Below are 121,896 nucleotides of genomic sequence, written 5' to 3'. Positions count from 1 at the left end.
AGGGTGAGGTTCAGCTAAATATAAACATATAAGTTGTCAATGTGTAATTACACAAACAGGTAGTTGTAGAACTACGTAACAATATGTACCTACTACCTACATTGTTATTACCCTGCAACAATCAAATGATTCCTTCTTGAGAAACTATGGTAAGTTTTAGTGAGTGAAGAAAAAACCAAATTAATTAATTAAGAAAGAAAGACAAGAAGCAAAACTCCTCCAGTAATTTATTGTATATAACAGACAGAAGAGGACAGACCCCTTCAGTGTAAAATAACATAAAACCGTCAAAAGTAAAACCATTGCAACACAATGACATTCCCTGAACACAACCACAGCAAATTCCATTAACAACCTTCGGTGCCAATGGAGTGCATGAATATCTATGATGTGTGACAGTGTTTGCAAGCCATTTCCAACGCTAATAAGGAAAGCTGAGCCATGTAAACTTCTGACCAGTGACAAGCATGCTAGTGATATGACTAGGGTGAATCAAGTCACTTCACTTTAATACTCCTCTCCCTCCTCCTCTCCCTCTCCCTCAATGGAGTCGACACCCACCTCCTCATAATCTTTCTCCAGGGCAGCCATGTCTTCCCTGGCCTCAGAGAACTCTCCCTCCTCCATACCCTCACCTACGTACCAGTGCACGAAAGCACGCTTGGCATACATCAGGTCAAACTTGTGGTCAAGGCGGGCCCAGGCCTCTGCAATAGCAGTGGTGTTGCTAAGCATGCACACTGCCCTCTGAACCTTGGCCAGATCTCCACCAGGTACCACAGTTGGGGGCTGGTAGTTGATACCAACCTTGAAACCAGTTGGGCACCAGTCTACAAACTGGATGGAGCGTTTTGTTTTGATGGTGGCAATGGCAGCGTTAACGTCTTTGGGCACAACGTCCCCACGGTACAGCAGACAGCAGGCCATGTACTTGCCGTGACGTGGGTCACATTTCACCATCTGATTACATGGCTCAAAGCAAGCATTGGTGATCTCAGACACAGAGAGCTGCTCATGGTAAGCCCTCTCTGCTGAGATCACTGGGGCATAGGTGGCCAGGGGGAAGTGGATACGGGGATAGGGCACCAAGTTGGTCTGGAACTCTGTCAGATCAACATTGAGGGCACCATCGAATCGGAGGGAAGCAGTGATGGAGGACACAATCTGGCTGATCAACCGGTTAAGATTAGTGTAGGTGGGACGCTCGATATCGAGGTTCCTACGGCAGATGTCATATATGGCCTCATTGTCTACCATGAAAGCACAGTCAGAGTGCTCCAGGGTGGTGTGGGTGGTCAGGATGGCGTTGTAGGGCTCAACAACAGCTGTGGACACCTGGGGAGCTGGGTAGATGGAGAACTCAAGCTTTGACTTCTTGCCATAGTCAACAGACAGGCGTTCCATCAACAGGGAGGTGAAACCAGAACCGGTGCCACCTCCAAAGCTGTGGAAGACCAGGAAGCCCTGGAGGCCAGTGCACTGGTCAGCCTGGAGAGGAGGAGAGATGTTTAAGATCATTATGGAGGGATAAAGACACAGAATTTACAGAGATGTGGGTAGAGTGTATGTTAATACGACATCATATGTAAGTTCTCACCAGTTTGCGAGTCCTGTCCAAAACCAAGTCTATGATCTCTTTGCCGATGGTGTAATGCCCACGGGCGTAGTTGTTGGCTGCATCCTCCTTCCCAGTGATCAGCTGCTCAGGATGGAAGAGCTGGCGGTAAGTTCCAGTTCGTACCTCATCTGGAAAAAGAAAGACCTGTAAGCTGAGGGCTCAAGACTAAGGAGATACCATAGTGTCATCATCATTGTTTGAAGACAAAGAGATCGTACCAATGACAGTGGGCTCCAGATCCACAAAAACAGCCCTGGGGACATGCTTGCCAGCTCCAGTCTCACTGAAGAAGGTGTTGAAGGAGTCGTCTCCTCCTCCAATGGTCTTGTCACTGGGCATCTGACCATCTGGCTGGATCCCATGCTCCAGACAATAGAGCTCCCAGCAGGCATTGCCAATCTGGACACCAGCCTGACCCACATGGATGGAGATACACTCACGCTTGAGAAAGAGAAGAGAGCGCAATTTAATTGGATCACACTGTACACAATCAAGGTAAATGTCAACGATGTCACCAATGCATTGGTATGTGCATTTATGAGAGGAGAGCCAATGGAAAGAGGGCACACATTCAAAATGGCATCCGGTCTCCATTATATCTAATCCAATGCAAATCAGATTCTTGCACTCTTTTCATCTGAAGGGCAAACTCTATTGTGCTACATTTTCCCCCATGATTGAATGCACATCACTAAGGACTTAACATGGTCCACACACACCCGCACAGTCTTGAAGAGGGCATGGTAGAGCTTCTTCCCCCTCAGGAGGCTGAAAAGATTTGTGAAGTTCTACAGCTGCACCATCGAGAGCAACTTGACTGGCTGCATCCCCAAATGCACCGCCCTCGACTGCAAAGCGCTACTAGAGGGTGTTGCGGACAGCCCAGTACATCATTGGGGCTGATCTCCCTGCCATCCGGGATCTCTATATCATGGGGTGTCAGATGAAGGTCCGAAAAATTGCCAAAACTCCAGCCATCCAAGCCATAGACTGTTCACTCTGCTACTGTCCGGCAAACACTACCGGAGCATCGGGGGCGGCAGGTAGCTTAGAGCGTTGGGCCAGTAACTGAAAGATTGCTAGATCAAATCCCCGAGCTGACAAGGTAAAAACTTGTCGTTCTGCCCCTGAATAAGGCAGTTAACCCACTGTTCCTAGACCATCATTGTAAATAAGAATCTGTTCTTAACTGGCTTGCCTAGTTAAATAAAGGTTTAAAATTTTAAAAAATTAAATTGTCTCTTGGACCAACAGGCTCCGAGACAGCATCTACTCCCAAGCCATAAGACTGCTAAATAGTCAATTTATGGTTGCCCAAACTATCTGCCCTGACCCTACACATACTCACTAGACTATATACACATTCACATACACTACATACGCATACACACACATACAGACACACACTTTTACACTCATCATTTGCTGCTGCTACTCTGTCCTTTATTTTACTCATATTATTATCTATCCTGATGATTTGTCACTTTACCCTGCCTTCATGTAGGGTAGATGCTTGCTACTTTAATGGTATAGAATCAGCTTGATCCCCTCTGTCGAAGACGATTGGACCTTCTTTTTTGATATTTTCAGTGGTATTGTTAACAAACACACCCCCATAAAGAAAATGAGAATTAAAAACAGGTTCAGTCCCTGGTTCAACTGTGATCTTGCAGTTACTCCACCTTAAGAATTGCATTTGGCGAAAGGCTCGGCACACGCATACTCAGGCTAACTGGCTCTCGTTCAGGCAAATAAGAAATAAGTGCACTCAGGCTATCCGGAAGGCCAAAGTTAGTTACTTTAAGGAGCAGTTCTCTCTCTATGGGTCTAACCCCAAGAAATTCTGGAAAACAGATAAAGACCTGGAGAATAAACCCTCCTCCTCACAGCTGCCCATGTCCCTTAATGTTGATGATGTGGTTGTAACTGACAAGAAGCACATGGCTGAGCTCTTTAATCACCAGTTCATTAAGTAAGGATTCCTATTGACTCAGCCATGCCTCCTTGCCCGTCCAACATTTACTCATCTCCCACCCCTTCTAATGCTACTATCCTCGATGCTTCTCCCTCTTTTCCCCTGCCCCGCTACAAAGTTTCTCCCTGTAGGCAGTCACTGAGTCCGAGATGCTAAAAGAGCTCCTTAAACTTGAACCCCAAAAAACATCTGGGTCAGATGGTTTAGACCCTTTCTTCTTTAAGGTTGCTGCCTCTATCATCGCCAAGCCTATCTCCAACCTTTATAACCTGTCTCTCCTTTCTGGGGAGGTTCCCATTGCTTGGAAGGCAGCCACGGTTCGTCCTTTATTTAAAGGGGAGATCAAGCTGATCCTAAGTGTTATAGGCCAATTTCTATTTTGCCCTGTTTATCAAAAGTGTTAGAAAAACTTGTCAATAATCAACTGACTGGCTTTCTTGATGTCTATAGTATTCTCTCAGGTATGCAATCTGGTTTCCACTCAGGTTATGGATGTGTCACTGCAACCTTAAAGGTCCTCAATGATGTCACCATTGCCCTTCATTCTAAGCAATATTGTGCTGCTATTTTTATTGACTTGGCCAAAGCTTTTGATACGGTAGACCATTCCATTCTTGTGGGCCGGCTAAGGAGTATTGGTGTCTCTGAGGGGTCTTTGGCCTGGTTTACTAACTACTTCTCTCAAAGAGTGCAGTGTATAAAGTCAGAAAATCTGCTGTCTCAGCCACTGCCTGTCACCAAGGGAGTACACCAAGGCTCGATCCTAGGCCCCATGCTCTTCTCAATTTACATCAACAACATAGCTCAGGCAGTAGGAAGCTCTCTCATCCATTTATATGCAGATGATACAGACTTATACTCAGCTGGCCCCTCCCCGGATTTTGTTAAAAGCTCTACAACAAAGCTTTCTTCGTGTCCAACAAGCTTTCTCTACCCTTAACCTTGTTCTGAACACATCCAAAACAAAGGTCATGTGGTTTGGTAAGAAAAATGCCCCTCTCCCCACAGGTGTGATTACTACCTCTGAGGGTTTAGAGCTTGAGGTGGTCACCTCATACAAGTACTTGGGAGTATGGCTAGACGGTACACTGTCCTTCTCTCAGCACATATCAAAGCTGCAGGTTAAAGTTAAAACTAGACTTGGTTTCCTCTATCATAATCGCTTCTCTTTCACCCCCGCTGCCAAACTAACCCTGATTCAGATGACCATCCTACCCATACTAGATTACGGAGCCATAATTTATAGATTGGCAGGTAAGAGTGCTCTCGTGCGGCTAGATGGTTTTTACCATTCGGCCATCAGATTTGCCACCAATGCTCCTTATAGGACACATCACTGCACTCTATACTCCTCTGTAAACTGGTCATCTCTGTATACCCGTCGCATTTATAAAACGCTCTTATTTATAAAACGCTCTTAGGCCTCACTCCCCCATATCTGAGATATCTACTGCAGCCCTCATCCTCCACATACAACACCCGTTCTGCCAGTCACATTCTGTTAAAGGTCCCCAAAGCACACACATCCCTCAGTTTGCTGCAGCTAGCGACTGGAATGTGCCGTAACAAACACTCAAACTGGACAGTTTTATCTCAATCTCTTCATTCAAAGACTCAATCATGGACACTCTTACTGACAGTTGGGGCTGCTTTGTGTGATGTATTGTTGTCTCTACCTTCTTGCCCTTTGTGCTGTTGTCTGTGCCCAATAATGATTGTACCATGTTTTGTGCTGCTACCATGTTGTGTTGCTACCATGTTGTTGTTATGTTGTGTTGCTACCATGCTGTGTTGTCATGTGTTGCTGCCTTGCTATGCTGTTGTCTTAGGTCTATCTGTATGTAGTGTTGTGTTGTCTCTCTTGTTGTTATGTGTGTTTTGTCCTATATTTATATTGTATTTATTTGTATTTTTAATCCCAGGCCCCCATACCTGCAAGGAGACCTTTTGTCTTTTGGTTGGCCGTCGTTGGAAATAAGAATTTGTTCTTAACTGACTTGCCTAGTTAAATAAAGGTTAAATACATTTAAAAAAATAAAGAATGTACACACAGTATCTACCTCAAATATCTCGTACCTCTGCACATTGATCTGGTGCTGGTACTCAGTGTATATAGCTCCACATTGATCTGGTACTGGTACTCCCTGTATATAGCTCCACATTGATCTGGTGCTGGTACTCCCTGTATATAGCTCCACATTGATCTGGTGCTGGTACTCCCTGTATATAGCTCCACATTGATCTGGTGCTGGTACTCCCTGTATATAGCTCCACATTGATCTGGTACTGGTACTCCCTGTACATAGCTCCACATTGATCTGGTACTGGTACTCCCTGTATATAGCTCCACATTGATCTGGTACTGGTACACCCTGTATACAGCTCCACATTGATCTGGTACTGGTACTCCCTGTATATAGCTCCACATTGATCTGGTACTGATACTCCCTGTATATAGCTCCACATTGATCTGGTACTGGTACTCCTTGTATATAGCTCCACAGTGATCTGGTACTGGTACTCCCTGTATATAGCTCCACATTGATCTGGTACTGGTACTCCCTGTATATAGGTCCACATTGATCTGGTACTTGTACTCCCTGTATATAGCTCCACATTGATCTGGTGCTGGTACTCCCTGTATATAGCTCCACATTGATCTGGTACTCCCTGTATATAGCTCCACATTGAACATTGATCTGGTACTCCCTGTATATAGCTCCACATTGATCTGGTACTCCCTGTATATAGCTCCACATTGATCTGGTACTCCCTGTATATAGCTCCACATTGATCTGGTGCTGGTACTCCCTGTATATAGCTCCACATTGATATGGTGCTGGTACTCCCTGTATATAGCTCCACATTGATCTGGTACTGGTACTCCCTGTATATAGCTCCACATTGATCTGGTACTGGTACTCCCTGTATATAGCTCCACATTGATCTGGTGCTGGTACTCCCTGTATATAGCTCCACATTGATCTGGTACTCCCTGTATATAGCTCCACATTGATCTGATGCTGGTACTCCCTGTATATAGCTCCACATTGATCTGGTGCTGGTACTCCCTGTATATAGCTCCATATTGATCTGGTACTGGTACTCCCTGTATATAGCTCCACATTGATCTGGTACTGATACTCCCTGTATATAGCTCCACATTGATCTGGTACTGGTACTCCCTGTATATAGCTCCACAGTGATCTGGTACTGGTACTCCCTGTATATAGCTCCACATTGATCTGGTACTGGTACTCCCTGTATATAGGTCCACATTGATCTGGTACTTGTACTCCCTGTATATAGCTCCACATTGATCTGGTGCTGGTACTCCCTGTATATAGCTCCACATTGATCTGGTACTCCCTGTATATAGCTCCACATTGAACATTGATCTGGTACTCCCTGTATATAGCTCCACATTGATCTGGTACTCCCTGTATATAGCTCCACATTGATCTGGTACTCCCTGTATATAGCTCCACATTGATCTGGTGCTGGTACTCCCTGTATATAGCTCCACATTGATATGGTGCTGGTACTCCCTGTATATAGCTCCACATTGATCTGGTACTGGTACTCCCTGTATATAGCTCCACATTGATCTGGTACTGGTACTCCCTGTATATAGCTCCACATTGATCTGGTGCTGGTACTCCCTGTATATAGCTCCACATTGATCTGGTACTCCCTGTATATAGCTCCACATTGATCTGGTACTGGTACTCCCTGTATATAGCTCCACATTGATCTGGTGCTGGTACTCCCTGTATATAGCTCCACATTGATCTGGTGCTGGTACTCCCTGTATATAGCTCCACATTGATCTGGTGCTGGTACTCCCTGTATATAGCTCCACATTGATCTGGTGCTGGTACTCCCTGTATATAGCTCCACATTGATCTGGTACTGGTACTCCCTGTACATAGCTCCACATTGATCTGGTACTGGTACTCCCTGTATATAGCTCCACATTGATCTGGTACTGGTACACCCTGTATACAGCTCCACATTGATCTGGTACTGGTACTCCCTGTATATAGCTCCACATTGATCTGGTACTGATACTCCCTGTATATAGCTCCACATTGATCTGGTACTGGTACTCCTTGTATATAGCTCCACAGTGATCTGGTACTGGTACTCCCTGTATATAGCTCCACATTGATCTGGTACTGGTACTCCCTGTATATAGGTCCACATTGATCTGGTACTTGTACTCCCTGTATATAGCTCCACATTGATCTGGTGCTGGTACTCCCTGTATATAGCTCCACATTGATCTGGTACTCCCTGTATATAGCTCCACATTGAACATTGATCTGGTACTCCCTGTATATAGCTCCACATTGATCTGGTGCTGGTACTCCCTGTATATAGCTCCACATTGATATGGTGCTGGTACTCCCTGTATATAGCTCCACATTGATCTGGTACTGGTACTCCCTGTATATAGCTCCACATTGATCTGGTACTGGTACTCCCTGTATATAGCTCCACATTGATCTGGTGCTGGTACTCCCTGTATATAGCTCCACATTGATCTGGTACTCCCTGTATATAGCTCCACATTGATCTGATGCTGGTACTCCCTGTATATAGCTCCACATTGATCTGGTGCTGGTACTCCCTGTATATAGCTCCATATTGATCTGGTACTGGTACTCCCTGTATATAGCTCCACATTGATCTGGTACTGATACTCCCTGTATATAGCTCCACATTGATCTGGTACTGGTACTCCCTGTATATAGCTCCACAGTGATCTGGTACTGGTACTCCCTGTATATAGCTCCACATTGATCTGGTACTGGTACTCCCTGTATATAGGTCCACATTGATCTGGTACTTGTACTCCCTGTATATAGCTCCACATTGATCTGGTGCTGGTACTCCCTGTATATAGCTCCACATTGATCTGGTACTCCCTGTATATAGCTCCACATTGAACATTGATCTGGTACTCCCTGTATATAGCTCCACATTGATCTGGTACTCCCTGTATATAGCTCCACATTGATCTGGTACTCCCTGTATATAGCTCCACATTGATCTGGTGCTGGTACTCCCTGTATATAGCTCCACATTGATATGGTGCTGGTACTCCCTGTATATAGCTCCACATTGATCTGGTACTGGTACTCCCTGTATATAGCTCCACATTGATCTGGTACTGGTACTCCCTGTATATAGCTCCACATTGATCTGGTGCTGGTACTCCCTGTATATAGCTCCACATTGATCTGGTACTCCCTGTATATAGCTCCACATTGATCTGATGCTGGTACTCCCTGTATATAGCTCCACATTGATCTGGTGCTGGTACTCCCTGTATATAGCTCCATATTGATCTGGTACTGGTACTCCCTGTATATAGCTCCACATTGATCTGGTGCTGGTACTCCCTGTATATAGCTCCACATTGATCTGGTACTCCCTGTATATAGCTCCACATTGATCTGGTGCTGGTACTCCCTGTATATAGCTCCACATTGATATGGTGCTGGTACTCCCTGTATATAGCTCCACATTGATCTGGTACTGGTACTCCCTGTATATAGCTCCACATTGATCTGGTACTGGTACTCCCTGTATATAGCTCCACATTGATCTGGTGCTGGTACTCCCTGTATATAGCTCCACATTGATCTGGTACTCCCTGTATATAGCTCCACATTGATCTGATGCTGGTACTCCCTGTATATAGCTCCACATTGATCTGGTGCTGGTACTCCCTGTATATAGCTCCATATTGATCTGGTACTGGTACTCCCTGTATATAGCTCCACATTGATCTGGTGCTGGTACTCCCTGTATATAGCTCCACATTGATCTGGTGCTGGTACTCCCTGTATATAGCTCCACATTGATCTGGTACTGGTACTCCCTGAACATAGCTCCACATTGATCTGGTACTGGTACTCCCTGTATATAGCTCCACATTGATCTGGTACTGGTACTCCCTGTATACAGCTCCACATTGATCTGGTACTGGTACTCCCTGTATATAGCTCCACATTGATCTGGTACTGATACTCCCTGTATATAGCTCCACATTGATCTGGTACTGGTACTCTCTGTATATAGCTCCACAGTGATCTGGTACTGGTACTCCCTGTATATAGCTCCACATTGATCTGGTACTGGTACTCCCTGTATATAGGTCCACATTGATCTGGTACTTGTACTCCCTGTATATAGCTCCACATTGATCTGGTGCTGGTACTCCCTGTATATAGCTCCACATTGATCTGGTACTCCCTGTATATAGCTCCACATTGATCTGGTACTCCATGTATATAGCTCCACATTGATCTGGTACTCCCTGTATATAGCTCCACATTGATCTGGTGCTGGTACTCCCTGTATATAGCTCCACATTGATATGGTGCTGGTACTCCCTGTATATAGCTCCACATTGATCTGGTACTGGTACTCCCTGTATATAGCTCCACATTGATCTGGTACTGGTACTCCCTGTATATAGCTCCACATTGATCTGGTGCTGGTACTCCCTGTATATAGCTCCACATTGATCTGGTACTCCCTGTATATAGCTCCACATTGATCTGATGCTGGTACTCCCTGTATATAGCTCCACATTGATCTGGTGCTGGTACTCCCTGTATATAGCTCCATATTGATCTGGTACTGGTACTCCCTGTATATAGCTCCACATTGATCTGGTGCTGGTACTCCCTGTATATAGCTCCACATTGATCTGGTACTGGTACTCCCTGTATATAGCTCCACATTGATCTGGTACTGGTACTCCCTGTATATCGCTCCACATTGATTTGGTACTGGTACTCCCTGTATATAGCTCCACATTGATCTGGTACTGGTACTCCCTGTATATAGCTCCACATTGATCTGGTACTGGTACTCCCTGTATATAGCTCCACATTGATCTGGTACTGGTACTCCCTGTATATAGCTCCACATTGATCTGGTACTGGTACTCCCTGTATATAGCTCCACATTGATCTGGTACTCCCTGTATATAGCTCCACATTGATCTGGTACTGGTACTCTCTGTATATAGTAGCTTCATTCTTTCACATTTTATTTTATTACTCTTCTGTTACTATTATTATTTGTAAACTCTGCATCATTGGGAAGGGATCGTAAGCAATTCTTTCATGTAATGGCTACACCAGTTGTATTCAGCGCATGTGAAAAATAACATTTGATTTGATTTGCAGGGGGCTGTGATGAAATACAGTTAGGCTGCATTTTTTCCCACACTGCAGCACTGCAGCTATTCCACACAATCATCCCCTCTGTTCTGAGTGCACAAATGGATTTGGAAAAGTGGGAATTATGCCATGAAGAGGGACCGCCCTGAACTGCAGTCTGCAGGAGGTGAGAGAGGGAGAGTGAGAGCAAGAGGACCAAAAGCTGCAGCATGACCAGGACGAATCACGCAACCATCCCCCCACCTCCGCCCTCTCTCTCCTCCCCTCCCCCCCCTTCTTCGCCCCAGCTTCACCCTGCTGTTACCAAGGGATTTGCTTGCATATTTCCGTTGCTAAGCAACTTGGCCCTAGCAGGAAACCGTTTGAGGTTTTGCACAGGAGGGGGTAGTTTGTGCACTTTCCATAAAAAAAATAACGATTTACATTTACGTCATTTAGATTTAGATTTGTCTATGAGGTACACTTGCCCAGTGATGCTCATAAGCTATGGCGCTTTATTTTCACCAACCCTCAGGGCACCAACCCTCATTAGGGCAAATCATTCACATCTCATGTTGCAAAATGGAAGACTATACAGATTCTACAGTGCATAGACTTAACAGTAATGCCATTATAGGAATAGTAGCCTTTATGTGCAGCGAGTACACTTGAAGCGGTGACTGTTATATCAAATGTGCTTGTCTCTGGTAGGAAAGCAGCTGCCAGGAAGGCTAAACTAAACATGAACATGGAAAGACAAGGGTGCAGCTGGTTACAATGGTTTAAACACAAATCCATCTGCATAAGACCACTTCAGACAAAGATCTTATCCTTCCCCCTGTCAGGTCTCATCCTGGAGACCATATGCACCGGCAGAGATTAGGGATGAGGCAGCTCCCCACCAGCTTTCAGTGTTAATCAATGAACGCGGTTCACCCGAGTTTGCTTTTTTCCTATGAATATTATAGTGTATATACTTTCCTCCAAAAAGAAAGAGTTAGATCATCTAAAATGGCCATTGGAACTTCAATGTTATCCACTTTATTAATTTTGCCTTGTAGGCCTATTTCTTGAAGGATGCACAGTTTTTTTTGTTAACTAGGCAAGTCAGTTAAGAACAAATTCTTATTTTCAATGACAGCCTAGGAACGGTGGGTTAACTGCCTTGTTCACGGGCAGAACGACATATTTTTTACCTTGTCCGCTCAGGGATTTGATCTTGCGACCTTTCGGTTATTAGTCCAACACTCTAACCGCTAGGCTACACTGCCACCCCGATAATGACACGGCGGGATGTAGGGGTGCTGATGGTGCTGCAGCACCCTCTGAAAAATCTGAATTAAAAAATAAATGTATTTTAAAAATAAAAATACATTGAAAAAAAAAATTTTCGCAAGAGGGCCTTTACTGGTATTAGCGGCGATATAGACATCTTTAGCACTGGCACAATTTTTTCTTCAGGATCTCGGCTTTGGCAAAAAAGGTAGTTGTATAATTAAGAACAGTATCTTGCAGGACTCAATAGCTGGAATTGTAAGAGCTGTGGCCCTGTCAGTTTCTCTGCGATTGTCATTCTAATGGCTCCTGAAAGAACAAAACCCTGTCCTCAAACATTTACAAGTTAAGGGCAAAGACCTAAAACATCCAAATCGAATTAAATATTTTTCTTGATCAAATAACATGGAAAACAACCACTTTTTGTGCAGTATTAATTTAACATCCTTACAAACCACTCAATGTACATTGAGCCTAGCGGTACATTACTGTATTATAGGCTGGTCACCTACAGTGCATTCAGAAAGTATTCAGTCCCCTTCCCTTTTTCCACATTTTGTTACGTTTCAGCCTTATTCTAAAATTGATTAAATCATCATCAATCTACACACAATACCCCATAATGACAAAGTGAAACCAGGTTTAGAGAAATTTTTGCAAATGTATTACAAATAAAAAACAGAAATACCTAAGTACATAAGACCCTATGCTATGACACTCAAAATTGAGCTCAGGTGCATCCTGTTTCCATTGATCATCCTTCAGATGTTTCTACAACTTTATTGGAGTCCACCTGTGATTGATTGGACATGATTTGGAAAGGCACATACCTGCCTATATAAGGTCCCACAGTTGACAGTGCATGTCAGAGAAAAAAACAGGACATGAGGTCAAAGGAATTGTCCGTAGAGCTCAGAGACAGGATTATGACGAGGCACCGATCTGGAGAAGGGTACCAAAACATTTTTTCAGTATTGAAGGTCCCCAAGAACACAGTAGCCTCCATCATTCTTAAATGAAAGAAGTTTGGAAGCACCAAGACTCTTCCTAGAGCTGGCTGCCCGGCCAAACTGAGCAACCAGGGGAGAAGGGCCTTGGTCAGGGAGGTGACCAAGAACCCGATGGTCACTCTGACAGAGCTCCAGAGTTCCTCTGAGGAGATGGGAGAACCTTCCAGAAGGACAACCATCTTTGCAGCACTCCACCAATCAGGCCTTTGTGGTAGAGTGGCCAGAAGGAAGCCATTCCTCAGTAAAAGGCACATGACATTCCTCTTGGAGTTTGCCAAAAGGCACCTAAAGGACTCTCAGACCATGAGAAACAAGATTCGCTGGTCTGATGAAACCAAGATTGAACTCATTGGCCTGATAGCCAAGCGCCATGTCTGGAGGAAACCTGGCACCATCCCTACAAGCATGGTGGTGACAGCATCATACTGTGGGGATTCTTTTCAGTGGCAGGGACAGTGAGACTAGTCAGGATCAAGAGAAAGATGAACGGCGCAAAGTACAGAGAGATCCTTGATGAAAACCTGCTCCAGAGCGCTCAGGATGTCAGACTGGGGCGAAGAACAAAGCAAAGATAACGGAGGAGTAGCTTCGGGACAAGTCTCTGAATGTCCTTGAGTGACCCAGCCAGAGCCCGAACTTGAACCCGATCGAACATCTCTGGAGAGACCTGAAAATTAGCTGTGCAGCGACGCTCCCCATCCAACCTGACAGAACTTGAGTGGATCTGCAGAGAAGAATGGGAGAAACTCCCCAAATACCGTGTGCCAAGCTTGTAGCTTCATACCCAAGGAGACTCGAGGCTGTAATCACTGCCAAAGGTGCTTCAACAAAGTACTGAGTAAAGGGTCTGAATACTTAAGTAAATGTGATATTTACGGGGGGGTTTTCAAATAAATTTGCAAACATTTCTACAAACCTGTTTTTGCTTTGCCGTTATGAGTTATTGTGTGTAGATTGATGAGGGGGAAAAACAATTTAATCAATTATAGAATAAGGCTGTAACGTAACAAAATGTGGAAAAAGTCAAGGGGTCTGAATACTTTCTGAATGCACTGTATGTTTGTACCTGTAGACTTTCCATGTCCATGAAGAAAAACATTGGTAAATACAGTAATTGAGTACATTGAGACATCAAGTGATGATGTGATGATGTGATGAAGAAATGTGATGATGTGGCTCAGTTGGTAGAGCATGGCACTTGCAATGCTAGGGTTGTGGGTTCAATTCACACAGGGGACCAGTATGAAAATGTATGCATACACTACTGTAAGTTGCTCTGGATAAGAGTGTCTCATTAAAAGGAATGAATAGACCATTTCTGTTTTCAAATATAAATTATTTGGATTTGCAAAGTATTTCAACAAACTGGAAAACATATATCAGGCAAGTATTTTTATATTACACAAGTATTATCAGATGAACTGTTTTGTACAGATAATTATCAGACTCAAATACATTTCGTTTAAACATTTCACAAAAGTAGTGCACTGGGCCTTTACTAGTCCTGTATTAGCTGATCAATATAGCAGCACCCCCCACCCCAAAACAAACAAATTCCCGCGGCTATGCATAATACATTTGATGGAGATGCCAACAGAATGCCCAAACGTCCATATGCGCTAAGGCACCAAAGATAAGAGTCGCTTATATAACGCATATTATAGACTCATTAATAGGCTACAGTATTCTTACTAGCTATTAAACAGGCAAAACGGGTGAAAATGCTAACTATTAGAATAAAGCTCTTCTGAGCGTAACACATTTCATGGTGGGCACGTCACACGACCATGAAAACGCCGAATTCCATCAAGGCAGAAGGGGTTGCGATTAAAAGAGATCTGGAATGTTCTAATTTCTATCTCAGGTTTGATAAACGCAAATTGAGATATTCGGTAGTCAAACTTGAACTTGGCAATATTTTATGATAGCAAATTATATTCAAATGACAATTAAGTATAAGATAATAGGGGTTAATTGGAACCAAAGTTTCTTTATCGTCCTCCATCCGTAGCCCGCCGCCAATGGTTACGGGCATCAATTCACCTCAATCACATGAGCTTTCATTTTCCAGCAAAGCGACAATGTAATGTTTTTTTTTTCATTGAGTCGACATGAGATACACCTCCACTATATAAGATATACCTTCACTATATAATTTCGTAATAAACCTACAATTGAAAATAGGGTTCCATGGGCAATAGGGTATTTCCTCGACAGTCTGAAGCATAGCCTATCTATCATATTCCGGTAGTCAAATAAATCAGTGACCACTGATTTAAGCCATAAAATGTAATTCCAGCCACAATATGAATGTAGCCATATACATATTATGCAACAAAATGTTAGGAATGGATGAGTAGCTATAGCACCACCATCAGTAGAATGAGAGATGCACACACCACATAAAGAAATCAATAGACTACTTTCAAAATTTCTGTGGTAAACTGTACTCACCATTTTACTGACGGAGAGGAATTTTAGAGGAATATGTCAAAAGAAAGTTTCTACAATTTTGTCTTCGGATGAGAGAGAAGTTACTTTATGCGACAGCTAAGAGTCGATGTAGTAACTGAACTCAAACATCGTGGCGCGCTAATATTTGTAGTATCGCAATGAGGGCTGATCCAGCATACATGAATACATTAATAAATTAGGAAGAGGAGAGGATCAAGACCGCAGGCCTTGGCGTGAGGCCTATGGTGGGAGAGATGCAGCACGTAACACTGTACATTTCCCCCTACCTTGTGAAAACAGTTGCATTGGTCCTGTTTGTTGTTTTAACAAGAGTTCAAATCAAATTGGATTTAAGCTTCGCTGCATTATGGATTTAAAATGGATTTAAGTTTCCCTGCATTAAAGTCCTGGGTCCTAGGAGCGCCACCTCAGGATGAGCATTTTCTTGTTTGCTTATAGCCTTATACAGGTTGTTGAGTGCAGTCTTAAAGCCAGCATCGATTTGTGGTGGTAAATAGACAGCTATGAAAAATATAGATGAAAACTCTCTTGGTAAATAGTGTGGTCTACAGCTTATCATGATATACTCTACCTCAGGCGAGCAAAACACAGAGACTTCCTTAATAATAGATTTCGTGCACTAGCTGTTATTGATAAATACACGCAGACCGCCACTCCTTGTCTTACAGGGGGCAGCTGTTCAATCTTACTGATGAACGGAAAACCCAGCCAGCTGTAGGTTATCCATGTCGACGTTCAGCAACGAATCGGTGAAACATAAGATATTGCCGTTTTTAATGTCCCGTTGGTAGGATAGTCTCAATCGGAGCTCATCCATTTTGTTATCCAATGATTGCACGTTGGCTAATAGGACTGATAGAGGCGGATTACCCACTCGCCTTCGAGTGCCATTTGGAGTACGGTCAGCATATAAATGTAGGCCTATTGTGATATGACAGAGTTCTTTGTTAGTTTGTTAGAGTCAGTCAAATTTGAACCACAGCATCAGAACCGTCCAGAGTAGTGATGCTAGACGGGCGGGCGGGTGCAGGCAGCGAACGGTTCAAAAGCATGCATTTGGTTTTACTAGCGTTTAAGAGCAGTTGGAGGCCACGGAAGGAGAGTTGTATGGCATTGAAGCTCGTTTGGAGGTTAGTTAACACAGTGTCCAAAGAAGGGCCGGATGTATACAGAATGGTGTCGTCTGCGTAGAGGTGGATCAGGGAATCACCCGCAGCAAGAGCGACATCGTTGATATACACAGAGAAAAGAGTCGGCCCGAGAATTGAACCCTGTGGTACCCCCATAGAGACTGCCAGAGGTCCGGACAGCAGGCTCTCCGATTTGACACACTGAACTCTGTCTGAGAAGTAGTTGGTGAACCAGGCGAGGCAGTCATTAGAGAAACCAAGGCTGTTGAGTCTGCCGATAAGAATACGGTGATTGACAGAGTCGAAAGCCTTGGCCAGGTTGATGAAGACGGCTGCACAGTTCTGTCTTTTATCGATGGCGGCAATCAAACATCAGATAAGTATTGTAGGCCTACTTAAGCAACTGATTATGGGACTTAATCCCATGTACTTGAGATGTTCAAATATCTTCCATTAGAGACTTGCATGACTCATTTTGTAGAGTATTAAAGCATCTTGCTGCAGAGATAAGTACATGAGTAAACGCAATCAAGGGAAACCCAGCTCCTGGATCCCTGCTGATCTATTAGAGAGAATCACATTCAACATTCAGGTTCTACTAGCACATGTTACCAATGGCCCAACTGTCTGCCACACACCCTGCAGAGCCCCACACACAAACCATGTATAACAATCACTTACACACGTTCATCATCATCACCCTACCATTCCAGTGTTGAATTGCTATATTGTAATTACTCCGCCACCATGGCCTATTTATTGCCTTACCTCTCTTATCCTACCTCATTTGCACATGCTGTTTATAGATTTTTCTACTGTATTATTGATTGTATGTTTGTTTATTCCATGTGTAACTCTGTGTTGTTGTATGTGTTAAACTCCTTTGCTTTATCTTGGCCAGGTCGCAGTTGCAAATGAGAACTTGTTCTCAACTAGCCTACCTGGTTAAATAAAGGTGAAATAAAATAAATAAAAATCATCACTTTGGTTTTGGTTTGGTTTTTTATATAGCCATGTGGTTTGACTTCTGTTCTATTTAGGCCTAAATGCATTTTCTCTTTGTTCAGCATTCATACACATAATGGGGATATTGATTCAAATTCAACTTTTCCTGTCATATTCTTCCATGGATTATCATCAAAGGCTTGTAGCAGCAATAGATTCATGGCATAGGTCTACTTGTGTTTCAGGAGTAAAATCAAATATTTGTCATTTGTTTCTTCATAACAGCATTCTTCCTGACCATAAATAAGATGGGTATGCACCTGCTAACATACACTAGAACACAGTTAGACTATTTACTCATTCATGCTCAACATCTTGATATTTTTTTTACGGGGTTTCATCCATGTTTCGGCCAATCCTAAAGGGAAGGAAAGTATAAGTGGTCCATCTGTCTGTGATTGTTGAGTTGGGATGGGATGCAAGTCAGGCAGACGGGTAGGGAGGGGCAGTCAGGAGAATCTGATGCAGCTGTCTCTTTCAAACACAGCCCTCATCTCTTACTTTATCCCATCGCCCTACGTCCGATATTATTGAAATGATGACTGTGTGTGTGTGAGTGTCGAGGGGTATTCACAGTGTGTGTGTGTGTGTGTGTGTGTGTGTGTGTGTGTTGAGGGGTATTCACAGTGTGTGTGTGTGTGTGTGTGTGTGTGTGTGTGTGTGTGTGTGTGTGTGTGTGTGTGTGTGTGTGTGTGTGTGTGTGTGTGTGTGTGTGTGTTGAGGGGTATTCACAGGGAGAGGAGAGGGCAGACAGCTGAGGGGCCATGTGTTTGCTGGTAACTAACCACAGTGACACATCAGTCACATGATTCACTGCAGAGGAGTGACGTCACTGCAGCAAAATCTTCAACAAAGAGGGGCGGAGGTCTGGCCAGGCAGACTAGGGGGGAAGCGGGGGTTAGAAGGAGGAGGTTGGTGCAGCCAAAGTCATACTCTAATTTAATACATGAATTAACTCCTTTTTAGAGTCTGGCCTCTGAACATTTCTGTCAAGCATCTACAACTTCTCATCTTTTCATTTTTTTTATTTTATTTTGATGGAATCCTATTTTGGTAACCTTTTTTCCATTTTATTTTAAATTGGCATGAAAGTCTTTTCATGCACTTGAATGAACATGCTGTCTTTTGTGAGATTTCATATTGGTTTGCATCCTCTCCATCTCAATACATTTCATTTGTATTTGAATGGCATCTAATGACAGAGGCGATATGTCTAATGTGCTGCTAGATATTCTGCTCTACATTTTATAACAAGGCTGTATTGTTGGCACAGAATTTAGTTCAGCACCCAAAGCTCAAAGAGATTTGGGACTAAATAATTAATTGACTTACAAAATAAAGTGCATGTGGCGCAATGTGTGCGTGTGCGTGTGTTTGTTTTGAAGGGGTTAGATTTGACCATTCTGCACCTTACTCAAGCCTGTCTCCATTTCTTTATTTTTTACATGGGATTTACAGTATCTCATGTAGGCCTTCACTGTCATCCAACAAAAGACACTCTATTAACGGTTGAAAATAATAATATTCACATAAATAAATCATTTACAGTCACCATAGACTGGTCAACGCCATTTGTCACTTTCTCACTCTCATTGAGCTAAATTCGATCTACAATGTTTATTAGGCCTACATATTTCATTTCGACTTCAAAATGACAATAATATAGCAATACAACTAAAAACAACGTAATTATCTGCAAACATGCTTTGTCTTTTGTCAGCGAATCTGGGCTGTGGCTGTGTGTCGCTGTCTGGTTCATTGAATGAGAAATCACCGCCTCCGCCTCCTCCCGCAGTGGCCAGTCTAGAGACTGAGGCTGTCTAGAGAAGAGAGCACTGTTCATCTTTCTGGCGCCTCCATCATACCTTTCCTCATAAAGCAATCAAAATGGTGAGCCGTTCATTTCATTCTATAAAAAAACATTTGTATTGTATCATTATTATTCTTTTTATTTTTATTTTTTACAATTGGGTATACAATGAGACAGTGATTAGGGTACATTTGCAATTACATTTTGATTATGGGTGGGTGGCTAGAAAGAATGCACGGGTCTTGTAGATCGAGAATGTTCTATTATTCTTAAACGCGTGTTTAGTAGTAGCCTAGAGAGTTGGTGTTGATGTTCAGTTTTGTTGAAAAATGGTTTGCAGTGTTCAAACCCACGTTTTTTATAGGAACATCCTAAATGGCATCTATATTAAAACAAGTGTAGGCTAATTTAGAAACAGACACGCAAATTGTAATAGACTGCTCTGCCACACAAAGCAAGCCACTCCCTAAGGAAATTTGGAAATTGTGTGAATTCAGTCATACAAAAGCTGAAGCATGTGTTGGCCAAATCCAAACAGTTTAATTATGCCTATGTGCAATATAATTATAATAGACTGTTATGTCTAATTCAGATAAATAGCCTGTTATTGAAAAATGAAATACATGTAAGGTAAATATGTTTTATACTGTAGCCTTTACTGAAATTCAGAATGTTCACATTAATTATTCATATTGCACTCAGTGAGGTAGGCTAGCATCTGCCACAACATTTAGCACACTGTACATTTATTTTTAGTCTATCAGCATGTTTTTGTCTGTGCAGAATGGGACCAAATCTGACTTGGTATTTCAAAAATGCATTTTTTAAATTATATCAGCAGTTATGACCCTTGTAGCAGGTGCTAGGCTAGCATATTGAGAGTGACTCATTCAGACATCAAGGGCAGGTTTCCCGGACTCAGATAAACCTAGTGCTGGATTACAAAGCATGGTCAATGGAGAATCTCCATTGTAATACCGTTTTAGTCCAGGACTGTCTGGGAAACCTGCGCAAAAGCATCCAGACTCCAAAGGTCTCATTATGACTTTTTTTTTTTAATGGTCTGGTTGTAATTTACTATACATTTCTTGGAATGTATAGTTAGGACACTTGCCTCAATTACATTTATTTTTTAAATTAATTATATACTTTTTAATTTTTTGACCAGCGTGAATGTATCTCAGTACACGTGGGTCAGGCTGGAGTCCAGATGGGCAATGCATGCTGGGAACTCTACTGTCTGGAGCACGGGATCCAGCCTGATGGTCAGATGCCCAGTGACAAGACCATTGGAGGAGGAGACGACTCCTTCAACACCTTCTTCAGTGAGACTGGAGCTGGCAAGCATGTCCCCAGGGCTGTTTTTGTGGATCTGGAGCCCACTGTCATTGGTAAGATCACTTTGTCTTGAAACAATGATCATGACACTGTGCAACACACTAAAAACAAATGGTTCTATATAGTGCCAAATACATAATAGCATAACACAACAGATTAGATAAACTGGAATGACACTCTCACTCACGGCTGCACAAAAATAACAAATATTATAATCAGCCGCCAGCCCTACATTTTAATTATCACATAGAACCATTTTTTTGTGTGTATCATTCTTGACTTCTTCAGATAAAAGCCCTTTCTTTGTTCCAGATGAGGTGCGCACAGGAACTTACCGCCAGCTCTTCCATCCTGAGCAGCTGATCACTGGGAAGGAGGATGCAGCCAACAACTACGCCCGTGGGCATTACACCATCGGCAAAGAGATCATAGACATGGTTCTGGACAGGACTCGCAAACTGGTGACAATATCCAACAACCTCTAGTGATGCCTTATTGTACATCCTTTATATTTCTTGTCGCTGTCCAACCATAATGATCTGAAACATCTCTCCTCCTCTCCAGGCTGACCAGTGCACTGGCCTCCAGGGCTTCCTGGTCTTCCACAGCTTTGGAGGTGGCACCGGTTCTGGTTTCACTTCCCTGTTGATGGAACGCCTGTCTGTTGACTATGGCAAGAAGTCCAAGCTTGAGTTCTCCATCTACCCAGCTCCCCAGGTGTCCACAGCTGTTGTTGAGCCCTACAACGCCATCCTGACCACCCACACCACCCTGGAGCATTCAGACTGTGCTTTCATGGTAGACAATGAGGCTATCTATGACATCTGCCGTAGGAACCTTGATATTGAGCGTCCCTCCTACACCAATCTTAACAGGTTGATTGGCCAGATTGTGTCCTCCATCACTGCTTCCCTCCGATTCGATGGTGCCCTAAATGTTGATCTGACAGAGTTCCAGACCAACTTGGTGCCCTATCCCCGTATCCACTTCCCCCTGGCCACCTATGCCCCAGTGATCTCAGCAGAGAGGGCTTACCATGAGCAGCTCTCTGTGTCTGAGATCACCAATGCTTGCTTTGAGCCATGTAATCAGATGGTGAAATGTGACCCACGTCACGGCAAGTACATGGCCTGCTGTCTGCTGTACCGTGGGGACGTTGTGCCCAAAGACGTTAACGCTGCCATTGCCACCATCAAAACAAAACGCTCCATCCAGTTTGTAGACTGGTGCCCAACTGGTTTCAAGGTTGGTATCAACTACCAGCCCCCAACTGTGGTACCTGGTGGAGATCTGGCCAAGGTTCAGAGGGCAGTGTGCATGCTTAGCAACACCACTGCTATTGCAGAGGCCTGGGCCCGCCTTGACCACAAGTTTGACCTGATGTATGCCAAGCGTGCTTTCGTGCACTGGTACGTAGGTGAGGGTATGGAGGAGGGAGAGTTCTCTGAGGCCAGGGAAGACATGGCTGCCCTGGAGAAAGATTATGAGGAGGTGGGTGTCGACTCCATTGAGGGAGAGGGAGAGGAGGAGGGAGAGGAGTATTAAATACTATGCCAAATTCACACATTCCTATGTGACCCAGAGCTGAGAATGACTGAATTGTTTCCACTACACTCTTAGAAAAAGGGTTCCAAAAGGGTTCTTCGACGTCCCCATAGGATAACCCTTCTTGCTTCCAGGTGAATCATTTTTGGTTCCAGGTAAAACCCTTTTGAGTTCCAAAAGGGTTCAACCGTGAACCAAAAAGGGTTCTTCAAAGGGTTCTCCTACAGGGACAGCCAAAGAACCCTTTTAGGTTCTAGATAGCACTTTTTTTTCTAAGAGTGTATGATTCTGCCTTGAACAACCAATATAATGAAGTAGCAGGATGGTAAGGTGTAGTCTACAAGTCTTAAAATATGCTCACTCACAAAGGCTGATGTCCTTGCTTAATCTGTGCTTTTGTAGCGAGATCCTAATAAAATGATCATCAATAAAGGTTGTTCTCTGTCTCTGTTATGACATCCTGTAACAATGTTATAAGTCACATACAGATAAGTGACCACAGACTAAATTGATATCAGTAGGTTTATATACCCAAGTAAAATACTTATTTTGCAAACATTACTTTTATCTAGACTAAGCATGTCTGTCTCTGTCTATGCAGTATGTGGCAAAGCTCAGTTTTCATATTGATGAAACATTTGTAATGTTATATTCTTCAGCAGGCAATTTTACATATTGTTATCCTCAGCAGTTTGCTAATGTAGTTGGACTGGTAGATAGAGATAGATAGACTATAATCTTTGTAAAGTGCCTTCAGAAAGTATTCAAACTGCTTTACTTTTTCCACCTTTGTTACGTTACAGCCTTGTTCTAAAAAGGATTAAATAAATAAAAAATCTCAGTAATCTACAGACAATACCCCATAATGACAAAGTGAAAACTGGTTTTTAGAAATTGTTGCAAATTTATTACAAACGTAAAAACAGACATACCTTATTTACATACAGTTGAAGTCGGATGTTTACATACACTTAGGTTGGAGTCATTAAAACTCGTTTTTCAACCACTCTGCAAATTTCTTGTTAACAAACTATAGTTTTGGCAAGTCGGTTAGGACATCTAATTTGTGCATGACACAAGTAATTTTTCCAACAATTGTTTACAGACAGATTTTTTTCACTTATAATTCACTGTATCACCATTCCAGTGGGTCAGAAGTTTACATACACTAAGTTGACTGTGAATTTAAACAGCTTGGGAAATTCCAGAAAATTATGTAATGGCTTTAGAAGCTTCTGATAGGCTAATTGACATCATTTGAGTCAATTGGAGGTGTACCTGTGGATGTATTTCAAGGCCTACCTTCAAACTCAGTAACTCTTTGCTTGACATTATGGGAAAATCAAAAGAAATCAGCCAAGACCTCAGAAGAAAATTTGTAGACCTCCACAAGTCTGGTTCATCCTTCGGAGCAATTTCCAAACGCCTGAAGGTACCACGTTCATCTGTACAAACAATAGTACGCAAGTATAAACACCATGGGACCACGCAGCCGTCATACCGCTCAGGAAGGAGACACGTTCTGTCTCCTACAGATGAACGTACTTTGGTCCGAAAAGTGCAAATCAATCCCAGAACAACAGCAAAGGACCTTGTGAAGATGCTGGAGGAAACAGGTACAAAAGTATCTATATCCACAGTAAAACGAGTCCTATATCGCCATAACCTGAAAGGCCGCTAAGCAAGGAAGAAGCCACTGCTCCAAAACCGCCATAATAAAGCCAAACTACGGTTTGCAACTGCACATGGGGACAAAGACCGTACTTTTTGGAGAAATGTCCTCTGGTCTGATGAAACAAAAATATAACTGTTTGGCCATAATGACCATCATTATGTTTGGAGGAAAAAGGGGGACGCTTGCAAGCCGAAGAACACCATCCCAACCATGAAGCACGGGGGTGGCAGCATCATGTTGTGGGGGTGCTTTGCTGCAGAAGGGACTAGTGCACTTCACAAAATAGATGGCATCATGAGGAAGGACAATTATGTGGGTATATTGAAGCAACATCTCAAGACATTAGTCAGGAAGTTACAGCTTGGTCACAAATGGGTTTTCCATATGGACGTTGACCCCAAGCATACTTCCAAAGTTGTGGCAAAATGGCTTAAGGACAACAAAGTCAAGGTATTGGAGTGGCCAACACAAAGCCCTGACCTCAATCCTGTAGAAAATGTGTGGGCAGAACTGAAAAAGCGCGTGCGAGCAAGGAGGCCTACAAACCCGACTCAGTGACACCAGCTCTGTCAGGAGGAATGGGCCAAAATTCACCCAATTTATTGTGGGAGGCTACCCGTAACGTTTGACCCAAGTTAAACAATTTAAAGGCAATGCTACCAAATACTAATTGATGTTATGTAAACTTCTGACCCACTGGGAATGTGATGAAAGAAATAAAAGCTGAAATAAATCATTCTCTCTACTATTATTCTGACATTTCACATTCTTAAAATAAAGTGGTTTTCTGCAGCATTTCTGCAGCATTGAAGGTCCCCAAGAACACAGTGGCCTCCATCATTCTTAAATGGAAGAAGTTTGGAACCACCTAGACTTTTCCTAGAGCTGGCCGCCCGGCCAAACTGAGCAATTGGGGGAGAAGGGCCTTGGTCAGGGAGGTGACCAAGAACTCGATGGTCACTCTGACAGAGCTCTTGAGTTCCACTGTGAAGATGGGAGAACATTCCAGAAGTACAACAATCTCTTCAGCACCCCACCAATCAGGCCTTTATGGTAGCGGCCAGACGGAAGCCACTCCTCAGTAAAAGGCACCTGACACCCTGCTTGGAGTTTGCCAAAAGGTACCTAAAGACTCTTAGACCATGAGAAACAAGATTCTCTGGTCTGATGAAACCAAGATTGAACTCTTTGGCCTGAATGCCAAGCGTCACCTGGCACCATCCCTACGGTGAAGCATGGTGGTGGTAGAATTATGCTGTGGGAATGTTTTTCAGTGGCAGGGACTGGGAGACTAGTCAGGATTGAGGCAAAGACAAACGGAGCAAAGTAGAGAGATCCTTGATGAAAACCTGCTCCAGAGCTCTCAGGACCTCAGACTGGGGCGAAGGTTAACTTTCCAACAGGACAACAACATTTGTTTTGTCATTTAGTAAATGCTCTTACCCAGAGCGACTTACAGGAGCAATTAGGGTTAAGTGCCTTACTCAAGGGCACATCAACCTTTTGGTTACTGGGCCAACACTCTTAAAACCTCTTAACACTCTTAAGGGGCGGCAGGTAGCCTAGTGGTTAGAGCGTTGGACTAGTAACCGAAAGGTTGCAAGATTGAATCACCGAGATGACAAGGTAAAAAATCTGTTGTTCTGGCCCTGAACAAGGCAGTTAACCCACTGTTCCTAGGCTGTCATTTAAAATAAGAATTTGTTCTTAACTGACTTGCCTAGTTAAATAAAGATTAAAAAACACTAGGCTACCTGCTGCCCCATGACTCCAACCATCAGCCAATGGTCACCAGGTGGGATTAGCCAATGAAGTTGGAAGTCCCACCCAGTTGACTACATTAAAATGTTGGAAGCCCTCAATGAGTGCCATTGAGGGCTTCCAACATTTTAATGTAGTCAACTGGGTGGGACTTCCAACTTCATTGGCTAATCCCACCTGGTGACCATTGGCTGATGATTGGAGTCATGGGGCAGCAGGTAGCCTAGTGTTTTTTAATCTTTATTTAACTAGGCAAGTCAGTTAAGAACTGACTTGCTAATATTTGGCCACTAGAGGCCTCTATCATTCTCTATGGACTGCTGCAAGACTTTATAAACAATATCTATGATGAGATTCATAATCAAAAACTCTGGCTCCCTCCTGTGGTTTGGTATGGTTCTAGTGTCTGCTGTTTCCTGAGTAAGCCTACACTGTACCAGAAATACTCCACTGACAGATCACTGTCCATGCAATAGCAAGGTTATTATAGTAAACTGAAACTAATCATGAAAAAATCTATTTAGTAAACTGAAATATAATAATTCACAAACCCATTTGAAAAACTAAAACTATACTGAAACTATTATCCTTGACTTTAAAACTAACTCGAATAAACTTTAAAACATCCTGAATTATGTTCAAAAATCAAATGGGGTTTTCAAATGGTGTTTTCAAGCTAATGAATCTGGTGGGTAAATGCTGCCAGGAGATGGTGATGTTTGAAATAGGCTTAGTTTGTGCATCACTATTAGTCGCTCTTGACCAGGGGAGAACAACTGCCCCCTCTAAGTGAGGACTTCAAGTTCAAGGCCTACCGGGGTACTGCAGGCAATGTTTTCCAAAAGCAAGATCGTGGTCAATATTAATGGATATAAAAAAATAATCTGAACACAATCATGGTATCAATACTTGCTTCTATTTCACCAGAAGTATGTCCTTGAAGTTATAAGGATCATTTGCAGCCTGCAGTACCCCGGTCGGCCTTCAACTTGAGATACTCAATGAGAGGGAGCAGCAATAAGCTAGCTTGCAACATCACGTCCTAGAGTAGCTCAAACTGTGCATGCAATGTTTCCAAAAACGCCTCCATGAAGCAAGATGGCGACACTGATCTTCAAATGTGCCACTAAGACTTCACATAGGAAAATATGAGGTGACGTCATCGATGGCTCCGTCTATTCTTTTTACAGTCTATGCTGTCTAGACAGACGGGTTGCTTGCCTAGTTTACGATGCTCCAAGGTCTGGGATATCCGAGACTACATCACTATCAGCCATCACTAGCTTACAGTGAAAGAATCGACTAGTAGATAACTTGATTATTCTTACATGTCCTACTGAGGAGGAAAAGCATTGGATTGGTGTAAACATGGGTGAGAGTTACCTTTCACCATATTTTTTTGACCAGTTTCAGCGCTATTCCTTTTAAATCCAAGTCATATTGAGATATTGAGATATATTGAGATTGACTTTATAATGTAAAGGGCCAATCAGCAGTTTTGGTAAAAAGCTGAAAGATGGAGCTGGGGAAATGTAGCCGCTCTAAAATTCATAGACAGAGCTATGGATACAAAGACTGACCATCCATGATATCCAGAATTATAGTTTCACCCATGTTTTGAGGCTTTACAATATTTGTTTATATTTACTTTGTTTATAAACGTTGGAGTAAAAAAGCTTATATGTTGGGTTCTAATGGGTAACGACAGTTGAACTAAGCTCATGAGGCATTTATAAGTTATATTCTTCAAGAATCAATGGGTACATAGCATTCATTTATAAGTCCAAAAATGGATGAAGCAACTGCTGATTGCACCTTTAAACCTAACAAAACCTATAACCCTTCACATGATGTATTACTGCCCCCAGGCTGCAAGAAGTGACATCCCAAAATATACACAACAAACTATATAACACAAATGGCTCCTAGCCTGGCTCCATGTATGCTTTCTGTCCATAACACTAAAACTAAATAATACAAAAACAAAATATAAATATTTGTATATAACTGAAACTAAATAAAAAAGTAGCTAATCAGGTCTGAAAACTAACTGAAACTAAACTCCAAATTAAGACAGAAAAACAAATATAAATTAAAACTAATATGTAAAACCCAAACTATAATAACCTTGTGCAATAGCCCTCTTTAATGACCCAGCAAAGTTTTTAAGAAGAGGGAGAAGTGCTTCCTTGAGACCAGTAAAATGACAACTGTGTCCTCCAAATTACAGTTACAAAGTCAATGTACAAAGATTCTCAGCTGCAATAGGCCTATATCAAGCAGATCCAAAAAATAACTCAAGAATTATGATTAAATCTAAAGCAAAATCATATAGCCTAGGGCGTATAAAAAAACCTAAAGATGACAGAAAAAGATGGTGTCAAAGGTTAGGCCTACATTGTTATCATTTTCAAAGTAATCGGCTATCAAAATAGTTGTAAAACCTCACTCTTGCTGTGGAAATTTGCTTATCTTCACGGCATTGTACTTTGGTTGTAGGATCATGGCTGGAGCATATCCAGCTTTTGTCAGAATTTACTTTTCGTAGCAGGTTTAGAAGAGCTTAAGCAGCAGGTTAGGTGAATTAACATGGCATGTTAGGACAATTAGGTTAAGGTTAGGAAAAAGGTTAGGGTTAGCTAAAATGCAAAAATAGCAGAAAAACTTTTGAAGTAAATTTGACAAAAGATGGATCCATTTAGACATGATATGGTTGGTCGTAGGTAACACTCTTTCACGCCATTTCCTTCTTCCGTGGTCCTCACCATTCAAGTAGGCCTACATGTTGAAATGGTCCAATAGAACGAGCAAAAACGCCTATTTTTTCCCAGGTGGGCGGTAAATTTCAGTCTAAATCCCGCCCAAATGTGGCGGACCGTCATAATCAGTAGCCTATATAAAGCCCCACCCTGACGCATTACTGAAACTTCTCACATTAGACTCCTAAAGGTCCGTCTGTGAGAGTTGGTCTTTAATCTACGGGTTCTTATTTTATCTTTACTGCTCTTATAAAACTCCTCATCTTAGACATGGTAAGTTTGAATATGAAAATGACGAGAATTGTAATGTAGACTTCTTTAAATGTGGTGTCATGCTCGCGTAATAAAACTAGATGATGGATTATCAATAAAACATGACACAATAATTAATAATTGTTGCCTATATCTTTTGACTAACAAATTTATATTTTGTATGATTTTATTTTTTTCCCACAGTGACAGACATTATTCGATGTGACACAAATGGTCTACATTTGAAAATGCCATAATACGATTTCATTTGTTAGGCTTCAAAAGTGACCCTTTTACCACGTACGGTGACTGTCAATTCTAGGACTGCGCCACAGATTGAGGTCTTTGATTCCTTATGTAGGACGGCGTTTAGTCCTTTCCTCCTCTCCCCATCGCTCCTTGACCATAGTAGGCTATTCTTGCTTTGTTGCATTGCGGAAAGTGGCACGCGTTTGTAGTGAACATGGGTCGTGGTCATATTCATAATTAGTCTACAATGCAAAAGCAGTAAAATCGGAAATGATCTGACACACCATCGAGATGACTTGATCGTGATTTATAGCAGATATTTTTTTATAGCCTGTCGCCGGTGGAATTTCGAGGGGCAGGACCTTTTATAGAATAATAGTCTATTGTAGTCCCTTATACTCCAGAGGCATATACATGTACACTTTATTTTAGACGACGCCATTTCGTTTTGTTTGAAAGGGGAGTTGCCCATTCAATGGCATAGCCTATTTGGCTCAATCTCAATCGAGATAAACAAACAAAAAAATCGGGTCGCTGAAAAACTCCATTCTTCAGAGTAGGCTAGTGTCAATTGTGCCATATCAGGGATTTTCTGCCGCCCCATACATGGCTAATCCTTGCCATGCTGATTTTCAGTAACGTTACATCGAGGATTACCACAGTCGACAGCTAAAATCACTCCCATTGTCATGAGCACCGAATTGACAGTGCCATAGCCAATAACACAGATGTAACACGTAAATCCTGTCCATTCTTTCTCATGGTTTGATTAGGCCACATTGATTTAAATATAAATCTTTAAAATGAGTCATTGCCATGTAGTAGCCTAAATTATACACTAATAATCACCCAAATGTATTTTAATAATGGTCTGGAAGTGTATCCTTACATTTCTGTCTAAATCTTGATTACGTTTAGAAGAGGCTAAACCCCTCAATAATTTGGGGCCATGAATAGACTTACTCAACTCCAAAAGCTGCTGCCTGAGATCATGTGCTTTCTCTGCAGCACCAACATGAGCAGGTCTGTCTCCCTCATAGCCGCATATAATCACTTAGTCAGGTGACCAGGGTGTGCTTGTACTAGATCCAAAGCTATGCATAACTTGAAAACATACAGGTACACAAGCCCATACAGCCAAAATGGCTTCCTCATTAAAAGGCTTTTTAAATAACTGCAAGTCATCTTTAGGAAAGACTACTAATATCTGAGCACTCAATTTTACGTGATTGTTCATTCTCCCACAGCGTGAGTGTATCTCGGTCCATGTGGGCCAGGCTGGCGTCCAGATCGGCAATGCATGCTGGGAGCTGTACTGTCTTGAGCATGGGATCCAACCAGATGGCAAGATGCCCAGTGACAAGACCATTGGAGGAGGTGACGACTCCTTCAACACCTTCTTCAGTGAGACTGGAGCTGGCAAGCATGTCCCCAGGGCTGTTTTTGTGGATCTGGAGCCCACTGTCATTGGTAAGATCACTGTCTTGACGCAATGAGGTTCTGTTAACATGTGTATATCTCCTTAGTCTTCCGAAAAGTTAACTGATCTTTTTCCAGATGAGGTGCGATCTGGAACTTACCGCCAGCTCTTCCACCCTGAGCAGCTGATCACTGGGAAGGAAGATGCAGCCAACAACTACGCCCGTGGGCATTACACCATCGGCAAAGAGATCATAGACTTGGTTCTGGACAGGATCCGCAAACTGGTGAGAATCTCAAAACCTTTAGTGATGTCTTATTGTACATGGTACAGCCTGCCTACTTTAATCAATTAACAATGAATGTGAAACGTCTCTCGTCCTTCTCTCCAGGCTGACCAGTGCACTGGCCTCCAGGGCTTCCTGGTCTTTCACAGCTTTGGAGGTGGCACCGGTTCTGGTTTCACTTCCCTGTTGATGGAACGCCTGTCTGTTGACTATGGCAAGAAGTCCAAGCTTGAGTTCTCCATCTACCCAGCTCCCCAGGTGTCCACAGCTGTTGTTGAGCCCTACAACTCAATCCTGACCACCCACACCACCCTGGAGCATTCTGACTGTGCTTTCATGGTAGACAATGAGGCTATCTATGACATCTGCCGTAGGAACCTCGATATCGAGCGTCCTTCCTACACCAACCTGAACAGGTTGATCAGCCAGATTGTGTCCTCCATCACTGCTTCCCTCCGATTCGATGGTGCCCTCAATGTTGATCTGACAGAGTTCCAGACCAACTTGGTGCCCTATCCCCGTATCCACTTCCCCCTGGCCACCTATGCCCCAGTGATCTCAGCAGAGAAGGCTTACCATGAGCAGCTGACTGTTTCAGAGATAACAAATGCCTGTTTTGAGCCATGTAATCAGATGGTGAAATGTGACCCACGTCATGGCAAGTACATGGCCTGCTGTCTGCTGTACCGTGGGGACGTTGTGCCCAAAGACGTTAACGCTGCCATTGCCACCATCAAAACAAAACGCTCCATCCAGTTTGTAGACTGGTGTCCAACTGGTTTCAAGGTTGGCATTAACTACCAGCCCCCAACTGTGGTACCTGGTGGAGATCTGGCCAAGGTTCAGAGGGCAGTGTGCATGCTTAGTAACACCACTGCAGTGGCTGAGGCCTGGGCCCGGCTTGACCACAAGTTTGACCTGATGTATGCCAAGCGTGCATTTGTGCATTGGTACGTAGGTGAGGGTATGGAGGAGGGGGAGTTCTCTGAGGCCAGGGAAGACATGGCTGCCCTGGAGAAAGATTATGAGGAGGTGGGAGCAGATAGCGTGGAAGGAGAGGATGAGGGAGAAGAGTACTAAGTATCAGGCAATTTCAGCCTGTCTCAACACATTCCTCATGGAACAATGTTTTTCTGTCCCTTTGTAACCTTGACTTTTAAATCTTGCTCTTTATTGCAATAAAAGTCAATTTCAATGATTCAACTTGTTTGTGGTTCATTACCCTGCATACAAAATCAAATAACATGGCATTGACATAAAATGTCTCATAAAACAGCATTCACTATGATTGTTCTGTTGTGTTGGATATCACAGCTTGCTCTGAATGAGGCTGAACATCGAGGCTGAACTTTGGGACTGTTTCATAAAATCTATGCAAATATAGAGGCCTTCCCTGTGGTTGTTGGTCAAGCATGGTGTGTGCAACGCCAGGGTTGTGGGTTCGATTCCCACGGGGGGCCAGTACAATAAAAGTATGTATTCACTACTGTAAGTCGCTCTGGATAAGAGCGTCTGCTAAATGACAAATGTATAGTTGGAATAGGACTGAAAACACTGGTGCATAGAAATGTGGTACAAGTCTTTTGATCCTTTTCAGCAAAACTACTCTGTTCTTGATTGAGCATTTGAAGCATTCTGGTTTGGTTTAGAGGAAGTTTGTCTATGTCATCAATTGTGCGCTTAGGCTGTGTATATATGTGGTGTGTGTGTGTGTATATATATATTAGCTACCTTTCCTCAATGTGTCAGTTAGGGGCACTTTGATATAGCCTTTTGGATGGTATCCACATACCCTTCAATTACAAATAGTTGTCCTCGGAATTACTGTTAGCAGTGTTTAATATTAAAGACCTCTGACCTGTACTTCAGAGCTATGAAAGAGTAGCATCTTATTACATTCATACCAGTGTCATCAACTCCCTGTGTGAGAAGTGAACATGTTCAAAATAAGCTACAACAGCATTTCCTATTCATCTTTTACAGGCAATTGACTGCTGAGGTGAAATGAGGAAGTAGGCCTGAACTTTGAATAGGTCTTCAGTGCAGAGTAAAGGTTGCAGTGTCTACTGCATGCACAATTATTTTGGAAACCTTGAGATTTGGAATATTTAAATAGTATTTTGTGGAAGTGGTCTGGGTCTGATTAAATAATCTAAGTATCATGAATTGAATAGAGGTATGGGCTGATATTTTCCTGGCCTTTGGCTCGGCTGTAATGCCAGAGATGAGGACAGAGTACACCTACCCCCAAAACAACTTCCCGCGGCTATGCGTCCAAAGTCTGAGACCACATTCTTTTAACATTCCAGACAACAGCTCCATTATGTACAAATATTGAGAAGTCTATGTATGACAAAATAATAGAATACAATGGCGTCTCCCTAGCATGGCATTTTCTTATGAATGGTTTAGGGTACTCTTATAAAACAATTACTTTATGAATTATACTTTTATTTATCATTTTTGTTCTTACTTGCAGATCATTAACTTAGAGCTTGACTGTTGAGGTTAGATAAGCAGGAGGAGAATGATAACGTACAGAGCATGTTGCCTCGTGCCAAATCAAATGGTATTGATCACACACATGGTTAGCAGATGTTGTGGCGAGTGTAGTGAAATGCTTGTGCTTCTAGTTCCGACTGCAGCAATATCAACAAGTAATCTAACAATTCCACAACAACTACCTAATACACACAAATCTAAGTAAAGGCATGGTATAACAATATGTACATATAAATATATGGATGAGCAATGACCGAGCGGATTAGGCAAGATGCAATAGATGGTATAAAATACAGTATATACATATCCGATGAGTAATGCAAGATATGTAAACCTCATTATTAAAGTGGCATTAATAAAGTGACTAGTGTTCCATTTATTAAAGTGGCCAATGATTTGAGTCTGTATGTCGACAGCAGCCTCTCTGTGTTAGTGATGGCTGTTTAACAGTCTGATGGCCTTGAGATAGAAGCTGTTTTTCAGTCCTCGGTCCCAGCTTTGATGCACCTGTACTGACCTCGCCTTCTGGATGGTATCGGGGTGAACAGGCAGTGGCTCTTTTTGGCCTTCTTGTGACATCGGGTGCTGTTGGTGTCCTGGAGGGCAGGTAGTTTGCCCCCGGTGATGCGTTGTGCAGACCACACCACCATCTAGAGAGCCATGCGGTTGTGGGCGGTGCAGTTGCCGTACCATGTGGTGATACAGCCAGACAGGATGCTCTCAATTGTACATCTGTAAATGTTTGTGAGGGTTTTGGCCAAATTTCTTCACCCTTCTTCACCACACTGTCTGTGTGGGTGGACCATTTCAGTTTGGCCGTGATGTGTACGCAGAGGAACTAATACCCTAATATCTCTTGGGAGATAATATGGTCGGCATTTGATTGTGAGGAATTCTAGGTCAGGTGAACAAAAGGACTTGAGTTCCTGTATGTTTTTACAATTACACCATGAGTCGTTAATTATGAAACATAGACCTCCGCCCTTCTTCTTCCCTGAGAGATGTTTATTCCTGTCGGCTCAACGCACAAATAATCCCAGTGGCTGTACCGACTCTGACAGCATGTCCCCAGATAGCCATGTTTCCGTGAAACAGAGTATGTTACAATCCCTATTATCTCTCTGGAAAGCAACACTTGCCCTAATTTCGTCTATCTTGTTGTCTAGAATCTGGACATTAGTGAGTAATATACTCGGAAGCGGTGGGTGGTGTGCTCACCTCCGAAGTCTGACCAGAAGGCCACTCCATCTAGCTCTTCTGCGGTGACATTGTTTTGGGTCAGCCTCTGGAATCAGTTGGAATGCCTTGGGTGGTTCGAACAAAGGATCCGCTTCGGGAAAGTCGTATTCTTGGTCGTAGTGCTGGTAAGTTGATGTCACTCTGATATCCTATAGTTCTTCCCGGCTGTATGTAATAACACTTAAGATTTTTTGGGCTGACAATGTAAGAAATAATGCAAAAAACCCAAAATACTGCAAAAGTTTCCTAAGGACTAGAAGCGAGGTGACCCTCTGTCGGCACGATGTGTTTCATGCACATTTCACACGGTCATTACCTACCTGGTCTGACCTGTGTATATCGGTGCTGATAGATGGTTAACTGCAGCTGTAGCCAAGTGAAAAATTAAGCATGTCATGGTTGCTTTAATTACAAGCTGCTAGACTCACTCATGTCTTTGAAATTGATGCTGCTTGGTATGTCTGCTGGGAGGAAGCACTAATACAGGAAATATGATATCTGTACATCAGAAGGTGATTGTGTCCTAGATTTTACAGAGAGATACGATAGCTTTGAGGTGTGTGTGTGTGTGTGAAGGGAGGGGATAAAGACTCAGGTCATGGGAAACCTGATCAGTTGCCATTTGAGAGTATTGGCCTTTATCGGGAAAAAAGGAACAGCGAAAAATTGCAGTGTGTAATCTTCCATTAAGGAAAGACAGAAGCAGGGAGAGAGAGAGAGTGAGCGAAAGACTAGGTTCTTTACTATAAGGCAGGTTGATTAGATCATGGTGCAAGGCCCATCACACAGGAAATGAATTACCAAGAAAGCCAGACATGGGTAGCAGCTGGCCAAGTGCTGTACTGCTGCACTCATGCAGCCATACATAGAGAGAGACTTTGATGGATGAAATGTTTTAAAGGAATTGTTGAATAATTGGGAGCAAAAATATAGTTGTGTCTTTGGATCTCAAAATGAATGGAAGAGGAATGGGAGGGAGCAAATCACAGAGCAGGAGGGAGAAGGAGAGGGGGAGGGAGAGATACCTTGAGGTAGGGATGTACTGTAAAGAGAGGGAAAACCTCCCACAGTAGACAAGGTGCATGCTCTGCATTGCTTCAACATTAAAATGGATTGGTAGAATGTCTTTCGCTTGCCCACCTATGGACTAAAGGAGCCTAACGTTACTTCTTATAGACCAGGACCTTACATGTTCTGTTTAGAGGCGAATTGGCTCTGGCAGTCAAAACAGCCAAATAATCCATCTAAACGTGAATCAACTCTCAATTGCGGTACGGTTCTAGAAACATAAAGCCTTCTACTTTCACATCACATTAAAATAATTTCACAAATGAAAAATATACCCTTACTGTAGACTGTTTTAACCGGTTTTAACACAGTTGCACCTGACAGTATTTTTCAGTACACCATTTGTGGCGTCCGTGTTCCCTTTACAGACAGGTGTTCAGAGACGCAAATCGCTAATTAGTACAGGTACGCTGCTGTCTTCCGTGCACATGCACACTAACCCACACAACCCAACATACAGAGATGGCAACTAATTTGCCTCTGCAGTAAAATGCATTTTGGCTTCCTGGAACTTCACAGTGTACTTTCTTACATGTTGCTTTGAGGCTATGCACTGCAGTACAATAACACTGAGCAACAACTGAGCAATAGGCACTGTAGTATACCATTTTTAATACAGTAATAAGTTATTCTTTCACTCATTATCAACATATTATGCTTCTGTATATTTTGAATATGACTAAATTGTTTGGAATGTCAATTTTGACTTATTTTCTTAGATTCCTTGTCACTAGTGGGGGGTGTTTTTTGCTATTGACACCTTACCGGACACCTAGCATTCCTCCTAGTCACTTTCTAAATTCTTTGTCACCAGACAACTAATTCTCTGTCCTGCAGCAGCACACCCTGGACTCATGAGAAACGCATGAAGAAGTCTATCGCCTTGGAAACCTGCTACTTCTCCCTCAGATTCTCAAGGCTTACTCAGTCCAGAGCCTACCCATGTACTGCAAAGTAAGCATTATGTATTTCCTTAAATTTTGTTACAATAAAAGTTAGACTGGTCAACCAATATAAATTTTTTCGAAAACCCTTTGTCTCAGTTTGAACAAAACACCCACAAAAAGATGAAAATACTACATTTACATTGTCATTGTGTATGAGCTCAGAGGACATGACCGGATCTTAAATATAAGAGCAGAACAAAGTGTTGTTCTGAAATCTGCTGAGCTTTTGAGTAGATCTCACCCATCAGGATTCAAACAGAGATCACTCTAAACCAGTCTTTCATGCAGGATTCAATTCACAGTCATAGCCCTTGCCTGCCAGAATATCAATATAATATTCCATTACCGTGGAAATAAAGGGAAAGAGACAGAAAGAGGAAATAAATTCAGCTCTGCAGTCTTAACCAAATGAGCTTTGTGATATAATAACCTGATTAATAAAACAAATGTCTGTTTTATGATTTATTTGGACAAAGTACTTTGTTGAACAACTTTCCAATGTCTTACATAATTGATGCTGATGATATCACTTATGTACATCTACTGTACCATTACAGATAAATGAAGGATATTAACAGTGAAAGAGAAGACAGATGATAGAGTGACAAGAAGTGGGACAAAGCAACCAGAGGAGATGATTTAAAAAATAAAGAAAGCAGGGAGCAGACACAGCATCCTACAAAGGATATATCAGCTGGCAAGGATGAGGAGGGGGAGGTGGGCTTGGCGATGGGGACATCTTTAGAGATAAAGGCATTAACGTGGGAAACAGTTTGGCCTCCTGCTATGGACAAAAGGGAGGGGCAGATGGAAGAGTTAGAGAGAGAAAACATAGGGGGAAGAGGGCCTGCTACTGTGGACCGGGGAGTGGCCTAAGACTGCATGTATGTTGAGGAGTGATGGATAGAGGAAGGAGGCAGGGGCTCTGGAGACTAGGAGGGAGGGAAGTAGGGTGTGGCTGAGGAGGGGGTGTTTGCAGAGAGGCAGCGGGGGATGGGGGTGAGGCAGATGGGATGTCCAGCTCGTGTGTATAAAAGCCCCAGCACTCCTCAGTCGGACATCCTGTTGCTTCACTCCCTGCTCCCAGGCACCTTCGGCTCCACCAAACAGAAACAGTAAGGCGAGATAGATAGTTCGAAATAGATAGTTAGCAAAATTACAGGCCGCCAAATATCAACCATGAGCCAACCTTCAATGAACCACCTTTCAGGACGCGCCTCCACCTCCTACCGTCGCACATTCGGGGGCCCCAACCCCATCTCGATGTCCTCTTATTTGCCTTCATACTCCCGCATGCCAATGTCCAGCGGGCACTACATGCGCTCCATGTCGCCCGTGGTACCCTCTCGCTCCTCCAACCACCACCACCAGCAGCGGCAGCGCTCCAGCACCCAGCCGCCCCGTCTCACCTACGAAAAGGTGGACTTTCAGCTGGCCGACGCGGTCAATGCCGAGTTCCTGGCCACCCGCAGCAATGAGAAGGTGGAGCTGCAGGACCTCAACGACCGCTTCGCCAGCTTCATCGACAAGGTGCACTACCTGGAGCAGCAGAACAGCGGGTTGCAGCAGGAGCTGAGCCAGTTCAAGGGTCAGCAGCAGGAGGGACAGCCCAACCGGGCCACCGAGCTCTTCCAGGAGGAGCTGAGGGAGCTGAGGACCCAGCTGGACCACGTGGGAAAGGAGAGGGACCAGTACCAGGTGGAGAGGGACAACCTGGCCGAAGACATGAACCTTATCAAACAGAGGTGGGTGACATGGGGGAGAGAGTGGGAGGGAGGGGTGGGGTGTGAAAGATGTTTGGGGAGTGAGGGTTAAGGTAAGGGAGGGTTGTAGGATGTTTGGGTAGTGCATGGGTGCATGGGTGACGTACTGTAGATAGATTTTGAGAGCAAGAAGTAGGGGCAGGCGGTTGTTTGGGAAGTTCATGAGTGATGTAGAGAGATTTTGGGAGGTAGTGGTGTTTGAAAAGGGGGGTGTAACGATTGAGAGTGTATTTCAGGAATTTAGCAGACTAGCAATTTTTTGGACTCTGATGTTGATAGATACGTTCTGGGCAGATCCTGTCGGGAAGGGGACAGGGTGTGTGACTGTGTACAGTCTGGGACTTTCACACCACCACCACCCTCCCATCACCCCCCCTAATCTTTAAACATACCATTACACCACAATATTTATAGTCTGTATTTTAAACACTGATACAGGACCGGGGGTCTTTGGGCTCCAACCAAAAACTCCAGACCAGCAGTGGTGGGCTGGCTGGGGTGTGGCACTTTGGAAGGATGAACACAAAAGCACCGCAGCATACTACCGCACTCTGTGCTTTACTGCAGTGTGTGTGTGTGTGTGTGTGTGTGTGTGTGTGTGCGCTCAAACACGCTAAATGTAATGGCATTGGACAGGAAGGATTCAACATAAAACAAGATGAAGTGCTTCAGCATATCATAACCAAGCAATGAATGGGACACCAAGGAAAACAAGGCACTACAGTATTAGAACATTTCTACATGACCATTTCTACAGTATTTACAAACTTTCAATGGACATCTCAGCAACTGTTGAGGCAGATTATTTAATAAAATATGTTTTATTAAATCAAACAAATGTCATTAAACGGAAGATGAAACTTCCTGAATTCATGGACTGTAAATATAGACAATAACACATTTAATTTAAAATTACACTGCAGTTCCATCAGCCCTTTCAAACCGAACCACAATATTCTTCTTTCAAACTCAATCTTGAGAAGAACCAGACAATCAGTTATGGGAAACAGCTTTTTTCCCCCATTTGAGTTACAATTTCTGTAGACACCCACTAACTACATGTAAATGCACAAACACTCCCCATGTCCCTTCCCTGCCCCAGAGAGGGGGAGAGAGATGACAGAAGAGGAGGATGGATAGACTGAACACTATGTAGCCAGGAAAGATGTAGGGAGGGGGATGAGAGAGTGAAGAGGCAGTAGGGGAGGAAGAGGGGGAGGTGTAGGTGGGGAGAAAAATAGCATCTGGAAAAATCAATGTGACTCAATGAGAGTGGCTCCATTAGGGGATGTTCAGTGTCCCCCTGTGGTGATGGGACGATGCCTGGGACCCCATTAGGAAAAAAGGACCCCTGCGACATGGCATGAATTAAAGATGAGGTGAGGCAGCAAGCCCCACACATGCAGTAACCCCCCACACACACACACACACACACACACACACACACACACGCACACGCCAAGCAATCAAGTGACTGACCACAGAGACAGCCAATCCCCAGCGAGCCTGCTGTGATTCCATGTTAGATACAGAGTGGACATGGTGCACTGAATGATATCATTGGACTTATGATATCATTTTTGATGACTCATCACAACAGTGGAAGAGACACTGTGTTCTATGACCCTGTCCTATGATGACTAATACAAAACCAAAAGATTTATCAAACTGTTTTAACCTAATCGAATATCTATTCAACCAGGCTTTATATTTTTACGGTTCAAATCTGCTTATAAAACATTAAGTATATTTGACATTTAGGAAAGGGAAGGCTTAGTCAGACCAGTCAGTATACTATTAGGCTTACGTAGTATAGACTTTGGTGGCAGAAGGCCCAGAGCTGTCAGGCTTAAGACAGGGTGTGTCCAGATGACCTCCAAGAAGTGGTAATTAGCCAAATTTGTTGGATGTAGCAGCTGCTGACCCCATTGGATACGCTCCCAAATCCTTTTACAGGACAGTGAATTACCAAATTGATCCAGAGGCTTTTTGCCAGCTGATGCTTCTTTCTGAGGAGGAGACCTATGACTCCCAGCCAGACATACTAGGTCCTGCATCCCAAATGGCACCCTATTCCCTATAGTGCACAACTTTTGACCAGAGCCCTATGTAGGGAATAGCGTGCGATTTGGGACAAACAATCAGATAGCACTTATGCAATTAGCACTGTGTTTCGTCCTGTCCCAAGGCTTCAGCTTCCTTTGTCCAGTGCTGGACGAAACCTAGACTATAACCCAAGTATTGTGAACGATATAAAATTAGTTCTGAAGTGCCATAACGAGTTACATAGGGTAATGTGTGTTTATTAACTACAAAGTTCTGCAATATATGATGTAACATACTGTATTTAATGATTGTGTTGTGTATTTAATTTCCATTCATTTATGTATTCTAAGGTGGAGGTTCCATAAATAGATCATATGAATCTACAACATACATTTCCATGGGCCTATGCATGATTGTAATAAGTATTTTCTCCTTGTATGTATTTTCTTCTTACAGACTGGATGAGGAGAATCAGAAGAGAGCTGAGGCTGAGAGCAACCTGCTTGTCTTCCGCAAGGTAAACACACCCTAGACTCAAACCATCACAATGTACACCAAATCAATATCTTGGGCAGCGAGTCAATAGTTGACGGTAAAAGTCTGATTGAATCACTCAGCCTAGATAATCACATTTGGCTCGCCGGTTGTGATGTCAGAGCCCAACCCAAAGCTTCCCTTTCCTCATAGCCCTGCATAACAGTGACATCTTCTGTTTGGCTGAGATAGAGCTGATTATTATGATTACACTACAACTCTGAGAATCGTGAAATCATGGGTTTTCACTACAGATGTAGGATCTTAATTTGAGCCAGCTTGCTACATCAGGAAAATAATCCTGCATCAACAGGAAATGTGAATTATTATGTGAATTCGAATTAATGGACATTTTTGTAGGGGTCGATACATTTTTCAAGTCCAACATTTCAAAGTGGAAATTACAAACTTCAGAAGCCTTTTAAATCTCAAATACACTACAAGTTTTAAATGTCCTGCGTTGTAGGCAAGTTCCCCTGCAACAGGTGGATCAAATTAAGATCCTACATATGTAGGAACCAAACGGAAACAAACAGACCGAAACGGCGAGGGACTAATCTGAACTACTCTAATAAGAAATGCTTGTTTTCATTCAAAAGAAAACGTTGTACGGTTTTAACAGTGTGCGCTAATGAATACAAAGTAAGATACGTATGACAAAACACAATATTGATGGCATTGCATTGTTGATATAATACTATATGCATCCCACTCACTGTTAGATTATCTGATCAAGCCAATAAGATTTGTTTAACCTGTTTGGGGGTTGATGAAATACTTACTAATAACAGTTTGATCTGAAACCAGGATGTGGATGATGCCACTTTGTCTCGCCTGGAGCTGGAGAGGAAGATCGAGTCTCTGATGGATGAGATTGAGTTCCTCAAGAAGCTACATGATGAGGTAGATGCAGCTGCTGAGATGGTCAACCACAAATCATGGTCTTTCTGATGATCCATGCATCATCATACCTTTTTGGATTCAACCTGCTATTTAGAGGCCTTTTTTCCCAATTAACCTCTCACTTGCTCTGCGGTCTTCTCAGGAGATCCAGGAGGTGCAGGTGAGTTTCCAGACACAGCAGATGAAGATGGAGGTGGACCAGACCGCCAGGCCTGACCTGACCGCTGCCCTCAAGGACATCAGGGCCCAGTACGAGAACATCGCCTCCAAGAACATGCATGAGTCTGAGGAGTGGTACAAGTCCAAGGTGAGGGGGGAACAATGGACACACACACAAAATTGAACTACCTAATCTCACACACACGCACACACGCACGCACGCACACACACACGCACGCACACACACAGAGTAACACCTGTTCTTATTTGTGTGTTTGTTCTGTGCTCCGGCAGTTTGCTGACCTGACAGACTCTGCCAAGCGTAACACTGATGCTATGAGGCAGGCCAAGCAAGAGCAAAACGAACACAGGAGGCAGATGCAGTCCCTCAGCTGTGAGATTGATGCACTGAAGAGCACGGTGAGGCCTCACAGAACTTGCCTATTTGTCTGTAATCAACCCCAATTTACACTGGCTGAGTGAGCAACAACAGTACAATGATCTCAGGCTTAACCCAAAATGACTGCCAGCCAAGAATCACCCAAGTGGGTCATGCATGTAAGTAGAGGATGATGCGAGTGAGCAAAATCCCTTATAATTTCCTCCCCCCAAAAAATCTCCCACAATCTTCCCCCAGTGATGGAATACAGTATTTTATAAGCCCATGTGGGCTGGGCATCCTGAAGATGCAAGATACTCTATTAATAAAATCCCCCCATTTCCTCCTGCCCTCACTGTATGTATGTGTGTATTTTTCAGAACGAGGCTCTGCTGAGGCAGATGCGTGAGATGGAGGACCAGTTTGGCGTGGAGGCCAATAACTACCAGGACAACGTGGTCCGCCACGAGGAGGAGATCCACCACCTGAAGGACGAGATGGCCCGACACCTGAGGGAGTACCAGGACCTGCTCAACGTCAAGATGGCCCTGGACATAGAAATCGCCACTTACCGCAAGCTGCTGGAGGGAGAGGAGAGCAGGTGAGGAGGATAAGGGTTATGACATCCTTACTCGCATCTGATTATGAACACATTCTTGAGCTAACCTATTGCTTCATTTCTCTTTAGGATTACTGTTCCCATGCATCCCTCCCAGTATGGCCGTAGTGGTGATAGGGGTGAGTTCCATCATATTGCCAATAATACTAGTCTTTATCTCTCAATTTATTTCCCTCTCCATGCAAATACACATATACTTGCCAATATTATCTTTATATTTAACATATCCAGAATCTATTATATGTATATAAATGATCATGCACAGTATCTATGTCACTAAATCTGGCTTATCCCCTCATAGGCTATGACCATACCCCAGACACCCCTAGCAGGAAGCCTGTGGTGATTAAGACAGTGGAGACTCGTGATGGAGAGGTAAACATTCCAAATATTCCCTGGTATCAAGAAAATGTGTTCCATACTTTCCATGTCCACCTTGATATTCATTATACAGTGACATTTCACGAGAAAGCATTTGCAGGAAGTGGTGGAATTTGACTGAGGTCTGTTTCTCTTCTTCTCTTCCTCCAGGTGGTGAAGGAATCAAAGAAGGAGAAGGAGAGGAGTGAGAGGGATGGCAACCATGATAGTAATGACAGGGATCATGGCAGGGATGACCACGATGACTAGAATAGTTAGGTACCAATCACCTGTTCCAGATTCAGATGTAGCAATACAATACAAAATAACCAAAAAAATTGTTAAAAGCTACATACTCCATAATTGCTGCTCACCTTTCACCCTTTAAGATCCAATTTTTCTGTAGAGCAGAGAGCCTGTAGTATATATTTGTGCAATGTTAGAAGTTGACAAAATCTCTTTTAGATAGCAAACTTAGTCACAGGATGTGATCGTGGTGCTAGTTTCAATAACTGATCATTCCTCATTGAAGAAAAAATACAAAACAAAGACAGCCATACATGAGCATACACAGACACGATAGTCCTATCACGCAGTGAATGAACACAGACTTCAGTAAATTGAACCTTTTTATCAATACACCACTTGAGGCCTTGATTTACAGTTAAATTATATATATTTTTTAATTGTAGCTGAACTTATCATTCAATAAAATGGGTAAATGGAAAGTGGCAAAAACAAAGCAAAAGGTTTTTTGTGATGCCTCCACAAAAAAAACCCCATCTCTGACATGGTACTCTCTCCAGTCGAAGGACATTATTTGATTTAGCTTTGAGAGACAGTGGACAACAATCAGTACAATTTAAAAAGGCGAGGGTCTTTGTAGAGTGTCATGGAACTCTCAATGTAAAATATCCTGCCAGAGAGGGACCACCAATAGGATTGATTATAGATACATACAGAACAGTCAAAGGCCACAGTAGCAGCATCACATACTCTGCTCACATTACACTCACCTCAAAATAGAAGGGAAATGTGCTATGCGATTATATGAGAATTTGTGTTTCTGACAGCAATAGAAAAAAAAGAAAATGAAAATGCTAATAAAGTAATCTGGAACAGAGCTATGGAGTGTATCTTTATTCATTTGTATTGTATACTCTCATACTACTACAAAATCCTGTATAAAATGGAGATAAGGTTGACAATTGCAATGAATGTGTATTTGCATAAGTGAAACATATCAATCAACAACTATTATACAGCAGAAATGAGTTCAACATTAACTTGATTTATTACACAGTAATACTTCATAATAACTAAGAAATCTGATTTCCAGTGCTCTTTTGTGTGAAGTGTACTATTTTAAAATAGAAAATATAGATCAGTTACTAGTTAGTCACCATGGAGACCGGCACCTTGTGGGACAAAATGCAGCCAAGCAACTTCCCGTGAGTAATGCAGAGGCTGGTCATTGCTCCCAATGGAAATCTCTTAATGTACTTATCTTTTAAACAGGGCAACTGGGACCAAAATACAACTACAGACTGAAATAGTCCATTTCCGTTCATTACATACCCTAAACAGGTCCACCTGGTTGTTGTCACTTTTAAGGCTTGACATATGTAATCTGATATCATGTTTATGCAAATTATTTGGAAAAAAATCTAATCTCAGACGTTGACAATATACATTTTTTCTGCAAAACAAGAGCCTATTATACCTGTAGGCTGACCTGTTGACATGCAATGCAAGTGTGGATGATCTATTTTACATGTCTATGTAACAAATCATTCCCTAATGTTTGTTTTGATGTTAAAAAAGCTTTTGGAAAATGTCGGGGTATTTTATTTCAGCTCGTGAAACATGGGACCAACACTTTACATGTTGCGTTTATATTTTTGTTCAGTGTAATTTGAGCAGTTGCGACCCGTCATTTGAGCCCCACATGTTTAGCTAAAAAAATATATATAGATGTATATACAGTACCAGTCAAAAGTTTTGACACACCTACTCATTCAAGGGTTTTTCTTTATTTTTACTATTTTCTACATTGTAGAATAATAGTGAAGACATCAAAACTATGAAATAAAACACATGGAATCATGTTGTGACCAAAAAAGTGTTAAACAAATCTAAATATATTTTATATTTGAGATTCTTCAAAGTAGCCACCCTTTGCCTTGATGACAGTTTTGTGCACTCTTGGCATTCTCTCAACCAGTTTCATGAGGTAGTCACCTGGAATGCATTTCAATTAACAGGTGTGCCTTGTTAAAAGTTAATTTGTGGAATTTCTTTCCTTCTTAATGCGTTTGAGCCAATCAGTTGTGTTGTGATAAGGGAGGGGTGGTATACTGAAGATAGCCCTATTTGGTAAAAGACCAAGTCCATATTATGGAAAGAACAACTCAAATAAGCAAAGAGAAATGACAGTCCATCATTACTTTACTGAACATAAAGGTCAGTCAATACGGAAAATAAAGAAATTTGAACGTTTCTTCAAGTGCAGTCGCAAAAATCATCAAGCGCTATGATGAAACTGGCTCTCATGAGGACTGCAACAGGAAAGGAAGAACCAGAGTTACCTCTGCTGCAGAGGATAAGTTCGTTAGCGTTACCAGCCTCAGATATTGAAGCCCAAATAATGCTTCACAGAGTTCAAGTAACAGACACATCACAACATCAACTATTCAGAGGACATTGCATGAATCGGGCCTTCGTGGTTAAATTGCTGCAATGAAACCACTACTAAAGGACACCAATAATAAGAAGAGACTTGCTTGGGCCAAAAAACATGAGCAATGGACATTAGACCGGTGGAAATCTGTCCTTTGGTCTGATGAGTCCAAATTTTAGATTTTTGGTTCCAACCGCCGTGTCTTCATGAGACGCAGAGTAGGTGAACGGATGATCTCACACCGTTAAGCATGGAGGAGGAGGTGTGATGGTATGGGGTGCTTTGCTGTGACACTGTCAGTGATTTATTTAGAATTCACAATCACCCGACCTCAACCCAATTGAGATGATTTGGGATGAGTTGGACCGCAGAGTGAAGAAAAAGCAGCCAACAAGTGCTCAGCATGTGTGGGAACTCCTTCAAGACTGTTGTAAAATAATTACAGGTGAAGCTGGTTGAGAGAATGCCAAGAGTGTGCAAAGCTGTCATCAAGGCAAAGGGTGGCTACTTTGAAGAATCTCAAATATAAAATATATTTAGATTTGTTTAAGACTTTTTTGGTTACAACATGATTCCATATGTGATATTTTATCATTTTGATGTCTTCACTATTATTCTACAATGTGGAAAATAGTAAAAAATAAAGAAAAACCCTTGAATGAGTAGGTGTGTCCAAACATTTGACTGGTACTGTATATTTTTTTGTTGTTGCCTATTTTGCGTGTTATTTTGGCATTCATTCATGTCACATACCAGTTTGCAAACAATGTAAAAAAAATTTACTTAACAATGCGGCATACAAACGTTCTCTTTCTTGAGTAAGGCAGCTCCAAAATGCAGCTGTTTCAGCCTAGCTCAGTACTTTCTGTGGTTAGAGGGGCAGCCAGAGGAATATACCGAGCATAGGCATTGGTAATCTTCTTACATTTACATTTTAGTCATTTAGCAGACGCTTTTATCCAGAGTGACTTACAGTAGTGAATACATACATTTAATACATTTCATTTTCATTTCATGCATTTTTTAAAATTTTTATTTTATTTTTGTACTGCCCCCCCGTGGGAATCGAACCCACAACCCTGGCTTTGCACACACCATGCTGGCATTGCAAACACCATGCTCTACCAACTGAGCCACAGGGAAGGTCTAGCTGTGCCGTGATTGGTTCAGTGTTCTGTCACTCATGGGGACACTAGGTCACCGCAGAATCTACAGGGAGAGCTAGACAGTTCAAGTCCCCTTGGGTGCTGCCATATATTTACATTAGAAGTGTCCATCCAAGAAGGCTCAACGTCATTGGCCACAGATAAAATGACGTCAAATCACATTATATCTACCGTAGCTTTGATTGGACTGATCATGTTACTTTCAAAATCTTAGCTAGCAAGCTAGACAAGCGGTCATCATCATGAATCACGTCAACAGTCTACTGGCAAATCCTTTTCAATCCTTGTCATATGAAAATAAATTATAGATAAACGTATCGGTGCTCATTGGCCATTGGACATAAACATTACACAACAAGTCGAAAATCGCGTGTTCAACAGTGAGTGGTTTGGAAGTAATCAGTGGCTAACAGCAAGCGTTGCAAAGCAATCACTATTTTGCTTCGCCTGCCTGCTATTCGGTGGAGCGGGTGTGTGGTCCAAATCTGGGTTTAAGGATTTAAAGCATCGGACTGAAATGTTCTCTTTTCCAAGCTTAAAAGGATACAGTTGATTCGGAAAGTATTCAGACCACTTGACTTTTTCCACATTTTGTTACGTTACAGCCTTATTCTAAAATTGATTAAATAAATACAAATCTTCATCAATCTACACAGAATACCCCATGATGACAAAGCAAAAACAGGTTTTTAGAATTTTTTTGCAAATGTATTAAAAATAAAAAACAGAAATACCTTATTTACATAAGTATTCAGATCTCATGCTATGAGGCTCGAAAATGAGCTCAGATATATCCTGATTCCATTGATCATCGTTGAGATGTTTCTACAACGTGATACAATTGTGGTAAGTTCAATTGATTGGACATGATTTGGAAAGGCACATACCTGTCTATATAGGGTCCCACAGTTGACAGCGCATGTCAGAGCAAAAACCAAGCCATGATGTCAAAGGAATTGTCCATAGAGCTCCGAGACAGGATTGTGTCGAGGTCCCCAAGAACACAGTGGCCTCCATCATTCTAAAATGGAAGAAGATTGGAACCACCAAGACTCTTCCTAGAGCTGGCCGCCTGGCCAAACTGAGCAATCGGGGAAGAAGGACCTTGGTCAGGGAGGTGACCAAGAACCCAATGGTCACTCTGACAGATTTCCAGCATTCCTCTGTGGAGATGGGGGAACCTTCCAGAAGGACAACCATCTCTGCAGAATTCCACCAATCAGGTCTTCATGGTAGAGTGGCCAGACAGAAGCCACTTCTCCATTTTCAAGGAGCAGGACTCTAACCTGGAAGCTTATAATAAATCCCACTATGCCTTCCAGCGAACCATCAAACAGGCAAAGCGTCAATACAAGACTAAGATCGAACCGTACTACACCGGCTCTGACGCTCGTCGGATGTGGCAAGGCTTGCAAAACATTACAGACTACAAAGGGAAGCACAGCCGAGAGCTGCCCAGTAACACGAGCCTACCAGACGAGCTAAACTACTTCTATGCTCGCTTCGAGGCAAATAACACTGAAACATGCATGAGAGCACCAGCTGTTCCGGAAGACTGTGTGATCACGCTCTCCGCAGCTGAAATGATTAAGACCTTTAAACAGGTCAACATTCCTGACATACAGGACCTCTACACCAGGCGTTATCAGAGGAAGACCCTAAAAATTCAAAGACTCCAGCCACCCTAGTCATAAACTGTTCTCTCCGCTACCGCACGGCAAGCAGTACCGTAGCACCAAGTCCAGGTCCAAGAGGCTTCTAAACAGCTTCTACCCCCAAGCCATAAGACTCCTGAACATCTAGTCAAATGGCTACCCAGACTATTCGCATTGCCCCCCCCCTCTTTTACACACCGCTGCTACTCTGTTGTTATCATCTATGCATTGTCACTTTAATAACTCTATCTACATGTACGTATTACCTCAACAAACCGGTGCCCCCGCACATTGACTGTGTACTGGTACCCCCCTATATATAGTCTCGCTATTGTTATTTTACTGCTGCTCTTTAATTACTTGTTACTTTTATTTCTTATTCTTACTCATATTTTTATAAACTGCATTTTTGGTTAAGGGCTCGTAAGTAAGCATTTCACTGTAAGGTCTGTACCTGTTGTATTCGGCACATGTGACTAATAACATTTGATTTGATTTGAGATATTGTGCACCAGTTGTTTACAAATATACATAGGCCGCCACCCCGTGTCTTACCAGAGGCTGCTTTTCTATCCTGCCGATAGAGTGCATAACCCGCCAGCTGTATGTTATTAATGTCGTCTTTCAGCCACAACTTGGACACGTGTCCAGCATGACTTCTGCCACCTTCAAAACAACTGAAAACTTGGAACTGGGAAATCTCAGACTTCAGTTCAAGACAACTGGGAACTCTGGAAAAAAATGAGGTCCGATTGGGAAAATATATTTTGAACGGTCATCCAACTCGGAATTCCAAACCGGGAACTCGGCCTCTTTCTAGAGCTCCGACCTGAAGATCACTGACGACCTTGTTTTTTTTCGAGTTCCCAGTTGTCTTGAAAGCACCTTTGATGCCAAAATTTGCCCACAAGAAGAACCGCCGCATCGCCTTCCTGTTCAAGTGAGCACAGCACAACAACACTGAGTCCAAAAATGTATTGTATGCTGCTGCATAAATTAGCTAATTTGCTTTTGTTGACCAGGAGAGGATACTATACTGTATAATGTGGTTGGGTCTGTAACTATGTTTGCCAGTGACAGTCTCTTCCCATTGAAATATTAGTTTTCAACAAAAGGTTCAGTAATAGACCCATGTAATTCCAGTTGATATTGTGAGGGTTGTTTTTTGTTTTGTTGTCACCCTTATAGTGCAATTAATGTATTGTTTATTGTTGTGTTGTGTAGTGGCATTGCTGGCATGCATCTTAAAAAGAGTTTAGTTTGTCCCACCAAGATTGACCAGTGGAGGCTCCTCAGAGGAGCAAAGGGGAGGACCATCCTCCGTAGTGAATTTCATAAAAATGTATATTGTAAAACATAAAAAGTTATCCTTTTTAGATAAAACTATACTAAATATAATCACGTCACCAAATAACTAATTAACCTCAACAGCACTCTGTAGGGTAACACCATGGTATAGCCGGAGGACAGCTATCTTCCATCCTCCTATGGGTACATTGACATCAACACAAAACCTAGGAGGCTCATGTTTCTCACCCCCATTCATAGACTTACACAGTAATTATGACAACTTATGGGCTCCCGAGTGACACAATGGTCTAAGGCACTGCATCTCAGTGTTAGAGGCGTCACTGCAGACCCTGGTTCGATTCCAGACTGTATCCCAACCGGTCATGACTGGGAGTCCCATAGGGCGGCGCACAATTGGCCCAGCGTTGTTAGGGTTTTGCTGGGGTAGGGTGTCATTGTAAATAATAATTTGTTCTTCACTGACTTGCCTAGTTAAATAAAGGTTAAATAAAAAATACAAATAAACTTCCAGAGGACGTCCTCCAGCCTATTAGAGCTCTTGCAGCATGAACTGACAAGTAGTCCACCCAATCAAGGGATAACAGAAATAATCTAGTACTGAAAGCACAAGCTACAGTTAGCTAGCACTAAAGTGTATAAAATGTGATGAGTAGTTGACTCAAAGAGAAAGACAATAGTTGAACAGTTTTGAACAAATTAATTTCTTACAAAATGAAGAAGCAAGAAAGAGATAGAGCTAGAGTAATTGTTTTCCAGTTTCACTTACTTAGCTAGCAAATACAGCTAGTTAGTTTAGCCTACTGAAACACCCTGCTCAAACAGAGGGATGCTATGTTATCTAGCTGGCTATGACTTTCCAACACAACTCTTCCAAGTCATGGTAAGCTTTTAGTTTTACTAATTTATTGTCCGGGGCCCACCGGTGTAACCACTTACTGAGTGTACACTACCTTTACTACATGATTGTAGCGGTGACTTTTATTTAGCTAATATGGTGACAACGATGTAGGCTGTGTGTGGAAAGGTTTTTTCACCTGTTCACATGCATCTGATGTGTTGTGCATTGAAGTCCACAAACGAAGGGAACAGAAGGAATACAACGTGGCTGTTATGAGAGTGAACTGTGTTTACTCGTGATCAGGGGTGTATTCATTCCACCAATTCTGTTAACTTTTCTTAAACGGAACAAAACGGGGATAAACATACCTTTATTTGTCCAATACTGTTGGACTAATGATTACACCCTATATCAGCTAGATGCAGGCAAGAGTGTGCAAGGCGGTAATGAATGTCACGGTCTGTCACCTCAAATGTGTCTCTCGACCTGTGTGTGCACCTAAGTTCATCAGGAATCAAAGTAAGACCCAAGTGCAGACTGTGAAGTAACAATGTTTATTGTAACAGGGGCAGGTAAACGACAGGTCAAGGCAGGCAGGGGTCGATAATCCAGAGGAGAGGCCAAGGTACAGGACGGCAGGCAGGCTCAGGTCAGGCAGAGGTCGGTAATCCAGAGGTGGAGCAGAGGTGCAGGCAGGCTCAGGTCAGGCAGAGGTCGGTAATCCAGAGGTGGAGCAGAGGTGCAGGCAGGCTCAGGTCAGGCAGAGGTCGGGAAGGCAGAGGTCGGTAATCCAGAGGTGGAGCAGAGGTGCAGGCAGGCTCAGGTCAGGCAGAGGTCGGTAAGGCAGAGGTCGGTAATCCAGAGGTGGAGCAGAGGTGCAGGCAGGCTCAGACGGGTACAGGGTCAGGACAGGCAAGGGTCAAAAACCAGTCGCCTGAGAAACTGCATAACTGTGGAAACCCAGGTGCAGAAACAAACCACTGGTTGACTTGAACAGGCACAGACAGAACGAAAACACAGATATAAATACCCAGAGGATAAGTGGGGAAGATGGGCCACACCTGGAGGGGGTGGAGACAAGCACAAGGACAGGTGAAACAGATCAGGGCGTGACAAAGTTGTAAACTTTCATAGGCTAGGTTGTAGCAACCTCATGATGGGTATAGGGAAAATGTGATTATCATGTAGAGCCTAAACCTATCGCTGTTACATTGAGCTGGGTGAATGGAATATGAATGAGAGTCCTCCAATATTCTGTAATAGAAATAAGGCCATGCTCAAAATCGTCCTCTCTCATCTTAAACGGCACTGATGGCCACTGAGATTGACATGCTAAAATCGCCACTGAATTTGAGTATCCTGGATTTACGTTTACTATGTTATGTCTAGTCTATGAGAAGAGGCTGAATCTTCGTATTCTGATAGCAGAAGTTGCATGTAAGTGTCAAGTGTGGACAGCCTGAGTAGGCAGTAGTTATACAACTTAGCAAGCTACCAGTTTTTGATCATTGCGTGTGTTGGTCCCTTTAAGAACTAACCAATAGCGTGAACATCCGTCTAGACAATCCTTAGGAAATAGGAATCCAGTTTTTCGTGAATGCGAAATGGGACAGGACAAGCCGTTGGCGCTTAGGAGAACGGTGTGAGAGGGTGAACGCTAACCGGATATGGAGTCCCTAGAGAAAGCAAGAACAAGATGGTTGTCAGGAGAAGTGCAGTACTATCATAAGGAGACGTATACTTGGAAAATGGAGGAGGAATGGAGGGAAAAAGAGAGGGAGAGAAGGTCTAAGGGAGAGAGGGTAGAAGAGGGTGAGCTTGAGTCGGATAGAAATTGTGGAGAAAAGTGAGATGGTTTGTTAAAGAAGAATGGTAGAAAGTGTAAACAGAGGGAGCTGAAGACAGGAGGAGAAATGGACATGAATGAGGGTGAAGCATCGGAGGTGGTAGGTGTGGTGAAGTTATCGGAGACAGAGGTATGCACCGAGTGTCAGGAAAAGATGAGTCTGGCAGTAGGAGGGAAGTTTATGGAAAAAGTGGACTCTTGCCTTTTGGCTGATCCATTTGTGGTTTCACGGTGGGTGAAAAAAGAGTTGGGTAATGTGGAATCGGTGAGGGTAACCAGAAGTGGTCTGGTGATATTGTTTGTATATCTGTTGGTCAGAGGGAGAAGGCGCTCGGAGTAAAACAAATGGGGGCAAGAAAAGTGAATTGTTTCGCTCTCAAGGAAAGGGCACCAATGAAAGGAGGAATAACTGGGTAGCAGTAAATATAAAAGTTGACCAGTTGAGGGGAGATTGGATTTCTGGCATTTATAGCAATGGTTATCAAATGTACTGCAGGGATGGAACGGAAGTCACAGAAAATGTAGGTTGTGGTGGTAGCAGAGAGGTATTTTGGTGTGCGAGACTTGACATCAGAAGAGTTACAGGGTGTGTTACATTTACATTTTACATTTTAGTCATTTAGCAGACGCTCTTATCCAGAGCGACTTACAGTAGTGAATGCATACATTTCATACAATTTCATACATTTTTTTTAATTTTTTACTTTTTTTTAAGTGGTGATGTCCCATCCTTTCAGGATGATGGCATTAGGTAGGAATAAATACATTTAGTTAGTGGAGTAGGGTGGTATTAATTTTATTTTAAATAATTTTGAAATTGTTAAACGGTAGGGTATTTATTTATTACATTTTTATTTTAAAGCAAAGGGAGTGGTACTAAAGTCCAGTAGGTGGCGGTAATGCAGCAAACGGGATGCCAACCGCCGTTAAACCTCATAGAAGAAGAAGAACATCCGTCTAGAATCGTTTAGGCGCTAAACTGGACAGTGCGTGGACTTTTCTTGTTGTGAAAATTGCTTTTTCATTACTTAGCTAATATCTATAGAAATATAGGAATAACTGTAGTCAGAACACAAAGGTCCATTTTACCATCACCACGGTCTGGTATGTATAGTTGCCAACTTTGTGTGATTGAATGAGATGTGTAAACGAACGTTAGTATTTTTTGCTAGCTTAGCAAACACCGCATTGGCAAACGATGGAATTGCTTGTTTTTTAATAATCACTTATAAATTATGTTATAATGTGTACGCATCATACCTGTTTAATCTTCCATAACAGTGGATGGAAATGCGTTACATTTGCTTCATTTTGCTAAAGTTCCCTGGCAGCCACGCTGGTCAAGTCATACATGTCCAGCTTATACAAACTTGTGTGCTTGTATCTTCCCGCCAGGAGTCGTTTACTAAACACTGAATGTGTGTTGCATCCAGTTACAAGTACAACTGCTATTCTGTGATCATCCTACATCCAGAAGCTAAATCACCCCATACAGAACCAATCAGTCGATATGAATCAGACAGTGGGGCGCTGCCTGACCCACTAGTTGGTCAGAAGGTTCAAATCAACGTTTCATATCGTAATTTCCGAGTAGGCTGTAATGATGATGTTTTTTTTTATTGTGCTGTAACTAAAAACTATCTTCTGATGTCCTTTCCCTTCCTCAAAGGTACGTAATGGATTTTAAAGTGTTTTTACCCCGGGATAGCCCGCTAAAATGACCCATAGTAGGGAAGAAGATTTATTTAGTGCATTTCGATCTACAGTACATCTACACCTCGATATGAAACGTTGATTTGGACCTTCTGACCAACTAGTGGGTCAGGCGGCGCCCCACTGTCTGATTCATATCGCGTCGATTTCTGATGACAGTTGTCGATTATATTGACTGATTGGAATTGTATCGGGTGACTAAATGCTGTCCCTGTTTTTGCCGTTTTTTTACTAATACGTTTTTTTGGACTTGTAGTCTGATTTTAATACACAATTATTTGATTTAATATGACTAACTGAGTTGTAGAAATGTCCAGGTGGGAAGTGTGGTTAAGGTTTAAGATCGGATACAATATAAATAAAAAGGCGGGGTTTATCACTTTGTGACTGTCTTAACTAGCTAGTGACGACTTTGCTGTCAGCAGAAATAGTACATCAATACATTGCAGCGTTATTATAATATTATTAAGTGTCTGATATTATTATCGTTTTAGCAGGGGTCTATCACTATCCATGGGCCTGCCAATCTTTAGACTCATACTGCCAAGTTCCAAAAGTAAATATGTTGTTTGGAAAACAGACTCCCACATTGTCAGCTGGTTGGCAAAATATATGCATTTGCGTTGGAGCCCTTATGTCTTGACTGAATAATGCTATCAAAAGGATAACATCAAATGAAAATAATTTAGGCTGCCTAGTCGTTTGCCTCAAAAGTGTTAGGTCCCATCAGGGTGTGTACATCAAAGCCTTGTCGTAAATAGTTAAGCTGTTACATAGCCAGTCATCTCCATTTTAAAGTTAATGACTTCATTTGATTGCAGTGCAGAATAGTCTTGGGCCAGAAAATAAGCAACTCTTTTTTTTTTTATGATTTCAAACCGTTAATGCACCAATAAATTGCCTTTTGTGACCTAGTTGAGTGGTCTCTTACGCCCTTGCTCAATCGAAGTCAGGTCTCCCTTGTGTAACTTCTCACAGCTTGGTTCTGTTTCGTAAATGCCTGTCGCACAGCACTAGTTTCTGGCCTGTCATAGTTATATGACCAGGGTCTCGTTACCAGGGTCTCGGTATTTTTTCCTCTGGTTTGTCGATAGTTTTTCTACGGCTGGCCGTGCTTTCCACCTGGCTACCCCTACCCCGGGGTTCAACTCTCAGGCTGACTCTTTTCTCTGTAAAATCAATGATGTCTCTCTTGCTGCTGGTGATTCTCTGATCCACCTCTACGCAGATGACACCATTCTGTATACTTCTGGCCCTTCTTTGGACACTGTGTTAACAAACCTCCAGACGAGCTTCAATGCCATACAACTCTCCTTCCGTTGCCTCCAACTGCTCTTAAACGCTAGGAAAACTAAACGCATGCTCTTCAACCGATTGCTGCCTGCACCCGCCCAACTAACATCACTACTCTGGACGGTTCTGACTTAGAATATGTGGACAACTACAAATACCTAGGTGTCTGGTTAAACTGTAAACTCTCCTTCCAGACTCGCATTAAGCATCTCCAATCCAAAATTAAATCTAGAATCGGCTTCCTATTTCACAACAAAGCATCCTTCACTCATGCTGCCAAACACCCTCGTAAAACTAACTCTCCTACCGATCCTTAACTTCGGCGATGTCATTTACAAAATAGCCTTCCACACTCTACTCAGCAAATTGGATGTAGTCTATCACAGTGCCATCCGTTTTGTCACCAAAGCCCCATATACTACCCACCACTGCGACCTGTATGCTATCGTTGGCTGGCCCTCGCTTCATATTCATCGGCAAACCCACTGGCTCCAGGTCATCTATGAGTCTTTGCTAGGTAAAGCCCCGCCTTATCTCAGCTCACTGGTCACCATAGCAGCACCCACCCGTAGCACGCGCTCCAGCAGGTATATTTCACTGGTCATCCCCGGGATTACTTCAAAACTACGGCAAGCAGCTGGGACATATGGTAATATTATGAAACTGGGCTCTACGGCAGATGCAATGAACTAGTTTTTATCAGAAAAAAAGCATTGTTAAAAGTGTCATGTGTCCAGCCTAATTTAACCTCCTTTTTATCCCTTCATCTCTCCATCCATTAGGTCTTCCATCCCTGTGTCCTTACTTTATTTATCTATTTATTTATCTGTGCTATTCAAGTCATAACTTTCTTTTAACAGCTTTATCATTTTGATTAATAAATTAATGAATGGTAAGGGATAAATGCTTGGTATAGAAGGTTTTAAATGTATTTTAAACTTCAACAATGCCTCGTCTACTGTACTCTATTATTACAGTTTGCAAATACTGTGGTATTCTAGTAGGTGTATAAAAGTGTAGTAATGAGTAGTTATTTGTGATGAAATATATGATCTAATTGCCCCGCTATTCAAAGTAATCAGACAAATTATTTGACTATATTTAACTTCTTTGCTTAAGTAAAACATTTTTAAACTTCTTCCACTACCATAAAAATACTTGTAAAGAGTTAAAGCAAGTCCCACCAATTTTTCTTCATGTCAAGTAGAGGTCGGCCGATTATGATTTTTCAACGCCGATACAGATTATTGGAGGAACCCCCCAAAAGCTGATACCGATTAATCGGCCGATTTGTTTTTTGAATAAAAAAAATGTAATTTATTATTATTTATTTATTTGTAATAATGACAATTACAACAATACTGAATGAACACTTATTTTAACTTAATATAATAAATAAATACTATCAATTTAGCCTCAAATAAATAATGAAACATGTTCAATTTGGTTTAAATAATGCAAAAACAAAGTGTTGGAGAAGAAAGTAAAAGTGCAATATGTGCCATGTAAAAAAGCTAACGTTTAAGTTCCTTGCTCAGAACATATGAAAGCTGGTGGTTCCTTTTAACATGAGTCTTCAATATTCCCAGGTAAGAAGTTTTAGGTTGTAGTTATTATAGGAAATATAGGACTATTTCTCTCTATACGATTTGTATTTCATATACCTTTGACTATTGGATGTTCTTATAGGCACTTTAGTATTGCCAGTGTAACATCGACAACAGCCACCCTCGAAGCAGCGTTACCCATGTAGAGCAAGGGGAACAACTACTCCCAAGTCTCAGAGCGAGTGACGTTTGAAACGCTATTAGTGCGCACCTGCTAACTAGCTAGCCATTTCACATGGGTTACACCAGCCTAATCTCGGGGGTTGATAGGCTTGAAGTCATAAACAGCGCAATGCTTGAAGAATTGCGAAGAGCTGCTGGCAAAACGCACAAAGGTACTGTTTGAATGAATGCTTACGAGCCTGCTGCTGCCTACCATCGCTCAGATTGCTCTATCAAATATCAAATCATAGACTTAATTATAACATAATAACACACAGAAATACGAGCCTTTGGTCATTAATATGGTCGATCCGGAAACTATCATTTCGAAAACGAAACGTGTATTATTTCAGTGAAATACGGAACCGTTCCGTATTTTATCTAACGGGTGGCATCCCTAAGTCTAAATATTCCTGTTACACTGCACAACCTTCAATGTTATGTCATAATTATGTTCAATTCTGGCAAATTAATTACAGCCTTTGTTAGGAATAAATGGACTTAACACAGTTCGCAATGAGCCAGGCGACCCAAACTGTTGTATATACCCTGACTGCTTGCACTGAACGCTAGAGAAGTGACACAAATTCATGTTAGCAGGCAATATTAACTAAATATGCAGGTTTAACACTATATACTTGTGTACTGATTTTAAAGAAAGGCATTGATGTTTATGGTTAGGTACATTGGTGCAACGACAGTGCTTTTTTCGCAAATGTGCTTGTTAAATCATCACCCGTTTGTCGAAGTAGGCTGTGATTCGCTGAGAAATGAACAGGCACCGCATCGATTATATGCAACGCAGGACACGTTAGATAAACTAGTAATATCATCAACCATGTGTAGTTAACTAGTGATTATGTTAAGATTGATAGTTTTTTATAAGATAAGTTTAATGCTAGCTAGCAACTTACCTTGGCTTCTTGCTGCCCTCGCGTAACAGGTAGTCAGAGTGGAGTGCAATGTAAGGCAGGTGGTTAGAGCGTTGGACTAGTAACCGGAAGGTTGCAAAAACGAATCCCCGAATCCCCCCTGAACAAGGCAGTTAACCCCCGTTCCTAGGCCGTCATTGAAAATAAGAATGTGTTCTTAATCTGACTTGCCTAGTTAAAAAAAATTAAAATCCACAAATCGGTGGCCAAAAATACCGACTACCGATTGTTATGAAAATTTGAAATCGGCCCTAATTAATCGGCCATTCCGATTAATCGGTCGACCTCTAATGTCAAGTTACCATCTAGTTCCTTGTGTTGTATCAGGTTGGCACATCAGTGAGATTGCTGCAGATATAAGGGTTTGATAAGATGGTGGTAGAGTGACTAGAGGTCTATGTTGGGCTAAAGGCTAGCATTTGCTTTCTTCTGCACTAAGGAAAGTGTCGAATGCCCACATTCTTGTAGCTAGACTAGAACTACAGCTCATATATTTTCTGAAGAGTTTAAAAATGGGGGGGCTTTCATAGGCTGCTTAAATGTCTTGCTGCTCATTGAGAAGGACGCGTGTCTGCTTTCTGATCTGTGTGGAGGGGCTGTTGTAGTTTTTATTTAATTTATTTATATTTTACTAGGCAAGTCAGTTTAAGAACAAATTCTTATTTACAATGTAGGCCTACCCGGCCAAACCCTCCCCTTACCCGGACGATGCTGGGCCAATTGTGCGCCGCCCTATGGGACTCCCGATCACGTCCGGTTGTGATACAGCCCGAGATCGAACCAGGGTCTGTATTGACACCTCTAGCACTAAGACACAGATCTTTGCCTTGATGAGGAAAAATTTTAATTTAATCAATTTTAGAATAAGGCTGTAATGTAATACTTTCCGAATGCACTGTACATTTCGGTAATGTTGTGTTTTTAAAATCCTAAGTTCAATTTTTGGGATAGGTTATTACAGCTTTAGACAGCTCGCATGGACATGTATCCTACATTTAACCGAAACAATTTAGCTTAAGTCCACACTATTTATGTTCCAAGAAGTGAGATTGTAGGCAAATGGAAACATTTAAATATGCATTGGTACTCAATGTATGGAAGAAGGTACTTGGCTTGCTAGAATGACTTGAAGTGTGGAATTCTAGGTTCACCCACACCTGAGAACATTTAGGCTATGTGAAGTAAACCGTTACTGCTTCTCGATGGCTTTCAGAGGCTTTTGTTTACAGATTTGAGTTAGAACCAGATTCATTTCCCCATATTGATTTATATGGAAATTGTGGGCTAGATCTTCTATTGTTGTGTATGTGTACCCCCCCCCCAAAAAAAAAAAAAATAGCCTATTATGGGGTTTTAACATTGCATTTTGAATTTGAACAAGTGATTACATCGTAGATGGGTGACATGGTGTTGCCCCAATAACTGTATGTATATACACTGAGTATACCAAACATAACACCTTCCTAATAGTGCATGGAATCCCCCAGTATGCTGGCCCATATTGACTCCAATACTTCCCACAGTGTCTAGTTGGCTGGATGTCCTTTGGGTAGTGGACCATTCTTGATACACACAGGAAACTGTTGTGTGTGTGAAAAACCCCAGCAGCATTGCTGTTCTTGACACAAACCGGTGCACCTTCTACCATACCCTGTTCAAAGGCACTTAAATTTTCTCTTGCCCCATTCACCCTCTGAATGGGACACATACACAATCCATGTCTCAAGGCTTGATAATCGTTCTTTAACCGGTCTCCTCCCCTTCATCTACACTGATTTTAAAGTGGATTTAACAAGTGACATCAATAAGGGATCTAAGCTTTCACCTGGTTTAACCTGGTCAGACAATGCCATGGAAAAAGCAGGTGTTCTTAATGTTTTGTATACTCTGTGTGCTGTATGAATGGACAAAGCCACCGATCACGTGACACCATTCATTCCTATGTAAACCCTCAATAGCGCATTGAAGCCAAATGAAGTAGGTTAAGATGGCGTCTCACGGAGACATAACATGCCCAGTAAGTGACGTTGCAGGCTAGCTCAGTGCTGCCCCCTCTCATGGAGTAACTGAAGGTGCCTTTAGCAACTAAATTATCCTTAACTACTTCTGTGTGTGATTTAAAGATAATACGTTCAAGGACACACATCTGGTGTAAGAAGCAATAATTGGTACCATGATTGTCTTCGATTTTTATTTACACGAAGATTGACCACAAATATTGCAATATTTTTCCATTCATTATAATGGAGGATCCTGTTTAAACTTCCCGTAGCTTCGATGAGAGGGGTCAGTCGTTCTCCCCTGGGTTGCCCCTCGTCTCACTGCTTTGTTAGTGCTTAGAGGAACGGAGGTTCTTACTGGCAGTCTCATAAGAGCGGGTCAATCGGGTTCATGTGGGTTTACTGTGGCCTGTAGCAGTACTAGGTGTGTGAAGAAGCCGAGAGGAGCTGATGGGAATCTCATTTCAAGTGGAGTAGTGCTTTGTATGCCCGTGTAGCGGTAAAAAGGTGGAACTGTGAGAAATTGTTGCCCTGTTCATGGTTCATAGCTTTTTCAGTTACATTTCCATTTCCAGTTCGCCTACATAACCAGGTTAGCCAGAGGCTGAAAGAAAATCTCTCTGTAAAATGGCCATAGCCCCTCTCACAATTCAGAGGAGAGCAGGGATACATGAGCTGTTCCGTGTACAAAACAAAAGGCTGCTTCTCATCCACACCATTTCCTAATGATGTTGCTGTTCTGTTTACCTGAAGTCACTGACCTGCTGGCCAGATGAGGTCAGATGGTTAATGTCACTAGGTCCTGTACTCTGGGCTAATCCTGGACCAGATAGCTCTGTGGAGTTGTCCTTAAGTGTGATTTGAGAGCATGCCTTTCAACTCAAGACTGTCCGCTTGGATCTTGTCACAGTAAAGGTGTGTGTTTTTGTGCGGGCAGGTGTGTGTTTGAGAGGGAGTAACTGAGACATACAGCCAAGCAGCACAGATGTCCTCTTGTTATTCAATCTGTTCTTAGTCTCTCACACTGGAAAAAAATGCAGATTGCAATTCCAGACTTGTTATTGGTTAGTAATATACCAAGAAAAGCACTAGCACTTGTGTGGATTATTCCTTGCGGCTGTGACTTTCTAATACCGGTTGAACTGAATTGTTTCTAGTGTGTAGAAGGGTAAAGGCCATATAACAATGTCTGACTGTCTCGGTCTCCTACACGTTTGAACGACCTATGAACTGACGTCTAAACACCTCGCTTTTTCTTATGTAATCCAGGTGATTTTTAGCCTAGAGGTATATTATTCAGTGTAGTTTTTGTGGTTTTGCCATACAATATTCATTATAGTTATTTTTGTTTCGTGTTGTGTATACTTTTTTTTTAGTCTTCCCAGAACTATATATTATAAGCCTTCTTCCTTCCCCACCTCATTATAAATCTCTCTCTCTATTTCCCGGTTGCTGTGTGTCAGGTTGAGCATCACCTCTTCCTCCCCTGCCAGGCAGGTGGTGTATGGACTTGTACGTGATGAACTGTGAGCTTTTAGCAACGTGCAGTGCCCTCGGGTACCTGGAAGAAGACACCTACCACAGAGAACCTGACTGTCTAGGTGAACTGCTACACACACTGGCTAACAACACTTGCTGGGCTATAAACCCAGTGCTTAAGGTAGTACTGTGTACTAGGACCCAGTCTTGACATGAACTACTGTGTTTAGGGAGGATTTACAATATATTTACTGTCAAAGCAACTTAAGTTACTTGTAATAATCTGACCTAGGTTGAACTGCACTCAATAAGTAATGTAATTAATGTATAGGGCTTTTATACGCACTCTAACCTCTGACCCTGTGTGTGTGTGTGTGTTCCCTGTAGAGAGTGTGAAGGACCTGATCCGGTACCTGCGGCATGAGGATGACACGCGGGACACCCGTCAGCAGCTGGGGGCGGGCCAAATCCTCCAGAACGACCTGCTGCCCATAATCACCCAGCACAGCCAGGACAAGGCCCTGTTTGACGCCTGCATCAGGTACACTACGCAGCACACACCCTCAATACTGCATCAGGTACACTACGCAGCACACACCCTCAATACTGCATCAGGTACACTACGCAGCACACACCCTCAATACTGCATCAGGTACACTACGCAGCACACACCCTCAATACTGCATCAGGTACACTATGCAGCACACACCCTCAATACTGCATCAGGTACACTACGCAGCACACCCTCAATACTGCATCAGGTACACTACGCAACACACACCCTCAATACTGCATCAGGTACACTACGCAGCTCACACCCTCAGTACAGGCCTGCATCAGGTACACTAAGCAGCACACACCCTCAGTACAGGCCTGCATCAGGTACACTACGCAGCTCACACCCTCAGTACTGCATCAGGTACACTACGCAGCACACACCCTCAGTACTGCATCAGGTACACTACGCAGCACACACCCTCAGTACTGCATCAGGTACACTACGCAGCACACACCCTCAGTACAGGCCTGCGTCAGGTACACTACACAACACACACCCTCAGTACAGGCCTGCATCGGGTACACTACGCAGCACACACCCTCAATACTGCATCAGGTACACTACGCAGCACACACCCTCAATACAGGCCTGCATCAGGTACACTACACAGCACACACGCTCAGTACAGGCCTGCATCAGGTACACTACACAACACACACCCTCAGTACAGGCCTGCATCAGGTACACTACACAGCTCACACCCTCAATACTGCATCAGGTACACTACACAGCACACACCCTCAGTACAGGCCTGCATCAGGTACACTACAAAGCTCACACCTTCAGTACAGGCCTGTATCAGGTACACTACGCAGCTCACACCCTCAGTACAGGCCTGCATCAGGTACACTACACAGCTCACACCCTCAATACTGCATCAGGTACACTACACAGCACACACCCTCAGTACAGGCCTGTATCAGGTACACTACACAGCTCACACCTTCAGTACAGGCCTGTATCAGGTACACTACACAGCACACACCCTCAGTACAGGCCATCATCAGGTACACTACACAACACACACCCTCAGTACAGGCCTGCGTCAGGTACATGAAGTTAAATAGCTAGGACATGTGTAATGTAGTTCATTCCTAAACAGGTTGTTAGAAGCCTGGATGAATGTTGGATCATGTTTTGGTTGGAGTGTGGTTCTGATGCTGTCTCTGTTCCCTCACAGGCTTATGGTCAACCTTACCCAACCTGCACTGCTTTGCTTCGGGAAAGTCCCAGATGACCCCACTGTCAGACATCACTTCCTGGAAGTGGTATCCTATTTACAGGCCTATAAGGAGGTAGGTGTGTTTTTTAAAATGTATTTTACCTTTATTTAACTAGGCAAGTCAGTTAAGAACAAATTCTTATTTACAATGACGGCCTAGGAACAGTGGGTTAACTTGTTCAGGGGCAGGACCGATCTTTACCTTGTAGATTTTTACCTCGTGGATTCGATCTAGCAACCTTTCGGTTACTGGCCCAACGCCCTAACCACTAGGCTACCTGCCACCCCGATCTCCAGCAACTTCGCACAGCCATTGAAGAGGAGTGGGACAACATTCCACAGGCCACAATCAACAGCCTGATCAACTCTATACGAAGGAGATGTTGCACTGCATGATGCAAATGGTCAGCAGATACTGACTGGTTTTGCCTGATCCATGCCCCTACTTTTAAAAAACCCAAATGCATATCTGTATTCTCAGCCACGTGACATCCATAGAATAGGGCCTAATGAATTTTTTTCAATGGACTGATTTCCTTATACTAACTGTAACACAGTAAAATCTTTGAACATTGTTGCATGTTGCGTTTGTATTTAAATTCAGTATAGCTGTCTAATCTTTATTTTATAAAATGTGCAAGGAGCATAGAAATACGCATTTGTTTAAGTAACTGGCTTACACGTTCTCATTCTGAGAAATAAGCATTTTCTTATCCAGGTAGACCACTTGATTTCAACATGTTAACAAAGTCAACAGGCTGTGTTGTTCCAACAGTTGGAGACGGACAGGAGGGTGTATTCATAACAGTTCAACTGTTCTACCTTGAAAGCAAGCATATAGATTCAAAAAGGCTAGACTTTAAATCTAAAGATTGGCTGGCTAATCACTAGCAGGGGGCTTGTGTTTGAGAGATTGTTTATGAGACCTGTTATTTATCTATAGTTTCTGCTACCAGAAGTTAGTCAGTATTAGTGGATGTGCATTGTGCGTGGGTCTGGTTACATTTGTAAAAAAAATAAAAAGAGGATATTTTCATATACTTGAAAGCCAGATCAATGACTATTGCAAAAAAGCAGGTTAAACAATTTTTTATAAAATAATGAAATTATTAGGGGTTTTATGGTTGAAGGCTTATATTTAGGCTATGTATAATTTTACAAGCCCTGAATTCATTAGATTATTCCTGACTGTTTGAAATGCAGTGTATAATTGACCTTTTTTTTTGGTATATATTGTGAATCGCCCCAAAAGTTTGAAAAAAAAAATATATAGAGATATGATTTTTGGGCAATATCACCCAGCCCTTATAGGGTGTCATTTGGGACACAGCCATTGGGGCGGCAGGTAGCCTAGTGGTTAGAGCGTTGGGTTAGTAACCGAAAGGTTGCTGGATCAAATCCCTGAGCTGACAAGGTAAAGATCTGTCGTTCTGCCCTTGAACGAGTCAGTTAACCCGCTGTTCCTAGGCAGTCATTGTAAATAATAATTTGTTATTAACTGTCTTGCCTAGTTAAATAAAGGTAAAATAAAAGATTGGCGGGAACTAGAACACGCTGTCGTTTACACGTCAATCCAGAGCATCCAAAACACGCTCAATGGGTGACATGTCTGGTGAGTATGCAGGCCATTGAAGAACAGGGACATTTTCAGCTTTCAGGAATTGTGTACAGTTCTTTGGGACATGGGGTCGTGCATTATCATGCTGAAACATGAGGTGATGGCGGTGGATTAATGCACAACAATGCGTTCAAATTGCCATCGATAAAATGCAATTGTGTTCATTGTCTGTAGTTTATGCCTGCCCATACCATAACCCCACCACCACCGTGGGACACTCCCACACAATGCCATACACGTGGCTTGTGGTTGTGAGGCCGGTTGGACATACTGACAAATTCTCTAAAACAAAGTTCGAGTTGGCTTATTGGTTGGGAAATGAACATTCAAATCCTTGGCCACAGCTCTGTTGTACGTTCCTGAGGTCAGCATACCAATTGCCTACTCCCTCAACTTGAGACATCTGTGGCATTGTGTTGTGTGACAAAACTGCACATTTTAAAGTGGCCTTTCATTGTCCTCAGCACAAGGTGCACCTGTGTAATGATCATGCTGTTTAATCAGCTTCTTGATATGCCACACCTGTCAGGTAGATGGATTATCTTGGCAAAGGAGAAATGCTTACAAATAGGTATGTAAACACATTTGTGCACAAAATTTGAAAATAATAATTTTGTGCGCGTGGAACATGACTGAGATTTTTTTTATTTCAACTCATGAAACATGAGCTGCCTCCAATGTTGTTTTAGAGAATTTGGCAGTACTTCCAACCGGCCTCACAAACGCAGACCACGTGTAACCACGCCAGCCCAGGACCTCCACATCCAGCTTCTTCACCTGCGGGATCGTCTGAGGGGTGTTGGGGAGCTGCTGAGGATTATGTCTGTAATAAAGCCCTTTTGTGGTTGGCTGGGCCTGGCTCCCCAGTGGATAGGCCTGGCTGGCAAGGTGCTGCACCCCTGCCCCGTCATGTGAAATTCATAGATTAGGGCCTGATGAATTTATTTCAATTGATTGATTTCCTTATATGAACTGTAACTCAGTAAAATCTTAAATCATTTCATGTTGCATTTGTTTTTGTTCAGTATAATTGTGTGTGTATATATATATCTCTATCGCCCAGACCTACACTGTATTCCCTTTTATAGTGCACTACCTTTTACCAGAGCTCTATTGGGGCCATTTGGAACACATCCTCTGTGATGATCTATTTGAGCCCACTCTAAGGGGGAAGAGGGAGGAATACGGTATGATTGTATGTAGCAGTATGATGTGTATGGTTGACTCGTCTCCTTGTCTCTCCCTTTCCTCAGGCTTTTGCCAATGAAAAGGTGTTTGGAGTTCTGAGTGAGACCCTGTACACCCTGCTGCAACTGGTGAGTGTTGTACTTTCAGACTACAACACCACAGAACGGAGTCCTCCACAAATAATCCTGGTCTTTTCCAAAACAAAAGAGTGAGAAACAGTGGCCCTTCGTTAAATTATTCTCTCTCTCTTTATCTGTCTCTGTCGGTCAGGACTGGGACCAGAGGCAGGAGGAGGACAACCTGCTGATTGAGAGGATTCTGCTGCTGGTCAGGAATGTACTGCATGTCCCCGCTGACCCCTACGAGGAGAAGGTTAGAGTTCACTGTGTCAGGTCGTGCTGTGACCCCGTTCGGTACTTTCCCAGGCAGCAGCCCCTGCTGAGTTTTTTTTTTTTGTTATTTTATTTGAATAAATTTTGTTTTGCCTTGGTTCATCTGTCAATCTCTCACTGTATTGAACTCTCTCTTTTTCTCACTGTGTCTTTTCTGTTTTCCTACCTTTCACTACTCCCCATCTTTCTTTCTCTTGCATCTCTTCTCTCTCTCTCTCTACCTATCTCTCCCCTTTTTTCCTCTCCCTATCTCCTCCCCATCTCCTATCCTTTTCTGCTTCCTCCCTCCTTTCTCCTCTGGTATGGCTGTAGAACGTGGATGATGATGCCAGTGTGCATGACAAGTTGCTGTGGGCCATCCACATGAGTGGTCTGGACGACCTGATCAAGTTCCTGGCCTCTGCACAGAGCGAGCAGCAGTGGAGCATGCATGTGCTGGAGGTCATCTCCCTCATGTTCAGAGACCAGGTGAGACCAGAGAGGGAGACACCTGGGCCCATATCCATAACGTGTCGCAGAGTAGGATTGCTGATCTAGGACTAGGTACCTGTCTGTGTAATCTTATGCATTATGATCTAAATGGCTTAGAATGAATCAAACATCCCAGCATCTGCTACATCCAATATGGCTGCCGATACACAGCCCACAGAATATTACTTTTAATGAAAGGGTCCATTCTATTGATTCTGATTCTATGTTCTCCCTCCCTGCAGACGCCGGAACTCCTGGTGAGTGCGGGTCAGGCTCGTTCAGCTCAGGAGAAACAGAGAGATGCCCAGGAGCTGGAGGCACTACGACAGAAAGAGCAAGCGGAGAAACGCAGCCGCACCCTCCAGAGAGGAACCCGGTAACTACAATGATCTCAGGGCAGTTTTTCTCAGCGAGACATGCTCTTCAGAGGTAGATTGGATACAAACTGACCTCAGAGCAGTTGAAGAGAGTGTGATATGCTCTAGAGCACAGGAGGTTGGTGGCACCTGAATTGGGGAGGACAGGCTTGTGATAATGGCTGGAGCTGAATAGGTGGAATGGAATCAAATACATGGTTTCCTTGTGTTTGACGCTATTCCATTTCCTCCATTCTTGCCATTATTATGAGCCGTCCTCCCCTCAGCAACCTCCACTGCTCTGGAGAGATGCCAGGTAAAAAATACTTTCAGAATTGTCTGATGCCTTTCCCTCTCCTTCAGACACTCTCGCTTTGGAGGCTCGTATGTGGTTCAGGGACTGAAGTCCATTGGCGAGAAAGATGTGATCTACCACCGAGGCCTTCACAACGTGAGTGCGAAATCCTAGAGCAGTGCCCCAAAATTGTATTACCAGGGAGTTGGCATTTGAAGCAGGTTTCCTAGATAAAGGTCAAAGCTATTTTAACGAATGGAAAAACCAACATTTGCATTTCCAAGCTGAAATGTCAAGTAGTTAAATCTGTCCTTACTCGTTATCCTACCGGTCCCTTCTTACATGTCTTTGGCCCTAGTTCAAGAACTACACCCACGATGAAGGCAAGGCGGTGAGACGTGTCCCCAAGCGGAAGCTGCACGCTCGAGACTCGGAGGGCAAACGCCGCTCGGCCCTCAACGTGCGCCTCTTCCTGCGCGAGTTCTGCGTGGACTTCCTGGAGAACTGCTATAATCGCCTCATGTACCTGGTCAAGGTGAGGGGAAGGGGTCACAACACTGCATGATGGCCAAAAAAAAGACTATCACACTGGAGGGGGTGTTTTGCCCAATATAGGGTGTGCGTCACAATAATCTCTCCTTCCTCCAGAAGTGTGTACTCGTTCATTACTCCTCATCATATTTAAAAGCATAGGATTGGTGTTGGCCTGGACTAGAGCAGTTGTACTCAAAGTCTGGGTCAGTGGGGTCGCCAAGATTTAAAGCTGCGATATGTAACTTTCTGGGTGACTGGACCAAATTCACATATAAATGTGAGTTCTAGATCTGTCACTCTTGTTGAAAGCAAGTTTGACGCGGTAGATCTGTTTTATGTGCTCTACTTCTATGCTTCCCATTCGTACATGTTTTTGGATCTTACTTTCTGTTTTGTACACCAGCTTCAAACAGCTGAAAATACAATCATTGGGGTTCTTGAAAAGATATTGAGGAGCGATTTCTGCATATTGCACCTTTAAAGAAAATAAATACAATTTTATTGAGTAAATGTATTTATGGGTTATTTTAGATAAAAATGAATTGAATGTTATTTGTCAGTGGAAAAATAGATATTTTTAAAATTATTTTATATTAAAGAAATGTAATTTCATTTTTTGGGGGGGCGAGAAATTCTTGTTAAATTCCATCCCCGCTTAAAAAGTTTGAATAAGACTGGCGTAGAGGGAGTTCCCATATACCAGTCTGTCTGTCTGTCTTTTTTATCCTTGAAGGGAAGTGAACAAGCCTACTTCGGGAAGGAGAGATTATTGGTAGACGGACTCTGACTGTAATTCTGAAAGATTGAAAATAACCATATTTTCCTGGAAGTTGCTGTGTAACATTGTCAATCCAGTTAATTCCAAATTGAGTTACTGGGTTCCTGGCCCAGTCAAAAGCAACATTCTTCCTGCACAGCGAGAAGGTGTGTTTGGATGGTGAAATAATGTCGTTTTTTAAAAACCTTTTCCCAGAAACTCAGTTACCACATTTTGATTGAATAAAGTTCTTCACACTTGTGGTTTGAGGCCTGTTTAGCCACAGCGGTCACATTAGACTCTCAGTCCTATCTATGCAAACAGATCTGAGCTCAGTGCAGTTTGCTACATCACTCACAGCTGGTCTCTCTGTCTGGTTCCACAGGAGGGACTGATCAGGGAACAGGCGCAGCAGCACGACGAGACCTACTACCTATGGGCTCTCAGCTTCTTCATGGCCTTTAACCGCGGCAACGGTTTCCGTGCCGACCTGGTCTCCGAGACAATGTCCATCCGTGCCTTCCACTTCATTGAGCGCAACATCACCAATTACTACGAGATGATGCTCACCGACCGCAAGGAGGCCACGTCCTGGTCCCGTAGGTGGGTGTGGCAAACTGGGTTATTGTTTTAAGGGAGCCATGTTGGCACTAAACGTTTTTGAAGTCTAATGCGAATGTTATCATCGTGGACCATATGGAGCCCACATGGAGGATGGCTTGTACATTTCTGTGTATCTCTGGCTTTGAACGTGTAAGAAATACATTTTTGCATGTTTCTCCCAGGATGCACCTGGCTCTGAAGGCGTACCAGGAGCTGCTGCTGACGGTGAACGAGATGGACCGCTCCCGAGACGAGAACATCAGACAGAGCGCGAACGTCATCAAGAGTGAGTCGCTTCTCCGCTCTTCCTCTCTTCTATGTTGTCGTTTCCTCTTCTCTTCTTTGTTCCCTCTTTCATTATTTTTGTAAACTAAACATCTAAATCCTCTGTCTCCCCCTCCAGGTAACATTTTCTACCTGATGGAGTACAGAGAGATCTTCTTGACCCTGCTGAGGAAGTTTGATGAGACCAAGCAGCCGCGCACATTCCTCAGGGACCTGGTGGAGTCCACCCACCTCTTCCTGCGCATGCTGGAGCGCTTCTGCAAGGGACGCAACAACCTGGTGGTGCAGGTGAGCCTCACTCTCTACTCACAGACAGATAGGGGCCACTACAGGGGTGAAAGGAATAAGTGCAAGGTGATATTTTGTCAAATAGTGAAGTTGCTGAACTTTCTTTCGTGAAATATATTTCTGAAAACGGATTATTGTTGACTTGAACATGCATCGTTATTTACAAAATAAATGACCGACAAAGTTACACATGGGTATTTGGCTATATGTCGATTCAGTTCCGCTTCATATGATTTAATTTCTGTTATCCAACTCTGCTTCCCTCCTCCTGCAGAAGAAGCGTGTGAAGCGTAAGAAGTCTAAGGGCCGGAAGAATCCGACTGCAGCAGAGACCACCCCCGAGGCACTGGAGGAGACGTGGGGGGCCGTGGCAGAGGAGCTGAGGGCCACTGGCTTTCAGGTCACTGTTGGGGATCAGCCTTAGGGATCAGCCAGGGGACAGTTAACACATGGAGCAGCTAGCTTGTCTCGTCTACTCACCACCAGACTCCATTCCATTTACTGAGGCAGATTGTTGCTGGGTGCTTTCATGGCTTCATGTTGTAGCATTGCACTGTTAACAGACAGCTAGGGAAGAGTTCATGGGTGCATCTCAGTCGTCTAAAGTGGCTTCCTCTCCTTGTCTCGTTTCCTACATTATATTCACTGGTGAAAGCAGATGTTATATGGCTTTCCCCTATCGTATGTGTAGATCAGTGCAGATGGAGGACAGGAGACAAGTAGAGGAAGACTGTTTAATCTATTGAGATGCAGCCCTAGTGTGTTGCTGTCAATATGAGTGCTAAATCTGGGTCTGTCTGTATGGCTGCAGTTGTCGGAGGCTCTGACAGAGGGCGCCGTGCCATTTGACGCCGCGTCTGAGACTCCCCTGGAGGAGCAGAGGACTGAGGCCATGGTGCGTGTCCAGGATGCCCTGCTCAACAGACGGGGCCCTGAGGCTCTGGGCCTGCTACGAGCCGCGAGGTCAGTCACACACTCAATCTGACTCTGCTCCCATAGACTTCTTTTGGGAAAGTCGGTTATAGATGCATCTGCCATCGAACACTACAATATTATTATTATTTTTTAATTTTACATGTACATATGGTAGTGCTTTTCTTAAACTCAAAGTGCCCTATATCCACATGGGTCGATCCACCAATAGTCAAAACAGCATCTTGATCCGAGACTACTTTTTGGACCATTTACTTTGCAATAACAAAAATGATGGTTGTCATTCTCTTTCTATATTTCTATTTCTATGTCTATCATAGGGAGGTGTGGCCAGAGGGAGATGTGTTTGGTTCAGCTGATGTGGAGCCAGAGGAGGAGCTGCAGCTCCTCAAACAGATCCTCATTGCCAACCTGCCCAGTGAGTGTCTCTGTGGCACTGTTGTGGTACTCGAGTCCAGGGCTCGGACTTGATTCACAATTTTCATGACAAGTAACTCGACTAGGACTCGACCAGTGGTGACTTTGTCAGAAAATCTCTCTTTTGTATAATTAAACATACTAGCTACAACGGCAAATGTTATATAGCTGTATTGTGTTGTTAGCCTTACAAATGTGCAACAATGTAACAAAATCTACCTTTAAAAATGGATGGACTGCAGCTTTTGGTACTACCAAGTGACTTGAGTATAAAGGACTTGGACTCAAACACTAGGTACTTGGGACTCGACTTGGACTCGGTTTGGTGACTTGACTACATCACTGGTCTGTGGTAATTCATCAAATATGGGATCAATATGATTTAATCTGACGTGTCTAGTAGCAGATGCATTAATATCTACAAAAATAAAGTAGATTTAAGAAACACTGTTGTTTTATTTTGAGGGCCACCTCCCCCTGAACCTGGGATGGAGGAGGAGGATGGAGAGTTGGAGGAGGAGGAAGAGCTGGAGTCTGTACGCGTGTCTGAGACAGAGTTCAACTTCCTGGACTTCATCAAGAGGTGAGGGATGCAAATTCAGTGTTTACAGTGCACATGATCTCAGATTTGCATCACCAGGGCCTCCGCGTCAGTCTCCTGAATGTGAAGAACAAGTGATTTAATTTCTTATAAAACAGAACATGTTAAAACTGTAATGAATAAGCCCCAGCCCTGTGATAACACTGACCGTTTTAACTCTTCACTGCCCAATGTGCCCTGCCTACCAGGTTTGCCAGCCCCAACATCGTACGTCCCTACCTGCTCCTGCTCCGGTCTTACTCCCAGAACTCCCCCCACACCAACCACTGCATCACGCGCATGCTGCACCGCCTGGCCGTCGACCTTAAGATGGACGCCCTGCTCTTCCAGCTTTCTGTCTTCTGCCTCTTCAACAAGATCCTAGGAGACCCGGTCGCCACTGCCTATAAGGTACACCAGGGTCCCGTTTGTTAGGGAACACCGTAGCAAAATGTTCCATCGAAAACTAAAAATAGTGTTTATTAGACAAGTTCAGGTAGTCCCTCTCTGTTTCGGTCTGTTTTGTGACTAATAAATGAACCTGAACCACCAAAACACTGGGGTAGATGGGTGCCACCCTGGGAGCTCTCTAGTGTAATCTCACACGTAGGGGAGGAACGATTGTGATGCCGTTTTGAAGTTGATTAATGAACCGATGAGCTGAAAAGACGAGTGCATTTGTAAGCGAGCGGACCAGCTTCGGGCTAATGAAGGTCTGAATCTTTACCGGAGATACTCACATGCAACTCAAATTACATTCATTGATATCAAGTCCCTTCGGATATAGAATCCTGTATCCAAGGCACATGGAATCTAATCCACTTACATGTTCCAATATTTTTCTCTCCTACAGGAGCTGGTGACCTTTGCTAAGTTTGTGCTGAACCGTTTCTTTGCCCTGGCGGCTATAAACAACAAGGCCTTTGTAGAGCTGCTCTTCTGGAAGAGTGTGGGAGCTGTACGTGAGATGACAGAGGGCTACAGCAAGCCTGGAGAAGGGTGTGTGTGTGTGCCTGGGTGTCAATTAAATAAGTGTGTGTGTTCCTATACTTAATGCTTTTCAAGGTGTCCATTTTTAAAAGTCATTTTTTGTTCTCATGCTCGTCTCAGAGAGGGGTCTAAGAAAGCAAAATGGACGCCAGAGGAAGAGGATGAGCTGCGAACACTCTACGTGGAGCACCGCGACTCTGAAGGTAAACAAAGGACATCACTCCCCTCTTCATTTCCTGTCCTTTTATCACCAATCCTTTCATCTATCTGGTGTTTTATGGCGTAGCCATCCCGTACATACAGTACCAGTCAAAGGTTTGGACACACTTATACATTCAAGGGTTTTTCTTTATTTTTTTCAATTTTCTACATTGTAGAATCAAAACTATGAAATAACGCATTTGGAGTCATGTAGAAACCAAAAAAGTGTTAAACAAACCAAAATATATTTGCGATTCAAAGTACTTTGCCTTGATGACAGCTTTGAACACACTTGGCATTCTCTCAACCAGCTTCATGGGGTAGTCACCTGGAATCAGACCAAAGGACAGATTTCCATCGGTTTAAGATCTATTGCTCATGTTTCTTGGCCCAAGCAAGTCTCTTCTTCTTATTGGTGGTTGGCAGTGGTTTCTTTGCAGCAATTGAAACATGAAGGCCTGATTCACGCAGTCTACTCTGAATAGTTGATGTTGAGATGTGTCTGTTACTTGAACTCTGAAGATTTTATTTGGGCTGCAATTTCTGAGTCTGGTAACTCTAATGAACTTATCCTCTGCAGCAGAGGTAACTCTGGGTCTTCCTTTCCTGTGGTGGTCCTCATGAGAGCCAGTTTCATCATAGTGCTTGATGGTTTTTGTGACTGCACTTGAAACGTTCAAAGTTCTTTATATTTTCCACATTGACTGACCTTCATGTCCTAAAGTTATGATGGACTGTCGTTTCTCTTTGCTTATTTGAGCTGTTCTTGCCGTAATATGGACTTGGTCTTTTACTAAGTAGGGCTGTCTTCTGTATACCACCGCTACCTTGTCACAACACAACTGATTGGCTCAAACGCATTAAAAGAAATTCCACAAATTAACTTTTAACATGGCACACCTGTTAATTGAAGCTGGTTGAGAGAATGCCAGGCGTGTGCAAAGCTGTCATCAAGTTAAAGGGTGGCTACTTTGAAGAATCTCAAATATAAAATATATTTTGATTTGTTTAACACTTTTTTGGGGGGTTACTACATAAATCCATGTGTTATTTCATAGTGTTGATGTTTTCACTATTATTCTACAATGTAGAAAATAGTAAAAATAAAGAAAACCCCTGGAATGATTGTGTCTAAACTTTTGACTGGTACTGTATGTTTATGAATGCTTGTCCCGTATTGTCTCTGAACCTTTGACTCTCGCTCTATCACAGTGCCAGACATTGTTGAGACTCTGCTGCCGTTGCTTAGCAACACCACCCTTACGCGTCGGCAGGTGGTGGCCCAGTTGGTGGCGATGGGACTGGTGGACAGTGTAAAAGACCTGAAGAAACAGAGGTCAGTCAGTGTCATTCAAGGGGGGCTTCATGTCTAGCCTGCATCCTGTCACCTGATAGCTTTTACCATAGAGAACCTATTCCATATTCATGTCCGTGGGTGTAACGTACTGTTTACAGGTCGGTGCTAGTTAGATTATGGAAAGGACACAGCCTGACCTATAGCTTCTGATTTGACCTCCCTGAAGGAAAGGCACTCGTATTGTTCTGTGGACAGAGGAGCAGGAAGAAGAGCTACAGATGCTGTTTGAGGAGTTCAGAGACTCCGATGGTACGTTCTTTATTCCCACGCTATACCATGTTACCATGGTGATAACAGTTGCCGTATTTTTTTGTCTCCGTGGTGATAATGGTTGCAGACCTGTGTTGGAAAGCTTTCAGAGTTTGCTCTTTTGTGACAGTTCTATTGATTCCATTGTGCCAGAGAAGTTCAATAAAGCCCAGCTGAAGTATTTTGAATTCAGATATCATTTGAACCCAGTTCTGAGTGGTTGTTAAATTTCCGTAGATGTGCTGGGGAACATCCTGAAAAAGGTGACGGCTAAACGTTCCCGGGCCCGCCTGGTGGATAAGTTGCTCAGCATGGGCCTGGTCTCCGACCGACGGGAACTCCACAAGAAGAGACGGCGCAACCCTAACGCTCCGGGGAAGAGCGCCGCGATGGGAATGGTGACGGGAATTTATTTCACTATTTTTTTTGGTCTCTTATTGTAATACTGGGTGTCCAGTATTATAGAATAGGTTGGCGATCTAGAAATGTCATAAAACTAGCACCACTATTATTAAAGTATTTGTGTGTAATCTGTTAGACTGAAGAAGAGTTCCTGGCTGACCTCACTGGAGGTCTAACCGAAGAGCCCATGGACGGAGACGAGGAGGAGGAAGAAGACGAAGAGGAGAGCGAGGGGGAGGAGCTGGCGAGACAGGCTCCGGCAGCCAGAGGGAAGAAAAGCTGGATGGCAGAGAGGGAGAGCATGGTTGAGAAGAATGCCAGCCTGAGGACCATGGTGTACACTCTACGGCAGGAAGGTGAGAGCAGAGCATTCATGTTTACAGTACATTTTCAATACAGACTACCCCTTTTGTGTGTCAGTATAGTAGTATGTTCTTTTAATTTTAACATCACACAAGCCAATCAAAGAACATTTAATATGGGCAAGAAGGCCACATAACAGTTGGTGTTGGTCAACAGTTGATAAATGGTCCCTAAAGCTGTATTTCGTAACAGGTATGTCAGGACCCCTGTTGTGGCTACAGAACTGCCTGAACAGAACGGCAGATGACCGCGAGGAAGAAGGTGAGTGGAAATGTGACCTAAAAAATATTGGGGGAAAACAACGCAGCATTGAGAATTTGTATTTCTTTATCAATGTGAATTGCTGCATCTTTGAAGTGTGGTTGAGGACATTTGTGTTTTATTGTGGTAGTTAACGTCCTATTTTCGCCATCAGGCTTGTTTCAGCCCGTGCCAATTGTCCCTCTGACTGAGGAGAACGAGGATGCCATGGAGAAAAAGAGCTTCCAGAGGTTACTACGGAAAATAGGGGTCCGAGCACCAGCTGATGAGCAGGTGGGTTTTAGGAGAGAACTCTGTAATTTCTGTGTTTTTTTTGTCCTACCCACATGATTTAAAATTAGAGGAATAATCCTCAACTTAATTTCTTAAATGCAAGATTCGGCTGATATGAGGCACTGAAACTTTGAAAAAGTAGCATTTATAAAAGGCAGTGAAGTGATGTTTTTTCATCACTTCAACATGCTTTGCTATAGACTACTGTATAGGTAATACATTTCCTCTGTGTGTCTGGTGATCGATTAGGAGTCATTCTGGAGGATCCCAGCCCAGATGAGACCATCCCAGCTGAGGGGAGCGGCGGAGGTCCTTAGCCCCAGTCAGGATGCCCTAGCAGCGGGGGCAGAGGAGTCGGAACAGCCAACCCCAGGGAGCCCCATCCTGGAACAGCAGCAGGGGGAGGCAGACTCTCACGAGCAGAGAGCCCAGGCCCTCCGAGCCCTGCTGCTGGCCCGCAAGATGAAACAGCCCTCTGCCTCAGCAGAACACACAGGTCAGCAGATTAGACATTGGTTGTCTGAAATGGCACCCTATTCACAGAACCCTATGTGCCCTGGTTCAAAGTAGTGCACTAATATATTAGCCGTTATCTCATACTCAGTTTCTACCTCTTGTAACTGATTAATGGGGGAGGTTTCGTAGGATTGATCCGACGATGTTGCTTTGGTAACCGTGACTTTATTAAGAGACAAGATAATATTTCCATCAAACTCTTTACACATTTCTAAGTTTAATACTGATGCTATTTTGTCTTACTAAAAATGGGAATATGAATAACTACTTTATATCCGGAAACACCCACTTATATCTACCATGACATTTCTGTCTTTTCACAGATTTCACACCTGTTGAGGATATAGATTCAGACAGTGCACCTCAGAGGTGAGACACTTCTCCACTGTATTTTGTAATAGCATATCTCTACATGTTCTTTTCTGACTTTTCTCTTCTCCTTTACCATCACAGATCTTCAGAGAAGAAAACCTCCACCAAGAGAAGGCGAGTGATGTTGGACAGTGATGAGGATGGAGGTACTGTGCTGTCGTCTATGACGGCTGTTTGTTAAAGAAGAAACGGACTGGCATCCAGGCTAAAAAATGATTAGTACGACATTTAAACATGGGGCTGTTTTGCTAACACTGCCTTCTCCTCTCCTGACAGAGGACTCTCCCCTCACTATGGACCTGGGGGCAGACGGGGACGCTGACTCAGACGGGGAGGCTCACTCCGCCCCTGCCAAGCGCAAACGACAGAGGGTCCTGATTGACGATGATGAAGATGATTAGAGGAGAAGTCTTCAGTTTGATTGGTTTGATTTATACTGTATAGCGCTTTTCCACGTATGTGGTATGTATTTACATCCACCAACAATGCGTGGCTTCCATTTGGACCAAATTTGATTGAAGCATCATCATACACCACGACTCTATGGGGTTGTGGGTAGACTGAGGATGGGGAAACATGGACCCTCACTTACCAAATATTTCTCAGAAGGCGGTGTACAAGTCTTCTCAGACTAAAGACCAGAGAGGGAGACTCCAGGTTTATAGGTAACATGATGCGTTGATGACTCCTCCCCCTTTGCCTGTACTAACCAATTTGGAATAGGTTGTAGTCCAGATTGACAGCTCACTGCTAACTCATTCTAAATATTTCCATGCGTTTGTTTAATCATGGTTGTAAGGAGCGGATGGTAAGGCTATTGTATAATTAAGGTGGTTAAAACGGCTGGTTGGTTGTGTGGTCTGGTCACTTATTGTATCCACTGTTTTCACATCCTTATTAGAACACACAGCATGGTGTTTATTTTCTTTTGGGCAGTAATGGTGTCTTGCAGTACGAGGACGTGTAGGATGTTCGTTCAAGGATGGTTTTTTTTATGCATTTGTCGTTTATGTTCTTCAGTCTCTCTTTTTTTGAGTATCCTTCAATGTTTTGTATTCATTTCAAAGGACCAGCCAAGCCAATATAGGCATTGTACTGTCAATGCCCAGGTTTTAGAATGTGTTACCTCAAACTAGGTTGTTCTTTCCATGGTTGTCCCCCAAATGGCACCCTATTCCATTTATAGTGCACTACTTTTGATCAAGGCCCATAGGGTTTTGGTCAAAAGTAGTGCACTACATAGGAATAGTGCCATTTGGGATGCAAATTATATAAACTCAAGATTGTTTCAACTGATTACTGAACACCTGGGAAATATATCTGTTTTTAAAAAGCTGTTTTCAGACAGTAGTTTCTCATGTTGCAGTTAGAGTTCAGGGTAAAACCTGCATACGTTGATGATTAAACAAACAAAAAAAGTAATGAATTCTGAGTCAAACGTTTGTTGCATCGGTGGCGTACGCTCATCCACTCATGCTGATTTCACACACCAGCACCGTGCCCTTTTCACCACTAGGTGGCACATTTCATTTTTTTACTGTGTAGAGTAGATTCTGTCAACCACCAACTCAATTTCCTGGTGGATTTAATCAGGGACAAAGGAAATATTTCAGCGGATGAAGGAACCATTGTTAAAAGTATTTCTCTCCTACTGAATAGATTTTATGCCTTTTTTCTTCATAATCCTTCAACATTTCAACTTCCTTAAGCTTTACTGACTATCCCCTTGTTCATTATCTCAAATGATATATAACTATTCTGTACTGTTGGCTTAATTTGTCTGTCTTTTTACTGGGTCTACTTGCCTATCTCTATTTCCATAGACCATGTTGCTGTTAGGATGGGAAGAAAGTGGGTGGGCTCAGAGGGATCCCAGTCTTCACCGTCAGGGTCTGTGGTCTCCCACCTTTCCCAGCTGCCGTGGGGGTTGTCCCTCTGGTCCTTACATCTGGAGCATGTTAGCCACTTCCTGTCGCTAGCATCCGGTCAAGCCCCTATCCCACAGATCCAGAGCCGGGATGGGAGAGGCACAGGAGTGGTCTGGGCCTGTACAAACAATGATTGTGTGTCCTGTTATAAGAATGAGGACCCAGATATTAAATATTGTCTGTTTTCGGGGTGGGGGGCAATGAGGGATGCAAAGAACCCATAGAGTAGCATACTAGATCAAATGTATTTATTTTGATGTTACACTTTAGGGATGTCTATAGTATTCTCTCTGGTATGCAATTGGGTTTCTGCTCAGGTTATGGCTGTGTCACCGCAACATTAAAGGTCCTAAATGTCACCATTGCCCTTGATTCTAAGCAATGTTCTGCCGCTATTTTTATTGACATGGCCGAAGGTTTGATACAGTAGACCATTCCATTCATGTGGGTCAGCTAAGGAGAATTTGTCTTTGAGGTGTCTTTGGCTTGGTTTGCGAACTACCTCGCTCAAAGAGTGCAGTGTGTAAAGTCAGGACATCTGCTTTCTCAGCCACTGCCTGTCACCAAGGGAGTACCCCAAGGCTTGAGCCTAGGCCCCACGCTCCTCTCAATTTACATTAACATAGCTCAGGCAGTAGGAAGCGCTCTCATCCATTTAGATGTAGTTGATAGTCTTGTACTCAGCTTGCCCCTCCCCGGATTTTGTTAAACGCTCTACAATAAAGCTTTGTTAGTGTCCAACAAGCTTTCTCTGCCCTTGACCTTTGTTTTGGATGCGTTCTAAACAAGGTTATGTGATTTGGTAAGAAGAATGACCCCCTCCCTATCAGTGTGATTACTACCTCTGAGGGTTTAGAGCTTGAGGTAGTCACCTCATACAAGTACTTGGGAGTATGACTAGACGGTACACTGTCCTTCTCTCAGCACATATCAAAGCTGCAGGCTAAAGTTACATCTAGACCTGGTTTCCTCTATTGCTCCCGAGTGGCGCAGCGGTCTAAGGCACTGCATCTCAGTGCAAGAGGCTACAGTCACTACAGTCCCTGGTTCGAATCCAGGCTGTATCGCATCCGACCGTGATTGGGAGTCCCATAAGGCGGCACAATTAGCCCAGCGTCGTCCTGGTTTGGCCGGGGTAGGCTGTCAGTGTAAATAAGAATTTGTTCTTAACTGACTTGCCTAGTTAAATAAAGGTTAAATAATAAATGTAAAAAATGTAATCGCTCCTCTTTCACCCTAGCTTTCAAACTAATCCTGATTCAGATGACCATGCTAGATTACAGAGAAGTAATTTATAGATTGGCAGGTAAGGGTGCTCTCGAGCGGCTAGATGTTCTTTATCATTCGGCCATCAGATTTGCCACCAATGATCCTTATAGGACACATCTCTGTACTCCTCTGTAAACTGTCCATATCTATACCTGACGCAAGACCCTCTAGTTACTACTTATTTATAAAACCCTCTTAAGCTTCACTCCCCTATACAGTGGGGGGAAAAAGTATTTGATCCCCTGCTGATTTTGTACGTTTGCCCACTTACAAAGAAATGATCAGTCTATAATTTTAATAGTAGGTTTATTTGAACAGTGAGAGACAGAATAACAACAAAAAAATCCAGAAAAACGCATTTCAAAAATGTTATAAAATGATTTGCATTTTAATGAGGGAAATAAATATTTGACCCCTCTGCAAAACATGACTTAGTACTTGGTGGCAAAACCCTTGTTGGCAATCAGAGGTCAGACGTTTCTTGTAGTTGGCCACCAGGTTTGCACACATCTCAGGAGGGATTTTGTCCCACTCCTCTTTGCAGATCTTCTCCAAGTCATTAAGGTTTCAAGGCTGACGTTTGGCAACTCGAACCTTCAGCTCCCTCCACAGATTTTCTATGGGATTAAGGTCTGGAGACTGGCTAGGCCACTCCAGGACCTTAATATGCTTCTTCTTGAGCCACTCCTTTGTTGCCTTGCCCGTGTGTTTTGGGTCATTGTCATGCTGGAATACCCATCCACGACCCATTTTCAATGCACTGGCTGAGGGAAGGAGGTTCTCACCCAAGATTTGACGGTACATGGCCCCGTCCATCGTCCCTTTGATGCGGTGAAGTTGTCCTGTCCCCTTAGCAGAAAAACACAGCCAAAGCATAATGTTTCCACCTCCATGTTTGACGGTGGAGATGGTGTTCTTGGAGTCATAGGCAGCATTCCTCCTCCAAACACGGGGAGTTGAGTTGATGTCAAAGAGCTCCATTTTGGTCTCATCTGACCACAACACTTTCACCAGTTGTCCTCTGAGTCATTCAGATGTTCATTGGCAAACTTCAGACGGGCATGTATATGTATTCTTGAGCAGGGGGACATTGCGGGCGCTGCAGGATTTCAGTCCTTCACGGCGTAGTGTGTTACCAATTGTTTTCTTGGTGACTATGGTCCCAGCTGCCTTAAGATCATTGACAAGATCCTCCCGTGTAGTTCTGGGCTGATTCCTCACCGTTCTCATGATCATTGCAACTCCACGAGGTGAGATCTTGCATGGAGCCCCAGGCTGAGGGAGATTGACTATTATTTTGTGTTTCTTCCATTTGCGAATAATCGCACCAAATGTCACCTTCTCACCAAGCTGCTTGGCGATGGTCTTGTAGCCCATTCCAGCCTTGTGTAGGTCTACAATCTTGTCCCTGGCATCCTTGGAGAGCTCTTTGGTCTTGGCTATGGTGGAGAGTTTGGAATCTGATTGATTGATTGCTCCTGTGGACAGGTGTCTTTTATACAGGTAACAAGCTGCGGTTAGGAGCACTCCCTTTAAGAGTGTGCTCCTAATCTCAGCTCGTTACCTGTATAAAAGACACCTGGGAGCCAGAAATCTTTCTGATTGAGAGGGGGTCAAATACTTATTTCCCTCATTAAAATGCAAATCAATTTATAACATTTCTGGCATGCATTTTTCAGGATTTTTTTGTTGTTATTCTGTCTCTCACTGTTCAAATAAACCTACCATTAAAATTATAGACTGATCCTTTCTTTGTCAGTGGGCAAACGTACAAAATCAGCAAGGGATCAAATACTTTTTCCCCCCACTGTATCTGTGATACCTACTGCAAGCAACCTTCATCCTCCACATTCAACACCCGTTCTGCCAGTCACATTCTGTTAAAGATCCCCAAAGCACTTACATTCCTGGGCCGATCCTCTTTTCAGTTCGCTGCAGCTAGCGACTGGGACGAGCTGCAAAAAAACACTCAAACTGGACAGTTTTATCTCCATCTCTACATTCAGACTCAATCATGGACACTCTTAATTGCACTTGTGGCTGCTTCACGTGATGTGTTGTCTCTACCTATTTGCACTTTGTTAGGCACAGACAACACAATGTTTGTACCATGTTTGTGCTGCTACCATGTTGTTTCTACCGTGTTGTTGTCATGTTGTGTTCCTACCATGCTGTTTTGTCATGTGTTGCTCACGTGGCGGTGTTGTCTTAGGTCTCTCTTTATGTAGTGTTATGGTGTCTCTTGTCGTGATGTGTTTTGTCATACATTTTTATTTTTAATCCCAGCCCCTGTCCCCGCAGGAGGCCTTTTGCCTCTTGGCAGGCTGTCATTGTAAATAAAAATGTGTTCTTAATTGACTTGCCTAGTTAAATAAAGTTTTGTTTTTTTAAGTGTGAATGTCAACCGGTGTCTATAAGAATGTGTAAAGTTATTAAAGAGGATATTTTCAAGAAGTGGGGATGTTATCTAGCTGTTTTCTTTCTAGAAGTGTTCTGTTCCCTCATGAACTCATTTACTCTTCAAGTTTACTGAACTTCCCACCTCCCCGTGCAGAACAGAAAAGCTGTTGTTTTATAGGCAGTTCAAAGCCTTTGTACCTCCAGTCAAACAGAATGTCTTGTAAATATGAGCATCAAATCCCCCTTCTTGTGTATCCATATGTGTGCCATGTGTGTAGGCTACAGTACAGAACACCAACCTACTGCTCCAACGTATCGACCCACTATAGACTCTACGTCTGGCCATGCTGCCTGTCTGTAATGGCACTGGAACCCCAGGACTGTACCACGCTGAGAGAGAAGAATGCAGAATGACATAGCTTCAAGTCAAACCCAGGTGAAGTAAATCCAGCCACAGACCTTTATAAACATTGCAGAACAGAGAGATGAGGGTTTAATATTACAATGACAACACCTACACTGCAATCAAATACTGATCACAGAATGATACTGTACTTCAGCTTCTTGAACAATACGGTACGTCATTGTGTGCAGATGTCCTCTTGAGTTTGATGTTTTATTTAGGAAAATGTAGAAATGACTCAAGGAAATGCGATGTTCTAGGTTTACTTATATTTGTCTTAAAATTGCTTGTGTATAAAGACAATTCAGTTTAAATTATATTGTGTCCTTGAACACTGCTCCCCTAAAAACAAGATAAATATATAGAATCAGAGGACATTTTGGAAAGCAAAAGTTGTAAGGCTTTGTTTCAGTGGGGTGACTGATTTGTAATCAGTTGGTTTTCAGACAGATCAACCCCAGGTCATGAGAAAGGGGTTAAGGGTTAGAGTTCTCAATGTAATAAAGGTACTGGTGATAAGGCTGCTATGGCCAGGTGTAGTAGGAGGGTGGTGGTGGTGTAGTTTGGAACAGGGTTGAGGTTTGTCATTAAAAGTGTTAAATTATGTTTATTTTTGATGGTTGGGAGGTGGGGTATTTTGCCAATATCTCCCTCCATCCCCCCATGTGCAAGCAGGATCCCCTGCCTGTTCCTAATTTATTGTCTTGTCGCTTACATTGTTTGTGTTCAAATCACCCTATTAGAAAATCGGCTCTATTGAAAACGTCCCTCTTACACACACACACACGCACACACACACACAAAGTGCAGTAGGCCTACTGTAAATTATTACACATTTATTATATGTTATAGCCTATCTATAATCGTGTCTATATTTTCTATAATCTATTCTTTATAATTATTGTTATTATTGTAGAAGACAAACTCAATCCCATCTAAGCCTAGCCTGCCTCCACCTCCCCCTTCGAGTCCCAAATTTGAATGCAACAGGCAATTCCAGATGGTCTGTTGGCGTTGGCCGTTGGAGGGGGGAGAGCGACTCTCTCGTGGAGAAAAATACTATTTTAAAATAAAGTAGATTAGAGCTCGAAAGAAGTAGATCCCCTTGGGTATCGATATACAGTCCACGTCACGTCAGAGAGGGGGAAAGAGGAGGTGTGTAAAGGAAAAGGGGTAAAGGGAGAGACATTTGGCTCGCTGTAGCTAACTTTTTACAGACGTGACTAGCTCGCCAACTGACAAACAGATTGTTAATACAATGCCATGGAATTTATGAATAAACATGATCAACCAAGAGCTCAAGTTCACGCAAGCTCATCCGTTGAGAGTGTAAATAACGCCCGACCGATTTAATTTTGGACACAGTTTTCGAAGAAGACGAGAACGTGGCTGATTCCTTTTGAATAGCCGACTTTTGTTGTAAAAACAGTGAAGTGGGACTTTTTTTGTGCTCACTGTATGTGCATAGGAACCTGTTTTTCCACTGCCGCTTCGATGTTCTGTTGTTTTCCGTTGTGTTCATGCCTGACAATTCTCACGGAAACAGACCCACATAACCGTTCGCAGTCGGTAAGTGTTACTTTGTACAGCATAAATAAATTATTGTAAATTACAGCCCATTATTCTTCCACCGCAGACAATTCAATGTATTAACTTTAGGCTCCTTCAAACAGCAGGAGGAAGATCCAATGTAACAGAATCCTACTGTGAAATGTAAGTGTAGTTCCTGTAGAAGAGCTCCTTCTGTTACATTGGATATTTTCCCTGCTGTTTGAAGAAGTCTGCTGTGGGATGCGTATAAACTTGTTTTAGTGACTATACACCCTTCTTAATAAGGTAACAACATGATTTTAATAATTCATTCCATAGAGTAAGTATAGGCCAAACATGCATTTTTGTTTTATTCATTCAGTAATTTATCATATCCTTTTGATGTCACTCTCCAGTAAATTTATGTCTGGGCTCTGTCTCAAGATAATTTCAGTAGAACCTGTTGGGCTATCAGACAGAAGATAACAATGTAAACAACTTGGGCAGTTAGCCTTTGTATGGAGAAAAGCCTGAAATTGATTGCTTGTTATCTTAACCAACTGTTATCATGATCAGATGCGCATTCCTGATCTTATTGACCAGAAAAGCATTGTTATGTATTTTCTCCTTGTTAGCTATAGTTACACCTTGCTTTTTTCGGGGGTGTCCCTCCGTGGCAGAGGAGTCACACAGCATCTCTAGTTACACCCCCCTCAATGCTCTCTCCCACATCCCCCAGCTAGCCCCCCCCACCTCCAAAAAAAAGCCAGTGGACTAGCTAGGGCCAGATGGCTTTGCCTCAACCACTCTGGGAAAATGCAGAGATGGGGCCCTTCCCAGCTCTGGAGAGAGAAAGAGAGAGAGGCAGATCAAAGAGAGGAGGAAAGAGCAGACGGTAAATGTTGGGGTGTGTTACTTAACTCCTAGTCCTTGAAGGCCTGTAGTGTTCTGTGGATGAGCTGTTTTTCCACTCTTACCTTTTAATTAGCGCTGAAGCACTCATCACTCTGGGTCCCCCAACCAGCAGCCTTGGGCTTGACCTCAGGAGGGGCCCGTCTCAGCCTCAGCCACCAGGGATGTCCTAATTCTGTCTGGCTAGAAAGAAGACCAAGATGTTCTGAACTACTTTCATTTCCTGATTGTCTACTTTCACTCACCACCACTGATTTGAGAGTACATAGGTGAGATGTATAGCGACTGGAAATCCATCCATGCTTTTCTCCAATAGCCATTTTCACACTGGCATTTTTATCCCAGGGTGAACAGGTTGACAATATTTTCAACCTGCATGGCGTTAGCCCTGCTTAAGGACCAGGGTTGAAACAGGGTCAGATTGGAAAGGAGAGGTAAGAGGAGAGACAAACTTGTCTGGCCTTATTGTAGCCCTGACTCAGTGAAAGCTATGTTATTCATGATAGTCACTGGTCAGTCAGGCCTTATTGTGGAAACTCTTCTACTGGTGGTGTCCATATGAAGTAAAAAAGTCCTCTACTCTACTGTCTTTACTGACTGTCCACTCCACACCCCCATTATAGACCATCAGCTGTGGTAGCAGAGGTCAACCCTGCCGAGGCTCGTTTGTTCCGGCCAACAACATGAACCGTCAGAGAGTTGAAAGGTCTCAACGTTAGCTTAGCGTCTCTTCATCTGTAGGAGGATTGAGGAGGGGTGGGGAGAGGTCGTGTTTAAATAAGACTGCTGTTGCAAAGCCTGGGAAAGTGGTATACCATCAGGGAGGGGGTTGGAGAGTGCAGCATCCGAGGCACACTCCCTGTCCCATTGATCTGTAACGCTGTTGGATATCCTGGCTCTTTTTACATGGTTGGCAGTTTTTTTATATATATTTTGTACTTTTACCCCTTTTTCGCCAGAATATCCAATTGGTAGTTACAGTCTTGTCTTATCGCTGCAACTCCCCTACGGATGCGGGAGAGGCGAAGGTTGAGAGTCATGCGTCCTCAGAAACACGACCCTGCCAAGCCGCACTGCTTTTTGGCACAATGCACGCTTAACCCGGAAGTCAGCCACACCAATGTGTCGGAGGAAACACCGTCCAGCTGGCGACCAAAGTCGGCTTGTTAAACCCTCCCCTAACCATGACAACGCTGGGCCAATTGTGCGCCGGCTCATGGGTCTCCTGGTCACGGCCGGCTGTGACACAGCCTGGGATAGAACCCGGGTCTGTAGTGACGTCTCAAGCACCGCGATGCAGTGCCTTAGACCACTGCTTCACTCGGGAGGACCTGCCGAGTTGGCAGTTTTGAGTTAATGTAGAACTGAAAGTTTGTTGAAGTTGAACTTTCCATGGTCTGACAAGCCTGTTTGTTCTCAGCATCTGGCTATTTCAGGGCTGGGATTGATAGATCCTCTAACTTTTTGTTTCTTATCATGTACAGGGACCTCTCTTCATAGACGTTCTGGGTCTGGATATCCCAGTGTTTTGTCCCCTGTAATGTTATTGCCGTATCTATATCCGCATTGTAAAATTGGTTACGGTAAAACTGGAAGTAATGACTGCACAGAGCAGACGTCCTTGAATATGCAGACAAGGGCAGTCTCTCACATGATAATGTTTATCACCAGATGCATTTAATTGATTATAATGCCAAGTAACATTCTAAACCGTGTCTCAAGAATCCCAACACTCTCTACTCCTCAATCCGTCTCACTGTCTAGTTTCTTTTGTGTCCCAGACCTTCAAGTAGCTAGGTCACTGGACAAGAGCTCAGAAAAACAAGGCTAGCTCTGTTTGAAAGCGCAGGCCTTCATAGTACAGTAATATCCTGTCACAGTGCAATGACTTGATCCATGTCTCCATCCTCTGAACCCTTGACTAAAACCCAGATTAGCATTCCTACTCTGGCTGGCCACACGTCTCTGTCTCCTGCTGTTCTACCTCAGTACCTCAGAAGTGTCTGGGATTACCCTTAATTCCTGGTTTAACCCCTCCGCTCGCTCCTTTCACTTTAACCCATTGCAATTCAGAGAGGGGACACAGTAGTACTGTAATGTGGATTTCAGCTACTTTATCGGCTTGAGTTCTGATAGAGAAAAGCTTCAGTGATACAGTATTTAAGCTAGCAGTCGAGGCTGCAGTGTTCTTGTACGTTATCACACTCTATATGAAGTGTTGATTCCCAGTCACAGTAGGGGAGAGTGGGGTATTTTAAGCATTTTTTTACATTCAGCATCAATGGAAATATATAGTCATCAATATAGTAATCAATGGAAATATAGTGTTCTGGTCACACTTTATTTGGAGAGTCCGGGTTGTCTATCTGTAGATGGTCATACTATCAACAAACTCTCTGTTGATAAGCAACTGCTTGCTAAGGTTATGGTTAGGGTTAGGTTTAGAATAAGGCTAGGGTAAGGGTTAAGTTTAGGGTCAGGTTAGGGCTAGGTTTAGGGTTAGTAGATAGTTGAAATGTTACTGATAGTCTGTAGAGTATCTACAGATGGACTATCCAAATAAAGTGTTACCAGTATTCTTTCTAACAAAGATATCTACATATATTTCAGGATGTTGTGTATCCCTGGAAATAATCACAATTCATGTAAACTGGCTTCCCTGTGGCACAGTTGGTAGAGCATGGTGTTTGCAACGCCAGGGTTGTGGGTTCGATTCCCACGGGGGGCCAGTAGAAGAAAAAAAAGGGGAAAAAATGCATGTAATGAAATGTATGCATTCACTACTGTAAGTCGCTCTGGATAAGAGCGTCTGCTAAATGACTAAAATGTAAACCGAACAGTTTTGAAAACATAGCTTGTCTCTTGGCACAACTCACTCCGGGAATGGGGTAAGTTAAGCCACCTACACATTTCTTTACTGAATGAAATATTACCGCTACCCTTTTTAAAACCCTGTCTATCTTTATTTCCCAAACACAATTCAACAAAATCACAATTGCTTTTTTGTCTTTTAATAATTTTAAGCATCTTTTAACACAGGCTTAACACCTAACAAACACTTAGTGCTTTTTTAAAACACTTTTAACATAGGCCCAGGCCTTGTTGTTACCTCATATTCCAGCGATAATGCCTTGCATTATGCCTGGGAAGAAAACACTTCAATTTTCTCAACTTGCCATTAGCTCAACCATTGGCTCAACTTACCCCAAGGCAACCATTTTGACTATATTAGCCCCCACAGCTACAATGATGCCTTTTCATGCTAGGTTAAGGACCTCATATTGAAGCTTATCGAGACACCAACAGATGTATAGAACAATCTTTAAATGATTTACTTTGGTTTAGATACAAGCATCATGAAACCTCTATAAACCTCTATAAATTCATTCATTTTTTTTCTTCCTTCGAAGAGTCCATGAAATGATGACCTCTTCCTAAAAATTTGGTCAAATTATGAATGTCCTAATCAAAAATAATTTTAGCAGCAGCATAGTCGTCTAATACAACAGTCTTCAAATACTGAATGAGTTACAGTCCTGATTTTTGTCATATCCCATGGTTGTGAGGCATTGCTCTACAAGCCAAGGCAATTTTTTATTTTACCTTCATTTAACTAGGCAAGTCAGTTAAGAACAAATTCTTATTTTCAATGACGGCCTAGGAACAGTGCCTTGTTCAGGGGCAGAACGACAGATTTTTACCTTATCAGCTCATTGATTCGATCTTGCAACCTTCCGGTTACTAGTCCAATGCTCTAACCACTAGGCCACCTGCCTCCCCAGTCAAGGCAAGCCAAAGCCTGGTTTAGGCAATATACTGCCCTGGAGTAGCCTATACTCTACTGTACTGGACTGTGTTGGTCCTGCACTGGCAGAGGGTATTTCTACACTGACCACACTAGGATCTCCCACAAATGAGCCTCTACAGTTAAGAAAGCCTGGAAATAGAGGCTATGTTGAACCCTGTTGGCAGGAGGAGATGCTTGTTGTGGGTTAGGCTGGGAGATGGACAGAGTCTTGTCCTGTAGTGTTAGCCTAGGAGGGGCGGTGGAGAAGTATTTGGGTTTGGAAGAGACCTGTTGTCTCATTAACAGAGCCGACTACCTAAAAGAGGGGTAGCACTGGTTTTTGGAGTCTTGGAGTTCCACTCACACCCATTCATAGACTCAAAGTATTGGGTGATGTTGTTTTCTTTTGGCTAAGAGGATGCCAGAGAAACTTTGTAGTGTACACGAAGGAGGGGTTATGGGAGATATTTTAGGACGGGAGAGACCATAAGGAGGTACAATTATACCCTGGCACCAGACAAACAGACGTTGGGTGGAATAGAAGAGCAGTTCTGCGCTGCTGTAAGTGGCAGAGACCAGAGATACAGAGACGCTTTGTGGGATAGTGAACACTTCAAGGCCCATCACTCCAACTCCACGATACAGTAGATAAAGTCTAGCTGGTACCGCAAGTAATATGCACACTGAGTGTACCAAACATAAGGAACTCCTGCTCTTTTCATGAGATAGACTGTCCAGGTGAATCAAGGTGAAAGCTATGATCCTTATTGATGTTGCCTATCAAATCCACTTCAATCAGTGTAGATGAAGGGGAGGAAACAGGTTAAAGAAGGATTTTTAAGCCTTGAGACAATTGAGATATGGATTGTGTATGAGTGCCATTCAGAGGGTGAATGGGCAAGACAAAATATTTAAGGGCCTTTGAGCGGGGTATGGTTGTATGTGCCAGGCACATTGGTTTGAGTGTGTCAAGAACTGCAACGCTGCTGGGTTTTTCATGCTCAATATTTTCCCATGTGAATCAAGAATGGTCCACCACCCAAAGGACATCCAGCCAATTTGACACAACTGTGGGAGGTATTGGAGTCAACATGGGCCAGCATCCCTGTGGAACACTTTCGACTCCATGTAGAGTCCATGCCCCAACAAATTGAGGCTGTTCTGAGGGCAGAAGGAGTTGCAACTCAGTATCATTTTGATTAAGCTCTCAACTCAGATACATTTATACAAGGGCCATTCAACTGTTACTTACAGATAGTAGCAGGCTAACATTTACAGTGCCGTTAGATTTGAACATTACCTCAGCAGAATGTTGTGGACTTGTCCAGACACTTCACAGCTAAAGAGATATATGCAATATTTGAGATGAGCTATTACAGTTTAACATTCAAACCTGGGCCTCCCCTGCATCGCAGTGCTAGCTGTCCCACTGGAGATTCTGGGTTTGAGTCCAGGCTCTGTCACAGCTGGCTGCGACCTGGAGACCCATGGGGCGACACACAATTGGCCCAGCGTCGTCTGGGTTAAGGGAGGGTTTGGCCAGTAGGGATGCTCTTGTCCCATCGTGCACTAGCGACTCCTGTGTCGGGCCGGGCGCAGTGCACGCTGACACGGTCGCCAGGTGTACGGTGTTTCCTCCGACGCATTGGTACGGCTGGCTTCCGGGTTAAGTGGGCATTGTGTCAAGAAGCAGTGCGGCTTGGTTAGGTTGTGTTTCGGAGGACCAACGGCTCTCGACCTTTGCCTCTCCCCCGAGTCCGTACGGGAGTAGCAGCGATGAGACAAGACTGTAACTACCATGAAAAAGGGCTGAAAAAATGTTTTTGTAAAAACATTCAAACCTGACTGACCTCAACATTTAGGTGAATATTTTCCACTTGCTGTTGCTAGGCATCCACTCAATGGTTTTTGTGTTCATAGTGACTCCCTCGTTCTCCACCTAATCTGGCTCTCTATATCATTATGTCTGAAATCCTTTCTAGTCTCGTAGCTGTGTAAACTGTGTGACGTGTAGACCTAATTCTTATGTTGGACGTTTGCTCTCACAAAGACCCCACATCACCCTTTTACTTTAATGATAAGTACATTTACTATCCAAATAATCAGATATTGTTATTATAGCCTATTTCACTTGTAGGCTATTTAACAACTGATTGGAATTATAATGGAGATGGGGGGAATATCTGGCTCTGCTCTACATTCACATTGCCAGTCTGTGGAAAAAGGCTTCCCAGTTTGTATAAACATGGAATTCTTGATGCGCATGGGTGGGGATAATTAGAATATGTGGATTGGAGTTTGTATATTTGCGTGAGTGTGTGGGTGTGTGACGTGTGGGTCTGTTGATGCATATTTTGTGTGTGCGTGCGTGCGTGCGTGCGCCTGCGCCTTGAATCTGCAAGTCTGTCTGGGTGTTAGTGAGAGTTGTGTTGGAACGTGCGTGGAAGTAGGGGTGTGTCTACTTGTGTGTCCGCGTGTATCATACACACGTGACTCTGCCTCTCGAAAAGGCCTCTCATTGTTTCTCTGTTACTCCTCTTACTGTACGCTTTCCCCCTTTTTTATCAGGAGCTCTCTAAAATCACAGTTGAAAGGCCTTCATTGTCTGGGCTTTTCTCAAAGGCAAGCGTGGAGTGGACGGGCTTGATGGAAAATAGGAACTCTCTCTGAGACTGTTAAACTATTTGAATATTTAAAGGGCTATACAGTATGTCAGACTGTGTTAGACCATGTGTTAAACAGTGGGTTTCCTGGAAACTCATTCAGACGTAGTATAAAAGATGTTTACACCATCGGAGACAGTTTTCACAGGTACTGGCTTGTCTGGAAGTGAAGAAATGTATATGTTACATAGGAGTTGAAAAGTAGATACTTTCTAATTGATGTAGTTCTGTTCTTTATTCATGTTCTGTACTAGGTCATGTTTTATGTGTTTGTGTGGACCCCAGGAAGAGTAGCTGCTGCTTTCGTGACAGCTAATGAGGATCCTAATAAAATACCTAATGGTTTGGGGGGTTGGATAGTGATGTATGATCTTTTATCATGACTTTACAGAGGTTTGTTATTTTGGAACATCTGCACATGTTTGAAAGGTCAGTGTGTATGGTCTTAGAGTGCATGTCAGTGTTAGGCCTTGTTGTAAACTTACTGCCCCTCAAATGACTTTCTATACATTCTCACTCTGTAATTACTACTTTCTGAAGGGTTTACAGCCTACATTCTCTCGCTCTCTCGTGCTCTCGCTCTCTCTCTCTTTGGAGAGCACTATAGGGTCCAGAAAACAGTGGGGACATTCATGGGGAGAGCTCTCTGCTCTCGGCCAAGCCTGGCTGAATGAAGGCTGGGGGCATGTAGGAAGGGGTGCCACGGTGCCAAAATCACTGCAAGGCCCCCCTCTGCCTCATTTACTCTTGAGGAACAAAGTGTTGTTTGAGAGGCACTGGTCAGAGATTTAGGGAGAAGAGAGACAGAGACAGTCTGAGAGAGAGAACGATGGCGAGCTCTGGCTTTATCACCAACTTCAGGGGGAAAAAAGTCAATGCGAGGATGTGAAAGGAGGTGTTTAGGACTAGTAGGTCATTCATTCCATTCTCGTTTCATGTTCAGATGAATCATTTCCTTCCTTAGTCAGCGTGGATGAGTAAAGGTTATCATAGATCTGTGCTTTACCGTAGGGGTCAACTAATGATACATTTTTTTGGGGGTGAAAATTCACTTAATAACTTGTAACTTTGGTATTTATGTTCCTCCTCAATACAACATAGTATCCATTCTTTGCCTTATAAGAGATTAAAGCGAAGCTGTCTGTGGTTGTCTCCCAGTAGACCACTGTCAAACACTGTCAGATCTCATGTGGAGTGCATCTCATTTTCTCCTTGTTTTGGAGATGGGATGATGAACGAGTCTTGTCCCTCCATTTCCTGTCAAATGAGCTCCCAAATGGAACAGCCTGATTTGAAAAGTGGGATTTTCATGTTTTCATTCTTTGCTCAAAACAGCTGTTCCACTTGTCAGGACTGCCTCTAGCATTCCTCAAAAACGACAAGATCAATTTAGCCACGACGAGGTCTGTTTTATGCGGCAATTTGACTTTATAAGAACAAAATGGAAGAGGTCTTGGTGCATCATGGATCAACATGTCTTTCATTAGTGGATTTGATTTGATTATAAATAATTAGTGACCAGGTTTCAACATGAAAGTAAAGGTTCGGACAGGTCAGTGAGAGGGGTCATTCAAACTCAGGAGGATTTGTTTGTCTACCCAGTGAGCGTATTTGACCACATTAAAGAAAAGGGGGGGACTTTGTTTGTACACACGTTGTGTTCAAGTTGCGAGCCAGAGAGCATTCTCTCATTGTTTCTGCCACTAGGCTGTGAATGTTGATATCAAAGCGTGTCTCAGACATTAGAGCATGAGTGAGTGCATCTGGATCCATGGATGAAAGGCCCATATAAACACAATCATTATCATCAGTTCCGAGATCATTTTGAACACGTGGAGTGTTTTTATTTCAATTGTTTAGAGAACCGACAAATGCAGCTGAACCCATGGTCGACGTGTTGTAATAGCCACGGCATTCAAAACACTATCACAGAACTACTATGTGAGTGTGTTATGCTGTGATCCTATTGGAGCTATACCCTATAACCTATTGGATCTACGTTTCTAAACATCTTCTATCTGCTGGCCGTGGCTAACAACTACTGCTCTCCCTCTCCCACAGACTATCCACACTTGTATGTCCATCCACAGGTCTTTACCCACTCAGACACAACCTACGCTGCTGCTAAAGTGATTATTGATTACATTTATTTCTCCATTACGCTGCTGCCCATTGATTATTGATTGCCAATAACATTATTTATCCTGTTACTGGTCACAATTACTCCTGTATATACAGTATTACCATTAGTATATTATAGAGGGAAAAAGGTGCTATGTAGAACCTAAAAGGGTTCTTCGGGCTATCCCTGTAGTAGAACCCTTTGAAGAACCCATTTTGGTTCCAGTTAGAACTCGTTCCACAGAGAGTTATACGTCGAACCCAAAAGAGTTATCTTATGGGGACAGCCGAAGAACCCGTTTGGAACCCTTTTTTCTTAGTGTATCATAAGTTTTTATATATTCCTGCTACTAGTCACTTTTCAGCCCTGTTTACATGTATATCCTACTACCGGTTAGGGCTGGGCGATTTATCAAATGAATGAATTAATATTTTAGAGGAGTATTCCAAATGCCTTTATGGTAAGAAATTAGTTTTATATATATATATATATATATATATATATATATATATATATATATAGAGCGTTTATGTCCGCTTGTTCTCATGTCTATTTGGGCTCGTCTCCTTCGCCCCTTCTGCTGTGACTGCACCTTCCCATTTACACACACACACACACACACACACACACACATCAAGCCCCTCCTCCTACCATAAACAAAGATGAGAGATCACTTCTTCCTCTCTGACAAGCGGTCATATGGACACTGAAAGACATTATTTTACTGTAACAGAGGAGAAGATACCCTTTCTAACGATACCCTTTTTATGTCTCAACTTCTCAAATCACACGCAGAGCAGACTTCTAAAACAGGACTATCAATGAACATTGATTCTGGAAAATGAATGCTCAGTTTGTCACCTAGCGCTAGCAGCATTTTAGCCAAAGACTGCTATGCTAGCTTTCTAGTCTGTGTTTTATACATGTGCAATAAGCATAAAACACAATTATCTAAGTAATTGTCAACTCGTTCTCCTTCTGAAAAATAAGGTAGTCCACTTGATTTCAGCATCTGAAAAAGGTGGAAAGGCATGCTGTTCAAACAGTTGGAGACACACAGAAGGGTGAAATATAAAGATTGTAATATAAAAATTAGCTGGCTACTCACTAGCAGGGGGCTTGTGTTTGAGGGATTGTTTATGAGACCTGTTATTTCTCTATAGTGACTGCGACCAGAAGTTAGTCAGTATTAATGGATGTGCATTGTGCGTGGGTCTGGTTACATTTGTAACAAAAAGGACATTTCATAGACGGATTTGAAAGCCAGATCAGGGATTATTGGTTGTGGCCTAGGTATAATTCCACAAGCCCTGAATTCATGAGATTATTGCTGACTGTTTGAAATATAGTGAATTTGACCTTTAATTGTACAACAACATTTATTTAGAGAAAACAATTTCAAAAATCTAGATACTGTATACATCGGGAATCGCCCGTAAGTTAGAAAAAAATTGAGGTAAGACTAAAATAAGTGCGCTTCAGTCAAAACATTGTACATTTAAAAGTCTTGACAGTGGATATCTTTGGCCCTACTATCAGTCACTTTGTATGTATAAACCCTCCTCAACCACTCCAGTAACCCTACACATTGAATAAGGTACTGGCACTGACCAGTATGTACAACCACTCCAGTAACCCTACACATTGAATAAGGTACTGGCACTGACCTGTACATACAACCACTCTAGTAACCCTACACATTGAATAAGGTACTGACCTGTACATACAACCACTCCAGTAACCCTACACATTGAATAAGGTACTGGCACTGACCTGTACATACAACCACTCTAGTAACCCTACACATTGAATAAGGTACTGACCTGTATATACAACCACTCCAGTAACCCTACACATTGAATAAGGTACTGGTACTGACCTGTACATACAACCACTCCAGTAACCCTACACATTGAATAAGGTACTGACCTGTACATACAACCACTCCAGTAACCCTACGCATTGAATAAGGTACTGGTACAGACCTGTATATACAACCACTCCAGTAACCCTACACATTGAATAAGGTACTGGTACAGACCTGTATATACAACCACTCCAGTAACCCTGTACATTGAATAAGGTACTGACCTGTATATACAACCACTCCAGTAACCCTACACATTGAATAAGGTACTGGTACTGACCTGTACATACAACCACTCCAGTAACCCTACACATTGAATAAGGTACTGGCACTGACCTGTACATACAACCACTCTAGTAACCCTACACATTGAATAAGGTACTGACCTGTACATACAACCACTCCAGTAACCCTGCACATTGAATAAGGTACTGGTACTGACCTGTACATACAACCACTCTAGTAACCCTACACATTGAATAAGGTACTGACCTGTACATACAACCACTCCAGTAACCCTACACATTGAATAAGGTACTGGCACTAACCTGTACATACAACCACTCCAGTAACCCTACACATTGAATAAGGTACTGGTACTGACCTGTACATACAACCACTCCAGTAACCCTACACATTGAATAAGGTACTGGCACTGACCTGTACATACAACCACTCCAGTAACCCTACACATTGAATAAGGTACTGGCACTGACCTGTACATACAACCACTCTAGTAACCCTACACATTGAATAAGGTACTGGCACTGACCTGTACATACAACCACTCTAGTAACCCTACACATTGAATAAGGTACTGACCTGTATATACAACCACTCCAGTAACCCTACACATTGAATAAGGTACTGGTACTGACCTGTACATACAACCACTCCAGTAACCCTACACATTGAATAAGGTACTGACCTGTACATACAACCACTCCAGTAACCCTACGCATTGAATAAGGTACTGGTACAGACCTGTATATACAACCACTCCAGTAACCCTACACATTGAATAAGGTACTGACCTGTATATACAACCACTCCAGTAACCCTGCACATTGAATAAGGTACTGGTACTGACCTGTACATACAACCACTCCAGTAACCCTGCACAATGAATAAGGTACTGGTACTGACCTGTACATATAACCACTCCAGTAACCCTACACATTGAATAAGGTACTGGCACTGACCTGTACATACAACCACTCCAGTAACCCTGCACATTGAATAAGGTACTGGTACTGACCTGTACATATAACCACTCCAGTAACCCTACACATTGAATAAGGTACTGGTACTGACCTGTACATACAACCACTCCAGTAACCCTACACAGTGAATAAGGTACTGGTACTGACCTGTACATACAACCACTCCAGTAACCCTACACATTGAATAAGGTACTGGTACTGACCTGTACATATAACCACTCCAGTAACCCTACACATTGAATAAGGTACTGGTACTGACCTGTACATACAACCACTCCAGTAACCCTACACATTGAATAAGGTACTGGTACTGACCTGTACATACAACCACTCCAGTAACCCTACACATTGAATAAGGTACTGACCTGTACATACAACCACTCCAGTAACCCTACACATTGAATAAGGTACTGGTACAGACCTGTATATACAACCACTCCAGTAACCCTACACATTGAATAAGGTACTGGTACAGACCTGTATATACAACCACTCTAGTAACCCTACACATTGAATAAGGTACTGACCTGTATATACAACCACTCCAGTAACCCTACACATTGAATAAGGTACTGGTACAGACCTGTACATACAACCACTCCAGTAACCCTGCATATTGAATAAGGTACTGGTACTGACCTGTACATACAACCACTCCAGTAACCCTACACATTGAATAAGGTACTGGTACAGACCTGTATATACAACCACTCCAGTAACCCTACACATTGAATAAGGTACTGGTACTGACCTGTATATACTTGCATTCTCGTGTTTCTTTAACTCACATCGTAGTTCTTGTGTGGTTTTTATTTTAATTGTAATGTTTTATTCTATTTTCTATAATTATCTTCTATATTATTATCATCACTGCATTGTTGGGAAAGAGCTCTCAAGGTAATCATTTCACTGTACTGTTTTACGGCGAATAAACTTTGAAACTTGAAACTAGATTTAACTAGTCAGATAAGCAGTGTTGGTGTTGACGCTCCAGCCTCCAAATCCAACTCTGCTCTTCCTGCTCTGCTTCCTGCCCTCAGGGAAGGGTCACCTCCAAAACAGTCCTGCCACTGATCTCCACTTCCTCTTCTGGGCCACAGCTTCCTGCCAATGAGAGAGCAGAGGGGGAAGTGGGGTTAGGGGTCAGAGGTTTGAGGTTAAAGTTTCCGGCCTTGTGGATGGAGGGTCAGGAAACCCAATAACCTAGTCTGGAAAACATATGCATTTATCTATGTTATTTGTTCTTATGGTTTACTTTAGGGGGCAGCCATGGTCAGGACAATATTCCAACCATGTTAACAAGTATGCATGAATCCATGCATGTTTCTATACAGTAACCACAGTTGGTACAAGATGGACGCCATGAAGTGTGTTGCTCCCATCGTGTCCAGACTGTTCTCCAGTCTTTGGGCAGGACCCGGTGGGCACGGTTTTTGGCATTAGTGGTCATGGAGGATTACGTTTATAGCTGCAGCTGTAAAGGGGGGTAGCTGTAGACCCACGGGCATCATGCCCAGTCAGGGGGAGACCATGGCACATGGCACAGTCACACATACCCCCCCTGTGCCAACCTGTGCCTCCAAACAGCTGGCCTCTAATGTTGAATTCTCAGCTGTTCCCCTGCCTTAAAGCCAGAGCACCTTGGAATCCCCGACCTTTCTCACACCCCAGCAACCCCCTCAGTGGGTAATTAAACACACCCAATTAGCTATGTGTGGAACCCGGGCATGGTCTTGTCTGTCTCTCAGCTGTTGTGGCTTGAGCTAACCCCGTCCCACCCTCCGTCCCTCCCTCCGTCCCTCCCTCCCTGGTGTTTGTCAGACAACATTCTAAAGTAATTTGTTCCAAGGTTATTTCATACCAACATGCTCAGTCATCTATAAGTGTGACTGTGAGGCTTACCGCTAAAACATTTGCTTTTTGTTTATCTCTGTGTACTCATACAGCACTAGCAGCAAGTCAGTTAAGAACAAATTCTTATTTACAATGACGGCCTAACCCGGCCAACCCCTAACGATGCTGAGCCAATTGTGCGCTGCCCTATGGGACTCCAAATCACGGCCGTTTGTGATACAGCCTGGAATCGAACCAGGGTCTATAGTGAGGTCTCTAGCACTGAGATGCAGTGCTAGAGATCAGCAGAGTAGATGAGTTGTAACTAGAATAGGTGGCATCTTATGCGACTGAATGCAATGTAAATAATAGATTTTTTGTTTTTATTTTAAGTACAAAATATACAAGTGATGCTAGATCTTATGTTTTACAAGTAGATGTTTAAAGTTTAAAGTTGTCATGACAATGCCGAGAAATGTTATATTCTAATGAGGTCATTCAATATGTATCGAAGAGAGTATTTCTCAACTTCTACTTCTGCGCCTTGGCCCCCAAGAGCTCCAAGACTAGACATGGAGCCACGTCACTTCCTCCTTATTTTGTGAGAATGGGTGACAATATCAGCAGTCCGGACAGTTACCAGCTAGACCCCATCTACTCCCTTCAACCACCCACATGCTCAATGGCAAACACACACACGAACACACACAGGTACACACACACGTACACACACACACCGCCTCCTTTCCCTTGGTTGCCTCCATCTCTATGTTGTCTGCCCCTCTCTCCCAGCATGCTTTGCTGTGTGTGCCTGTAGAGGTCACGGCTGGGGTCTCGGAGCCTTTGTGCCGCCCCATAATGGCTCCATTATCCCTGAGAGGCAAGGACTCCAGGCATCTCACACTGGCCACCATTGTGACTCACACAGGGACAATTTGGGGACAGACACACGGACGTGGGAAAGAGTTGGTGTGTGTGTGAATACGAACGTGTGAGGGAATTTGTGTGTGTGAGTGTGTGTATGGTCGGATGCACAAGTCGTTTGTCTTGATGGATTACCCACAACAATCACTTTTTGTGACCAGTTATCTCAGTCTCCCCTTGCGTTTAAAACCGTCTCCTACTGTACTCCTTGTTTTGGTCCAGCTGAGAACAGCTTTCCACATGTTTGATTTGAGTTGAGTGGAGTCTAGTGATTAGAGCGTTGGGCCAGTAACCAAAAGGTTGCAAGTTTGAATCCACGACCCGACTAGGTGAAACATCTGTCAATCTGCCCTTGAGCAAGGCACTTAACCCTAATTGCTCCAGGGTCGCTGTCAATAATGGCTGGTCCCTGGCCGTGACCCCACTCTCTGAGGGTGTTTTGACCTTTTTGGACTATAATCAGATATGGAGATGAAAATCTTTCATAGTTTGCAAAAGTTCTATCTTTTGACTTGTGCACAGTCAGTGGATGTTTGTTTCGGCTTTATATTTGACATTGTAATAGTGCCATTTCATGGTATAGCATTTAAACCTGGACTAGGGCAGGTTTAAGGTAATGCCATGAAATCTATACATATTGCCATAACTGAACATGATGAAGAGAAGTCCATAAAAGCCTCAAGGTGAAATGCCCTCATGCTTCCAAATATGGGCGATACTGCACAGCACATTATTTGCTGAACATATTCTCTGTATCATATTTCTGTCTCACTCTAAAGCATTCATAATACTGTCCACGCCCTTTCAGGAGTGCCGCAGACCAGTGGGACTGTGGAACTCTCAGCTGGCCAGATCATTTGTCTTTTCTTTTCCTCTGGCCTTTAGAAAACAAGTGAGACAGAACAGATAGGACTATCTGGCACAGACAGAGGGGCAGACACGTGAATGCAGCAAGAACTCTCCCTCCAGCTCTGGAAAAAGAGAAGGGACAAGAGAGCTGGGACCTCATTCTTTCCATGTCAAGTCATGGCCAGGTCATAATGTATAGCCATGTGTCTCAGAGACAGAGGGAGATGGGAGGAGGGGTTTAAAAGTAGAAGGAACATTTGGGAGAATGGAGGGAGGGAGATGGTGACACAGAAGACAGATGAGGGGAAAGAGGGGGGAGACTGAGAAGAGAGAGAGCAGATGAGGAGAGCAGGCAGCCAGCTGCGTGACTGTTTTTTGTCCTGAGCCTGAGAACGTGAGTTTGCTGTAATCGGATCGGAACTGGGGTGAGATCATAAAGAAGGCCAGGCAGCAGCCCCAGAGAGAGCGGCCCACCCTGAGCCATGAGACCCTACACCTCCTCCCCAATCCCCCGCAACAGGCAGATTGAGAGGGGGGTTGGGGCTGCCTGATTAACCCCTCACTAGCACCACTCGATGTCCGTCGCCCCACCTTTAATGAATTAATTTACTTTCACCTAGACATTTTTACTACATAGCCTAGTTTAAATGTGTGACACTGTCACCTCAAGCCCAATTTAGGAGAGTTGGAGATAAACAATGAAAACAACGTCAACCCCATTAAACTTGAGTGGGTATTTGGTGCTGATATGATATCAGTGCTGAATATGCTCACAGAAAAGGAGTCAAGTGAATGCTAAATTGGATGGTAAGTAGATGCCAAACTGGAGTGGACACTGGACATCTGCTGCTATGTAGATTAGAATTGTCATAATTACATGCGGTAGATCAGACAAACACACAGCAATGCCGGCACTCTGCAAAAAGCTATTCTATAAGATGTGCCGATAGTCAGTACTGATGTATTTATGTTGGTACTTTTGGTATTTTTTCCCCCAGCAAGGTACTACAGGAAGTCCCTGGAGTATTTGGCTGTTCATGTTTATGTGATTCAACCAGACCGTAGTCATGGCAACGGGGTGTATGTGTGGTGGTATACAGTACTGTGTGTTATCATGGGAGGCTTGCAGAGTGTCTGGCAGGCCCCAAATGCATAGTCACCAGGGAGAAGTCACAGTTGGCCGGCAGATTTCACACTTCTCCTGAAGCCTCGAAGAACGGCGGTCTGAAGCAGGGGTGGTGGGGGTGAGGAGGAGGGGGGGGGATTCTGGAGTGCTCCACGTGCAACATGTTAAACTTTTGAGTCATTCAGCATGAATGGACTCCCGCTGCAACTAACCACTATATAATCCCTGTGTTGTGGGTAAGGTCATCTAAGGCAGTGTTTGTAGGTTTACAAAGTTACGTTGAGAGGTCTGCTCTGTTCTCTTTGCCGATTCTCTTTCTCTAGTCCTAACAGAGAGTCCTAACAATAAAGTAACGATCACTTTAACGCATTGTGATGCTCTGTGATGATCTACACTACGTGACCAAAAGTATGTGGACACCTGCTTGGTGAACATCTCATTCCAATACCATTTGTATGGAGTTGGTCCCCCCTTTGCTGCTATAACAGCCTCCACTAGATGTGGAACACTGCTGCAGGGCCTTGCTTCCATTCAGCCACAAGAGCATTAGTGAGGTTGGGCACTGATGTTGGCCGATTAGGCCTAGCTCACAGCCGGCGTTCCAATTCATCCCAAAGGTGTTCTTCCGCACTGATCTTGACAAACCATATCTGTGTGGACATCACCTTGGAATCATCTCGAATATCATTGTATGCTGTAGCGTTAAGATTTCCCTTCACTGGAACTAAGGGGCCTAGCCCGAACCATGAAAAACAATCCCAGACTATTATTCCTCCTCCACCAAACTTTACAGTTGGCATTATGCATTGGGACAGGTAGCGATCTCCTGGCATCCACCAAACCCAGATTCGTCCGTCAGATTGCAAGATGGTGAAGCGTGATTCATCACTCCAGAGAACGCATTGCTATGCTCCAGAGTCCAATGGCGGCGAGCTTTACACCACTCCATCCGACGCATGGTGATCTTAGGCTTATGTGCGGCTGCTTGGCCATGGAAACCCATTTCATGAAGCTCCCGACAAACAGTTATTGTGCTGACGTTGCTTCCAGAAGCAGTTTGGAACTCGGTAGTGAGTGTTGCAACCGAGGACAGACGATTTCTACGCACTACGCGCTTCAGCACTTGGCGGTCCTTTTCTGTAAGCTTGTGTGGCCTACCACTTCACAGCTGAGCTGTTGTTGCTCCTAGATGTTTCCACTTCACAATAACAGCACTTACAGTTGACCAGGGCAGCTCTATCAGGGCAGAAATCTGACTGACTTGTTGGAAAGGTGGCATCCTATGACGGTGCCACGTTGAAAGTCACTGAGCTCTTCAGTAAGGACATTCTACTGCCAATGTTTGTCTATGGAGATTGTGTGGCTGTGTGCTTGATTTTATACACCTGTCAGCAACGGGTGTGTCTGAAATAGCCAAATCCACTAATTTGAAGGGGTGCCCACATACTTTTGTATATGTAGTGTATGATTTAATCCGAATTTTCTCTTTCATTTTACAGGCACACAAGCTGTTCTGATGGACTCCAGATAACAGCACCACTCCTCATCCTCCAGTCCCAACCTTTAACCCCCACCTCCTCCTCCTTGTCTCCTTGGTGGTCTGGTTGGTCTGTTGGAGCCCCAGGATGACAGACCCTAATGGGTCTGTGGGAGAGGGCTCGGCCGAGGTGGATACCTGCAGCCTGGAGATCGAGAGGCAGTATGAGGTCATCCCTGCCGTCATCTGCTCCATGTGCTGCCTGTTCGGCATCATCTACTGCTTCTTCGGTAAGGTCACCACGGGGTCAAGGCATACCTCCAATAACGTCACGTCAACGAGTACACTTAAACTTCAGTAACAAGGGCTGCATCCCACATGGCACACTATTCCCTATGTATTGCACAACTTTTGACCAAGGACTCTGATCGAAAGTAGTGCACTGTGTAGGGAATAGGGTGCCATATGGGACAGAACCAAAATGACAGAGCATGGGAATGTGTATTCAGACGTATCATATGTCTGTTAATGTGTTACATAGAAAATGTCCCTAGGTTACCTTATGTCATGATATGGGCTACATGATACAGGGAACATGTACTTTCTATCCAGATATACTGTATCATGTGTCTATTGTTCTGTATGCTTCGGTAAAGTCTTTAATACAGTCCCGCACTGACGTTATTGCTGATCATGCATCACCTCCACATGTCATCATTCCTCAAGGCAAAAGCCCCATTTTGTCTTTCAGAGTGTTACGTAACTGATTAGAGAGAAATGAGAGACATCTGGTCATTTGGTACCTAATGATAGCATTTCCCAGACTAATGTGATGGTGTAGTGTGTGTTAATCACACTGAGAAATCCCTCACACCCAGATGAGAACCATTACCCAGAGAGAGAGAGGGCTCCACCCTCAGCCAAGCAGCCGCCACAATCTATGGGTGGGCGTCGTTTCTCTCACCAAATCCCCCATCACCACCCCAATTAGCCTCAGCACCACCACCTCTCTTATTAGTTTTAATTGTAGGGCCATTTATACGGAATTACATTGCTTACAGTTGATATTCTGTCATTTATACAGTTGGATAGTAGTTGCTGTGTCCTAGCCTCAGCAATTTAACTTTAACTTAATGCCCTCATTTATCACCTGCATATTTCCTTACCGTTAGTTAGATTCCTCAAGCTGTTTAATCTTCCCCATTGAAGTGAATTAAAACCTTTAACTGCAGTGGGCTAAATCAGGGCCACACAGAGTGTTTCTTGGTAGTCTTAAACAAATCTACTTTGAAACAAAAGTATACACATGGTTATGGGGTGGCAGGTAGCCTAGTGATTAGAGCGTTGAGCCAGTAACCGAAAGGTTGCTGGCTCGAATCCTCGAGCTGATAAGGTAAAAATCTGTTGTTCTGCCCCTGAACAAGACAGTTAACCCACTGTTCCCCAGTAGGCCTTCATTGTAAATAAGAATTTGTTCTTAATTGACTTGCCTAGTAAAACAAATGGGCTTAAAAAAAGAAGAAACCTGAACCATGTCAGATATAGAGCTGAAGTGTATTCAATTTTAAGTTTGCATCCCAATATTACACTTTATATACATCACCGAAGACTGAAATATAAAAAGAATGTTTGACATAGAAGCACCGGTTTTTCAGATTTTCAAAATGTTTTTTTTTTACATAATGTTTATTAATTATGAAAGGGCTACATAAGTATTATTTTATTTTCTTCCCCCTCTATTTACCTCTCTACCCTTCTCTCTCCCTCACCATTCTCTCTCCACTCTCCTTTCCTCTCACAGGCTACCGCTGCTTCAAAGCGGTCATGTTCCTGTCGGGCCTGATGTTTGGCTCGGTCATCATCTTTCTGCTGTGCCACAAGGAGCGGGTGCTGGACACCCAGCTGAGTGTGGAGGCCTCGGCGGGTATCGGCCTCGGCATCGGCCTGCTGTGTGGCCTGGTCACCATGCTGGTGCGCTCCGTGGGTCTCTTCATGACAGGCCTCCTTCTGGGCCTGCTGCTTGCCCTCGCCGCCCTTCTGGTCACCCACCAGTTCTACACCCCCACCACCGTCTGGGTGCCCCTGGGGGCACTGCTGGGCACGGGCATGCTGTTCGCCGTGCTCACCCTGCAGTGGCAGAAGCTCTTCACCGTATTGTCTACGTCCGTGTTCGGGGCAGCCATCATGACGGTGTGCGCCGACTACTTTGTGGAGATGCTGGCGCTTGCCAGCCACGTGTACGAGTGCCTGAGGCTTTCGCCGCCACCGCCACTCTGCTGGTACAGCTGGGTGATCCTGGGTATCTGGCCGACACTCAGCTTTATGGGGGTTCTGGTGCAGTGGAAGCTGACGGCTGAAGGCTTCTCACACACTGAGGGTAAGCATCATAGAATTCCATATAGAAGCTGATTTATAGGATCTCAGTGGAAAGAATGAGAGGTAGAGTATGATGCATCTGTATATCTCAATATGGAGTATGGGTTCTATTATGTTCTATTAACTGCTACAAGGGTTTCATGGTTTTAGAGAACATTCTTATGACATTTAAACAAAACAGGGTTTATATTACATTTTGGGTGATTTAAGAATTTCTAATGTGCTCTGCTGAATGACTAAGAAATGACTCAGTGAGTTAACACGTCCCTCTCTTTCTCCCTCTCTCGCTCTCTCTCATATCTCTCTCTACCTCCCTTTCCCTCTCTCTTTCTCCTCTCAGTCATCATCAGCAGGAGGCAGAAACGGGTCCAGTTGATGCGGATCAGGCAGAAAGATGCCAAGAAGCGGCAGCAGAGCGGTGGGCAAGAGGGCACTTACCGTCGCAAGTCTACCCCCGTCAAACGCTACACAGGAGACCTGCTGGCACCGGTCAGTCACACATACACACACAGAATATGTATGTTTTACTATCCTTGTGGGGACCTAAAATGTATTTCCATTCAAAATCCTATTTTCCCTAAACTTAATTAACCTTAACCTTAACTTCAACCCTAAGCCTAAACATTATCCTTAACCCCTCACCCTTATTCTAAACCTTATTCTAACCCTAATTCTAACCCTAACTCCTAAGCCTAAAATAGCCTTTGTCTTCGTGGGGACCTGGGAAATGTCCCCACGAGGGAGAATGTTCCTTGATTTACTATGCTTGTGGGATAGTAAAAAACACACACACATACATACATACACACACACACACACACACACACACTCTATTGTATTTTAATTCCAATGTGTAGAACCCATTCCTAGGTTGATTCTGATTATGTTCCCTCTCTCCTCTCTTCTCCCCCTCTCTCCTCTCTTCTCCCCCTCTCTCCTGTATTCCTTCTCTCAGAGTTACCTGCAGAGTCTGAGGGACAGACAGATGGGCACAGGCCATTCCCTCAGCAGCCTGGGCACTGCCAACCACACCATGATTGACTTTGACTACGAGACTGGCTCCACCGTGCCCCTCACCGCCACTACACCAGTCATCAGGGTGTGACGCACCGAGGGACAAGCAGGAGACCAACCACTTGTTTCTTGTCCCTCCTCCACTGTCCTCCTCCCCTACAGACTGCTATTTTAGGGCCTCAGCTCTTATTTAGGCAATGTTCGAGTCTATTGAATAGTGAATCTACCTTTCGTTGAGCTGGAATAGGGCCTTGAATGCTGTCCAAGTGAAGATCAATGCACCAATAGTTCCTAGCACAACTCCAGGGTAACTCTCAGCCTGTCATTGTTGGACGTTTGGAATGGCCGACTTGAGAGTGATGGAATGGTTCCTCTGTCTGTGAGCTGTTCCCTGAGAGCTGTTGGGAGGGACGTTTGGCCTCCTGTTTGATGTGTGCTGTAACCACTCTGTGTCAATAGACTGTGCCTGTGTGGCCTCTCCCTGTGTTGTCTGCTCTGAGCGTGGGAGGTCCATGTGAAAAGTCGGAAGGCCACTGAAGAGGGAGAGAGAGAGATAGAGAGAGAGCAGAAATAATCTCATCTGACTTCTTAGGTCATATACTTTTTTTGGTGCCATTATGATTGATTGATTGATTGATTATATATGGGAAAAATCACTTGACTGATGAAAACAGACTATTTTTGCTCTTCAGGAACCAATAATAGGGATGGAAATGGCTATGAATAGCATGAGAGCTACCTCCTCGAGTAATATCAACTTTTACAATTGGAGTTATTTGTGCTTTAATGACTTGAAATGAACCAGTGGCATGTAACCTATGGTCACCTGACTTCCTCAAAGAATAGGAGAGCAGCTGTTGTTGAGGATGCACTGTGACTGGACAAAGAAGAGGACAAGTCAAGACACATTTCTCTGATCTGTGTTTGTTGTCTGTGCGAGTGTGTGTGCGTTTGTAATGTTATGGTGTGTGTTGATGTTTACTTGTCCCTTTTTGTAAGTAACTGCCTGTATAGTTGAGTGTAGAAGATTCAGGTCCTGAGAGATACACGGCAGCCATTTTGTGCCTAAATACATTGAAGATTATTACATGGGCAACTGTTACAAGTGAAATTTAAGTTTCTTTTCATAAGAATTACAGTGCCTTTTTTAGAGGTAGCAATACTGCAATACTATATATACAATGTTTCAAACCACACTTGTTATGTCATTTATTTTGGAGCAGTAGCTTGTTTCATGACAACTTATGTGAAGTTTTACCTGTGCAGTACCCGTATTCAGTAATTTATATGATTAATAACGTCGAAGGACTATGCTATGGTAAAATTAGATTACACATTTGCCAAATTCTAGGTTACTAAAGAATTGTGTTTTTTTGAAAATGGTAATTTACTGTTTTAGAATTTTAGAGGGATAGTACTCTGACTCAGTACTCTTAACTATTCTGAATCTGTACAGAATTGTCAATAGGAAATGTAAAAGATAAACCATTAAATTAGTTTAAAAACAAAAGCTGTTTGAGTCATTCCTCTGGGGATAATAAATGGCTCTATATATTTTCCTCATGGTCACCTAGCAACATCCGCTGCCAAATTCACCCTTAGAATCAGAAACAGAGGGTCTCAAAGGCAACAACGGGGGGTTCCTGCTCCCTGGTGGTTTAAGCAGTGGTGTTGCTGTGGCAGCGCCAAAACTTTATCAGCCCTCAAGTATCATGCATGAAAGCTGCCCCCCTTTTGCCCTCAGAACAGCCTCAATTCGTCGGGGCATGGACTCAACAAGGTGTCAAGTGTTCCACAGGGATGCTGGCCCATGTTGACTCCCAATGCTTCCCACAGTTGTGTCAAGTTGGCTGAATGTCCTTTGGGTGGTGGACCATTCTTGATACACACGGGAAATCCAGAAGCGTTGCAGTTCTTGACACAAACCGGTGCGCCTGACACCTACTACCGTACCCCTTCTAAAGGTACTTAAATAATTTGTCTTGCCCATTCACCCTCTGAATGGCACACATACACAATCCATGTCTCATTTGTCTCAAGGCTTAAAAATCCTTCTTTTAGCTGTCTGGCATTTAACAAGCGACATCAAGGGATCATAGCTTTCACCTGGTCAGTCTATGTCATGGAAAGAGCAGGTGTTCCTAATGTTTTTTATACTCCGTGTACATCATAAAGGAAACAAGGACTGTTGAAATGGTTTTATTGTTGAATGTCATTACTCATTTGTACAACTACATCTTGGATGAATTAACAGCAACAACAAAAAATCACTGCACACATATATAAACATTTCCAAATGGTACACACTATGAAATGTGAATTCCCTTTAGCTTGTAGGAGTCACATGACTATAAAAACATCAATAAACATGAGGTTCAACAGAAACATCAGTACACAATTATAAGCCAGTTATAAAATGTAGACATCATGATGTGAAAGCTGGTGTTGACCTTGGAAGTCTGACGCAACACCAATGATATTCGGCTTCCCTTTATGTGGGAAGTGATAAAATATCCATACTCTAGCCCTAGAAACGCATAACATGGCGACAAGAAACTCACAAATACTTTTTCAGACCCGTCCACAAGCCAAACGTCAAAAGAAAACAAGAAGTTTCAAAGTGCTGGGTGAACACCATTGAAATCAGTACACATACTGAAAAGAGGGCAAACAACAACTGAATAACTCCATCCACATCTGTTGTGAGGGATAGGAAGGGCCCCCCTGGAAGGCCCCCAGAGAGCATAACAAACAGCCTCTCCACACACTCCCTCAGAACTTAGTCTAACACGTTTGGGCTGAGGTCCTGTCTGTGTTACATGGAAACAGAGAACTAGTAGGCCATAACGATGACACTCAACACTCAACCTTATATAAGCACGTAGTCTTACTTCAAATGGCTTTGCCACTACTTACGTTAATAAAGATTCTATCTCACGTTTCGAAGAATTCGTTTGACATAACGTTTCAGTTTAATGTACCTTGACTGATAACATGTACTGGTACATGGAAATATGTTATTATATTGGTTTCACAATGTGAACACAATGTGAACACAGAGCGGTTGTTGTGTGGTTCCCTGAACGGTTAATTGTGAACACATCTCACCAGGAGCGTATTGAGGTTTATGGTGTCTGCTGCCCTCTAGTGTCTAGCTCCTAGCAGCGCATCCAGCGTTCACTCATGCTGAGCGGGTAGCCTTTGTCTACACTCAGTAGACTGTTCACACGCCAGTACTTGTCTCCCTTGAAGAAGAAGATGTTTCCGTTGGTCCAGGTAAAGGCAGCATCAGGGTTGGAGGGCACCCCAGTGAACAGATTAGAGAGGGGTTTGGGGTACACATTGAGGTTACTGTGGCGCAGCTCATCCCACTGCCAGTACCCTGTACCCTGAGGAGAGGGACAACAGAGGGCAAAGATGATAAGTACAAAGAGTTTTTCATGCTGGGTATTTGGCATATTCATCAGATTCAAGTGGGAAAAATGCTACTGCTTCAATTTCTGTTGTCATTAATCTACTATAACAACTTACTGAATCCATAATGCTCAGTTGTCATTTGTAACAATTTTGAGTTTACTGGTTAAAAAGTATTGATTTAATTGTGCTGTCTTATGTTCGGCTACCTTGAAAAAGACTAGCTTCTTATTCTTCTCTAAGTACAAAGCGGCATCAATATTAGGTGGGAGGCGTTTGAGCTCTTTGGGGTACCCGTAGTCCAGGAGAAAACTGGTGTATCTCCACACTTTATCACCTGTGGTCAGAAACAGTTTTGGTGAGTAGGCTGAAATGAGGAGAGATTAACATTCACACATTCTGGGCCTGATCACTGTCAATCAATCACTTGTCAAGTATTACACAGTTCATACGATCAGTCTATCTTTAAAATCGTCTCACTTTACCTCATTTGTTTGTCAAAAACACAACACATTTTAAAGTTAGAGAAAATATTACACCTTTAAAAAAGTACGTCTTGTTTGTTCTCTGAGAGTAAACGGCTGCGTTCAGGTTCCCAGGTAGTCCCGTCCACAGCCGGTTGATCTTCATGGGTGCATTGTGTCCCATGTCAGACACCGTCCACACATAATCACCACTGAAGGCAAATGTCTTCCTCCATGGACCTAATATGGAGGAGCATGAAATAGAACACTGAATCTCAACCTGTCAAATTCCATTGTAGTCTCAATTCCATTGCAGAGAGAAAAAATGTGCTTAGTTAAACCTATCAAGAGTAAAAAATATTGCTACAATCTTGAATAGTGTAAGGCTAAAATTTGTGAGGTAGAAATAACAGCTTCCAAGGGAGATATGTGCACTACAGTGAGCGTCACCACTTTTGACTGTATATCACTGGTCAGTATTGTGTGCAGACAGCTTACCCAGCATGATGGCATCCAGCTTGGCAGTGCAGGGGTCTGGGATGTCTCCCTCAGCACCAGAGGGGCTGTATGTGGGGAGTGCCACCGTGGGCTCAATTGTAACACTTGTATCACGTTTACCTAAAACAGATTATTGGACAAAGGGTTTGAGGGAGGATAAAGAGCATTAACGGTGATGTGTAATATATAGCTTTCTGATAAGGGTGTATTGTGTTTTGCAAGTGAAAAAGTCCAAAAACGTTGGTACCAGACCTACCCGGGCTCTACTCACCATATATAGCCTGGATGCCTTTCACGTCATCGAAATGCAGACGGAAGTTGTTACGGTAACCGGTGTAGAGAGGGGCCATGAGAGCACTTCTGTACTGGGAGTGGCCCAAGCCCAAGGCGTGGCCTATCTCATGGGCAGCGATGATACGCAGGTTAATGCCATAGAACTTGCCCTCTGTCCAAAACTCATCCTCGTCAAAATGAACAATGCCTGACTCTGGGGGTTCAGCATGGGCCAGCACGTGACCTACGAAATAAATGTTTAAAAAATATATTTTGTATTATTCTATATTTCAATGGCAATTAATAAGTATCAGCAGTGAAACCTGGGGTACTTAACTACTGTATGTTTGTGTGTGTGTGCGTGTGTTAGGCCGAGATTCAATCCGATTGCGCTTGTAGACAACCCAGCTTTTAAAGGCAACAATGTGACCGCGTTCGTGGAGATTTCATTTAAGGTAAACACTGCAGATCTCAGCTCAATTAGAATTCACCTTTAAAATGTCAAGTATGCTATAATGTGGATCTAGTGAAGATCAGCATTCATCCCGGTCCTAAAACTACAGTAACTCCAACCCAACTGTATCCGACCCATAGGCACACTCACCCCGTCCATCAAAAGGCACGGCACAAGTGGCATCTTTTGCATGGAATGAGATCCTGATGTCGGCTCGTCCATACTCAACCTCGCGGAAGCTCAGGGGAGCCACGTCGCTCCAGTACTTAAAGGCAGAGCGGATCGCCCTCTTTGTCTCACTCTTTGGCATGTCTGGAGTGTAGTTGTAGATTCGCCAGGTCAGGTTTCTTTTGCGCCAGTAACCTAAAGAAGAAAAAACATGCATTTACCATAAACACAGGTCTAGACGAGAAACCACATTGTGTAGGTAAAGATTATTCTTATTAAGTTTTATGTCCCAACCCACCATCTGGGAAACACTGGTTCATCCCACCACACTCACCCAGCAGTCTGTATTTTAGGGTTTTCTGGTTGAAGGTGTCCTCTATGCCACAGCGAGGCTGTCTCATCATCTCTAGGGTGGCCTTGTCAATCACTCCATTGACAGGCAGGCCTGTCACTCTCTGGAAGACCCTGAGGAAAGGAAGGACTGAAATCTCCAATAGCAGATGCAGCATGTGCATACTGTAAATGTAAGGCAAGGAAACATTTCCTGCCAATGGGAAATGTTATGCTAAAGAACTGCATTGACTGTAGTGCATGTGTCAATGTGACTTGCAAAAAGCTATAGAATAGAGCCGTGTTTGGATCTGTATTCACAAAGGGACATTTAGAGTCAGTATGTTCAGATGTTTTGCTTGTTCAGGTTTGTTGGGGAAGAGGAATCACATGTACATTGTTGTCGTTGTGTTCATAGACTGTAGGTTGTGTTGCTGAGGATCTACTTTACCTGAGGGCCTCAATGATATTGTCTGTCTGGATGCCCATGTTCTGAGGATCCAGCGGAGTGTGCAGATAGCCATACTTCTTCAGGTATGCCTGGTAACACAATAACCACAGTGGGGATACAAGGGTTACTTTAGAAGTTTCAAAGTGATCCTATTCACCTCTTACATTGTGCAGGACAACAGACACACGAGAAACAATGCTGGTTAAGTCGCAGACAACCAGAAAGACTGTGAAAGCCATATGATAGGGTACACATATGTCCCTTTTCATCACCTATGCCTATATGGATGGTCCAGTTCATAGGCGTTTCTGATGAAGTTGGTATTATGAGTGTGAACATCCACAATAATGCTGAGTATTCAGAAGTTGCAATGTAATTCAAAGAATGAAGATAGATAATACTTCAAAAAGTTGGAAAATTCCTACCGTTGCTTCAGTCGCCTCCATCCTTCTGTCCATCACTCCGGTCATTACGCACAGCACTAGCACCATGAGCACCGTCAGCTGCAGAAGGAAACCCATTTCGCAAAACTTCTATGCAGGAAAAACTGCTGTAACCGTTACGAAAATCAAGCAAATATGAGGTCCGTAACACACTTTGCAGGACGCTCTTGTCTTAATTACTTATAAAAAAATATATACTTATTAAACATTATTTAGGGAAAAAATGTTTTTGTCGTTCATCGTTATCTGTTACTTTCCCAAAACTTTACTCTACTGGTTTTCTTCCGTGTGTTCTGGAGGCTTATAACTCAAGCGCGGAGTGAGTCAGCCCTGACCCACTGTGATGATCCATCTCTGAGGAATGAGCCTGGAGCAACGGCGAAATGGTTTCACTTCGAAACAGTCAAATTCAGTGGTCGACCATTTCCCGAAGCTCTCCAACACCCACACACCACGTGCCTCCTCTGTCTCATGAATAACACATATTGGAGACTTCAGCCTTTTGGGCTATTTCTCACGGTAACTACGCGCTTCAAACGTCAATGCACGAGAGAAAATCGCAACGTTGCACATGGATTCCTGACACAGTCAGTGCTACCCGGAATCATTGGGATGTACCTAGCGACAACCCCAATCTTAACCCCCTACTCTTACCCTAACCCTTGCCTTAGCCATTTTAAATGTCTACTTAAATGGGGTAGGGAAATCGCAAGGGTTCCTGTTAGCACTGGACCTTTTTCCCAACAGTGCTCACAAATAGGCACATTTTACCACGTCATTGGCATAGAAGTTGTAACACTGCACAATTGGTCGCTAAGCAAAGCTTTTCCATAATACAGTTTCCCAAGCCCAACCAACTGTGTCAGCCAGGTGACAGTGTGTGGTGGTTAAAATATAACCTTGCAGTATGTGATGATGATGGCTTAGGCCTATCAAGCACATTCCAAGACTTTGAATATACAATAATGAACAGGGTGAATTCGGGAACGAGTGGGACATTATATAAACTGTGACAGCTTAATCCTGACGTGTTTATTTATTGGTCTGACAAGAGAACATCTAACCTATTATTACCCTTGCAGAGAAACCACATTATCAAAATCCCATCACTTTATTGGTGTGACATCATAGAGGAGGGCAGAGCAAGCTTCATCATAGAGGGGGGCAAAGCAAGCTTCAAACAGGAAACTCACCCCGCAAAGCACACAGTAAGATCAGTGAAATTTTTTCTGTTTTGATGTAAAGGTTACAAAAATGTCAGAAATAATGCACTGTGCCAAATTGTGATGTAATATTATGTTTAAAGGTGCTACAAATATAATTTCTCCACTATGTGGAAGCTAGGTGAATTGCAACAGCAATAGGCTACATTCAAAACAAATACACTTGAGCCTTTTACTTTCAGTTTTGGTCCACCAGCTTCAAGTAGCTGTAAGAACTATATTTTTTGTTACTAAAAATATATTTCACAGTGATTTAGATCGTACAATGATTCCCTACACACTATTCAGTGATTGTTTTCTAACATAAAATGAAATTGATCGAACAGTGTAGAATTTTAGCAACAGGAAATGAAAGAGCGATTTCTACATCCCTGGTTTCCACTAAATAATACAGCCAAATAGCTTTCCTATTTTGACAAAAGAAGCCGGCCCAGTGGGACAAATTAATAGACGAAAATCACAGCCAATCACAACACTGGCGGGTAAGTAATACACAACACTGGCGGGTAAGTAATACCGACGCCGGCCTTGGGGACGACCCGGAGGGCGAGGCACCGGTCGATCCGGACGGAGGCGGTGGAATTCCTGCAGCAGGGCTGGATCTAGAATGTCCCCCACCGGGACCCAGCACCTCTCCTCCGGGCCGTACCCCTCCCAGTCCATGAGGTACTGCAGGCCCCCTACCCGACGTCGGGAGTCCAGGATGGCCCGGACTGTGTACGCCGGGGCCCCCCCGATGTCCAGGGGGGGCGGAGGGACCTCCCACACCTCAGCATCCTGCAGCGGACCAGCTACCACCGGCCTGAGGAGAGACACATGAAACGAGGGGTTAATACGGTAATATGAAGGAAGTTGTAACCTATAACACACCTCGTTTATTCTCCTCAGGACTTTGAACGGCCCCACAAATCGCGGCCCCAGCTTCCGGCAGGGCAGGCGGAGGGGCAGGTTCCGGGTCGAGAGCCAGACTCTGTCCCCCGGTTTAAACACGGGGGCCTCACTGCGGCAGCGGTCAGCGCTCTCCTTGTGCCGTCCTCCCGCCCGCTTCAGACACTCCTGGACAGCACGGTCCATGGCACCAGGACCGGCTGATACCCTAACACAACCTGGAAAGGTGACAGGTTAGTAGAGGAATGGCGCAGAGAGTTCTGGGCCATCTCGGCCCATGGCACGAACCTCGCCCACTCCCCTGGCCGGTCCTGGCAATATGACCACAGAAACCTGCCCACATCCTGGTTAATGCGTTCTACCTGCCCATTACTCTCGGGGTGAAAACCCGAGGTCAGGCTGACCGAGACCCCCAGCCTCTCCATAAACGACCTCCACACCCTGGACGTGAACTGGGGACCCCGATCAGATACGATGTCCTCGGGCACCCCACAGTGCCGGAAGACTTGTGTAAATAGGGCCTCCGCGGTCTGTAGGGCCGTAGGAAGACCGGGCAAAGGGAGCAGACGGCAGGACTTCGAGAACCGATCCACAACGACCAGGATTGTGGTGTTCCCCTGAGACGGCGGGAGATCCGTGAGGAAATCCACCGAGAGGTGAGACCAAAGTCGCTGTGAAACGGGGAGGGGCTGAAGTTTCCCTTGAGGCAGGTGTCTAGGAGCCTTACACTGGGCGCACACCGAACAGGAAGAGACATAGTGTCTAACATCCTTAACCAAGGTGGGCCACCAGTACTTTCCTTTCAGGCCCCGCACTGTCCGTTCCACCCCAGGATGACCCGAGGAGGGTAGAGTGTGGGACCATCGGATCAGGCGATCACGAACACCAAGCGGAACGTACTTCAGACCCGCGGGACATTGAGGTGGAGTGGGTTCTGACTGACCCGCCCACTCGATGTCCGCATCCACCTCCCATACCACCGGTGCCACCAGACAGGAGGCGGGGAGTATGGGAGTAGGATCAATGGTCCGCTCCTCGGTGTCGTAGAGACGCGACAGTGCGTCAGCCTTCCGGTTCCGGGAACCTGGAATCAATGAGAGGGTAAACTGAAACCTTGTAAAGAACATGGCCCACCTGGCCTGACGAGGGTTAAGTCTCCTCGCTGCCCGGATGTACTCCAGGTTACGGTGGTCAGTCCAGATGAGAAAAGGGTGTCGTGCACCCTCAAGCCAATGTCTCCACACCGTCAAAGCCTTGACCACGGCTAACAACTCCCTGTCCTCCACATCATAGTTGCGCTCCGCCGGGCTCAGCTTCTTAGAAAAGAATGCGCAGGGGCGGAGCTTCGGAGGAGCGCCCGAACGCTGCGACAGCACTGCTCCTACCCCAGCCTCGGACGCGTCCACCTCCACTATGAATGGCAAAGAAGGGTCCGGATGCACCAGCACCGGAGCGTCGGTAAACAGAGCCTTCAGACGATGGAAGGCTCTGTCCGCCTCTGCCGACCACCACAGCTGCACCGGACCCCCTTCATCAGTGAGGTAATGGGAGCCGCCACCTGGCCAAAACCCCGGATAAACCTCCGGTAATAATTAGCAAACCCCATGAACCGCTGCACCTCCTTCACCATGTTTGGGGTCGGCCAATTACGCACAGCCGTAACGTGGTCACATTCCATCACCACCCCATTGGTGGAAATGCGATATCCCAGAAAAGAGATGGCTCGTTTGGAGAACTCGCATTTCTCAGCCTTGACGTATAGGTTATTCTCCAGCAGCCGCCCAAGCACTTTACGCACCAGAGCCACATGCGCGGCGTGTGTGGCGGAGTATATCAAAATGTCATCGATGTACACCACCACACCCTGGCCGAGCATGTCTCTTAGAACCTCGTTCACAAAGGATTGGAAGACGGCGGGAGCATTTTTTAACCCATACGGCATGATGAGGTACTCATAATGGCCAGATGTGGTACTAAATGCGGTTTTCCACTCGTCTCCATCTCGGATACGCACCAGGTTATACGCACTCCTGAGATCTAGTTTTGTGAAGAAGCGCGCCCCGTGAAATGACTCCACTGCCGTAGCAATGAGAGGTAGCGGGTAACTGAAACCCACCGTGATAGAATTTAGACCTCTATAGTCAATGCACGGGCGCAGACCCCCCTCCTTCTTCTTCACATAAAAGAAGCTCGAGGAGACGGGTGACTTGGATGGCCGAATGTAACCCTGTCTCAAGGACTCAGTGACGTATGTCTCCATAGCCGCTGTCTCCTCCTGAGACAGAGGATACACGTGACTCCTAGGAAGGGCCGCATCAGCCTGGAGGTTTATCGCACAATCCCCTCGTCGATGAGGGGGTAATTGGTTTTCGTTTTACTGAAGGCGATAGTCAAATCGGCATATTCTGAGGGAATGTGCACGGTGGAGACTTGGTCTGGACTCTCCACCATGGTCGCACCAATGGAAACTCCCAGACACCTACCTGAGCACTCCCTCGACCACCCCTTAAGAGCCCTCTGCCTCCACGAAATCTGAGGGTTGTGAGTGGCTAGCCAGGGGATTCCCAGTACCACCGGAAACACCGAGGAGTCAATGAGGAATAGGCTGATACGCTCCTCATGGCCCCCCCCCACGTTACCATGACCAGTGGCACTGTGACCTCCCCCACTTGGCCGGACCCTAGCGGTCGACTGTCTAGGGCGTGCACGGGGAAGGGGTGGTCCAACTGAACCAGGGGAATCCCTAACTTCTTGGCTACCACCCGGTCCATAAAACTCCCAGCTGCGCCTGAATCGACTAGTGCCTTATACTGGAAGTGAGGGGATAACTCTGGAAAACAAACTGAGGTGCACATATGGTCGACAGGGGGCTCTGGGTGTGACGGGTGCTGACTCACCTGAGGGGTCAACGTAGTGCTCTGCCTGCCATCCGAACTCCCGGGTGGACCTCTCCAGCACCGGTCCGCAGTGTGCCCTCTACGTCCACAGTGGGTGCAGGAGAGGCCCCGCCTCCGGTCCTCCTCGAAGCAGCCCCTCCTATCTCCATGGGCAGTGGAGCAGGAGGGCTGGGAGGTGGAACGAGCAGACCCCGACTGGAACGTCCCCGGGCAGCCAGCAGGTTGTCCAGCCTGATGGACATGTCTATAAGCTGGTCTAGGGTGGTGGTGATATCCCGACAAGCCAGCTCCCGGCGGAAGTCCTCCCGGAGACTACATCGGTAGTGATCAATTAGGGCCCGCTCATTCCACCCCGATCCTGCGGCGAGAGTCCGGAATTCCAATGCGAAGTCTTGAGCGCTCCTCGTCTCCTGTCTCAGGTGAAATAAGTGCTCACCCGCCTCCTTGCCCTCCGGGGGATGATCGAATACCACCCGGAAGCGGCGGGCGAACTCCAGGTAGTCGCCCCTAGCCGAGTCTGTGCCATCCCAGACTGCGTTGGCCCATTCCAAGGCTCTACCCGTGAGACACGAGACGAGGACGCTCACCCTCTCTTCGTCGGAGGGAGAGGGCCGGACGGTCGCCAGGTACAGTTCCAGTTGGAGTAAAAACCCCTTGCACCCCGCGGCCGTCCCATCGAACTCCCTGGGAGGTGTCATCCGGATCCCACTCGAGCTTGCTTCCGTGGGTGTTGGTAGGGGCGCAGGATGGGGATCCGGGGCTGATGTGGCTGGGGAAGCACCTCTCTCCCAGATCGGTGGCAGCTAGTAGGCCGGCGACGACAACCGCCGAGCGCCGCCCGGCCGGGGAGGGGCGCCACCTTCTGTGGATACTGTGACAAATACTGTGAAACACTATCATTCCACTATTGCTGCAGATATATTATGGACATTATCTGAAATAACAATGTAAAAATTCAACAACAACAAAATGAATGTGTAGCACCTTTAAGTGTTGAAATTGTCTTATTTTTTGTTGTTGCTTTACCAACCATAGCTAGCTAAAGTAAGACAGCATGGAGCTAAAGTGGAATACTCTAATAGGCTTTTCCAATGGAGGGAAGAGATCCAGTTTACATTAGGGACCCCTGTACTGGGACACTTTTTGCATTTCCCTTTTCTGTGACCTCTTCAGACATCTATTCAACATAACTGCCCAACACATGATACATTTCTGAAATCCTCAGATGTTTCCTAATCACACAAAATGTAATTGTCATTGGGATACAATTATGACTACAATAATAGTGTCCCAGTTTATCTAACCTGCTGTCCCAGTTTACCAAATGCGAACTGAAGATATGGTTTTGACTTAGTGTACACAAATGGGTGTGTCAAGCCTCCTGTGAATATGATATCAACATAAGTTTTTTTTGTGTGATTAGGAAACATCTTGAGAATTTAATAAATGTATCATTTTGGCTAATACAGTGCATTCGGAAAGTATTCAGACCCCTTCACTTTTCCCCATTTTGTTACGTTACATTCTTATTCTAAAATCGATTTTTTTTTTAAATCATTCGTCTACACACAATACCCCATAAGGACATAGCAAAAAACGTAGAAATACCTTATTTACATAAGTATTCAGACCCTTTGCTATGAGACTCAAAATTGAGCTCAGGTGCATCCTGTTTCCATTGATCATCCTTCAGATGTTTCTACAACTTGATTGGAGTCCACCTGTGGTAAATTCAATTGATGGTACATGATTTGGAAAGGCACACGCCTGTCTATATAAGGTCCCACCGTTGAGAATACATAACAGAGCAAAAACAAGCCATGAGGTCAAAGGAATTGTCCGTAGAGCTCCGAGACAGGATTGTGTCGAGGCACAGATCTGGGGAAGGGTAACAAAACATTTCTGCAGCATTGAAGGTCCCCAAGAACACATTGGCCTCCATCATTGTTAAATGGAAGAAGTTTGGAACCACCAAGACTCTTCCTAGATCTGGCCGCCTGGCCAAACTGAGCAATCGGGGAAGAAGTGCTTTGGTCAGGGAGGTGACCAAGAACCCGATGGTCACTCTGACAGAGCTCCAGAGTTCTACTGTGGAGATGGGAGAACCTTCCATAAGGACAACCATCTCTGCAGCACTCCACCAATCAGGCCTTTATGGTAGAGTGGCCAGACGGAACCCACTCCTCAGTAAAAGTCCCAGACCATGAGAAACCTAAAAGACAGACCATGAGAAACAAGATTCGACCCCACAATGGTTAAAACAATATCAAAACTCACACAATGTATCTAGGCTTGGTACCTGAAATGCATCTCCTTGCTTCTCTTCCTCTTGTGTATGTGTGGTAGTTACAGTGAGGGAAAAAAGTATTTGATCCCTGCTGATTTTGTACCTTTGCCCACTGACAAAGAAATGATCAGTCTATAATTTTAATGGTAGGTTTATTTGAACAGTGAGTGACAGAATAACAACAAAATAATCCAGAAAAACACATGTCAAAAATGTTATAAAATGATTAGCATTTTAATGAGGGAAATAAGTATTTGACCCCTCTGCAAAACATGACTTAGTACTTGGTGGCAAAACCCTTGTTGGCAATCACAGAGGTCAGATGTTTCTTGTAGTTGGCCACCAGGTTTGCACACATCTCAGGAGGGATTTTGTCCCACTCCTCTTTGCAGATCTTCTCCAAGTCATTAAGGTTTCGAGGCTGACGTTTGGCAACTCAAACCTTCAGCTCCCTCCTTCTTCTTGAGCCACAACTTTGTTGCGTTGGCCGTGTGTTTTGGGTCATTGTCATGCTGGAATACCCATCCACGACCCATTTTCAATGCCCTGGCTGAGGGAAGGAGGTTCTCACCCAAGATTTGACGGTACATGGCCCCGTCCATCGTCCCTTTGATGCAGTGAAGTTGTTCTGTCCCCTTAGCAGAAAAACACCCCCAAAGCATAATGTTTCTACCTCCATGTTTGACAGTGGAGATGGTGTTCTTGGAGTCATAGGCAGCATTCCTCCTCCTCCATACACGGCGAGTTGAGTTGATGCCAAAGAGCTCCATTTTGGTCTCATCTGACCACAACACTCTCACCCAGTTGTCCTCTGAATCATTCAGATGTTCATTGGCAAACTTCAGACGGGCATGTATATGTGCTTTCTTGAGCAGGGGGACCTTGCGGGCGCTGCAGTATTTCAGTCCTTCACGGCGTAGTGTGTTACCAATTGTTTTCTTGGTGACTATGGTCCC

At 43.7% G+C, this 121,896-nt stretch overlaps 6 protein-coding genes across 8 annotated transcripts; 4 read left to right on the top strand and 2 right to left on the bottom strand.

Annotated features, from left to right (window-relative positions):
- Positions 1–214: 214 nt before the first annotated feature.
- Positions 215–15,663, bottom strand: LOC115207962 (tubulin alpha chain-like). The gene is made up of 4 exons (XM_029775612.1): positions 15,514–15,663; positions 1,837–2,059; positions 1,598–1,746; positions 215–1,488 (listed from the first exon to the last, which is right to left on the bottom strand). Exons 1-4 carry the CDS (start codon positions 15,514–15,516, stop codon positions 508–510), a joined length of 1,356 nt encoding a protein of 451 aa, XP_029631472.1. The 5' UTR covers positions 15,517–15,663; the 3' UTR covers positions 215–507.
- A 3,752-nt stretch (positions 15,664–19,415) lies between these two features.
- LOC115207961 (tubulin alpha chain) lies at positions 19,416–31,962 on the top strand. 3 transcript variants are annotated; one of them, XM_029775610.1, is made up of 5 exons: positions 19,417–19,559; positions 20,648–20,870; positions 21,130–21,278; positions 21,382–22,308; positions 31,797–31,962. In XM_029775610.1, the coding sequence occupies exons 1-5, from the start codon at positions 19,557–19,559 to the stop codon at positions 31,842–31,844; spliced, it is 1,350 nt and encodes a 449-aa protein (XP_029631470.1). In that variant the 5' UTR covers positions 19,417–19,556; the 3' UTR covers positions 31,845–31,962. The 3 variants fall into 3 exon arrangements, with proteins under 3 accessions (XP_029631468.1, XP_029631470.1, XP_029631469.1); XM_029775608.1 differs by lacking the exon at positions 31,797–31,962 and having other exon boundaries at positions 19,416–19,559; positions 21,382–22,794; XM_029775609.1 differs by lacking the exons at positions 19,417–19,559; positions 20,648–20,870; positions 21,130–21,278; positions 21,382–22,308 and adding exons at positions 28,707–28,830; positions 30,306–30,528; positions 30,616–30,764 and having other exon boundaries at positions 30,870–31,962.
- A 5,737-nt stretch (positions 31,963–37,699) lies between these two features.
- Positions 37,700–44,406, top strand: LOC115207960 (plasticin). Its single transcript, XM_029775607.1, has 9 exons — positions 37,700–38,265; positions 40,786–40,846; positions 41,671–41,766; positions 41,909–42,073; positions 42,220–42,345; positions 42,685–42,905; positions 42,993–43,042; positions 43,225–43,298; positions 43,455–44,406. The coding sequence occupies exons 1-9, from the start codon at positions 37,700–37,702 to the stop codon at positions 43,551–43,553; spliced, it is 1,458 nt and encodes a 485-aa protein (XP_029631467.1). The 3' UTR covers positions 43,554–44,406.
- Positions 44,407–53,722: 9,316 nt separating this feature from the next.
- LOC115207959 (timeless circadian clock) lies at positions 53,723–78,869 on the top strand. The gene is made up of 30 exons (XM_029775606.1): positions 53,723–53,883; positions 61,950–62,087; positions 62,353–62,506; positions 63,705–63,819; positions 66,618–66,680; positions 66,823–66,924; positions 67,257–67,412; positions 67,658–67,791; positions 68,135–68,222; positions 68,425–68,601; positions 69,743–69,960; positions 70,143–70,246; positions 70,364–70,533; positions 70,808–70,933; positions 71,345–71,496; positions 71,787–71,884; positions 72,349–72,466; positions 72,673–72,874; positions 73,317–73,462; positions 73,574–73,656; positions 74,867–74,990; positions 75,178–75,260; positions 75,498–75,658; positions 75,799–76,018; positions 76,218–76,286; positions 76,441–76,559; positions 76,809–77,055; positions 77,399–77,444; positions 77,529–77,593; positions 77,724–78,869. Exons 2-30 carry the CDS (start codon positions 61,991–61,993, stop codon positions 77,846–77,848), a joined length of 3,762 nt encoding a protein of 1,253 aa, XP_029631466.1. The 5' UTR covers positions 53,723–53,883; positions 61,950–61,990; the 3' UTR covers positions 77,849–78,869.
- Positions 78,870–84,435: 5,566 nt separating this feature from the next.
- Positions 84,436–108,660, top strand: LOC115207958 (transmembrane protein 198). The gene is made up of 5 exons (XM_029775605.1): positions 84,436–85,016; positions 103,783–104,050; positions 105,562–106,137; positions 106,477–106,625; positions 107,092–108,660. Exons 2-5 carry the CDS (start codon positions 103,909–103,911, stop codon positions 107,239–107,241), a joined length of 1,017 nt encoding a protein of 338 aa, XP_029631465.1. The 5' UTR covers positions 84,436–85,016; positions 103,783–103,908; the 3' UTR covers positions 107,242–108,660.
- Positions 108,661–109,333: 673 nt separating this feature from the next.
- On the bottom strand, positions 109,334–114,318 carry mmp19 (matrix metallopeptidase 19). Its single transcript, XM_029775604.1, has 9 exons — positions 113,628–114,318; positions 113,203–113,291; positions 112,756–112,886; positions 112,404–112,616; positions 111,798–112,043; positions 111,527–111,646; positions 111,104–111,268; positions 110,774–110,901; positions 109,334–110,539 (listed from the first exon to the last, which is right to left on the bottom strand). The coding sequence occupies exons 1-9, from the start codon at positions 113,721–113,723 to the stop codon at positions 110,309–110,311; spliced, it is 1,419 nt and encodes a 472-aa protein (XP_029631464.1). The 5' UTR covers positions 113,724–114,318; the 3' UTR covers positions 109,334–110,308.
- Between the last annotated feature and the right edge of the window lie 7,578 nt (positions 114,319–121,896).

This window comes from Salmo trutta, chromosome 14 (genome assembly GCF_901001165.1).
Source record: "Salmo trutta chromosome 14, fSalTru1.1, whole genome shotgun sequence".
Taxonomy (NCBI): domain Eukaryota; kingdom Metazoa; phylum Chordata; class Actinopteri; order Salmoniformes; family Salmonidae; genus Salmo; species Salmo trutta.
Note: the sequence above shows the minus strand (reverse complement) of the source record. Positions and strands in the feature narration are given on the sequence as shown.

Excerpts from the sequence above, each read along its gene's own strand:
- LOC115207962 (XM_029775612.1), bottom strand. Across the intron at positions 1,747-1,836 it reads TCTGGAGCCCACTGTCATTG|ATGAGGTACGAACTGGAACT; the intron begins GTACGATCTCTT and ends TTCTTTTTCCAG. Across the intron at positions 1,489-1,597 it reads TGGACAGGACTCGCAAACTG|GCTGACCAGTGCACTGGCCT; the intron begins GTGAGAACTTAC and ends CCTCCTCTCCAG.
- LOC115207961 (XM_029775608.1), top strand. Across the intron at positions 20,871-21,129 it reads TCTGGAGCCCACTGTCATTG|ATGAGGTGCGCACAGGAACT; the intron begins GTAAGATCACTT and ends TCTTTGTTCCAG. Across the intron at positions 21,279-21,381 it reads TGGACAGGACTCGCAAACTG|GCTGACCAGTGCACTGGCCT; the intron begins GTGACAATATCC and ends CCTCCTCTCCAG.
- LOC115207960 (XM_029775607.1), top strand. The coding sequence starts at position 37,700 with ATGAGCCAACCTTCAATGAACCACCTTTCAGGACGCGCCTCCACCTCC. Across the intron at positions 38,266-40,785 it reads ATGAACCTTATCAAACAGAG|ACTGGATGAGGAGAATCAGA; the intron begins GTGGGTGACATG and ends TTCTTCTTACAG. Across the intron at positions 42,906-42,992 it reads CTGGAGGGAGAGGAGAGCAG|GATTACTGTTCCCATGCATC; the intron begins GTGAGGAGGATA and ends ATTTCTCTTTAG.
- LOC115207959 (XM_029775606.1), top strand. The coding sequence starts at position 61,991 with ATGGACTTGTACGTGATGAACTGTGAGCTTTTAGCAACGTGCAGTGCC. Across the intron at positions 63,820-66,617 it reads ATTTACAGGCCTATAAGGAG|GCTTTTGCCAATGAAAAGGT; the intron begins GTAGGTGTGTTT and ends CCCTTTCCTCAG. Across the intron at positions 67,792-68,134 it reads ACCCTCCAGAGAGGAACCCG|ACACTCTCGCTTTGGAGGCT; the intron begins GTAACTACAATG and ends CCTCTCCTTCAG.
- LOC115207958 (XM_029775605.1), top strand. The coding sequence starts at position 103,909 with ATGACAGACCCTAATGGGTCTGTGGGAGAGGGCTCGGCCGAGGTGGAT. Across the intron at positions 104,051-105,561 it reads CATCATCTACTGCTTCTTCG|GCTACCGCTGCTTCAAAGCG; the intron begins GTAAGGTCACCA and ends TTCCTCTCACAG. Across the intron at positions 106,138-106,476 it reads AGGCTTCTCACACACTGAGG|TCATCATCAGCAGGAGGCAG; the intron begins GTAAGCATCATA and ends TTCTCCTCTCAG.
- mmp19 (XM_029775604.1), bottom strand. The coding sequence starts at position 113,723 with ATGGGTTTCCTTCTGCAGCTGACGGTGCTCATGGTGCTAGTGCTGTGC. Across the intron at positions 110,902-111,103 it reads CAAGACGTACTTTTTTAAAG|GTGATAAAGTGTGGAGATAC; the intron begins GTGTAATATTTT and ends TTCTGACCACAG. Across the intron at positions 110,540-110,773 it reads AGAAGCTAGTCTTTTTCAAG|GGTACAGGGTACTGGCAGTG; the intron begins GTAGCCGAACAT and ends CCCTCTCCTCAG.